Source organism: Macaca mulatta, chromosome 4 (genome assembly GCF_049350105.2).
Source record: "Macaca mulatta isolate MMU2019108-1 chromosome 4, T2T-MMU8v2.0, whole genome shotgun sequence".
Classification (NCBI taxonomy): Eukaryota; Metazoa; Chordata; class Mammalia; order Primates; family Cercopithecidae; genus Macaca; species Macaca mulatta.
Window position 1 is genome coordinate 47,758,555 of NC_133409.1, and position 144,179 is coordinate 47,902,733.

The 144,179-nt window shown below is 39.2% G+C and overlaps 1 protein-coding gene and 1 long non-coding RNA gene across 2 annotated transcripts; one reads left to right on the top strand and one right to left on the bottom strand.

Annotated features, from left to right (window-relative positions):
* Positions 1–3,883: 3,883 nt before the first annotated feature.
* On the bottom strand, positions 3,884–107,630 carry LOC144340290 (uncharacterized). Its single transcript, XR_013416228.1, has 3 exons — positions 107,464–107,630; positions 22,722–22,908; positions 3,884–6,226 (listed from the first exon to the last, which is right to left on the bottom strand). It is a non-coding gene; the product is annotated as an uncharacterized LOC144340290 (long non-coding RNA).
* LOC144340773 (transcription factor NF-E4-like) lies at positions 8,393–17,053 on the top strand. The gene is made up of 3 exons (XM_078001380.1): positions 8,393–8,467; positions 14,788–14,950; positions 16,728–17,053. Exons 1-3 carry the CDS (start codon positions 8,393–8,395, stop codon positions 17,051–17,053), a joined length of 564 nt encoding a protein of 187 aa, XP_077857506.1.
* Positions 107,631–144,179: the final 36,549 nt, after the last annotated feature.

Genomic DNA, 144,179 nt, shown 5'->3' on the forward strand with positions numbered 1-144,179 from the left:
GCCGTGTGACAATGGAAGTAGGAACTGGAGTGATGCCGCTGCAAGACAAGGATCACCAAGAATTGCCAGCCACCACCAGAAGCCAGGAAAGAGACACAGGACAGAGTCTCCCTTGGGGTCTCTAGAAGGAACAAACCCTACCAATACTTTGATTTCAGACTTTTGGCCTCCAGCACTGTGGCAGAATAAATTGCTGTTGTTTTAAGATACCTAGTTTGTGGTGCTTTGTCATGGCACCCTAGGAAACTAAGACAATCCTGGCTTGGTATTTCCTGTGAGGACATTAAAATTTCATTTGTTTGTCTTTAGAACTTTTATCTGGGTTAGGTATCCCTTGGCATTGGTGTAGACACTCACTGCTTTGATTTTGAAATCCCACTTGAGGGTTTCTTTTTTTCCTAAGGCTGGCTTTTTACAGTATTATAATTTTGTTTTAAATATTTGATCCAACACAGATAACTGTATCTAAAAGGAAAGTTATCTGCGTTAACTCTATCCACTATATTTCTAGACCCTGAAACCTAATTCTCATTTATGGGCAAGGAAAGGAAATTACAATAGCCTGCTCTGTACAATAGGAAATTACAATAGCCTGCTCTCTACAATAGCCATACCATGTGCTGTGGGCACAAAAAGGCAGAGATATGTGGAAAGTAGAAAGTGTGGAAGGGTGCCCGGTATCTCACCAAACTCTCCCAGGCCTTCAAGTATTTTCATATTTGAGAAAGCATAAGCTTCTTTGTGTAACCTGAAAGTCCCTGCCTATGTCCTGTCTCCTCTCTCGCCACCCCCTCCTTTTCTTAAACCATCACCCAGGCCCAGGAACATGCTTCTTTCCTCAAATGGACTATTATTTATTTCACTCTCTCACTGCACATGTAAATTTCTTCTTCCCAGAACATTCCTGTTCCTTTCTGGCATCCAAATCCTACATGTTCTTTAGGCCTTCTCTGGATGAGAGAAGCCCCACTAGTTACTAAATAAACAGTGGGTGAGAGGAAGCAAGACTGAAAGCAGGATCCCAGAAAGGACATGATGTGAACCGAGCTAGGATTTGGGGATGGAGAGGAATAGATTTACTTAAGTGGGAAGAGTGACTGAGTTCCTATTATTAAGCATGTGGGAGTTATCTGGTCAACAGGTATCTCATAGGTATTTTTGGCTTTATTTTTCTTACCAGATCAGAACTTCCTTAAGGTCAGTAACATTATGGAAAAACATTTTTATCTTACATAGGGCCTATCCCAGGACATTGCAATAAGCCTAATTCATTGAAAATATATTTTCCATATCTTCAAGTATAATAGATATGGTCTGAGTCTCAATTTTAATAAGTCTCATTGTGGGTTTGTTTTATTTTATATTTGGTGAGGGCTGGGATTTTGTGTTTTCTTGAGAATGGTTGGTGGAATTTATTTTATAATACTGTGGTTATGTCTTCTGTTTTAATCTTTTATTTTTCTAGTGCTTTTGTGTCTTGATGTGAGTCCTCAGAGAAAGAGCCTTGCTCATTCTATGTACCACAGAGGGCTTAGCATATTTTTGGCACTCATTAAATGTTAACATCAACAAGAGGATCATGAAGAATGATTACACAAGAGGGAAGTAAACAGAAAGGCAAGAGTTGGCAAGCGTCAAATAGATACACCCACTTCTTCCCCCAAACTCATGATTATACAAGGTATTTATTTTCTCAGCATCTTTAACTCATTCGCTTCTGGATACAAGTACAGAGCAGAACAGATTGCAAAACTCGTTTTTCTATAGAATTGATCAGGAATTCAAATATTTTTTTCATTGCAGCAGCTATTCCAAAACTTATAAAACAAGGTTTACTCTTTTGAAACCTCCAAGGTTAGCAGTATCCGTGTTGGCAGGAGTGGTACATACAGCTCCAGTTTTCCTTTTTCCCCAGTAGTGAAAGGACTCCAGTGTGAAGGAAGCTCTTTGGTGCCACAGGACTATGGTTCCTAACTCCTGTCTATAGCAAAACCAGGGAAATAGATTTTTTTTAAAAAAGCAAAATCCAGCTACCACACACCTTGTATCCATCACGAGTTCTGGCTGGATCAGCTGCTTTTTGATTCTGATTATTAAGTCTTTCCAAAAAAATTTATATGTCAGCAGAAGTGAGAGAAATAAAGGAAGCATTTTTACTTGGCAAGAGTGAAACTTTTCGTTGGCCAAAAAATATGTGAATGAAGTAAGCTTTTAAGAGCTTATGGGTTCTTTGTCAATATGAACCTAATAAATTAAAATTGGAAATACTTTCTGCCATCCCCCCAACATCTCATCAATCACCAATGTACTTCATCTCCCTCCCTCCCTTCCCACCTCAGATTCAGTAAAGGAAGACAGCTGGCAAGCTCTGGAGGCTCAGTTAAAACAGGTCATATTATTAGTAAAGAAACAGGGGGCTTGCTACAGGAATTCTGAAACACTAGCATCAGGTTTACTTTTTAAATGTGCAAAAGAAAGAGGAACGTTTTAAAGAGAGACAGAAAGAAACTTTGGAATCTTCAAAGTTGGCGTTTGTTGGTATCACAGCTAAGTGTTAAAACAAAAGCCCCAAAGACATGGAAATGAGAAGAATGAATTAAATATTGTCCTCACATCTTCATCCTTCACTTTTAATGGCATATAGCACCACTCAGGTAGAAAACCAGATCTTTGAGGATAAATATCAAAAACCTTTTACTAGGTAAAATTTGCACTACAGTTAAATCACAAAACTATTTTTCCCCCAGATACCTCCTTAGTCTACAATGTTATTAATGCATTTAAGTCAAGTGTAAATGTAGTATAGACTGAGGCTTTGACTGTCTTCTTCCTTGTTTTTTAAAATGGAAAAGAAGAATGAAAGGGTGTTTTCATTTGCATCATTTGGACATTAAGCAATAGGCCTTCAACTCATGAAACAGAACATTATAAAAAATATTTTGCCCTATTCCTCACTGTTCCCCAGTGCTTTACACTAGCTTTGGAGCACTCTTTGAAGGTCTCTAGGCATTTGATTTATAGCCTCTTCCCTTTCTTTTTCCTAGCTGTCCTGTCCATGAAAACTCAGAGCAAGAAAAGAGGATACAAGGGCTGAAGAACGGCCAGGGACATACTCACTAGAGGGGATCAGGAACGAGTTGTGTTCAGGCAATATTAGAAGATCTCGGCGAGAACAATTGTGACACAGGCTACAATTAGTAGCGGGGTTCTAGTGAAGGCATAGCAGGAGTGAGAGGAGATCTTCCTTGTGAACACAGAGCTTAGCCATAGGAATGGGCTGTGCAGAAGGATTTTGCCTTCTGAGAAAATAGATGGCTTTTAATGAAAAGGGAACTGGATTACTCAGTGCCAAGGAGAGCTTTGCATGGGGTCATCCAGCAGTTTAATTCACATTCTGGTTATCTGTCAAGGAGCCCCTGGAAAGAATTTGGGATCCTGTTGGTCAGCACTTGGCCCTTCAGATCAAAGGTTTGGGAATGTTGTTTAGTCCTAAGCCCTACTAAATGTAGTACCTGGGCTGCTTAAATGTCTTACGTGTGGATTCATCCATGCCTGGAGAAAGATCAAGTCTTCAGAAAAGAAGAGCCATGGCAGGGTCATTTGGAATATGGGCTAGATAGAGACCTAGAAAGGAGTTGGGGGCTGACACCAGCTTCCTTCCAGGAATTCATCAGGAACATCATTTTTCGTGCTTAGATAGCAAGTTTTCCTATTGCTTTTACTTATAAATCCATTTGCCTAAAGTCTTATCTAAAGAGTTGACTTTACTATCTAAGATCTAATTATTTGTCCTTTGTATTCAAGTATTTTCTGTCATGCCATTTTATTTGTATATTAATTAAATGACACAGATAACTCAAAATAGAAGTCACACCCTATTTCTAAAGAAGATACACAATTTAATCTATTTTCTGTAAGAGAAAAAGAAATCTACATAGTCAAGTGGGCTACAGGGTAACTTTCATTTGCACCTCCAAATCCACACTCTAACATGCTCTCTGCCCCAGGAAGCTGACCTGTAAGAAACAAACAAAGGAATCCACTGACCATCGCTTCCAGTTTGGTTCTACAATGGGAGGCACTAACAGGAGATCAAAGGGCGGGAGGGATATGAAAAGGGGGTTGCCAGGGCTTGGTCTTGTGCTTCTCCTTGAATCCCTACAATCTTACAGGTTGTTTTCTCCATATGGCTCTTGTTCCAAGTTCCTCTCTTTGTCCCTTCAGGGCTAGACATAGTAACAGAAACCTTTTTGCCTTCCTAAACCCTTCTTCTATCTTTGTAAATTGATCTGTCCCAGATTTGGTTCCAAAGAAGCAGACTCTGAGATGGAGATTTGTGGGCATGAGGGTTATTAAGGAGTGCTCTCAGGATCTAAACCTGCAGGAGGGAAGGGGAGGGAGAAAGATAGGGCAGAGGAAGAGGCTGGGTAAGCCCAAAGTGACTGGGAGCCTGAAGCTGGGACGCACCTTCAGAGTTGCTTCACAGAGGCAAAGGGTAAGGCCTTTATAGTCTTGTGCTGACAAGTTGGGTGCAGGGTGCCCCTGGAATAGAGCATGAAATTGGGTGAGGTGACTGTCTTCAGCCTATGGGGACTAGGTTCTTCAGTCTTGATGGGAAGTTTGAGCAGTGCAGTTTCCATGACAACTCAGCTCTTGTGCTTCATGGATCCACTTCCTTCTGCATGTTAAGGAGCAGCTCCTCTAGGATCACAGCTGGCCTCTTTTCTTAGGGAAATCTTCCTGTTTTACTTTACAGTCCAGATTTCCTGTCCCTTTTTGGTACCTCTGCTGGTCTACTTGGCTGGTGGAATGACCTAGTTTCTCACTCCCAAGGAGTCCCATCACCATGCCTTTATTAGGTGGAGGCTGTTGCATTTATCCATCTATTACAAAAAAAAAAAAAAAAATGGGCAAGGGAATTCTAAGGGACACCCAGGCAAGTTAGCTGGGGGCCTCTCTGTGGCCTTGTGTCAGCAGTCTCAGCTTCTTCTGAAGAATGGGATTGATTATCGCTCATGGTACAGTGATTCCTATTCTTGCCTGCTGGTCTCTTGGCCTGAGGAGCCTGATGCTTCCAGGTGGCAGCCTTAACCTCATGTTCAATTGGATGCTTGTTGTATTCCCTGATGGAAGCACATCTCCTTTGGGCACCAGGGCCTCTAAACTCACAGAGCCTAGGCACAAGTTCCCTACAGGGTCAATTGTATTGATGGTAAGTGAGGCCATTGCTGCTACCACTCCTTAGCTCCCACATATTTTACCTCTTGGAGACACAGCATCATACAATGATTGTTTATTTAGCATGTATATTACACCCAGGAGAATCTGGTGGTGACATTACCTTGCAAGGATGGGGCACCATTCTCCTGGGTGTAATACACATGCTAAATAAACCCCTGATGACATTAGCTTGCAATGATGTGGCCCCTCCACTATGCCTTCAACAGGCCTTTCCATCACTCTGTTAGTATGGCAGCTTCTAGATGGTGCAGGATGTGATGGGACTAGCAGAGTTTGTTCCACTCATGCATCTCCTTTCTTGTAAAGTGGGTCACTTGGTTTGATGGGATGTTATGTGAGATGCCATGTTGGTGGATCACTAACTCTCTAAGCCTTTAGATACTGGTGCCAGCTGAGGCTCTGCAGGCAAGAACAGTAAATCCAACCCAGAAACATGAATTAATTCATACCAAAATGAATCAATGACCTTTCCAGGGTAGAAGATATTCAACTTTCCACCACATGACTGGTTGGTCTCAAGGGCTAATACCATACCTGGGCAGGGATGAGGGTCATCCTTGGTTTCTGTTGCTGGAAGGTTGAATATTTGTCAGCCCTGGTGCCTGGGTCAGTATTGTGGAGTGGGAGGGCATATTGCTGGATCCATGCATAGTCCCCACTCTTGCCACCAGGGCTATGCCATTCATGCACCGTTGTTTGAACACTGACATCTAATGGCAGAGGCTGACCAAAGTCAACTGGCCACATATTCTCTTGTGTCTATTGGTGATTTAGTAGGATGTTCTTTTGTAGCGGATGTTCCATAGTGACCATTAACATGTAATAAAAGGATCTCCACACCTCCTTCCTGTTTCCATAAATCCATTCACAACTCTCTTACCCAGACCTGCTTCATCTCGATTTTCCAATATTTCTTGATCAAATGGTTAAGCAATTTTATTGTTCATGAATTCATACATATTCTCATCGGGTGATGATATTGGGACTAAGAGAGGAAGGGAGACAATGAGGAAGCAAGAAGAGAAAAAAGTTGAAATATTGGTTAGTCATTTTACAAGAACACTTGAACAATCAGAAAGCTGTGGCAGGTAAGAATTGCATATTCCTGTTTAGTTTCTACTAATGCCTCTGAAGACTCTAAAGGCAAAATATTTTGTTTCAAATCTGAAATATTTGGCAGGACAGTAATGCTGATATTTAAGGTACTTCAAATAAGAATTATTTGATGCATTTATGGATCATCTTTTCTAACATTTCTAGCAAATTAAAAACTGGAAGATAAGAAACAGCTTTCAGAATGAAACAAGTAATTCTAAATAAATGTGTATGAATTCAAGAAGAAAATAATGTTATCTGTGGTATCTCCAAGATAAATAATAATAGTTTTTTTATATATATGAAATGCTAAAGTAGAGGAGGAGAAAGAAAGGGAGGTGCCTTGGGAATGTGCAAAACTTTCACTCATGCTAAGCACATCGAAACCATCCCCCTTCAGCTCACATTTTAAAGGAAATAGGATATAGGGAATTACTGTATCCTTCCCAGGTCCAAACATTTTGAACAACTTGGCATTTTCTCTACAATGGCTCCCCTGATGGTTTTAGTGTTTTCCAGTACAAATCATAGCTTCACCCCATTATAAAGCAAACACTTTGTATATCCATTATATAAAGCTTTATTCCCTGGTATAAAACAAAAACTCTATACAATAGAAACAAAAGGTTAATGTCCTTTTGATCATTTATTACTTCACATTTTTAATAACTTTTGGTTGAATGCTTCACAGAATGCTAGGCTCTGAGTATATCTGGATGAGCAACACAAGGTGTCTGAGTCCAAATATAATAGAGTATCATATTTGTAATGATAAGACAAGTAAATGGGCTCATAGAAACAAATATCAGGGATATTTGTTCCAGTCTGATGGGAGTATAAGAATGAGGTCACAGACTTGACATTTAAACCGAGACCTGGAAAGTATTTAGGATAAAGACTAGATAAAAGTGTTAGCCATGGTGGATGAAAGCCAGGGAAGAAATAGTTGCAGAACTCTAACACAGGTTTGTAGAGGCATCAAGAACAGGTAACAAAAGGTACAGAGACTATCCCAAGGCTAGTAGGAAGTCACTGAAGGGTTTCAAGCGTTTCAAGCACTTCTTCCCTCCCTTCCTCTCTCCCTCATTCCCTTCATCCAGTCTTTCTTTTTTTCCCCCCCTCTTTTTTTTGAAAAAGATGACACTGACTGCCCTATCAAAAATGGAAGAAAAGGGTAAATTCAATAACATTTTTAAGGTGGACTCAGTAGAACTTGGCCACAAGAAATATTGAGTTAAGAGGTAAGAATAAAGGATAAAACCCAGGTTTTTCAGTTCATCTATGAGAAGACAGTGATCTCACTGATTTTGACTCTTCTCAAAATTTGAGTGATCTCACTCAAACTAAAATTTGCAGCAGAGAAGGTGGAGAAGGTTCCCTCTCTGTTCACTTATCCATCATATCATATATATATATGATAAGAACGCTTTTGTTTACGTTTTTATCCTCAGAGCCTAGTCACAGATCTCATTTCAAAAATCTTGAATTGCCTTGGAGCCTGTGATGGATAATTTTATGTGTCAATTTGACTTGGATTAAAGATGCCAAGATAGCTGGTGAGACACTATTTTTAAATGTATCTGTGAGGGCTGTTTCAGGGAGAGATTAACATTTGAATCAGTATGCTGTATAAAGAAGATCCACCTTCACCAATGTGGAAGGGCATCATTCAATCTGTTCACGGCCCAGATAGAACAAAAACACAAAAATGGAGGATGGGCTAGTTTGCACCCTCTCTCTCCCTGAGCAGGGAGATACTTGCATTACATCTTAGTGACCACTAGAGAACATGCACTTCAAAAGAATATCCCCACTAAATCATCAATAAACAGAGAAAAATAATTTGGCCAGTTGACATTGACCAGTCTCTGCCATTAGATGCCAGGGTTCAAACAACAGTTCCTGAATGGCACAGCCCTGGTAGTAGGAGTGGAGGCTGTGCATGGATTTAGCAATATTCACTCCCACTGCTCAACAGTGACACAGGTACTGGTGCTGACAAATATTCAACCTTCTAGCAACAGAGGCCAGTGAGGACACTCATCCCCACTCAGGTATGGTATTAACCCTTGAGACCAACCAGCCACATGGTGGAAAGCCAGCCACATTGAATATTTTCTACCCTGGAAAGGTAATTGATTCATTTTGGTGGGAAATGATTTGTGTTTCATGATTCATGTTTTACTCATCTTCTCCTGAGACATCAGCACCTGGTTCTGAGGCCTTTGGATTTAGCTTGGGGATTACACCATCTGACCCCACCCCTTCAGACTCTGACCAAGACTTATACCATTGACTCCCCTGATTCTCAGGCTTTTAGACTCAAAATGAATTACATCACCAGCTTTCCTGGTTCTTTAGTTTGCAAATAGCAGATCACTGGGCTTCTAGGCCTCTATAATTGCATGAACCAGTTCCCATAATAAACACACAAATATGTATCTCTCCATATATCTTATTGGTTCTCTTTCTCTGAGAACCCTGATTTATAAGTGTAATTTTCAAGTGATGGCAGGGAGTAGTGGTTTTTCATGCACCAAATCCATTCAGTTGATAACTTATTTTCCCACGCAATATGAGTTTAGGTTAACCTAAAGAAAAAAACAAAACAAAACAAAATACAAGAACCAAATAAACACTGCACTGGATCCACACCAGCCCTATAAAACTAAATGACTTCCTTTAATTTTGATGTGCTCCGGGATTCAGTCCTGGATATTATTCTCCTAATTATCTACACTCATATCCATCTGATCCAATCCCATCACTTTAAATACCATCTACACTTTGACAATTCCTAAACATATATATCCAACTCCAATTTCTCTGCTGAATCCCAGATTTTCATATTCCCTGTAATTAGTATCTCTACTTTGATGTTTGGTAGACATCTTAAACTTAGCATATACAAAACTGAGCTATCTTTTGCTGCTATTACAGAATACCTGAGACTGGGTAATTTACAATGAACAGAAATGTATTGACTTACAGTTCTGCAGGCTGGAAAGGCCAAGACTGAAGAGTTGGCATCTGGTGAGGGCTTTCTTGCCACACCATCCCATTGCAAGAAGCAAAAGGGCAAAAGATGGCCCATTTCTGAAAGCCTTCTTATCAAGGCATTAAATCCACCTCTTAAATATCTCACCTCTTCATGCCATTACTATAGCAATTAAATTTCAACATGAATTTTGGAAGGGACATTCACACCCTACTCTATCTGAAGTCTGCTCCATCTCTAGCCATCCACTTTCTTAGGACAAAAACTTCCACATCCCATATTCAATCACCTCAAAACCTGTTGGCTCTGCCTTCAGAAAATATCCAGACTGTATTTCCCACTACCTCTTCTGCTATCAGCCTGGTCTGAGTCACCATCATATCTCACCTGGATTCCTGAAATTGCTTTCCAATGAGTCTTCTCATTTTCCTCCTGCACCCTACAATTCATGCTCAACAGAGAAATTCCTTTTGAAAACAGAAGTCATGTTAGTTACATCACTCCTCTGTTTAAAACACATCGATGGTTTCTAACTCATTCAAAGTAGAACCCTAACAGGTTCCAAATGATCAGATATACAATTGGATAACTCCCTGAGTTATCCAATTCTTCAAGCCTTTGCTCAAACATGAATTTTTCAGTGAATCCTTCATTGACAATTCCATTTAAAATTGCCACTCCTCTTCCTCAGACACTTCAGATCAGAGGTCACCATTCCCCAACCCCCACCTTTGTTCTACAATTTGCTTTGTTTTGTTTTTGATAGCACTTATCTCCCACCAAAACAAACCCTGAGTTAGGGTTCTCAGAGAAACACAACCAATAAGATATACGGAGATAAAAACTACATAATTCACTTGCACATTATGTTCATTGTGTATTGTCTTTCTTCTGTCACTAAAATATAAACTCCATGAGAGCAGGGATCTTTGTATGTTTTGTTTTTTGATATATTGTAAGAACTTCAAACAGTTCTAATAGATAACAGGTGTTCAAAAATGTCTGTTGAATGAATTCATGAATGCCTTCTTTCTTTTAATGAGGTCCTGCAGCTAGTGGTATACTATATTACTGTTCACAAAAATTCAGTGTCTGCTCACCTTCTAAAGAACATAGTCATCACCCTATGACTTTTTTTTCATCCAATAAAATGTAAGTGGGAAGAAATCTGTGTTATATGTGTTCAGAAGCTTTAAGGACCAGAATGTGATTTAGCACACTCTCTTTTCCCTACCCCTGTATTATGAAAGCATGTGTGGAGATGGGGCCTCCACCATCCTGAATTCCTGAGGGCCTGTAATGAGGAGAATCATCTTGCCAAACTGTGATGCACATGTAGCTTAATGACAAATGAAATTTGATATTATGGCCTATCCTGACTAATATATAATCAAAGTCTGGGGTCTTCATACTCAAGTTAAATATCATCAGGTAGTTGGAATTAATTGCACTTTATGAACATTCATGTTTATCATGCTCTCCAATTAAGGTAGAACGTCTGAGAGTCACAATTAGGCCTTTCAGATGCAATGTAGGAAACAGAAGGCATTATATGGTTTCATTGTCTCTTGAAACATCAAGGTATGGGGAGACTCCATGATGCTAGAGGAACTGCAGTTATGGTTGTCTTCCCAAGGTAGCACACACACAGCAACTAGGAAAAAGGTGGATCAGATGGGAAGGAGGACAGTCACAGTGTAAGTGAACCTTGCCTAGATGGGGATCCATGTGTCATCAAGTCAATCAAGTCTCTTCTCAATGACACTGTTAACCTCTTTGCAGAGCATCATTCACCTGTCCATGTTTCCCACCATAGATATAAAAGAGGGACACTGAGTCTACAAAAAGACACAAATGGCTAGTGTCTTCATTTCTTTGAAGGCAATGTAGAGGTTCTTAAAGACCAGGAAAAGTTAAACTCAGTAAGCTCAGCACCAGGGAAACCATTTGGGTCTGGATGGCTGGAGCTCCAGACCAATTGCCTCTAACTGTGGGCAATAGTACCTAATTATCCTAATGATTGGTGCAAATGTTTTAATTTTTAATGCATGCTGTGAGGTGAAAAATTCAGCAATCATGCAATATGATAAGTGGTTGAAAAATATAAATTGCCATGGAAGCCACAGGAGGGTCAACCCATCTATACTTCCTGGTTTCATTAAAAAATTAAAGATCCAGATTTCTGATCTGAATCCAGCCATAATGTAACCACAGGTTCATCTTGGGAATCCACAGCCATAATGCTTTGGGAATTCTTGTCAAAACCTTTGCTTAATTTTTTAACCCAAAATTCTTGATGATAGAATGTGACCAGTATTCTAATAAAAAAGTATTCCAGAAATTTAATTCAATGTATCTGGAAATTGTGCAAGATTCAGAGGAAAGGGCTGGTGTCCAGAAATATTCTACTTAGAAGCCTATAACATTATCAGCAGTCATGCACTTCCATTTCTGCCCATGGATGTCAGATGGATATTCACTGTGCCATCCAGCAGTTAGGGGAAGGCTGTAATCCTTCTGTTTGTAGCTAAGTAGCTAAGTTTCCACTCTCTTCCTCTGACCATTCTCATCCTTCCCCTTGCCACTTCTCCAAAGGTCCAGTGAATGCCCAGGGCAGGAGACATTGGAGTCATTGTGAGAAAGGGGAAAGGGATGCACACCCAAGTTTACTTCTCTGCCCACCTCAGGCTTGACCTGAGAGGTGCAGCTGGCACTGTTCCCTATTAAAGAGGAGCAAACCCCAAATTGGCACAGGTTTCTGTCACACTCCTCTGACCAGGCATCTCTAATTGTATAGTGTGGGTGAGAATGGGGATTCCCCAGAGCAGTATCCTAATAAGGCACTGTCCCAACCATTCTCCCATCATTGATCCAACATTTGTGAAATGTTATTGGATAATTGCAACATTACTAAGATGCAAAGACTTTGGAGCACATGTTTCTGCCTCAAGGTTAAACAACAGGTTTGGGAAGGGTTATAGGCCAATAACCAATATGGTTTGCTTCTGTGTCTTCACCCAAATCTCATCTCTAATTGTAATTCCAATGTATCAAGGGAGGGACTTGTTGGTAGGTGATTGGATCATGGGGGCAGTTTCCCTCATGCTGTTCTCATGATGGAATTCATAGTTTATTAAGTGTGTGGCTCTTCCACTTCACTCTTCTCATCACAGCCCCTCCCATCACAGGCCTAGACGCCAAGGAGGAAAAAATGGTTTTGTGGACTGGGCCTGAGGCCCTGCTGCTCTGTGCAGCCTCGGAACTTGGTGCCCTGTATCCCAGCCTCTCCAGCTCCAAGCATTGCTAAAAGGTGCCAACATACAGCTCAAGTTCTTACTTCAGAGGGTGCCAGACCCAAACCTTTGTGGATTCTACGTGGTGTTGGGCCTGTGGATGTGCAGAAGACAAGAGTTGAAAATTGAGAGTCTCTGCCTAGATTTCAGAGGATGTATGGAAATGCCTGGACATCCAGGCAGAATTCTGCTACAGGGGTGGGCTGCATAAGACTGTGGGAGCCCACCCCTTGCATCAGTGTGCCCAAGAAGTGAGACATGGAATAAAAAGAGATTTTGGAGCTTTATGATTTAATGAATGTCCCTCTGGATTTTGGTCATGCATAAGGCCTGTGGCCCCTTTGTTTTGGTCAATTTCTCCCATTTGGAACAGGAACATTTATCCAATGCCTATACCCCTATTGTATCTTGGACATAACTGGCTTGTTTTTTATTTCACAGGCTCATAGGCAGAAAGGACTTGCCTTATCTCAGATGAGACTTTGGACTTGGACTTCTGAGTTAATGCTGGAATGACTTAAGACTTTCGGGGACTGTTGGGAAAGCATAATTGGTATTGAAATGTGAAAAGGGCATGAGATTTGGGAGAGGCCAGGGGTTGAATAATATGGCTTGGCTCTGTATCCCCACCCAAATCTCATCTCAAATTGTAACCCCCATGTGTCAAGGGAGGGAACTGGTGGGAGTTGATTGCATCATTGGGGCAGTTTCCCCCATGCTGTTCTTGTAATAGAATTCTCACGTGATCTGGTCATTTGATAAATGTGTGGCTCTTCCCCTTTGCCCTTCTCTGCCTCCTTACACCTTGTGAAGAGGTGCCTGCTCCCCTGTCACCTTCAGCCATGATTGTAAGTTTCCTGAGGCCTCCTCAGCCATGCAAAACTATGAGTCAGTTAAACCTCCTTACTTTATAAATTACCCTGTCTCAGAGAGCATGTTTACGGCAGTGTGAAGACAGGCTAATATAACAACTTACCTACAATACATGTAAGAAATTGAGCAAAGGGCACACCTGTATTTCAAGGGTAATATATGGTGGTTCCCAGGGGCTGTGAGCATGGAGAAATAAGTGACCTCCCTAAAACAAGGTAGAATTGGGGTGGGTCATCTTAGGACACACCACTTTTTCTCACCACAATCCTGGTTATGAAATAATGTAACAACCTCAAATTGACTGGCACCTTCAACATCCCAATGGGAGTATTTTCTATATAATAGAAAATATATAAGATATATTTTCTATATAATAGAATCCTACATATTTTCTATCCTCACTGGATGCCTCACTTCCAGCATCTGAAACCACATATTTTCTGGGGCATAGGGAAGGGCAGGAATATGTTTGCCTCTTGCTGGAGCCAGGGCTCACTGAACATGGAGCATGGCCACACATCTTTGGACTCTAACCCCAAAGAGGAACCCAGAGCTTATGCTAGATATATAAGCACACTGCTCAGGGAAACAAAAAAAAAAAGTGAAACTTAAGCTTTGTGTCTAAATCTGCCTGGGATTTAAACTATGAAGTAATCACTTCTAGAGTTACTTTTGTTTTGTTTTGTTTTTTTGAGACAGAATACCACTCTGCTATTAAGGCTGAAGTGTAGTGGTGCAATCTTGACACTGCAACCTCTGTCTCCCAAATTTAAGTGATTATTGGGGCTCAGCCTCCTGAGAAGCTGGGATTACTGGCATGTGCCACCACACCCACCTAATTTTTGTATTTTTAGTAGAAATGGGGTTTTGCCATGTTGCCCAGACTGGTCTCTGAAAGATTCTCCCCAAGCCTGAAAGTTTGAAGGGATGAGTAACTTCTCCCTCTCAAGTCCAGTCCCAAGGCACAAGGCTACTTGAGCCAGCAGCGTGCGTCATCAAGATAACAGAAGCAGAAAGAGAGCCAGCCAGAAGACACCTACCCTGGCCAGAAGACATGTACCTCTGAAGATCAAGAACGAGTCCATGTGGGTACTATGTAGCAGTCATGTCAGACTGGAACACTTCCTGTTTCCAGGAGACCGTAAAACCCCTGCCCCATCCTCATTTGGTGCTGAGCCATTTTAGGCCTCAGCCTGCCTGTACCCAGGTGCTCATTAAAACAGCATGTTGTTCCACATCACCTCATGTTGTCTGTTGATATGCTCTCAGGATTCGAACTGATACAAGAACCTTACATCTGGTGCCAAAACCCAAGAGGGGCTTATGTCTGCGTTCCCTGTGGACACATCCCTCCAGCCCAGAGAGCAGGCCACAGTGGCCAGACAAAGGAAGCTCCTCAGCCGCCAGTCGCCTTTCTGTGCATGCACATCAGTCACTGAATTCGCCTACTCATAAGTCTCCCCGGTGCCCAGTTAACAGGGGAGAATCTGCACAGCATCTCTTGGTTTCTCTAGTCCAAAAGTTCAACATTGGTCCAAGAAGGCTCCAGTGTGTGCCAGCTCACTGATCATCTGGTCTTAGGGGGACGCTGTAAGCCATTTGATCCCGTTCCAGGAACAAAAAAGGCAGCAGTGATGATTGCTCCTTTTATTGTCTCCCTCTGGCTGTCTGGGACCGTCTCCTTTTTCCCTGTTCTCCCAAGCCTGCCCTCCGTTATGGGAAACTCCCAGTCCTCCATTCCAAAAAACAGTCCTCTAGGCTGCCTCATAAACAACCTGCAAACCTTAGTCCTCAGGCAAGATATCCGCCCTAAGTGCCTTGCCTTTTTGCAATTTAGTTTGTCCACAATGAGTCCAAATGGACCACAGATGGAACATTCGACTTTACATTTTTAAGGACTTAAGCAATTATTGCCGATGAATGGAGAAATTGGGAGAAATTCCTTATGCCCAGGCCTTTTTGCACTCAGATCACAACCTGACTTCTGCAATTCTTTCTCACCTGTTCAAATCCTTCTCCTCAATTCTCTCCACCCTGATCACCTTTCTTCTCCCAGTCCTACCTCTTTTTCCTCGTTAGATCCAGCAGACTGCTGTCTACCCCTCCCAGACCCTCCCTCTCACTCTCAACTTTCCCCTTTACCCCCACAAGCCTCCTCTTTATGTTCTCAGCTGCGATCTTCTCAGCTGCCATCTTCCCAGCTGCCACCTTCCCAGTCAACTGTATCCACTTCTTCTCCTACAACCGTCCCCTCCTCAGAACAATTTTAGTATTGCCTGTACCCATTATCCTCCCCCACAGCCCTCTCCTGAGGCTTGTAAACCCATCCCGCCATCTTACTCCTGTATCTATCCTCCACTGCCTGTTAACTCAAACCCCATTCCCTCTTCAAAGTCTCAGCAGGAACCACTTCCACGTTCTTCCTTCTCTCCCACCCATACTCACTCAGGCTCCACCTTTGGCCCATGCCCCACTCTTCCTTCAGTGCCTGTGCCAGAGTGCCCCCTTCAGGAAGTAGCAGGAACTGAAAGTATTGTTAGAGTTCATATTCCCTTCTCCCTCACTGATCTCTCTCAAATTAACAAAAGACTTGGTTCATTTCCAGAAGACCCTACCTCTTATATTCGGGAGTTTCAGTACCTTACCCAGTCTTATGAACTAACCAGGCATGAGCTCTACATTATCCTCACTTCGGCCCTCACCCTAGAAGATCGGGACCATATCTGGACCCCAACTCAGGTGCGTGCTAACACAATTCATCACCAAGCTCCTGCCCAACCTACTGGGGCAGAGAGAATCCATAACCAGGACCCCTACTGGGATTATCAAGATGGGGCCCCTGGACGCCAACATCAAGACCACATGATTATGTGTCTCCTTGCAGGACTCAAAAAGGGTGCCCATAAAGCAGTAAACTATGAAAAACTTTCAGAAATCACCCAACGTCCTGACAAAAACCCAGCCCCTTTTCTCTCTCATTTACCTGAAGCCATGGGAAAGTATACCAACCTAAACCCAGCCAGCCCAGAAGGAACCACTATCTTAAACCTGCGGTTCATCTCCCAATCCACCCTCAATAGTCGGTGTAAGCTTCAGAAGCTTGACGACGGCCCTCAAACCTCACAATGAGACCTTCTTAATTTAGACTTCAAAGTCTTTAAAAATCATGATGAAGAAAGTAAAAGACAAAAACAGGCAGAGTTTCAAATGCTTGCCTCCGCCATCAGGGGCCCTGCAGGCCCATGGGGCTGCAGCTCCACACAGGAACCTCCTAGGAATCCATCTCCACCTGGCACCTGCTTCAAGTGCAGCAATGAAGGCCACTAGCCCAGACAATGCCCAAACCCAGGTAAGCCTGCCAGGCCATGCCCCCTCTGAGGAGGACCCCGTTGAAAGTCAGACTATGAGTGACCCCTTCAAGGACCACCCCCATCCCTTCCCAAGTCAGCCAAAACCTCCTACTCGGATCCCATTGGCTTTGCCGCTGAAGACTCATGGTGCCCTGGAACAGATGCACTGGCAAATACCATCGCTTCATCTGAGCCAGGGGTAACCCTGATGGTGGCAGGTAGGCCAGTTTTTGTTGTTGTTGTTCTTGTTGTTTTAATTAATACGAGGGCAACCTACTCTGCTTCACCTAATTTTTCAGGACTGACCAAGTCCTCCCAGGTCTCTTTTGTAGGCCTTGATGGATAAGTCTCCAAACCCCGAGCCAACCCTCCACTTTTTTTCTCCCTGCACACCTTTTCCTTCACTCACTCTTTCTTAGTCCTGCCTTCACGCCCAACTCCGCTTCTAGGCAGAGACATCCTTTCAAAACTCCAAACTACTCTCCACTTCCATATTCCCTATAGTACCCAATGCACCCACCCAGTCCCCTCTGGTACTTCTAACTTTCTTCTACTCCTCCAACCTTCCACCCTAAACCATGCAACTTTTCCTTATTCCCCATCCATAGTTAACCCCATTGTTTAGGATACTTCACACCCTCAGTTGCAGAACACCACACCCCTGTCTGCATTACCCTTCAAGAGCCCACCAGTTCCTATCACCGAAGCAGGATCCCATCCCTTAAGCAGCTCTCATATGCCTAAAGCCTATCATTTCTTGCCTCCTTGCCAGTCACCTACTCTGCCCAACAAACTCCCCTTTTAACACACCCTCTCTAACTGTAAAAAAGCCAGATGGAACTTATTGCTTTGTCCAGGACCTCAGACTCACTAGCCAAGCTGTACTCCCAGTATGTTCAGTAGTTCCTAACCCATATACTTTACTTTCCGCAATTCCCTTCAATGCCACCCCTTTTTCTGTTCTAAACATAAAGGATGCTCTTTTTCACAATTCCTTTACACCCTGATTCCCAAAACCTCTTTGCCTTTACTTAGGAAAACCCTGACACCTACCTTTCACGTCGGTCACCTGGAGTGTACTACCTCAAGGTTTCAGAGGCAACCCCCACCTTTTTGGACAGGCCCTTGCTCACGACCTCTGTACCTTATCCCTAAAGCCATCCACTCTCCCTCAATGTGAATGATCTGCTCCTGTGTAGCCCCTCTCCAAGACACTGCAACGTCCATACTATCTCTTCCTTTTAAACTTTTTGGCAGAATGGGGGTATTGGGTCTCCCCTAAGAAAACACAAATATGCACCCCCTCAGTCACCTATCTAGGCCTAGCTCTTACCCTGTGAACCCGAGGGCTCACAACCAACTGCATATCCCTCCTCCAGTCCCTCCTGCCTCCACAAACTAAGCAAGAAATTATCTCTTTTCTAGGACTAGTGGGATATTTTAGGCTCTGGGTTCCCTCCTTCAGTCTACTTGCCAAACCGTTTAACCAATCAGCTAAAGGCTCTCTCTCTGAGCCTTCAAACCCCGCACAGCCTATTACCCAACCTTTCCATCTACTCCAGAAAGCTCTCACCTCAGCTCCTGTCCTCACTCTCCCAGAGTTCACCAAACTTTTCTCCCTCTATCCTGATGAATGGTGTGGAATTGAACTAGGTGTCCTGACCCAGTCTTAAGGGACCCACCCTCCAGGTTGTTGCCTACCTCTCTAAACGGCTTCAAGCCACAGTTCTCAGATGGCCTGCCTTCCTCTGAGCATTGGCAGCAGCCGCTGTCCTCGCCCTTGGAAGCCTAAAACTATCTCTCCATGCAAACCTAACAGTTTATTCAACCCATAACATCAAAGACATGCTAGCTCACCACAGTGTACTGTCTCATCTCTGCCCCACAGCTCCTCCAACTGTATGTTCTATTCATAGAGACTTCCCACATCACCATGCTAACCAGGTCCCGTCTAAACCCGGCCACGCTTTGTCCCTGTCCTTGTTCTCTCCTCCTTACTCCTCAGAAGAAAAGGAGGACTTCCGAGCCCAAAACCTTCAAAAGCAAGGACCATGGTATGTCAAGGAAGGGTTCTTCGTTCTTCCTCACTCTCAAACAATCTATCCTCTAAAGCCTCCACAACTCTTTCCATGTGAGGTACAAACCTCTCCTGCAACTTCTCCGCCCTATCCTCACTTGTCCTCACCTTTCCAGCTGTGTTCGAGAGATTACCCAATCCTGCTCTCTCTGCCACACAGTATCACTCCAGGGTTCCCTCTGACTGCCGCCTTTTCATACCCACCAAGCCCAGGGCCAGGTACCGAGGCAAGATTGGCAAGTAGACTTCACTCACATGCTGCCCGATAAATTGCTCCACTATCTTCTAGTCTGTGTCTGTACTTTCTCCGCACGGGTAGAAGCATTCCCAACAACTTCAGAAGGTTCAAATGTCATCACACAAACTCTCATCATGTATATAATTCCCCGTTTCGGACTCCCAACATCCATCCAGTCTGAAAACGAGCCGACCTTCATCAGCCAAATTACCTATGGTGTCTCTACATCCTTAGGTATAAAATGGGTTCTCCACACACCCTACAGGCCTCAATCTTCAGGCAAAGTTGAAAAATTAACTCTGTCCTTAAAGCCCAACTCAGCAAGCTAGCTCTAGAAACCTGCTAGTCTTGGACAAAAATATCTCCCGTTCACCCTCATAAGACTCCACACAACACCAAAAGAACGCTCTTTTTGTAGTCCCTTTGAAATCATGTAAGGCCGAACTTTTGTTTTAGGGCCTCCATCCTTACCAAACTCTGAGTCACTCATGAATTACCTCCACTCCTTAATCCAGACATGGTCTTTCATTCATGAAGCAGCAGATGAGACCATGCCTCTTCCTGTCAACAGATCCTTGTCCTCTCAACATAACTGTTTTGCAGGCACAGATGTGTTTATCTGCCAACCCAACCCTCACCAATAGCTACAACCGAAGTGGCCAGGCCCCTACACTGTGATACTCAGCATGCCAACTACAGTGAGAGTCCAAGGACTCCTCCACTCGGTCCATCACACCAGGGTCAAGCTCACCCCCAAGGCTACTCCTTCCTCTAGAGCATTAACAGTGGGCAACACCCTCAGAGTCCCTGTATTTAAGAACCTAAACAAAGAAAAATGATCCTTAAAGGTAGAAGGAAGCCAAAGATGGCAAGAGGATGAACGACCTCCGCAACAGATCATTGAATATTATGGTCGTGCCACTTGGGCTGAGGATGGTTCATGGGGTTATTGTACTCCCATATACTTGCTAAATAGAATAATTAGACTACGGGTGGTTCTAGAGATAATCGCTAACCAAACCACCTCAGCCCTGGAAATGCCCACACAACAACAAAACCAAATGCATGCAGCAATGTGTCAAAACAGGCTAGCATTACACTGTTTATCAGCAGAAGAAAGTGGAGTGTGTGGTAAGTTTAAAATCTTTCATTGTTGTCTTAACATAGACGATAACAAAAAAGCAGTTCTAGAAATCACTTCAAACATCAGAAAAGTAACCCATGTACCAGTCCAAACCTGGAAGGGATGGGACCCAACAAATCTTCTAGAAGGTGGTTCTCTAATTTAGGAGGATTTAAAACACTGGTAAGGACAGTAACCTTCATCACTGGGCGTCTCCTGTTTCTCCCTTGTGTTATCCCACTGATAATAAAAGCCATTAAAATTATTGTTGAAACTACAGTTAACTGCCATACAATCGAGACGATGCTCCTGCTACAACGACATGATGGATACCAACCCGTCTCTCACAAATACACCACAAATTAAGTTTCTTCTTTTTCCAAGACGTCCATGCCTCCCCCTGTGTCACGACTGAAGTAATTATTGAGAAAGTCACCCCCTTTCCCTTTTTTCTATAACCAATAGACAGGAATGAAAGATTCTCCCCGGGGCCTGAAAGCTTAAAGAGATGAGTAACTCCTCCCTTCTCAGGCCCAGTCCCAAGGTGCAAGGCTACTTGAGCCAGCAACGTGAGTCGGCAAGATAGCAGAAGCAGGAAGAGAGCCGGCCAGAAGACACCTACCCTGGCCGAGAGACACGTACCCCTGAAGATTGAGAAAGAAGCCATCTGGGTACTACGTAGCAGTCACATCAGACTGGGACACTTCCTGTTCCAGGAGACCATAAAACCCCTGCCCCATCCTCATTTGGTGCCAACACCATTTTAGGCCTCAGTCTGTCTGCACCCAGGCGTTCATAAAAACAGCCTCCTGTTGTCTGTTGGTGCGCTCCAGGGGTTCGGACCAATACAAGAACCATATAGTCTCAAACTCCTGGCTTCAAGTGATCTGTCGCCTTCACCTCCCAAAGTGCTGGGATTATAGGTATGAGCCACTGCACCCAACCTAGAGCTACTTTTGAATTCATCCAACCTTATAATCACTTCAGGGGGTGTCTGGGGAGATGTCCCTTTACTCTTTTTCTTGTATTCATTTCTAGACTGTGGAACATTTTTCTCACACATATACAGTAGCTGATGGGGAATTTCTGAAGCTTCAAGATATACTCTTCTCACACCATGTTTTTTATTTTAAAAGAACACACTTATTCAAGTGTTATTTATTAAAAATACTTTATCAAAATCTTCCATTTGCTTTATAGGACTTTGTACATATTCTCTCAGGGAGAGAGTTCTCCAGTGTTCTCCAGTATCTAAGAGATATATCTATGGGTAAATGTAGAAGAATCTGTGGTAACTGTCATGCTGCCTTGTTTGAGGGTCATCTGTAAGACAGGGTGCTGAGAGAACACTACTACACACGCACACACAACACACCAACACACACACAGGGTGATTTAAGGATCATGCAGCCTTTTAGTATGTAATCCCACTTCTAAATTCAAAGCATATGGCTAAGTTCTGATTTTTAAACAATAGCCAATTTGTATGCTTGTTGTGAGCAAAACTGGTTTGACTTAACTTGACTTTTCCGGGCTGAAAACTTCTCAGTTGCCGCCATCAATGGAAAACAGATTAAGAGACAAATTTCAAATGAACGCTTGATGCCCTTTCTTGAAAGGAGGAAAACAGAAGGGGAATGCTCTGCTGGGGCTGGTTTCTGCAAGGCTTGCTGTCAGCACCACAGTCCTTATCCTTCTGCATTTATTTAACTAGCACTGGAAACGTGCTGGGTTGTGAAAATGTGATCAAGCCCACCCCATGAAAGTTTCAGGGTCACATCATTTACTGGAACACATATACATTTTTTTGCACATAAATTACCTACATGCCTTTAGATTAAATGCACCTTCCAAAAAAAAAAATCCACATCATTATTGAATTGCAATTTCATACACTTAGCCTGAAATTTCCATTCTGTCAGAATCACTCATGTTACCCACAGTTTCAAAAGACTAAAATCATTTTACTGTAACTGTATTTTTTTCAATACTAGGCCAAGGATAAATGTGGTTACATTGATTTCTCACAAATGAACCTTAAACCACTGATTTGAAATGAGAAAACCACTGTTTGAAATCATTTTCAATCTGAGGTATGTTTAATTGGCTTTAAAGAAACTTTGCCAGCTCATTTGGAAAAAACAAAAAACAAAACAAAACAAAAAAACCCCTCTTGATCTCACTCGTGTTTTCAATCCCCTAGAAGAAGCTTGACTGTGAAAGAACCTCTTTCTTCACTGTTTTCATCCTTTTCACTCTCCTGAAAGCTACCGACCTCCTGTTGGGCTCCCTTCTGAGGTGCCCTATCAATTTTGGCCCAGGGTTGGTCATGTCTAAGCCATGATTAGAATGGGCCAGTCGCAGTGGTTCAATCCCAGTACTTTGGGAGGCAGAGGTGGAAGGACCCCTTGAGTCCAGGGGTTTCAGACTCACCTGAGCAACACGGCAAAACCCTGTATCTACAAAAAAATTAAGAAGTTAGTTGGGCGTGGTGGGGTGCACCGGTGGTCCCAGTTGCTCCAGAGGCTGAGGCAGAAGGAATGCTTGAGCCTGGAAGGTCAAAGCTGAAGTGAGCCATGGTTGTGCCACTGCACTCCAGACTGGGCTACAGAGTGAGACCCTGTTTCAAAAAAAAAAAAAAAAAATTGTAAGAGAAGAAAAGAATGAAGTATGGTCCCAACCTGAACTCGAGATTGGTGGTAATGCTAACTTTTCAGGTTCTGAGTATGTTATTAACAGTGGGTCTCTTCTTGCAACAGCCTTCAGGTTAGGGCATAATGATCAGATATTCATCACTCAGATATAACCAAAATTGGTCCACAAAAAGATGACTGCCTTAACCCACTCACAGTCATCCTCTGCTCCAGGCCCTTTCTGTTGGCCTCTCAGATCCATGCTCCTCGAGAGCACTGGGTGCCCCAAGGGACCTGCCTCCATGTCTGCATTAAAGGCTCCCTTGTCACCTGACTTCTGTTGGTTCAGTCACAGGAGGCACTGGCAAGAGGCCAGGGTGAGAAAGAAGAGTAAGTTTAGGTCATGTTTGCATGATTCTATCACTGTGAGTCATCCCTAGTGTGGCTTGAGTTTTTTCTTTTCTTTCTTGTTTGTTTGTTAACTGAAGGCTGCAGCTACAGCCAGGCAAACCTCAGTAACAACTACTATATCTTCTTTAGTTAACTTTTCTCCTATACCCTTTGCCCCTTAGGCCTAAGTTTGGTGAGATCATGCCAGGATGCTTCATAACATTTTACTTTTCGTTAATCCTACTAATTCCTTTATAAAACTCGATTTAATTGCCTCTTCGAGTCAACTGTGTCCAACTGTCACAAGCTCTGCTACGTTACCATAGCTTAAGGACTGTTCCTTTACTTGTTATACCTTCTCAGATAATAGAATAAAGGAGATCCCACTCAATGAAAACTAAACTAATTAGTCACTTACAGATAGAGGACATGAAAGGAATCTACTCAGGTATGAGAAAAAGGTAGGCCAACCATCTGGTGTTTCATTTAACCTGTCTGGGGTCCACCAGGCTAGGGACTACAATTCCTTTAATGCTACTTCTTAATTTTCTCTTAGCCCTAGGCATTGAGAATAAAGTGTATTTATCTGTCTGTATTAGCATTCCTTCTAAGAAGATTAAAAGATCAATTATTAACTTAAGGAGGGTGCACCATCACTGAATATGAAGTTACAAATTTGAGCCAGCAAAACTGTTCTGAATGACAAACTGATATATGCAGGGAATATTAAACACCTCAAGTTCTGCTTTGAAAGATGATCAAACAATGACAGAACAGGTCAGAGGCAGATTGTTTCAATCTGTTCTACAGATGAAAGCAAAGTGGAAGCAGGGGACCAAAAATTAATATTGATGTTTGAGAATCAGAAAATAGGGGTTTAGGTTCCACTCTTAATGGTTATGCGACTTTGAGCAAATTAGTTTTAGAGACACATTAGAAGGTTGGTTTCTATGATACGAGGCTGTTGGCTTATATTCTGCTAGAGATTTGCTTCCCTTCCTTCAAAGACTCGTTTCTTAATCACTGGGTTCCTTACTCTACATCATAGCTACTAAAACACATTTTGATTTCTATAATTTAAAATATTTACATAGATAACAAATTTTTGATTATTTTTAGAATAGATTTTGGCTAAATTTCAAGTATTTAAATTATTTCTTGAATGGACAGGAATCACCTCCAAAATATAAGCCCCAAACCCACCTAGGCATAATGACAAACATAAATTTATAAATTCAGCATTTCTTATTTTAAAGATACATAGACCCTAGTACTTCAGTATTGATACTTAATCTAATGTATCCTCTTCACCGGATAACAAGTCCTCCAGTCTTTGGATTTCTGATATTATATTTTCCTCACATGAATATATTGAAAGTAACTTTTTAAGAGAAGGCTAAACCTAACCCTCTTTGCTACTCATTCCCTTACTGTTTTTCAAACTTCTCCTTGATTTCTTCTACATTTCCTCATTGCACTCTGACAAAATTCTGAGAAGCTCTGCAATTCTTTGTAATGGCCTGGCTAAGGTCATTGGTTCCCTTCATTAATGACAGTTCATTCCAACTGTGGACCCTCAGTGGGGACTCTGGCAACCTGTCCCTGCCTACTGGCTCTTTTCTTAGTATTACTGACATGCTCCAGGAAGGATTCCAGGAATGACATTTTTTATTTGATACTAGTTCCATTCCCACTGAATTGAGATTTGTAGATCACATAGTAGAAAACTGTTACTGGCTTGCTGAGGTAACAGTGAAAATATTTATTTTATTTATTTTTAATATTGACAAACATACAAGGTAGAGCTCGTAAGTCAGCCAGTTATTTTAATATAGGTATATTCATTTACAAACAAACAAATAAATACTTAGAAATACATGTGTTAGTGACCAGTTTAAATAGCTCATGACATTTATCACTCAAGTAGTGTTTACAACTTACTCTATAAGAACAACCCAGCGTGCACAGAGATCCTGTCACACGCAGGAATAGCAGGTCAAGAATCAAGAATGGTCACTCTTTGGTACTGAGCATGCCTCCTGAACACCTCTCCTTAGGTTTTCTGACATTGCCCTAACTCCGTGTAATCAAGACCAAATCCATTTTTCGCAATACAATTTCTCTCCCCAATTTGCCTTATTCTCATAAAAATCTTCATTGTCCTCATTATCCAAGAGGTATTGCTTCTTTCATCTTTCTACCTTTTATTCATATATCTAATCAATTACTGGTCCCTACTTTCTTATTGATGAAAAGTTCTTCAAAATATCTACCATATTATTGCTGATAAAGGCTACAATATAAGAACACTGTTTCACTTTTAAGAGGCAATCCGCTAGAGTGCCATTCTGAAAACTGTCAAGAACAGCATTCCAGAACATTTTAAAAATAAATATTAGCTGCCAGGATAATAATATGCATGTGACATATTGATAAAATAAAATAATTTAAAATGAATATTAAGGTTTTAAATCTCCTTATATATTGTGAAGAATCGTATTTTTGACTATGGCTTTTCTTAAGTCATTCTGCAACCTCACATCACTTCTTTCTGCTCCTTTGTGAGATCAGCTCACTTTATGGTCCATACTACTGGGGACATATAGGAGAAGGGAACAAGGGGAGAAAGCATGGTTTTAATATTCGTTGCTTTGTGGTTCTATGTAGCCAAATGGTAACTCTAACCTGTCATTACCCTTACCACCCCTGCCTCTAGAGCACTTGAAAAATGTCAGAGGATAAGTTAAACGTGATTCCTTTGTGCCTATGCAAACCAACCCCTTATTACCCTCTTTTATAAAAAGGCTTATTCCAATTGTATCTATACTCCAAGTTTCATATCAATCAAAAGGAATTCTAGGAGAAAAAACATTCTCAAGCCTTTTATTGAAGAAACAATTGCTGAAGAAGAACTTCATTGTCTCATAAATCTGAAATTAGAATAACCTCTCCATTGTCCCCAGCTTCTGAGTTCAGATTCTCCAGTCTCCGTTCTTCATAATCTTTTTTTTCTTTTTCTTTTTTTTTTTTTTGGCTTATGCATGCTTTATTCCTCTGAAGAGCTTTTATACTACATGAAAGGAAATAATTGCATTTCCCTGAAAATTCACAGGAGAAAGTTACGTTTTTCTCTCCATTCAAGGGATTCTGTCAGACCCAACCACATGCAACAATTTTAAAGTTGCTTCCAAATAGGTTTACAGATATTTCCTGTCTTCATGGAACAATAGCAAGACCATGACTGAAGTTCACATCCAGATTCCACCACTAACCATGTACCCAATTACTTCAGTCACCTCCATTCAGGTCTTATATATCACAGAATAAAATCACATTACATCAGAGGAGGTGAAGAGAAGGAGAAGAGATATTTCAATCCCTTCCCCCTTGCCCCATTTTATTTATTTATTTTTTATAATTATACTTTAAGTTCTAGGATACATGTGCACATCGTGCAGGTTTGTTACATATGTATACATGTGCCCTGTTGGTGTGCTGCATCCATCAACTCGTCATTTACATTAGGTATATCTCTCAGTGCTAACCCTCCCCCCTCCCCCTTCCCCACAATAGGCCCTAATGTGTGATGTTCCCCTTCCTGTGTCCAAGTGATCATTTTCAACACATAATGCCTATGCCTTAGCCTCTGAAGTTCAAGGCCTCATGGCTGGTGGTTAAGGTCTTGCATTACTGGGACTCACTCTACTTGTTTAAACCTATTTCCATCACTTCCTGCCATATGCTTGTCAGCCAATCCCCCAATATCCCTCTCCCCTAAAACAAAAACATATCTCTGCTTTTTAATTTTGCCTCTGTTTGATTGTTTTCTCTCCCTACACGCTCTCCATTCTTCCCTTTTCCTGTTTAAATCCTTCTAGTCTTCAAGGATCATTCCTTCACAGTCCAGTGAAGAACTGAGATAGCCTTGTATGCCTCATGCCTAGGCAGACCAACTTCCAATGAGCAGCCAATCTCCTTCGCTTCTTCTCATACTTCCCCGCACTCCTTCTTCCTCCTGCTTTTATGTTTTCTAATACTTCCCTGTACTTCTTGGTTGCTTATTGATAGCGCCATGTGAGTTAGCACCTAACATTGCACCCTTATATTGTTCCAGAATTAATAATATATGTGTGTTAGTCATCTCTGCTCAAGTAGACTGTAATCAGCGACTGTGAGGAAAATTATTTTTTAATGTATATCTATGTGTGAAATTAAATGTATTTTAACATATGTTGTGCATAAAACTAACTCTGGTCTTTTTTAAAAGATGCTAAGTGATTAAATTATTCACCTCATAACAAACCTGAAGATTTGCAAGCCTTACATCATCAAAAAGGCACAGGGTGCATAAAACTGTCAGAATTTTGGAGAAGGGTGGTCACATACAAGAGCAAGAAGCTTAGAGCAGGGAGGGTGGTCCATGAAGAGAAACCATAATTTTAGAGCAACAGTTCTGATCTAGAAGGAGGATGTTCTAGGTTATTCCAGGAGGAGGCAACAGACTACTTTGAAATAAAAGAAACAAGCAAAACAGTGAAATAGTAGATACTTGAATTCAAAGCAATATTTGTAATTTTCATGGGGACTTTAATCATTTAGAATAGAAGATTGAAAAAATTAAAAGATGATTGAATAGCCAGCAGCAAAGAGGGAATTAGGTCAAAGGTACATTACATTTCTTACAAAGCTTGGAGTGTGTGTGTGTCGTAGGTGAGGGGCCCGGAGGTGAAAGCTCAGCAGTGGGAAATGAAAAGAATTAAATCTAGGGAGGCAGACAAGTACTAAGAAGTGTTATGGTAGGTGAGAGGTAGCAGACAGGTAGGCTGAGAGGCAACTTGGAGAGGATTTGGTGGCACATTCTAGGTACCTATTTATGTAAGTAGACCTAAGAGGCAAAACATAGTCTCTTGAGAGACTGGAAGGACAAAGTGGGAATCTAATTCCACAGAAATTCAGGTACAAGAATGAAAGCACGTGTCTCCTTACTCTTTTCTGGAACATGAGGTCAGGTTTGGTGCTGTACCTGGAGGATTGATCACCAACCATTGGCCTTTAGGCCCTTATCATGCCCAGACCAGAAGAAACGGTAAACTTTCTTAGCCTCCATAATCGTGTGAGTCAATCCTTGATTATGAAATGGCTCAGTGTATAATAAATACTTTTTCCCCAGGGTCAACTGTAGAGATACAGATACAGTTGACCCTTGAACCACCCAGGGATTAGGGGTATCAATCCCTTACACAGTTGAAAATCTGCATATAACTTCTGACTTCCCCAAAACTTAACAACTAATAGCCTACTGTTGACTGGAAGCCTTTCTAATAACATAAACGGTCAATTAACACATAAATAGAATAAAATTCACGAATGCCTAACTTTTTCTTAATTTTTAAAATAATACTGGGCTACATAGTTTGTGAGTTTTTTTAATCTTTCACAAATCTCAAAAAAAAAATCCAATATATATATTTTTAAAAATCTACAGACCCATAAATTTCAAACCCATATTATTCAAGGGTTAACTGTGTACAACTAGATTGGTTCTGTTTCTCTGGAAACCCTGCCTAATACATCTTCTGTGCTGTACTTTTCCTTTTAAAAGATAGCACCACTTGCCCTGCAGTTGTGGTCAGGGAAAGGGCAGGATTCAGAAGAAACATTATCTAACAGGCTTGGATTCATTCCTCGATATTCTGGCAAAGTCACAGAGGCCATTCTTGATGCTATTTCTGAAACCAGCTCCTCTCTACAACCAGCTTGAGCACATGGCAGGTGCTCCATAAACAATTAATGGGGGTTAGACCATTCCACACGAATGTTAAAGAAGTTCTCATTTGCAAACTTTACTTGCAAGAGCCTGTTCACTGAATAAAATATTTTTGCCTTGGTTGCAAGAATTTAAATGTCAACATTTTCTTTCAGGAGGTACACATTTCACTTTAAATCACCCTGTATTATTCATTTCACTTTAATTCTGTGGTGCCAACCCTGGAATTGCATATCCCTACACTGCTGCTGACTTCCAAGTGCCTTCTAGGAATAAGGGCCAGTTTGAAACTTCAAATAACATAACTCTTTGCATCGCTCTATTTCCCACTGATTACGTGAGGTCACTTCACGAGCCTGCCAGAAACCCGGCTCCCCACCGGCAGAAGAGATACATCTGCTAACACAGCTCTGAGCTGAGAATATGTTTCATCCCTGAAAATATGTGCTTAAATATTTAATAAAAGCATAAACTTGAAGAACTTCTGGCAGCTGTAGAGAGAGAAGCTGAATAGAAGGCAAAAACAATCTTCATTTGAGGAGATTAAGAGAGTTAAAGAAATGTGTATGGTATTACACAGCTCTATGGTAAACAAACACTCCAGGCAAAAATGAAGAAAAAAAGATACACAGACTGCTTGCCCATGCAAAGAAGAAAACACAGTACAGAATATTCTAGAAGTCCAAGTTTGAAGCAAAATCCAAGTTACGTCAGCACTAACCACTGTCTATATAGCCTTCCCTACAAATCAGCCCTGCCCCTCAGGAAGACAGATGGCTTGGTATACAAAACTTGCATAACCACAACCTGAGCTGACAGGGACCTGCCACAAGCAAAGAAACAAGGCTGCCTCAGAGAAAAGATAAATTGTGCTCTTTTTAAAACCTACTGGAACTGCTGCTCCCCTTGGCAACCCAGGGTACAGCAGGGGGCATCGGCATCTTCCAACACAGAGGCAACCAGCTGTACAACCTTGGCAGAGCAGCCGGTAACCACAGCCAGGCGGCTGTGTGTCATTAGCTCAAGCCTCCAAACCCCAGGGTGGCTCCCCGGTCCCCTAGGCTGTCACAGGCGCGGCAGGAGCTGCCTTCTGAAGGCTCAGGGATCTGCATTCCTGCACTGCCTTGGGGTGGGAGCATTAGTCAGCCTTCCTGAGCACAGACAGTACCAGACTTGCCCATCCGTGGCTTATCATCCAGGAATGACACAGAGGGTCACTCCTGCCAGGCTAAAGGTAGCCCTCACATTCTATTTCCAGGAAAGTCCGAATGAAATAACAGAGCATTGAGAGGATCTGTGGATGCTCAAAGCCAGGCAAAATTTGTGGAAATCAAGAGCAGTTTAGAGGATTAACCTCAATCGCCACTTACAGCAAGCATCTCATGAATAAGTCGTTCACTTTTGTGGGATTCATTGTGATCAGCTTGTCTTCTGCATACTTGAGATCTTGTTCAGTGAGAAAATCTGTGTTATGACTCGGGTTAAAGGGGATATGTTTTAAAGTGCAGTATTTTAGGAAATAGGACAGATCTGGAGTGAGGCAAAATAGTGTCCTAAGCTATGTAAACCAAAAATAAAATTCTAAGGCCCCCAACCAACTGAACAGACCCCCTCATGGCCAAGGGGATCCCAAAGAGACCTGAAAAACTAGTTGAGACCAAGACAGGAAGGGCAGTTGGATAGACACTCTTGCCTTGTTACATACCCTCCTCCCTTTGGAGTTTAAGCACAATTGACCAACATTAACATAAAATAAAGATCATAGACTGACAAAACAGACACTTTGTAGCAGTAAGATACAAAATTCCAACCTGACTCTAGTATAGCGTCACATGATAGATAGCAGTCCCTGAGGGAAATCAAAGTATTTTACTCCAAAATGTATTTTTGACATATTTTGAAATGCCTCTCCTCTCTCCTACTAGGTCTTTTCTGGAGAGTGTCGCACCTTTTAAGGTCAGATAAAAGATATTTAAGACATTTACCATCTGTTCTCTCTGAAGTCTACCTGGAGGTTTCACCTACATGATAAGAACCTTGGCTTCCATAACCCTCTTATCTTAGCTCAAGCATTTCTTTATGCTGACTTCCACTCTTCACACATAGCTTAACACATTCAACCAATTGCCAGTCAGAAAATCTTCGAATCCACCTATGGAAGCCTCCTTGCAACACCCTCAACCCCGCTTTGGGCTGAACCAATATATACCTGACATGTATTGATTTATATCTTTGCCTATAACTTCTATCTCCCTAAAATGTATAAAACCAAGCTGCACCCCGACCACGTTAGGCACATGTTCTCAGGGCCTCCTGAGGCTGTGTCATAGGCCGTGGTCCTTGACTTTGTAAAATAAACCTCTAAATTAATTAAGTCCTGGCTTAGATACTTTTTGATTTATAGACAAATAGGAGACTATTGAATATTCATTTTTCCAAAATAATTCCAAAGGCCAACCTACACAAATGACAGCAGACAGACCCTTTGACTTCATCTCTGCATTCTGAGCCTCCTGCTCCCCAGGTTCAGATTTTAGACTTGCTATGCGAGTCTTATGATTTATGATTTGGTGATATTCTCAGTTACATTAACTTTTATAGTTTGGATGGGAACCTACTCACCACATATAAGAATGTTTCTCCAAGAAACACTTTCCAAGTTCTCCACAAGTGACTTAATAAAATAAACTTTTAGAAAGCAATGTTTGTAAATTGGTAGCAGCTTACATCTAGTCTATTAGACCAGCTTATTTTCCATAATGAATTAAATTACATAATATCAAACTAAATTTTCCCCCAAATTTTATACTCTACATTATCTATCACTCATTTATTTTCTAGTTTATTGGATTCTTGCAAGATGTTACAGATTTAGACATGCATAAGATTTGGACCCCGCTGGCCAAGCACGGTGGCTCACGCCTGTAATCCCAGCACTTTAGGAGGCCGAGGTGGGCGGATCACAAGGTCAGGATATCAAGACCATCCTGGCTAACACCGTGAAACCCTGTCCCTACTAAAAATGCAAAAAACTTAGCTGGGCATGGTGGCGGGTTCCTGTAGTCCAAGCTACTCAGAAGGTTGAGGCAAGAGAATGGCATGAAGTCGGGAGGCGGAGCTTGCAGTGAGCCGAGATCTCGCCACTGCACTCCAGCCTGGGCGACAGAGCAAGACTCCGTCTCAAAAAAAAAAAAAAAAAAAAAAAAAAAAAAAGACTTGGACCCAACTTTTAAGGATTTTGCACTCTGTAAAAGCAATTACTGTACAACTCGGGAAGGGCTGGGATTAAAGGAAGAACCAGATGCTTCCTTGAGAAGGAGGATTTGGGGAAGCATAGCAAGAAACCTTAAAGAGGAAGTGGCTTCAGACTCCTATCTTGAAGGATGAGAACATTAGATCCTATGGTCGGAATGTTTGTGTTCTTTTGAAATCCCTATATTAAAATTCTACTCCCTCAAGATGATGATATTAAAAGGTGGGGCCTTTACATAATGATTAAGACATGAAGATAGAGCCATTGTGAATGTGATTAGTGCCTTTGTAAAAAGAGGCTGAGGGAGTTTATTTGCCTCTTTCATGAGGACACAGAGAGAAGTTGCAATCCAAAAGAGGACCTCACCAGAACCCAACCATGCTGGCACCCTGGTCTTGGGTTTCCCAGCCTCTAAAGCTGTGAGAAATATACTTCTGTTATTTATAAGCCACCCAGTTAATGGTATTTTGTTACAGCAACCACAGTTGACTGAAGACATTAAACTTCTTCTGAGGAACATCCTTGTAGGGTGGGGCTTGAGTCTACTATTAATATTCACCATTTAAAAGAGCTACTAAGGGCTGCTATAATCTGAAAAAACCCTGGACAACACTATCTAGTTACTTCCCCTACAAGTCTCTTCCCATGCCCCCATGTCCAATGGACCATTTGGTTTACTTTTTGAATTTGATTGGGATTTATCTTATTGGAGGTACCTAAGCAGAAACAGTCCTATCAAATTTCTGGTTACTCTGAAAACAGTGGGTCCATAGCTTAGAGGCATCTAGTAGTAACAAAACCTTGACATGTTTTGTGACAGATTTCTCACTTCCCTGTAATATTTATGTGTCTTCAGGGTTAACTGAGCTGCAAGACCTCACAAAGAACAGTCAACAATGGAATTTAACATTTGTTGAATATTTAAATGCAATCATTAATTTAGGGAATATTTCAAACATCATATAGACAATAGAATTTTGTCAGCAGGTACACTTGTGGTCCATCAATATAATTTCAATTAGTGCTTCTCAATTGGCAGGCAAATGTGCAATGCTGTGCCATTAATGGGTCATAGGAGTACTTTCGTTGGCCCTATGGCAGCCATGTGGGACCCTGAGTCATAGTTCCTGGGCCAGTGGCAATGGCATCTTTGTCCATTTATCCAAGTAACATAAAATATTATCATTTTCTAAGTTTGCATGATTTGAAAAATGTTTAAGAAGTCTTAGTTTCTACTAAAAGCTCATTAATGGGCCTGACCAATCTGTCTTTGACCTTTCATTGTGCTGCACATAGGGCAAGATGCAGACCAACCCCCGTGACCCAAAATAGCTCTCAGAAACACTGAGCTGAACTTTATGGTCACTCATTCCAACCATATGCGAAGAGTGCTTCAAATTATGTTTGATGATGATGGCGATGAAATATAGCCTTCACTCTGAGATTCGGACTCATCTGGACAGAAGAGAAGTTAAATCAGCTGCAGTCTACTCGTTACTGCTCAATCTACCTCAACACTCCCCCAGCTGGCTCCATCTCTAAATGAAGCAATTGAAAAAGAAATCCTATTGTAAGTAGACAACTTTAGTTTGTTTTGTCTCATGAATAATCAAATAAAAGATTTTGAAAAATATATATCATATAAAGGGGTAGTGTTGATATAAACTTGAGGCCAACGTGATTTACAAAGCTCCTACTTAGTAATCCAATGGGAAACTCAGTTGTCAAAATCCTCCCAGAAGTGATAATAAATGAGGGACAGTGAAGAAAGGCAGTGGTACTGTTCAGTGTAGACATGTGTTAGCAGAAATGATGGCTCTGTGGCAGCTTCTAGGGCCCTTTCATAACTTAAAATAGAAGGCTTACTGAACAGTCCACCCAAAAGGCCATACTGTTGGCATGTCATCACTGTCACCTCTCTCCCTCACACTGGAAGTCTGGACAATTGGCATTCATTTTCTACAGAAGCCAAAGACATGAGGAACAATGGGAGAGAGGGCACGTGGAAGCCACCTCATCTTAGACATTTTATACCAATCTTTATTCCTATGTGCTCTTCATTTCAGACTGAGGAGTTGCACTGTCAGACAGATCAGAACCAGCAGTTCTCTTCTTCAGCTTGTTGGAGCAGACCTGTTATGCCTTTGAAATGAGAGACCACTGACCCAGGATGCAAGAGTCATCACAATGGGCCTACAACCAGAAAGACTGGCTCAGCAGCCTAACAACACATTGCCTGGAAACACATGTGGTGTTAATAACCGGATGAACCCATGTTTTCAAAAAGATAAGATTTGTGCATTATGAAGTCCCAGACCACTAGGGAGGATATTTTCTCAAGTTTTTAAAGGTAACAACATACAGGAATTTTTCTGAGGTTGAAGCCTAGCTGGTTCATATTGTGAAATGACAGTTGACCCTCAAAAGCAATTTCTCAGGAAGTGCTCATGATTATTTGTTCTAACACTCGTGCACATGTTGAAACAGAATAGAAAGAAAAACTCTATGTTGGGTGGCCATAAGAGTGATACAAGACTCATGAGGCAAATCAAAGTTTTAAAAATAATGCTTTGTTTTACGTTAATCCTGTTGATAATGCAATATAGAACGTATATATATGATATATACTCAATCTACGTATATATTATATATATGATATATGTGCACACACATAAACTTGACATATGTACACATTATATGTATATATATACATTGTGATGGTTAATTTTATGTGCCACCTTGACTGGCCTGAGGAATGCCCATATAGTGGGTAAAATATTATTTCTAGGAACCCAGAGATAAATCCACATATTTATAGGCAACTTATTTTCGACAAAAGTGCTAAGAATATTCATTGGTAGAAGGACAGTCTTTTCAATAAATGGTACTGGGGAAACTAGAGATCCATATATAGGAGAATGAAACTAAACCCCTATCTCTCACCATAAAAAAAAATCAACTCAAAATGGATTAAAGGTTTAAATGTAAGACCTGAAACTATGAAACTAATAGAAGAAAACAGGGAAGTGATTCAAGACATTGCTTTGGGCAAAAATTATATGGAGTAGATTTCAACAGAACAGGCAACAAAAGCGAATATAGACAAATGGGATGATATGAAACTAAAAAGCTTTTGCACAAAGGAAACGATCAACACAGTGGAGAGACAACCACCAGAATGGGAGAAAATATTTGCAAACTCTTCATCTGATAAGAGATTAATAACCAGAATATGCATAGAACTCAAACAACTCACCAGCAAAACAACAACAACAAAACAACAATAATAATAATTCCATTAAAAAATAAAGACAGGACTTGGATAGACATTTCTCAAAAGAAGATATATAAATGGCCAGCAGGTATATGAAAAAAATGCTCAACACTATTCATCATCAGGAAATGCAAATCACAACCACAGCAAGATGTCACCTTATCTCATTTAGAAAGACTATTATTAAAAAAGACAAAGGTAAATGTTGACAAGGATGTGGAGAAAAGGGAATGCTTATACACTGTTAGTGCGAGTGTAAATTGGTGCAATCGTTATGGAAAATAGGAAGTGGTTCCTCAAGAACTAATAATAAAACTGCTACACAATCTAGAAATCCCACTATAGAGTATATATCCAAAGTGAAGGAAGTTAGTATGTCAAAGACATATGTACACTCCCATGTTTATTGAAGTGTGTTCACAATAGCTAAGATATGGAATCAGCCTAAGTGTCCATCAACAGATGAATGGAAAAAGAAAATGTGATATGTGCAAATACTATTCAGCCATAAAAAAAGAATGCTGTCATTTATGGCATCGTGGATGAGCCTGGAAGACACTATGTTAAGTGAAATAAGCCAGGCACAGAAAGACAAATACTGCATGTTCTCACTCAGGTGGAATCTTAAAAAGGATTTCATAGAGAGTCTAACAGTGGTTACTAGAGACTGGGAAGGATGTTGAAGTAGGAAGAGGATAGCCAGAAGTTGCTTAATGGATACAAAATTACAGCTAGATAGGAAGAATAAGTTCTAGAGTTCTATAGTACTATAGGGTGACTGTAATTAAAATAAATTTATTGCATATTTTCAAGTAGCGAGAAGAGCAGATTACGAATGCTCGCAACACAATGAAATGATAAATGTTTGAGGTGATGGACATGCTAATTAATCTGATTTGATCATTATATGTCATATACATGTATTGAAATAGCACACTGTACCCATAAATATGTACAACTATTATGTGTCAATTTAAAATACTAATAAAAGCAAAAAACAAAAATCACTGAGTGTGTCTGTGAAGGTGTTTTCTCCAGAAGAGATTAGCATTTGAATCGCCAGAATGAGTAAAGAAGATTGCCCTCACCAATGCAGTTGGCCATCATTTAATGCTTGAGGGCCTGAGCAGAGCAAAAAGGCAAGGATGGCACATTCACTCTCTCTGTCTGAGCTAGGGCAGAAATCTCCTCCTGCCCTTGGACATTGGCTCCCCCAGTTCTCAGGCACTCATACTTATATTGGAAGTTGCACCATCTGCATCCCTGGTTTTCAGGCCTTTGGACTCAGGCTAAAATTTCACCACTGTCTGGTTCTCCAGCTTTGCGGATGGCAGATTATGGGACTTCTTAGCCTCCATAATTGTGTGAGCCAATTCCTTATAATCTCTCTCTCTCTCTCTCTCTCTCTCTCTCTCTCTCTCTCTCTCTCTCTCCTATTGGTCTGTTTCTCTGAAGAACCCTAATTAATCCATCCATTCTTATGTATATCTTACACGCACAGATATGTGTGTGGTCATTTCATCTACAAGAGGAATGAAGTCATAGGAATAAGCTCCTTCACTTCTGTACATATATATGCACACATGTGTATGTATGTATTATAGTATACTTATTCGTATGTGGTTCATTCATCCCTAAAACATGAGAAGGGGCTTCTTCTGGAAAGATAGCAAACTTAAAATGCAAAAAAGAAAAAATAAATTACATCAATACCTCAAAGAAATGCTAAAATAGAAATTTACTCAAACCGAGAAAAACTGTATTAGTGAATTAGAAATGTGAGTTGTTATTTGACTTCTTGAAGACAAGAATTGATTTTAAATTAATTTGCATAGGCTACTAGATGTTAGATATAAGGCTTGCCTAGACCTTTTTTACATGTGGGGTTCTTGAGAACAAGCAGAGAATTATGTTACATCAACTGGATGCTAAAAGTAGAAAAACTCAACAGCTCTGAACTCTTCTCACCCAGTTTGCACTAACCATAGGGAGGCAGCATCATGTTATAGAGAAGAGAGCCTAAACTGGGGAATGTGAAAGACACGGATTTAAATTATAGCTTCATTATTTACTAGCTGGATATATTATTTATTTTGAAGCTCAACTAATCTGTATAATTCAAACTATTATCTCACAGTTTTTGTAAACAGAAGATAGCATTTGACATTCCTAACATATATTTTAAATACTCAGCAAATATTTATTCTTATTCTTTCACCCCTCAATTATGGTGATGCGTTGATCTTTGTCCAAGTGTCCAAAATAGCATATGGAAAGTCCACAGAACAGTATTAAGCAGTATACTAGATACTTTCACAATTATAGTGACTCTACTTAATACTTCCTTCAGTCTTGTATGGTGTATCCCATTTTATAGATGAGTAAGACCAGACTCTGAAGGGCCATATTCAAGAGTTGGATCACTGTAACCACAAAGCTCTTCTCCCATGCATCTAGTTGCCCTCACTCTCTGTTGAGGCAGCATTTGTCCTATCAGCAGGGGTGTCTGCTCTCTTAGGCAGGAGTGTCACAACCCATGCTGTAAAGAGTCCTCCCATGCTCTGCCCAGGCTAAGAATTCATGTAGGCATCCATGCAACAGATATTTATTTATTGAGCATTTCCTGTATGCCAGGCACTGTCATAAATACCGGAAAATTGAATCCCCTGAAGATTTTTAAATATACCAGTAGGTTGGGGCCTAAGTCTTTAGTTTTCTCATTTCTACTGCTGTTTCCCCAGAGTATAATGATGACTTTGCTGATAACCATGACCAAACATCACTGTATCCCATGTGACTCTAATGTCCCTGAGTCTTTGTGGAGGCTATGTAATAACAAAATGGCTTATTTCATACATCTTTTTGAGAACTACAACTTAGACTGCAAAAAAGAGGTTACCCTTTCTACAGTCAGGTAAGTGCTGAGTGAAAATTGCTTGGATGATGGACTTAATGTAAAGTGTTGAGTTCAACGTGTAAGTGTTTCTCATTGCTGCAAGTGCATCATCTCATGCATGAAGAACATGAGAAAAGAATGACATAAAACAGGAATAAAATACTACAAAGTGCCTTATTTTTCACTATCAAGCTGAAACACCAATAGTGTGGCAGAGAATTTCAGTAAGCAACTACCAGAGGTGCTCCTCATAACACAAAATGTCAGCAAAAGTACAGCTCTTGGTATCTTCCTTTGGTGTAAAAGCTATCAGTCGGGAGCACTTCTGATACTCTTGAAATTCCAAGCTGCTCTCAGAGTCATGGGGGAGGGAGGTTCTTAGGATTATAATTTTATAGTGAGCCAAAGCTACCTTGGGAAGCAGCTTCCAGTGTGAAGACTTTTTGACCAAATAGAATATCCCAAACCTTTTCCCACATTCATAGGAATTACAGCAGTACCCTAAAGTTCCAGGGTTTCTTATGGGTCGTTCAAACCACACTACCTCAAAGAAGCACTCTTCTCTCTTGCTGATGGATATGACTTTTCTTGGTGGCTATTCAATCCTGATCAACACTTTGGGCATTATAAACTTCTGCCCAGTAGCCCAACATGCCCACCAACACAGAAGTTTATATTGGGGAGCAGGAAGACCATGGGTAATGGAGAGAACTCCCACCATTTACTCAAAACATTTAGCGAGCAGGGTTCTTTCATCTCAGGCTAGGAAGTATGCTTCATCAATTATCTCATAGTCGTTTTTGCTTTATGGATGCTTAAAGTATTGACCCCTTTGTTCCAAATTCTATTCCTGAAAGCTCTCCAACATGGTACATAATTTCTTCCATTTGTTGGGTGAGTGTACATCACATAAACCCACTTATGCAACTGTGGGAAATGAACAGGAAAATGATGTCACAAAGCAAAGGAAATAAGGCTGCTGCAAACCACAAGTCAATACAGAAGCATCAGCTAACCATTTACGACCAATCATTAGTTTTTGTGTGCAGGTGGAACAGATAAGATATGGAAAAGATAGAGAGTTCTCTTCCTGTCTGTGAAGCAACTTACCTTGGTCAAGATTTCTTTTGGGAGTAAAAAGTTTTTTTTGATGGGCAAGAGCCTCTTTCTGTTTAATTTTCTTTAGGCAGTCTCTCCGTGACTCTTTATAAAATCACAAATAATGTTTACCATTGCTCATACAGATGATAACACAAGCTTTCTCAAATACCTAAGAGTTATTCAGACAGGTTTCTGATACAGTTGAAATGTGCTGTCTTAGTCTGTTCAGGCTGCCATAACAAAATACCATAGACTGGGTGGGTTTTAAACAACAGAAATTTATTTCTCATGGTACTGGAGGCTGCAAAGTCCAAGATCAAGGCCCCAGTAGATTTGGTATCTGGTGAGAGCCTGGTTCCTCATAGACAGTCAATTGTCTTCTCACTCTAGTCTCTAGTCTCACAGCGGGCAAGGGATCTCTCTGGGGTCTTTTTTTTTTTTTTTTTTTTTTGATGGAGTCTTGCTTTGTCAACCAGGCTGGAGTGCAGTGGTATGATTTTGGCTCACTACAACCTGCATTTCCCAAGTCCAATCGATTCTCCTGTCTCAGCCTCCTGAGTAGCTCGGATTACAGGCGTGTGCTACCACACTCAGCTAATTTTTGTATTTTTAGTAGAGATGGGATTTCACCATGTTGGCCAGGCTGGTCTCGAACTCCTGACCTCAAGCGATCCACCCGCCTCAGCCTGCCAAATGCTAGGTTTACAGGCGTAAGCCACCATGCCCAGCCTCTGGGGTCTCTTTTATAACAACACTTACCTCATTTATGAGGGTTCCACCCCCATGATTAGATCCGCCCCATAATCTAATCACCTCCCAAAGGCCACACGTCCTGATATCATAACCTTGGTGGGGGTGAAGACTTTACCATATGAATTTGGGAAGGGGTGACAAATATTCAGATTATAGCATATGCTGTGCTGATTCTGCATTTGATGGATCTGTGGAGTTGATGAGGGAGAGTGGATGTGGAGTGAGAAGGCCATGGGGCAGTGGCTCCTCTATACACATGCATATACACACACACATGCACACTTACACTCACATCAGCCCCCAGAGGTGTAGGCAGGAATCTTTCAGGGTCTTCTGAGCAGTCTCACACTTAGGACACCAACTAAAAAGGGTCTCGGTGGGAAAAGAGGAAGTCAGTGGGGTAACGTTTTCCCGTGGATGTACATGTCTTTCTCATTATGTCACTATCATGGCCCAGAAATTTATCTTAGATGCTACCATTGCAGGCATTTTAATTTGTAATAATCTGTCGTATTTGGCAGCAGCAAGGATAACATGTTGACAAAGAAAGGACTGACTGCATGTTCTCTAATCAACAAAGTAGTTATGCAGAAATAAACCCCAGAATGGCCTGGCACAGTAGCTCACTCCTGTAATCCCAGCACTTTGGGAGGCTGAGGTGGGTGGATCACCTGAAGTCAGGAGTTTGAGACCAGCCTGGCCAACATGGTGAAACCCCATCTCTACTAAAAATACAAAAAATTAGCCATACCTGGTGGCAGGCACCTGTAACCCCAGCTACTCAGGAGGCTGAGGAAGGAGAATCACTTAAACCGGGGAGGTGGAGGTTGCAGTGAGCCAAGATTGCACCATTGCACTCCAGCCTGGGCAACAAGAGTAAACTCCATCTCAAAAAAAAAAAAAAAAAAAAGAAAAGAAAAAGAAAATGGATAAATAAATGAATAAATAAATAAACCCCAGGAAACTGGGGAACAGCCTAAAGGGCAAACACAGTAATGAGAGGTGGAGTGAAGAAACCTAAGGAAGCCACAGATGTACTGTTGAGCTGCCTTGGGTTTGGGGAATTGCAGCCTCCTGGGGGATGCATAACTCGCTTTTCCTGAAAAAGTGCTGGGAACTGCTGTCTCACCTTCATGTCGCTCTTACTATTTTGCCAATCCAGGTATTACTTTTGGATATTCAGGGGTCTTGCTAATATTTTACATCTGTCCTCTTCCCTTTGGTAATGCTCCCTTCTCTGATCTGATGGAAAAACCTCAATGAAGATCTGGTCCTGAAGTTTATAAGTTCCTCACCCAGGTCCTCCATTCAAAAACTGGCCAAGCCTCCCAAGGCTTTCTAGGCTTATGGATATTCCTCAAAAGTTGACACAACACATGCAAAAATGTGCCTAAAATGATCTCCTCTACAGGGAGCTCAAGGTTTCATTTCTGTCAGGACATTTAGAGAATGGTGGGCTTGATTAAGAATGTGTACAGGGCCAGGTATGGTGGCTCACACCTGTAATCCCAGCACTTTGGGAAGACAAGGCGGGCAGATGGCTTGAGCCCAGGATTTCAAGACCAGCCTGGGCAACATGGTGAAACCCCTTCTTTACAAAAGAATACCAAAAAATAAGCCAGGTGTAGTGGCACATGCCTGTAGTCCCAGCTATTTGGGAAGCTGAGATGAAAGGAATGCTTGAACCTGGGAGGTCGAGGCATCAATGAGTCATGATTGGGCCACTGCACCCCAGCCTGGGTGATAGAGCAAGACACTGCCTGAAAAAGAAAGAAAGAAAGAAAGAAAGAAAGAAAGAAAGAAAGAAAGAAAGAAAGAAAGAAAGAAAGAAAGAAAGAAAGAAAGAAAGAAAGAAAGAAAGAAATGCAGAAGCACACATGATGAGGGGACTTAGGGACGGGTTCTGCAGTGAAAGTACCTGTGCAGCCTTGGATACATTACTCAAGTTCTTTAAGCTTGGTTTCCTTATTCACAAAATAAGAATCAGAGAATCTATCCCCTTGGATTTCTATATCCTGGTGATTCTGCTTTTCTGGTGAAATACTGATCGATACAGTTCCTTATGGGAGTTGGCTTCCCTCACTGGAGTGGGGGGCAAGGCGTCCATTTCCCATGACCCCTTAATTCCCAACCTCAAAGTGTCCTATCCCTTCAGCCATCCCTGGCCACAGGAGCAGACCCTGATGAAGCCGAGTCAGTCACTGACCTCCCAGTCCCCAGCAGCAGTGATGAACTGAGGGCTGTGCACATTGGCTAAGTTGATCTAGTCAGGGGAATGTCCAGGCCTCTTACTAGATAACACGAGTAAGAGCACACATGGTCCTGGGAGTTCCCGCAGCCATCTCACTAGCTCTGGTGAAGTTAGTCTGCAGACTGTTGACAAAAAATATTTAAGTGTTGTAAAATACTTGAAGAGATTTATTCTGAGGCAATTATGAGTGACCATGTCCCGTGACACAGGCCTCAGGAGGCCCTGAGAACATGTGGCCAAGGTGGTCGGGGTGCAGCTTGGTTTTATACGTTTTAGGGAGGCACGAGATTTCAATCAAATACATTAAAGAAATACATTGGTTTGGTCCAGAAAGGCCAAAGTGGGGGTGGAGCATTCCAGCTTGTAAGTAGATTTTAAACAGTGGGGAGTTTCCAGTTTATAGGTAGATTTAAATTTTTTCTGATTGACAATAGGTTTATTTTATCTAAAGAGGGGATCAGTAGAAAGGATTGTCTGGGTTAAGATAAAGGATTGTGGAGACCAGAGTTCTTACTTGCAGAGGAAGCCTTCAGGTAGCAGGCTTCAGAAAGAGTAAGTTGTAAAATGACTCTTATTACACTTACATTCCGTGTTGATATTAATGCCAGAGAGGTACAATGAGGCATGCCCATCCCTGCTTCACATAACGGCGTGAACTAGTCTTTCAGGTTAAATTTTAAGAGTGCTTTGGCTGAGGACGAAGTCCAATCAGATGGTTGGGGGGACTTAAGGATTTTATTTTTGGTATACAGGATAAAGCAGACCGGAGGAGTAAGGCAGAACCAACAGCAGAGAAACACAGTTGCCACTTTAATGATGGTGTGGGCCTCTGGAACCTGAATCCCCACTTGGCTTTTACTTTAAACGATCTGTTTCTTTAAGAAAAAAGAAAAGAAAGAAAAAATGGCCCAGCGTCGTGGCTCACACCTGTAATCCCAGCATTTTGGGAGGCCAAAGCAGGTCGATCACTTGAGGTCAGGAGTACGAGAGAGCATGGCCAACATGGTGAAACCCAGTCTCGACTAAAAATACAAAAATTAGCTGGGTGTGGTGGCAGCTGCCTGTAGTCCCAGCTACTCAGGAGTCTGAGGCAGGAGAATCGCTTGAGCCCTGGAGGTGGAGGCTCCAGTGAGTCGAGATCACACTACTGCACTCCAGCCTGGGCGACAGAGCAAGTCCCTGTCAAAACAAAAAGGAAAAGGAAAAGAAAGTTGAATTTTCTGCAATAGGAAGCATTGCCAATGTACTCATTCCCCGTGAGACTCAGTGCTCTGGGAGTAAACACATAGCTCAGTACCTGATGCTGCGATGGACCAGGGTCCTCACCAGAGATATTCAGTATCCTTTTAGATGGGTTGGGAGGGGCCATGAGGAAAGGACAAAGATTCTGCCAAAGACAAGAATGGTCTTTTTTGAGAGTCCAGCTGTGTCTACCGTAACAGACCTGGAGAGCATCTTTCCCAGCTTTGTTGGGAGACCTTATAAGAGATAAAGCCTACAAATCTACAAATTAAAACAAAGACCCTGAGATAAGGAAAAAGACACAATTGCCCATTTACATCCTCTGAGCATCTACATCTGGTCCTATCTCAGATCCCACCTTCGCATCTTCAAGATTCCTAAGCAAAAGATTCTCATTTTTGCTTTAATTAGCTGGAGTTACGTTTCTGTCAATTCCAATCTGAAGAGTTCTGATGAACGTGTATCCTTTTCAAGATGGCTCTGTTTAAATGCAAATATATCCCTTAAAATGACTAACGTGAGTCCAGGGTACAGGGACTTGATGACGGAGGTGTCGCAACTGTGCTCCCTGGGGCAGCCTCCATGTGGCAGTCAAATGGATGCGGCTGCAGGCCCCACACCCACCCCATGCTAAGCAGCTCTACTTCTCTCTCTTCTGTTTTATGGACTGGGCTTCCGCATGAAGCGCTGTTTGAAGAAAGGAGTCCACAGTTACAAGGATTTAAAAACCACTGGCTTGTCAGATTTAACAGAAGAGAGCAGGGCAGAAATGGGAGGCAGAGAAGTCTTGTTTTCCAAGGCCTGGAGCAACTCTGCAAGAGGGGCCTGGAAAAGATCATGCAGTGCTAGAAGTGACCACGAGAGGGCAGCCCAGAGACACTGGCAGCCTTGGCCCTAGTCCCCAAAAGGAAAATTTTCCTCTCTCCAGATGTGACCAACCCCTGGCTTAGACTACCTGCCTCAGTCATGTTTTTCTTAATTTTATTATTAAGTATTAGTCCTCACTCCCTATGGTGACTGTCTGAATTCAACTATAGTGAGAACAGACACCAGAGCATTTTCTGATGCTGTTGCTGCTAGTCATTATGCCTCTTGGTCATTATGCATAATAGGTCAACTTTCCATGGATGTGTGTGTGTGTGTTTGTTTGTTTGTTTTGTCCTGTTTTTATGAAAATGATCATTGTGGAGAAAGACGGGTTATACCTCTGTACCTGTAGGTTGCTCTTTCCAATTTATCCACCAGATTCCACGTGCTTGCTAAACCCATCTCCCTCTAGGACCCGTATTAAACGATTAGCCCACCCTGGGCTTCCTAATAATGGGGAACACAAATCTATCTCTCAGCTGTTCTACCCTAAGATCCAAATACCCATGCTGACGCCAAGATTTTTGACTTCCTATAAATCCGGGCAACTTTTTTCCTGGATGTTCTCCACAGCCTTGGAAACTAGAATTCAGCTGGAATGATTTCTACATAAGTGAATAAAAGTCTGTGATGTGAACACTAAACTCCCAGTCACCTGGCTCTCCCTGTGTCACAAGGTCTTCTCGCAGAACAAACATTCCTGATCCAACTATTGACAGGAGTACAAGGCTCTCTTCGTTTCCCTTGGCTCCCCAAATCTCCATTAATCATTTCCTCACTGAGGCCATTTGCTGAAATGCTCTGTAGCTTCAAAGTTGAATCTATTCTTGCTGCTTAATAGACCATCTTATGATCTGGTTTTCTTTTCAAAAGCTCTTTATGTTCCTTCTTCTCAAAATCATTTCCACTTTGCCAAATGGTACTATTTTGAATAACAGTAAGAGCATTCTAGAAGTAAACTGTGATCTAAAACTGGCTTCATCAAAATAAAAGAGATTAAAAACTGTAAATGGGCCTAATTCAAAGGGACCTGAGCCAAGGAGGCGAGGCAAAAGTCAGCTAAACTTCAAGACTGAATTTAAGGAGGACCACTTACTTCAGTATCATTTGGATTGCTGGTTAAAAATGCAAAGTTCTGTGCCCAATATCTTACTTTCTAAATCTCTAGCAGTCATCTAGACATCTGCATTCTAAACACCCTCTTCGGGGCAAGGATGCACATTGAAGTTTGAGAGCCTCTGCCCATAGGTAGGCTCTCATCTGCTGAACCTATTTAATTTAGATGGCCTTTTTCTCAGCCAGATACATTCCCTCACCATGGAGGCCAAAAACAAGACTTTGAACACTTGTTAGCCTAATACTGCTCCATGACCACAGACTGCATCTTAGCTGTTCAGAAATCCTATTCAAAAGCCACAAGGGGGACCAAGCAAGAGGGTATGGATGATACATTAACTCAAATCCATCTCTACTATTGAAAAGACCATGCCGGAAATATCCCCTCCTGATCATGAGGCACTGGTATCATGAGAAATATCACATCAGTGGATATGCAGTTCAGCACTGCGCTATATGTATAGGGGAGTCTAGAGAGCACCTCCCTCCATTCTTGTAGATTCCAACCAAATTATTCCCCCCTGTACATTTCTCTGTTCCCAGCATCATTTCAATCTCTTCCCACATCATTATTTTATCCTTAGACACCTGATTTGGATTCATGCATCTATCACTAAATGCAGTAGAGGTGCTCTTGAAGAAGTTTATGAAAAGATGGGTTTTTGTGTTTTGTTTTTTGCGAGGTTTGTAATTTCTTTGTGTAAATCAAATCAAATTGTTGAATATGTGTTTGCTCATGATTCTATGAAATTTTGAGTTCATAAAGAAAATAAAATTTATCACCAGCAGATAACCTGCATAGCACACAGGACTTTGTTGAAGGGTATTTATTCGGTACAGCCCAGTGAGAAGACTCTTGGTCAGTGGAACTATAAATGCCTTATCCACAGGCAAGGCTCTTCCTCTTTCAGTTGAAGGACTCTTTATGAGATCATCTGAATTCCTTTTTAAATTAAGCTCCATGCTCACCAAAGAAACATTCTGATTATGATCTTGCTCCTTACATAACTCAGCAACAGGGAGGAAATGCTGTGAGTTTGCCTCCTGCCTTCTGGAGAAACCTTTTATCTTCATTTCTAGCCAACCACATTGTAGTCTTCCTTTGGTTCAGAAAATCTTCAATGGTTTCTTTAATAAAAGTAACCCATAACGCTAAATAAAACTTCTGGGCTATGGCTTTAGTTCTCTTTTCTGAGAGTCTGCTTCTGACTCATCAATGGGTATGAATTAGAGTGGCAGAGGGAAACAGCTAAAGACTGATCAAACCTCCAACCTCACATTTCCGTGAAATTCAGAGAAGATGCATGATTAGCTATCACCTTACATATTCTTCACAAACTGCCTTTACTCAGAAATACCAAAATGCAAAGAACTCCTTCTTTCTTACAGGCTGCAGAGTCTCAGAGACCAAATAAACTGTGAGCATTTGAATGACAACTGAAACCTCTTGTGTGCATTTTTATTTATCTAACTCAAGATTTGCTAGAGTTCAAGCAACTATTTAAAGTTCAAAAACCTATGATTAATGTTTAAATTGCTGATGAGATATTTTTCAGATCCTGATCATTGCTGAGCAATGGCATAACGTTAAATGCTGGAACAGCAAGATTTTACTTTCCAAAGGACTGAGCTTACAGAACATGAGAGGGAGGCAGGAAGAGGGAAAGGGTGGAGGAGTCTGAGGCAGCTGAATGATAAGCAAAGAACCCTTTTGTTCTTTTCACACCACGGAATCAAAGCCATTTCAGTTCACTTCCCACACCTGAGATGTTTGTCACTAAGCCATTTCCTTCTCTCTGAAGTGGGTTTAGACAGTCATTTTGCTGTTGTGAAATTCACATCCCTCTTTTCCCAAACCACATCCATGCCTTTCTCAGTTCACCCTCCCCAGAAACACCTACTCTCAGGCAGGATTTGCAGTTTGCAAGTTAAAGTCTCATAGAAGAGATAGATGACAAATAAAGCTAGAAAAATAAAATCTCTTTTCAAGGAAATTGTGAGACATCTTGAAACGTAAAACTTATTTTTCCAGGTTTAGCCAGTGTGAAGATCAATGGAAACAAACTGCATTACAATAAATGTTGTCAGTCCCACTGATCTTCCTTTAAACTGTTATGTTCATGGAAGCGAACAGTCTGACCTTGTTTCAGTGGGATGCTTACCTGAAGTTCACCTCACTACATTCCAGTTACTGAAGCACATGACAAGTGGTGACTTGTGCACAGTTTTCCCCTGAGTTTTGAAAAGTAGAAAGCTGTTATTTAACTTTGTGGTTTGTTGGGGCTTAAATTTCTGTTGCTATTGCAGCTGTCTTAGCAGTGCAAATCCCAAAGCAAAGAATGATGTGAAAAATTTTGCTCATTTTGAAAGTGTTGGAGAATTTTTTTTTAAACTTTGACTCCTTGAATTCTCCAGGAAATGATGTCAACCTGTTTAAAACAAACAGCACTTTCCACAGAGCTCCTAGGCAAAGGCACATGGTGTTCTGTGTTCTTGGAACTCACCAGGTTGGTGTTATGAGAGGGGACAAGTCAATTGGTAAGTTATAGCAAGGAGGAAAGTTTGAAAAATTTGGAGGATGGATGAGTTCCTGAGTGATTACCTAATTCATTCCCTTGACCACAAACAGTTCTATTGATGAACCTTTCCCGAGAGATGGCTTTCTATTGTGTTTTCAAATATTTTTAGAGGAGAAGCTCTGCTCTGCAGGTTAGATAAAATGGGTAAACTGTCAACTCTCAGGTGGGCTCTAAGTAGGACTAAAGACATCTGCTTCTTCTCTGTGGCAAAGTCCTAGATTTGTGTAGATCAAATTTGGATAGATCACATGCAAGAATATGTAAACAAACAAACCTTTAGAGAAACAATACTGAACTAGAAGGGAATGTAAACATACTTCCAAAGATTCAGAGAAAACTCTTGTATTTGAAAAATAACTTTAAATCAGAAAGAAAAAATTTATGATGACATTTTCTTAATGTCATTAAAGGAAGCAGGACTACAAGATGAAGACAGAAATAAAAAAAGAAGCATCCTTAAATTTAAAATGTAAAAAGAGTTCTGTAATCATACAGAATTGAAATGAATATGTGAATTGGAGGCATTAATGAATAGAATTGACAATGCATAAAATGAATTGGTCCTGTGGAATAGTAACTTAAATATCTCCCAGAGCGTCAAGTAAAAAAATAAAAGAGTTCAAATTGCTGAGAGTGAAGATGATTGATGATCAACATGGGTAGCCAAGGAAAGAGAATCATAAAATAATAGATGTTCCAGAAAAAAGACATATGACTGATGGGAATAAAACAGAAACTAAAGATTTAATAAAACAAGATACATATTAAGAAAGTTCAAAAAGGAGCAGCATAAAACAAAATAGCAGAAGAAAAAGCAGGTGAATTAGTTAAGACAATAATGAAAGTAAACAGGAAAAATTTGTTTCCAAAGGGCAAATACCCAGAGTAAACATAAAACTACCTGGGCTACCAGACTCTTAATATATAAATCAAAAGGACAAAGAAACATCAAATGTAAAAGAATAAAGAGTATTATACAAATGGTAAAGATAAAAGAAACTATGCTTATGGCATTTCTAGCCAGAGAAAGTAAAGTTATAATTACAATGAGAAATGGAATATTTTCATAAATTGATGAAAATTATGATTGTCAGAGACATTTGAACCAGAGCAACTCCATCTTGAATAGGGGCTAGATAAAATAAGGCTGAGACCTACTAGGCTGAATTCCCAGAAGGTTAAGGCATTCTTAGTCACAGGATGAGATAGGAAGTCAGCATGAGATACAGGTAATAAAGACCTTGCTGACAAAACAGCTTGCAGTAAAGAAGCCAGATAAAACTCAGCAAAACCAAGATGGCAATGAGAGTGAACTCTGTTCATCCTCACTGCTACACTCCCATCAGCACCATGACAGCTTACAAATACCATGGCAACATCAGGAAGTTACTCTATATGATCTAAAAAGGGGAGGCATGAATAATCCACCCCTTGTTTAGCACATAACCAAGAAATAACTGTAAAAATCGATAACTCCAGAGGCTGTTCTACCTATGGAGTAGCCATTCTTTTATTCCTTTACTTTCCTAATAAACTTGCTTTCACTTTATGGACTCGCCTCAAATTCTTTCTTGTGCGAGATCCAAGAACCCTCTCTTGGGGTCTGGATTTGAACCCTTTTCCGGTAGCATCTTTCTGGTGGCCATGAAGGAACTATATTGAGGAGACTCCCACCCAAAGGAAATAGACCGCAGTACTGATTGGCTGACTTTGGGTAAATGGTGGGGTACCCAGACAAGGGATGAGATTAAGTTAGAGGCCCAATTTAGGGGAGTTAAAGCCTCTCCTAAGACAGAGAGGGTTAAAGACCCCTCTTAATAAAAGGCAATAACACTTGAATGAACTTGGGTTAGAGTCAAAACTTAGGAAGTTTAGAGCCCTTCCTAAGATTTGGGGGATTAGAGGCCCCTCTCAGTAAAGTCTCTGTCAGCTAAAAGTGAGTCTGGCACTATGGGATGTTAACCACAATTCTCATTTGATGAATCTGTCTTTCACTCTTTGCTTATGGGTATGGGTGACAGAATAAGGCATATACAGGATCATGGGACATGAGGAGCTTTTTCCTCCTCAAAAGGGGAAACTTGAGATCTCATGGGACTACTGGAAAAGAACCCTTCATAACTGACAAGTGGCCACTTGAACTTTGGATTCAGCATTGCTAGGATGGATGAGTCTTCCTCTGGCCTCCCTATGTATTTCACCTTCCCCACCCTGCTGCAGAAAATGCTTTTCTCTCTCTCTTTCTTTCTGATATGGTTTGGCTCTGTGTTCCCACCCAAATCTCACCTTGAATTGTGATAATCCCTATGTGTCAAGTGTGGGAACAGGTGGAAATAATTGAATCATGGGGGTGGTTTCCCCATACTGTTGTCATGATAGTTAGTGAGTTCTCATGAAAGCTGATGGTTTTATAAGGGGCTTCCTCCTTTGCTTAGCACTCGGTGTCTCTTGCAGCCCTGTGATGAGGTGCCTACTACCATGAGTGTAAGTTTCCTGAGGCCTCCCCAGCCATGCAGAACTGTGAGTCAATTAAACCTCTTTTTTCAATGAATTACTTAGTTTTGGATATTTCTTCATAGCAGTGTGAGAAGGGACTAGCACAGTAAATTGATACCAGAAGTGGGGTAATACTATAAGGATACTTAAAAATGTGGAAGCAACTTTGGAACTGGGTAACTGGCAGAGGTTGGAATAGTTTGGAGGGCTCAGAATAAAACTGGGAAATGTGGGAAAGTTTGAAACTTCCTAGAAACTTGTTGAATGGCTTTGACCAAAATGCTGATAGTGATAGGGACAATGAAGTCCAGGCTGAGGTGGTCTCAAGTGGAGATGAGGAACTTGTTGGGAACTGGAATAAAGGTCACTCTTGCTATGCTTTAGCAAACAGACTGGCAAGATTTTGCTCTTGCCGTAGAGATGAACTTGAGACAGATGATTTAGGGTATCTGGCAGAAGAAATTTCTAAGCAGCAAAGCATTTAAGAGAGAGCAGAGCATAAAAGTTTGGAAATATTGCAGGATGATGATGCAATAGAAAAGAAAAACCCATTTTCTGAGGAGAAACTCAAGCCGGCTGCAGAAATTTGTATAAGTAACAAGGACCTGAATGTTAATAACCAAGACACCAAGGAAAATGTCTCCATGGCATGTCAGAGACCTTCATGGCAGACCTCTCATCACAGGCCCAGAGGCCTGGGAGGGAAAAATGGTTTCCTGGGCTGGGCCCTAAAATTCCCTGCTCTGTGCAGCCTCAGGAAATGGTGCTCTGTATTCCAGTTGCTTCAGCTCCAGCTGTGGCTAAAAGGGGCCAAGGTAAAGCTCAGGTCATTGCTTCAGAGTGTGCAAGCTCCAAGCCTTGGTGGTTTCCATATAGTGTTGAGCCTGTGGCTGTACAGAGGTCAAGAACTGAGGTTTAGGAACCTCTGCCTAGATTTCAGAGGATGTATGGAAACACCTGGATGTCCAGGCAGAAGTGTGCTACAGGGGCAGAGCCCTTATGGAGAACCTCTGCTAGGGCACTGCAGAGGGAAATGTGGGGTTAGAACCCAGCCTCAGAGTCTCTACTGGGGCACTGCCTAGTGGATCTGTGAGAAGAGGGCCACCATTCTCTAGACTCCAGAATGGTAGGTCCACTGAAAGCTTGCCCTATGTTCTTGGAAAAGCTACAGGCACTCATTGCCAGCTCATGAAAGCAGCCAAAAGGGGGGCTGTACCCTGGAAAACCATAGGGGTGGAGTTGCCCAAGGTTGTGGGAGCCCCATTCTTGCATCAGTATGACCTGAATATGAGACATGGAGTCAAAGGAGATCATTTTGGAACTTTAAGGTTTAATGGCTGTCCTATTGGATTTCAGACTTGCATGGGGTCTGTAGCCCCTTGGTTTTGGCCCATTTCTCCCATTTGGAATGGGTGTATTTACCCAATGACTGTACCCACTTTGTATCTAGAAAGTAACTAGCTTGCTTTTGATTTTACAGGCTCATAGGTGGAAGGGAATTGCCTTGTCTCAGATCAGACTTTGGACTTAAACTTTTAGGTTAATGCCAGAGTGAGTCAAGACTTTGGGGGACTGTTGGAAGGGCATAAATGTATTTTGAAATATGAGGACATGAGATTTGGGAGGGATCAGGAGCAGAATAATATGATTTGGCTCTGTGTTCTCACCTAAATCTCACCTTGAATTGTAATAATCCCCACATGTCAAGAGTGAGACCAGGTGGAGATAAATGAATAATGGGGGCAGTTCCCCCATGCTGTTCTCATGATAGTAAGTGAGTTCTCATGAGATCTGATGGTTTTTTAAGGGACTGCCACCTTCACTTGGCACTCATTCTCTCTCCTGCCATTATGTGAACAGGTGCCTTCTGCCATGATTTTAAGTTTCCTGAGGCCTCCCCACCCATGCAGAACTGTGAGTCAATTAAATCTGTTTTCTTTACAAATTACCTAGTCTCGGGTATTTCTTCATAGCAGGGTGAGAATGGAATAATGCACTCTTCTTTGCCTTTTTTATCTTTTCTGTTACTCAGGGCAACCGTCTTGCCCAGAGGCCACATGTTGAAAAATGTCCTTGAGAGCTTGACCTTGTAATCACATGGTGGTACTTTCTCTTGGTCTCTGCCATGCAGGGAATAGGAATTTGGGGGTTCATGAGCTAGCCCTATAAATTATCTTGAGCAGTTAAAAGCCTTTGCAAGCTCAAAATTGGCTTCTCTAGACTCCTTCTGGGAAGTACAGTGGAAATCACCCAATGTTGTAGCTCAGTAGCTAAGGCTTCACCATTTTACAATAGTGGCCTGGGTTCAATTCCCAGATTTTGGAATGAGTCTTTTCTGATTTGATATCTATGTGACTTTTGCCACTTTTAAATTCTTTTCCCCTCCATGAACCATCTTGATTTTTCCTTTCTCTATGCACATGGGAGGTTTCTTTTAGTAAAGTTGAAAAACCAGAAATATTGGACACTTGGCCTGGCTAAAGTTGGCTAATAAGAAATAAGAAGTTTAAAAACTTTTTTTTTTTTTTTTTTGAGACAGAGTCTCACTCTGTTGCCCAGGCTGGAGTGCAAGAATGTGATCTCTGCTCACTGCAAGCTCCGCCTCCCAGGTTCACGCCATTCTCCTGCCTCAGCCTCCCGAGTAGCTGGGACTACAGGCGCCTGCCACCACGCCCGGCTAATTTTTTGTATTTTTTTAGTAGAGGCAGGGTTTCACCATGATAGCGAGAAAGGTTAGATCTCCTGACCTCGTAATCCACCCGCCTCGGCCTCCCAAAGTGCTGGGATTACAGGCGTGAGCCCCCATGCCCGGCCTAAAATATATATATTTTTAAATCAAACTGTTAAAAGTCAGTTTGATTAGAAGTAGATATTCAAGCTTTCACAGTCGGGGACTCCTTGGGATTAACGGGAGGTGTCACAGACCCCATTTTGGGAAAAACCTGTGTTTTCCTCATGAAATCCCAGGAATTGAAAGTGAATAGATCCCTCTGAAAATCTAAGGCTTTGTTCTGTTTTGCATTGTGTCATCTGACATTTTTGACTTTGGAGGGCATCAGAAATTACTTTGCATTATAAGAGAGCTTTAGTGTGTAACAAGTAGGTTGAAAATATACTTTTGGGGATGTCCAATAGCAGTTATGGGGGGATATTCGGGTTTTTGCACATTTGGATAAGAGAAGCATGCTCTTGGTCACCTAGGAAGTATGTAGATGTTCCTAGACTCCACAGAGAGATAAGACTCCCATGAGGCTAATTCCCTCTTTTTGGGATCCAGGATCTGGTATAAAAATGGGACTCTTAATTTTGGGGGTCTGTTTTTGCCTTCTAGCTTGTACTGCTTATTAAGCTATACAAACTGCAAGCTTTCCTGGTCCTGTTCTTCCAAGGGCTCCACCTTGAAACCAGTAATTCAATTAGAAAACTGGCAAATGAAAAACCTTACAACTACTTGGCATCTTCTTCTGTCTGTATATTTATATGTGTTGTGTGTAGTGATATAAAAGAGCTTTGATTAATGGCTTAAAAATAATAAATGCTGAAATCAAATATTTTGTCAGAAAAGTAAAAAGTGGAATGCCTCTTAGGCATGACTTAAGTAATCTTTGGAAAATAAAAACAGTTTTACAAGCAAGGTATGTAAAGAAAGTAAAATGTGTTTCTGGTAAAAGATTATAAGAAGGCATGGGTATAAGGATTTTTTTTTTTTTTTTTTTTTTTTTTGCCTAGATTCAAAAGTTGAAGGATTGTTTTAAATTGGATAAGATAAGGCTAAAAGTTTAATCAAGTTGTGGAAGGGTTGTAAAAAGTTAATCTTGTAAAAGAAATTCTGAATGTGAACATATTGGCTAAAGTTAAAGGTATTATTTGATTTTTCCATAAATTGAACATTGGAATATAAGCACATCAAGTGTTTCTCAGAGAACTGATCTGCTCTTTCACAAGAAATTATAAAGGGTTATAAGAGGTTTATAATCCACTGTTAGGGAGGTGACAAAAAAAGGTTTATAAGAATCTTATCTTATGGTCAAACAGATTAAGATTGAATAAATTTGTCTATAAGGTTTTATTAAGAATTGGTTTAACATTAAAAGTACACTAATGCAATGGTAAAATTTGGCTTATCTGATATAAAAGTCCTGCAGGATGCATTGTAAAATACAAAGTTGGCTTTCTTCAGGCTGTATTTGTATAAATATGTTATTGTTATGTATTCCAAAATTATGGAAAACTCCTATAATTCTCATAGGACTTAATATTTGTTATTAATAATTATAATTGTTACATAAAATCATTGTATGCCACAAAGGTAACCAAAATTTCCTTATCAATTATGGCTTTAATAGTGGTTGTCCTAACTAAGACTTTTTGTCAGCCTGGACAATTGTTATCTTGTTTTGGTCCTCTTTAGAAAGTAGGTTATAGTCAGCTATAGGACTTTCTGCTGTTAAATGCAGGTTTCCAATGAATTTGGAAATTGCAACATTAAAATAGAGGGAAAAACTTTCAGAACTCTCAGGGAGAACTGAAATGTTCATGAATATCAAGCAGAACAGGAGTTAACTGCATGGACTGAACTAATAGAAGACTAAAGTAATTTTTTTTTTTTTTTACTTTTTGCTTAAAATGTTGCTGATCCTTTGTTCTGTTTTTCAAAGTCAAGGAAACTTTTCTCTTGAGTTATTGACAGCATTTAACAATTGAGTAAAGTATAGTCCTATGAACAAAAGTTGGAGCATATTTGTTTCTCTCTACCTGATTTCTCCAGAATTTGGAACTATTAAGATTTGTGAATATCTTAACTTAGGGCAATATAGTTATCTGCATAAGTGCAATAAGAATCTGTTTTCTTCTGCAACAGGACACAATTGGAGAAACTATTTATTTTACCAAGGCTTTGACTGAAATGGTTTGCTTTCCTCTAAGGAATCAAACTTGACTTGTAGAGCCAATAAAATTGCCTTGAGAAAAACTGGCCTTATACTTTGTCTATACAGTCCCTGTACAGGGTTTATGACCTGTAGTAAGGAAAGAATGTCACTTTCTAACAGGCTCTGGAGCCCCAAGTTTTCCTGGGACCTCAATAGGAAGGGAATTTACTCAACTTATAGGTATTTGACAGTATAAACCCATGTGTGGGCTCAGCTTTAAAAAAGTCCTATCTGATATTCCTTCTCTGGAACAAAGTTCAATCAAAACCAATTTTAAAAAAGCTTAAGTGACAAATATTCTTGCTGCATTTTATACAAATAATCAGACCAAGTATAATAAAGCAAATCAGTCTTACCATGATTTGTCTTTAGTAAAAATGGGAGATGGGAAACAGAAAAAAATTATGTTTTAAGAACTATGGCATACCTGTTATTAAATTCTAGTCTCCTCAGTTGTTCTTGAGCTTATTCTCCTGACATTTAGACTGACCTTGATTATTACTGTGAACCAATCAGTGATCTCTGACTGCAGCTCAGAAGAAACAAGAGGGATGGGTAATGCAAAAATCTGGATTGATATTCTAATTACGGATGGGTATTAGAATCAGCTAGCAACCCCACATCAGCTTGATTCCAACTGCTCAGTTAATGGAAAGCCTTCCAATTTAGTTTACTTGGGATAATATTGCTTATTTTCCTTTATTGTTGTGAAATATGTTGCTGTTGCACTCTATGTGTAAGAATGCAGTATAGCTTACTGAATGTTCTCTTAAATTGAACATATATTAATCTTCCAGATATCACTTTTCGTTGGCACTCAAGAATTATGAATGGCCCTTGCCATATCAATGATTTCTAACTGAGCTTCTCTCTACCCTGAATGCAAGATACCCAATAGTCAGGCAGGAATATCATTGCCCCTATTCAACCTGAAGATGTTACAGAAGAAGGATTATCCCTCTACAAGCATTAGGATGAAGGGTTCTCTTATAAAAGGGAAGGGAGAATGTTAGAGATGTTTGAACCAGAGCAACTCCATCTTGAATAGGGGCTAGATAAAATAAGGCTGAGACTTACTATGCTGCATTCCCAGAAGGTTAAGGCATTCTTAGTCACAGGATAAGCTAGGAGGTCAACATGATATACAGGTCATATAGGTCTTGCTGATAAAATACTTTGTAGTAAAGAAGCTGGCTAAAACTCACCAAAACTAAGATGGCAACAAGAGTGACCTTTGGTTGTCCTCATTGCTACACTCCCACCAGCACCATGACAGTTTACAAATGCCATGGCAACCTCAGGAAGTTACCCTATATGGCCTGAAAAGGGGAGGCATGAATCAATCACTCCTTGTTTAGCATCTGATAAAGAAATAACCATAAAATGGGCAACCAGCAACCTTAGGGGCTGCTCTGCCTGTGGAGTAGCCATTCTTTATTCCTTTACTTTGCTAATAAACTTGCTTTCACTTTACTCCATGGACTTGCTTCAAATTCTTTCTTATGTGAGATCCAAGAACTGTCTCTTGGGGCCTGGATCAGGACCCCTTTCTGGCAACATAATCAATATCAAAACTAAAGCACTCAGAATATTCATGTGCCAAAAAATACAGCGTCAAAATACAGAAGGCAAAAATTTTAGGCAATTAGGAAATAATTAACAAAACCATAACACAAGTTTCAGCCACTGACATACCAAAGAAATAATAATCATCTATTGACTTCTGTACTTCAGAATAGTTTCCCAACCTACCAGCACTCTTGTGTCCTTAGACTTCTTAAGCCTTGCATGATTCATGGAGCTTGGGTTGCTGGAATATTCAGGTTGGCCACCTCCAGCCTTGAGCAGCTTTTTCTGGGACTCTTCAGCAAATAGCGAGAAGAGAGGAGTCTGACAGCCTGACCCACAGCCCACGAAACCAATAAATGCAATAGTCTCTATTATACCAATAAATGTCTCTGGTGTAATACAATGAGCATGGTCAAAGAATGTCCTGCTGCTTGGGAGTCTGCAGAACCTGAAGAGCAATCTGCTGCTGCCTATCGTAGACAAATGCTCATGCAGCTACTAAGGTGTTCATGTAGTGATGCCCAAGCACTAAGTTGTGCAGCTCAAATGGTGGTTGAATGATAGGGTAGATGAGCAAGAATCTGCCCAGGAAGCAGTCCTAAATTTCTGCTATCATGTATTTTGGATACATCCATGTTTTTGTGGTTGATGTGCCTTCCAAGCCAGCAGCCAATAGCCTGTCTGTTCTAATGATGTACATATAATCCACAAATTAGAATTTTATAGTTATTTTAAAATATTGATATAAAAACTTTAATTACATGTAAACCCATTTGCTTTATGACAATTTATTTCAGAATGATTTGGGAAATAAAAGAAAGAACTGTTAATATTATTGAATATGATTTTAACTGTTGTAAAATTTTGAGTGGTAATTTGCAAATTTTTTAATTTGTTTTATCTGCTTGTAGAAACAAAGGTTAGTACAGCATGGGGAAAACCATCCCCATGATCCAATTAGTTCCATCTGGTTTCTCCCTTGAGATGAGGGGATTATGGGGATTCTAATTCAAGATGAGATTGGGGGGGAACACAAAGCCTAACCATATCACCACCATTAGGCTTTCTTCCCTAAGGTCTAAACAGAAACTAGCCTTTTCAAAGACTCCACACTGATAATGTTGACTATTAGCTTATGTTCCCAGGTAGAGAACAAAGACACGATGAGATTAATTATTTCCTCACCCCTCCGTGAGATGTATGCTTCCTCTATTCCCATTTTCTTCACGTGTTCACCTTATCTTATGTAAAATGTAAATTTACTGGGTACTAGCTAAAGTCTTACAAGTATATAACCATTCTTCTCACTATGTCCCACCACCCACCCCCACCTTCTTAAGGAAAATATATAAATACTGATATGGTTTGGCTATGTCTCCACCCAAATGTCAACTTGAATTGTATCTCCCAGAATTCCCATGTGTTGTGGGAAGGAACCAAGAGGAGGTAATTGAATCATGGGGTCAGGTTTTCCCCATGCTATTCTTGCAATAGTCAGTAAGTCTGATGAGATCCGATGGGTTTATCAGGGGTTTCCACTTTTGCTTCTTCCTTGTTTTCTCTTGCCACCACCATGTAAGAATTGCCTTTCACTTCCCAACATGATTCTGAGGCCTTCCCAGACATATGGAACCGTAAGTCCAATTAAACCTGTTTTGCTTAGCAGTCTTGGGTATGTCTTTATTAGCAGCATGAAAACAGACTTATACAAATACTAAACCTACTGAGAACTCCATTGGAACAAATGGCCACAGATCCATCTGTGACTAGTGTTTTTCCGGGTGCATCCTCAAGCAGGCTCAATAAACCTTGATTGATTGGGATATCTGCTGCAATCACTCATTTTTGTTGTCAAGGGCCATAAAAAATGAATTTACAGGAAATGATAGGAATGAAATGAAAAATATGAAGAATAGAATGGAAGTTCTAGAACTAGAAAATATAATATCTCAAATAAAATATCTCTAATGACTTAACAGCACATTAGAGATGGTAGAAGAAAGACTAAGTGAACTCGAAGACAGAGCAATACAAATTATCCAACCTCAAGAAGAGAGTACAGGATTAACAACAACAAAATATGTATAGTGCCTCTGGAACCTGTAGGGAAATATAAAAACTCTAATATATGTTTAATTAGAGTTCCAGAAGAGGTAAGAAAAGGAGAGAGTGAGGAAACAGTTGAAGAAACATTTACTGAAAAGTTTAAAATTTGGTCAAAAACACTGACATAGAGATCAAAGAAGCCCAGTGAACCTCATACAATATAACTTACAGATAAAGATGCGTGCGCACGCACACACACACACACACACACACACACACACACATAGCCCTACCTCAGTGTATCATAGTCAAACTGGATATGATAAAGGATTTAAAAAAATCTTGAAGGAAGTGAGAAAAAAATGACACAGTACACAACAGGAAGTGACAGAAGAATGACGGTTGTATTAGTCTCTTCTCACACTGCTAATAAAGACATACCCAAGACTGGGTAATTTATAAAGAAAAAGAGGTTTAATGGACTCACAGTTCCACATGGCTGGGGAGTCCTCAAAATCAGGGCTGAAGGCAAAGGAAAAGCAGTCACGTCTTACATGGTGGCAGGCAAGACAGCTTGTGCAGGGAAACTACCATTTATACAACCATCAGATCTTGTGAGACTTATTCACTACCACGAGAACAGTATGGTGGAAACTGTCCCCATGATTTAATTATCTCTACCTGACCCTGCTCTTGACACACAGGGATTATTACAATTCAAGGTGAGATTTGGGTGGGGACACAGCCAAACACGTCAACAGTTTATGTCTATCTCATTAGCCACATAGAGGTCAGAAAACAATTTAATGGTTTCTTCAAAATGCTTAAAGAAAAAAAAATTGGTCAACACAGAACTCTATACTCAAGAATATATTCATCAAAAATGAATGCAAAGTAAAGACTTTTACATATAATGCAAAAGTAGATTTCATTGCCAGCAGACCTTAATTTTAAGAAATGCCAAAAGGAATTTATTTAGCTGAAGGGAAATGACATCAGAGGAATACTTGCCTCTAAATGAAGGAATGAAAAGTCCTGGAAATGGTAAAAATGTAGGCAAACTAGGGAGGCTGAAGCAGGCAGATCATGAGGTCAAGAGATCAAGACAATCCTGGCCAACATGGTGAAACCCTGTCTCTACTAAAAATACAAAAATTAGCTGGGCGTGATGGCACACGCCTGTAGTCCCAGAGGTTGAAGCAGGAGAATTGCTTGAATCCAGGAGGCAGAGTTTGCAGCAAGCTGAGATTTCATGTCACTGCACTCCAGCCTGGCAACAGAGCAAGGCTCCATCTCAAAAAATTAAAATAAAAAATTTAAAAAATGGGTAAACAGAAAAGGCTATAATTTTTTTCTTCTATTGTTTTCCTGAAAATGTATATGACTATTTACACAATAAATTATAGTACCATATTGCAAGGCATACAATGTGTATAGATATAATGTATATGAAAACTTGTACATATAATGGCAGTAAAATATATTACAATTTTGCAAGGCTTTTACATCTCATATCTCATATGGAATAGGACAATATTAATGCTAAGTATATGTAATAAGTTAAGAATGTATTTCACAATCTTTACAATACTTTATATTGTAATTAAATAAATAGTGCAAAGAAATACACTAAAAACCAGTAGAGAAACTAAAAATGAATCTCACAAAATACAGCTATTCAAAAAACGCAAGAAAAAGGTAAGATTTTAAAAACAATGGCACAATTAGAAAAAATAGCAGACATAAATCCAGCTATGTAAGTAATTATATTAAATGAAATTGAAACACTCCAATTGAAAGACAGATATTGTAAGTGGATTTAAATTGGAAAAGAACCCAATTCTTTGGCATATATGAGGAGCAATTTAAACATAGGGCACAGAGAAGTTGAAAATAAAAGAATAGAAAAAGATATACCATAAAAACAGTCAGAAAAGAAAGCTAGAGTGGCTATAATAAGATCAGACAAAGTAAGCTTTAAGATAAGAAATATTATCAGCAATAAGGAAAAATATTTTAAAATGATAAAACAGTTAGAAAAAAACAACAATCATGGATGAGTAGGTGTCCAATAACAAACCTCCAAAATACATGAAGAAAAAACTGACAAAATTAGAGAGTAATAGCCAAATCCACTATCATAGATTTTAGCAATTGTTTCAGCAACTACTAGAACTTAACAAGAAGTAAGCAAGAATAAGGAAGATTTAAACATGATTTATTGTCATGACCTAATTGACACTTATATAACAAATAATCCAACAACTATAGAACACATCGTTCTTCATTCAATATTCCTAGCTATCAGCCTCAAAAGATGAAAAAATATGATCAAATTAAATCCAAGACGAGTAAAAATATGATATAAAAAATAGGAGAAATCAATGAAGTAGAAAACCTAAAACAATTTTTGAAAATTTAAGAAAGTCAAAAGTGGGTTCTCACTATTTCTATTCAATATTGTACTGGAAGTACTAGACAGTTGAACACTGCAAGAAAAAAAAAATGCCTAAAGATTAGAATGGAAGAGGTAGGTCACTCTTTAATAAAACATTCAATTTTTATTTTAGATATACACAAGCAGGTTTGTTATATGGATATGTTGCATCCAGGTAATCAGCATAGTACCCAACAGATAGTTTTTTAACCCATGCTTTCCTCTCTACCTCCCCATCTAATAGTCCACAGTGTCCACAGTATCTGTTGTTCCCATGTTTATGTCCACGTGTGCTCAATGTTTAGCTTCCACTTATAAGTGAGATCATGAGATATTTAGTTTTCTGATTTTGCATTAATTCGCTTAGGATAATGGCCTCCAGCTGGATCCACGTTGCTACAAAGGACATGACTTCATTCTTTTTTATGGGTGCATAGTATTTCATGGTATATATGTACCGCATTTTCTTTATCCAATCTGCAATTGATGGGCACCTAGGTTCATTCCATGTCTCTACTATTATGAATAGTACGACTATGAACGTATGAGTGCATGTGTGTTTTTGATATAATGATATACTCAGTTATGGCATTGCTCGGTTGAATGGTAGCACTGTTTTAAGTTTTTGTGAAAATTCCAAGCTGCTTTCCACAGTTACTGAACTAATTTATATTCCTATCAATGGTGTATAAGCATTCCCTTTCCTCCACAGTCTCATTAGCATCTTTTATTTTTTGACTTTTTAACAATAGTCATTCTGACTGCTGTGAGACAGCATCTCACTGTGGTGTTAATTTGCATTTCTCTGATAATCAGTGATTATGAGCTATTTTTTCATGTTTGTTGGCCATTTGTCCTCTTTTAAGAAGTGTCTGTACACATTCTTTGCCCATTTTTTGTAGGGACTATTGGTTTTTTGCCTGTTGATTTGTCTATATTCCTTACAGATTCTGAATATAAGACCTTTGTCAGATGCATAGTTTGTGAATATATTCTCCCATTCTGTAAGTTGTTTATTTACTCTATTGATAGTTTATTTCACTGTGCAGAAACAGCTAGTGAAATTAGGTCCCATTTGTCAATTTTTGTTTTTGTTGCAGTTGCTTTTGGGGACTTAGCCAAAAATTATTTGCCAAGGCCAGGGTCAAGAAGGGTATTTCCTAGATTTTCTTCTAGGATTTTTACAGTTTGAGGCCTACATTTAAATATTTAATCCATCATCAGCTAATTTTTCTATATGGTAACAGGTAAGGGTCCAGTTTCATTCTTCTGAATATGGCTAGTCAGTTATCCCAACTCATTTATTGAATAGGAAGTCGTTTCTCCATTGCTTTTAATTGGCTTTGTCAAAGATTAGATGGTTGTAAGAGTGCAGCTTTATTTCTGAGTTTTCTATTCTCTTCCATTGATCTGTCTTTTGTGCCAGTACCATGCTGGTTACTATAGTCTTATAGTTTGAAACTGAGTACTGTATTGCCTCCAGCTTTGTTCTTTTTGCTTAGGATTGCTTTAGCTATTGTGGCTCCTTTTTGGTTCCATATGATTTTAAAAATAGATTTTTCTTTTTCTAATTCTGTGAAGAACAACATTGGTAGTTTTTAGAAATAATATTGAATCTGCAAATTGCTTTGGCCAGTATGGCCATTTTAACAATATTGATTCTTACAATCCTTATTGCATGGAGTGTTGTGTAGTTCTCCTTGTAGAGATCTTTCACCTGTTCAGTTAGCTGTATTCCTATGTAGTAGATTACTTTTTATTTACAGAAAACTTGGTTATGTACATAGAAAATAGTAAGAAATTCACAATGTAAATATGAAAGTAAGTAAGAGATTTTATCAAGGTCACAGAATGTAGTCAATAGAGAAAAATATTTGTCCTTTTATACACTAGGAGTAAACAATGGAAAAGATAACATCTTTTTAAAAATGGCTTTAAAATAACATCAAAATCATAAAATACTTAGGAATACATTCAACAAGACATGTAAAATGTCTACCCTGAAAACTATGAAACATTGATAAGAAAATAAAAAGACCTAACTAAAGAAAGAGCTATACTATGTTCAATAGACTGCCAGATTTAAACTTTTGAAGGTGTCAGTTCTCCACAAATTTTTCTATAGAGTCTAAACAATCACAGCCACAATCTCAGAAGGCTTTAGAAAAAGAATTTGAGAAGGTGATTTAGAAATTTATATAGAAATGAAAAAGACCTAAGAGTGCCAAAATAATCTTGGAAAAGAGCAAAATTAAAAGACTTACTTTACTTGAATTTAAAATTTACTATCATCATCAACACAGTAAGATATCATCAGGATATATGAGTCAGAATAGACTCAGAGTTCGACAGAAGAAAATATAGAGCCCAGAAATAGACTCATATTTGTTCAGTCAGTTGGTTTGGACAGCATTTTTAACAAATGGTGCTGAAACAAGTAAATACCCACATGGAAATAAACAAACAAATCCTTGATTCCCTGCCACATACACACACACAAATCAAGCTGGATCACAGATCAAATCATAAAAGCTAAAACCACAAAGCTACTAGAAAACAAAACAAAACAAAACAAAACAAACAAAAAAACAACCCAGGAGGGCCAGGCCTAGAGGCTCATACCTGTAATCCCAGCACTTTGGGAAGCCAAGGTGGGTGGATCACCTGAGGTCAGGAATTCAAGACCAGCCTGGTTAACATTGCAAAACCCCATCTCTACTAAAAATACAAAAATCAGCTGAGTGTGGTGGCACACACATGTAATCCCAGCTACTCGGGAGGCTGAGGCAGGAGAGTCACTTGAACCCAGGAGGCAGAGGTTGCAGTGAGCTGAGATTGTGCCACTGTACTCCAGCCTGGGTGACAGAAGGAAACTCCATCTCAAACAAAACAAAACCCAGGAGAATATCTTAATGAACTGGGTGTAACTAAAGATTTCTTAGAACATGAAAATAGTAACAATAAAAGCAGAAGATTAGTAAGTAAGATTTCATGAACCTCAAGACTGTTTTCATTGAAGAACAATGTTAGGAATATGAAGATGCAAGCCACAGACTTCCAGAAAATATTCTCAATGCATATGTCTTGTGCAGAAAATATAGAGAGAACTTCTACAAACAACTCAATGAATTATTGGCAAAAGATTAGAATGAACTTGTCAAAAATGAGGCTATTAGAATGGCCAATAGCATTGGAAAGATTTCTCTACATCACTAGTCATCACTGAAATGCAAATTAAAATCACAATAAAACACCACTTTGCATGTATTAGGATGGATAAAACTAATATGACAAACACAACCAAAGTTGTTGAAAAGACAGAGCAACTAGAATTGTCATACATAGCTGATGGGTGTGAAAATGACACAACCACCATGACCTTTGAAAATGGTTTGACTGTTTTTCGTAATATTATACATACACCTAGCCTATAATACAGCAATTATGCTAAAAGATATTTACCCAACATAAACAAATGTGTATGTATATGTGTATGTGTGTTGTAAAGACTTGAACACAATGTTCCTAGAAATGTTTTTCATAATAATCTCACATTGGAAACTGGAAATAATATAAAGATGCATTGATAAAGGAATGGATTACAAAAGTATGGTACATTCATGAAATGGAATTTTAAAAAGGATGAATTATCCTTAATTTTAAAAATGGATGAACTATCATTATAATACATAGATGAAATTCACTGACATTGAGCTGTAAAAGAATACATTCTCTATGATTTCATCTATATGATGTTCTAGTATAGGAAAAACTATTCCATCACAGAAAAAATTAAAAAGCAGTTGTCATTTGGTGGTGGAGTATTAACTGGTAAGCAGACAGGAAACTTTCTCAGGGGATGGATGTGCTGTTTATCTTCACAGCGGTTCAGATCCCAAGGCTTCATGTGCTTATCAAAATTCATTGAATTGTACACTTAAGATATGTGCATTTTACAATATGCAAATTTTATGCCACACCAAAAGAAACAGAACATAAACAATATTGAACTCTATTGAATATGCTTGGGTAGTTTTTTCGCAGAATTTGAAGCTAGGAATTCTAATTTACACTCTATGTATTCTATTACTGAGCAAACAAGTAAATCTACTACGGATAATGGAGACAATTTTCTCAACTGTTGGATAAGGGCATTGTAAATATGGAAAGCATTAAAATGATAATGCAATGTGTGGTGTTGGATTGGAATTGGAAATGTCAATATTGACTCATTACAGATAGGATGGATGGTTAGATAGATAAACAGATAGATAGACAGACAGGTGAGAAGAAAAAGCTCTTCTTTATAGTGGAAAGCCAACCAATAAATCCATAAGGAGCCACAGAGTTAGAAAAACTTGAATGCATGATAAAACTAAGTGGTTAAAGTTCATTGAGGAACAGGACATTTACACAATTGGAAAGTATCTCCTCAAAATTGCTCCAGAGAGTAGAGATCTATTGGATACTTCCTCAACTTGGTGATTAAAGTTAATATCCCCAGTACTGTGACAAGTCAACATTATATATTTTTTTATGATGCACTGAGAAGAGCTCAACATCACTTATTTGGTATTCTTGCCAAAAATGCATTACCTAAATGTAATAATGAAGAAACATCATATAAACCCAGATTGATAGACATTCTACAAAATAGTTGCCCTGCAATCTTAAAAATTGACAAGGTCAAGAAAGAAAAGGTAAGACTGAAGACCTGTTTTCCCAATCTTTTATAGACTAAAACACATGACAACTAAATGCAATTCATGATCCTTATTGGATTTTGAATCAAGATTTAAAAAATAGTTATAAAACAGCATTGTGACAAAAGGGAAAATGGAATATACATTGTGGATTAAGTAAGAATATTGTATAAATGTTAAATATCCTGATTTTGATCATTGTAAGAGAATGCATAAATATTTTGGAGTGCAGGGGCACAATATCTCCAACTTGCTCCTAAACAGTTCAGAAAAAAAAATTATGTATATGTATACATACACATGTTCATAATGAAATGAGGCAAAATGCAATAACTGTTAAGTCTGGTGTAAATGATATACAGGAGATCTTTGTATAATCCTTGAAGTTTTATCTAAGTTTAAAATTATCTCAAATTAAAAAAAAAAACTATTGTAAAAATACTAAAAGACTTGAAGTTAAGTTAAAAAAAGAAAAATATATTAAGTACAAAAGCAGAAATGATGAAATTGAATTTGTACATTTTTATTTTTTGAGACAGAGTCTTGCTCTGTTGCCCAGGCTGGAGTGCAGTGGTGCAATCTTGACTCACTGCAACCTCTGCCTCCCAGTCTCAAGTGATTCTCGTGCCTCACCCTCCCGAGTGGCTGAGATTACAGGCATGCACCACGACACCCAGTTAATTTTTGTATTTTTTAGTAGAGATGGGGTTTCTCCGTGTTGCCCAGGCTGGCTTTGAACTCCTGGCCTCAAGTGATCCACCTGCCTCGGCCTCCCAATCCTCCCTGGGATTACAGGCATGAGCCACTGCACCCAGACTGAATTTGTACAATTGATAGACAATTTTATAGTTGTCTCTGACAACTGAAACAACAGTATATGCATTTTCCAGAAATATTTTGAAAAGAATAACATCAATATTATAAGTGAGAAAATAAGCATAAGAATTGATGTAGTAAATTAGAACTTGAATTTTTATACTAGAAGCAGGGAGGAAAAGGGAAAAGCCTTCTGGGAAGATGAAACAGTGCTAAGACCTTGTGCTGGGAGGGAGGATGAAGCTCTAGGGGAGAATCCATTTCCTTGCTTTTTCCAGTTCCTAGAGGCTGCTGGTTTTCTGTGGCTCATGGTCCCTCTCCTTCATCTTCAAAGTCGGCAATGGTGCGCTGAATCCTTATCAAACTGCATCAATCTGATCTGCTCTTTGCATAATTTTCTGCACATCAAAGATCCTTATGATTACATTCAGCCTTCCTGGAGCAGTTAATCTACCTATTTTATAGTCTTCTAATTAGACACCTTAATTCCACCTGCAACCTTCATTTCCCCTTTGCCATGTAACTTATTCACAGGTTCCAGAGATTAGTATGTGAGTGCCTTTTGAGAACCAATACACTGCCTACCACAGTGAATAGAAAGCCAGGGTGCTCAGAGTACAGAGAGTATGGGAAACGTTGATAAAGACCACACTAGAGGGGTAAACACTGTGACTATATTACTACTAACACAAAGTCTTCGGTTATTACAGACAAGAAGATGTATAGATCCCCTCTCTCCCAAACCTACTTCCCATCCTGTTTCCCACTAAGTACCTGGAAGAATCTAAAGATTCTTCTAAATATTCTAAAAGCCAAAAGGAAATTTCAAATCATCATCTGAATAGCTGGCTATGCAAAAGGGCACTTTTATGTAGGAATGTAGGTTGGAAATACCTAAAATGCGAGAACTTATTTTTCTCCTTAGAGAGATGGAGCAGAAAAGAGAAAAAAGAAGAGAAGAGGGTGGCAAGAAGGGAATTAGAAATGTGGGAGATTTGCTACAGTATCTTTATGAATGACAATGTCTCACAGTCTGTATAATGTTTTTCTGCTCCTAAAATTTAAATCTCTAACTTTTGGCAAAGTTTGCTGTGTATAAGAAGGCTCTTAGCGAATAGATTTGTTGCAGAAATCAGGGACAGTGGCTGCATGCACCTCTGGGAGACACCATTGGAGAGATAAACAAACACTTTAAGGCACAAAGTCAACAACGACAACCCAGTAGAGGCAAAAAGTCCAAATGGAGGTCACCGTGAGATGGCACTAACTCCCTCTCAGTAACACAGAAGTCTAGGGAGGGCATTCAAGGCAAACTTATTCAGATTTGGAGAGCTGAAAATCTCAAGTTGACATCTAGACCATGAGTCTGCCCTCTTTCTCTAAAACTGCATGTTTTCAAGGATGCCTGTTTTCAGCAGCATTTCATACTCTCTCATCCCTTTTGCAGCCTCTTTGCCTTACCAAGATTCCTTTTCCATAATTTTAATCCAGAAAAACTTGATAACTCTTAGAGTACATAGGGTGTAGGAAAGAAATTGGAGTAAAAGAGAGAACATGTTTGCAACTACAAATCAGAGCTGACATGGAAAATAGAGCTTGGGTATCCTGAAATAATTTCACAGGGCAATGTGTGCAGGACAGCATGAAAGTAACCGACATTGAGTCTGGCCAATTTAAGGACTTTCCAATTACTTTGAAAGCCATTGATTGAATTTTCTATTCTGAAACAAATAGTCGTGTAGTGTTCAATTGCTCTGTTCAGGACAGAGACTTACAAAGCAATCAGTAGTTTAGTTTCTTGAACTGTTAGCCAAATTGAAATCACTTCAGTGTCTGACACCTCGTTTTTCATGAAGTTTGGAAATGAGATGTAGTGAGAGGAGACGAGTCTCCAAGTTAGAGAGAGTTCACAGCTCTGGAGGGAGTGAATAGAAGCCAACCACACCCACCCCAAAAAGGAAATGCTTTTCAACACCTATGTATTTTTTTTAAGTTGCATTTTGTGTGTCATTTTAAACAAAAACAGCTTGACACACTCTGTAGTGTCATGCACTAGAGCTGCTTTTCCTACATTTTATTTTCTGATTTCCCAGGATTTAATTTTTTCCCTTCCATTTCCAACTATATTTATCTTGAGTTAGAACAGTTGCTCCCCTCAATGAAAGAGCCAGAAAGAAGGCTCTCCAGCATTTCGATGGTCTCCAGCAAAATGGCCAGAGGAATAGTCAAGACTTTCTACTTTGCTTCTAATTCAATAGGGACCTGTATCATGAGCACTCAAGTGCTTATCCCATAGCCTAGGAGTTGAAATATTACATAAAATGCTATTGAAGATTCCCTTTTAAAGTTATATGGAAACATGGGTTAATTACCAAAAAGAAGGATTATGAACTGAAGTGAGTATTCATATAATGAACTGGTACATCCATAAATGAGCCAGAGTTTTTAAAATGAGATGAGTGGTCAATTCTGTTGCCTGTAAAATCACTTTTGAAGACATTATTTATATGCAGCTTTTACTAACATCTCACTGTGATGTGTAAAATTCCTACTTCCATTGAGAACAATGGAATTTGATCTGGACCACATGACAAACAAATGATTCTCTATAAGATATCTGTTTATGCTAACAGGTCCTTGGCTGCTCCCATGTAAGAAATCAACATATTATGCACAGAAATAAATTTATTGCAGGTTCACAATTCTCATTTCAAGAGTTTCTTGTTTTTAATTCACAAGTTCCTCCAATCCTTACTAAATACTTGCAATATTTGTTTTGTAAAATAAGAAACAAGATCAAGCAATACCGTTTACAATGGTCAATATGTCCTCCAGTGTTGAAATCAGGATTGAGAGTTTCTGTTTCTGTCTAACCTACGTTATTTCCTGATTCTTTGCTGTGTTTTATGAGTACATATTTGGAAACAACTTGGCCCTAATTCTCCCCTCCCCACACTCAATCTTTCTTTCTTCCTGCCCCAGAATTTTGATTTAAAGGGTGGCAACAGATGGTCCATAATGGTTGAGACTTGTAGGATGACCAGTATTGTGAGGAAAAAAGCAACATTAGGATAAAATAAGAACGAGAACTGAATGAAACTGAATGAGAACTTCGGAGATGCTTATATAAATCACATAGGTGATTGCCAATTGAGAGAGATAACTCTTTTTATAAAGGAAGAGATGGAAATAAACACACTTAAGACCCACAATGTTCTCTTATTTAATTTTCAATAAATTATAACCTTGGCCAGGCACCGTGGCTCAGGTCTATAATCCCAACACTTTGGGAGGCTGGGGCGAGAGGATTGCAACCAGTTCAAGACCAGCCTGGAAAACACAGGGAGACTCCGTCTCTACAAAAACATTTAAAAATTGGCCGGGCATGGTGGCTCATGCCTGTAATCCCAGCACTTTGGGAGCCGAGGAGGGTGGATCACTTGAGTTCAGGAGTTTAAGACCAATCTGGCCAACGTAGTGAAACCCTGTCTCTACTAAAAATACAAAAATTAGCTAGAAGTGGTAGCGCACGTCTATAATCCCAGCTACTCAGGAGGTTGAAACATGAGAATAGCTTGAATTCAGGAAGTGGAGGTTGCAGTGAGCCACGATTGCGCCACTGCACTCCAGCCTGGGCTACAAAGGGAGACTCCGTCTCAATAAAAAAAAAAAAAAAAAAAAAAAAAAAAAATTAAAAATTATCAAGTGTGGTGGCCCATGCCTGTGGTCCCAGCTACTCAGCATACTGAGACAAGAGGATTGCCTGAGCCCAGGAGGCTGTACTCCAGCCTGGGTGTCAGAGTGAGACCTTGTCTCAAAAAAATATATATATATATATGTGTGTGTGTGTGTGTGTGTGTGTGTGTGTGTGTGTATTCATGTTTATGGATAAGAAAACCAGGGCCAGAGAGATTGGGTTATTGTTTAAAGTGAAACAACAAAAATGAGTGACGGCGTCCATATTAAACCCGCAGCCATCTGGCTTCAGCATCTATCGTCTTTGATGAGAAACACGGAGAAGTGATGTATTTATGGATTCACAGGGTCAAAGGGAGGCAGAATTTAATATAGAGATTGAGAATGAAAAGAGAGAGGAGGAGGTTCAGTCAGAATTTCCAATGTTTCCAAAATAGAGAAAAGATACGGTTAAGAATCTGAGCACAGAAGCCAAGAGAAAAATGTCAAGTTGGGTTTCAGGAGGCCATGAGGATAACTGATAAGAACTTGTTTGTTTGAAATTTAAGGGTCATCCCACAACTGTGCTCTGGTTCTCAATGCTTTCTGCTTTGTAGATTTCTAACTCCTCACCTCTTATTCTTTTCTATAACTTCACCCACTCCATCTCTAGAGACTTCTTTACATCATACTTGAAATATATTCGTGTATCTTTTCACAACAAACATCTTCATCTTTGTCCTACAGCAGCTGTGGCTCTATTTCTCCTGTGCTTCTTTTCAAGCAAACTTCGTGAATTCATTGTTTTCATTTCTGCATATCCTATTCACTCAATCTGGTTTCCGGCTCTGCCATAATCCCATTACCAACAACGTGTCATTAAATCAAACACACATCTTCCTTTGGACTTCAACTTCACTTGACCTTTCAGCAGAATTTTGACACTTTTATCATTCTTTGATTTCCCTGACATCACTCCCTCCTGGTTTTCTTCCTACTTCTGTTCACTCCTCATTATCCTCTGTAGAGTTACCTTCCTCTACCTGAACTTCAGGCGCTGGTGATTCTGAGTTCTGCCATGGGCCCAATGTCTTTCCCACAATTCTCATCTACCCAGGGTGCCCTTATCCATGCTTGTGTCTTTCATTATCTGTCATATGGAGTCATTTCCCTCAAGAATGCCTCAGTCTTATTTCCAACTATCCACTAAACATGTACTCTTATCTCATGGAAACACAAAACCTTGCATTTCTAAACCTGTTATTATATTATTCCCCAAATCCAATATTTCTAGAGATTTCTACATTAGCAAATCTTTCATTCAATTCTCCCTTGTGCAAGGCAAACTCTTGTTTCCTACTTCACCCATTTCCCAATGCATCTATTCAAGTGTGAGATCAATTTTACCTTTTACAAATTATTCAATGTAAATTAGTTCAGCCACTTTGGAAAGTGGTTTGGAGATTTCTCAAAGAACTTAAAACAGAACTACCATTCAACCCAGCAATTCCATTACCGGGTATAAACCCAAAGGAAAAAAAGACACACACACTGGTTGTTTATCACAGTGCTATTCATGATAGCAAAGACATGGAATCAACCTAGGTGATCAGTGGTTGATTAGATAAAGAAAATATGGTCCATATACACCATGGAATACTATGCAGCCATGAAAAAGATGAAATCATGTCCTTCACAGCAACATGGACACAGTTAGAGGCCATTACCATAGGTGAATTAATGCAGAAACAGGAAACCATATATCACAATATATCACATGTTCTCAATCATAAGTGTGAGCTAAACATTGGATACTCATGGGCATAAAGATGGCAACAATAGACACTGGAAAGGGAGAGGAAGAGAGAGGGGGCAAGGGTTGAAAAACTAACTCTTAGGTACTATGCTCACTGTCTGGGTGATGAGATCATTCATAACCTGAACCCCAGCATCATGCAATATACCCATGTAACAAACCTGCATATGTCCCTCCTGAATCTAAATCTAAAATAAAAGTTGAAATTATAAAAATAAATAAATAAATAGATATTATTCAAAATACTCTACTCCCTTCATTCTCATTTTCACTCTTCTGGCCACAACAACGTCATTTCTTGCCTTCACAATAGTAGCCAACCCTCACTGGCCGCTCTGCTTCCAGCCTGTGGTCTTTAACTAATTCTCCATACTGTTCTAGAGTTTCTCATGTCATTCTTCTTTTAAAAATACTTTAATGGCTTCATAGTGTGTTTTAGGTAAATTTCAAACTCTAAAATAGCTTACAAAACTTCGTGTGATCTGATCTCTCCCTCCCTTTTACCTCATTTGATCCACTCTCCTCCCAATCTATGGCTCTAGCAATGACAGAGATTCCTGCAATGCTTTTACTCTCCACCACATCTTTCTTTTCCTCTGGCTGCTGTTCATCCTGCATGCCTCAGCCCCAACATCATTCTTTTAGAGGAGTCTCCCTGGCCCTCAGGCTACATTTGGTTTTGCACTCCCATCTCACCTAGCATTTTCCATCAAACATTATGGTAATTGACCATTGTATTGTCTTCGCCACTGAACTGAGAGCTCCATGAACACAGGGTTTATGGAAACATGCTCACCCCCATATTTGCAAAGTGTTATGTCTCACACATGTAAGTTCATAAATACTTGCTGAACAAGTGAGCCCAAGATAACCACATAAAAACCAGGGTGTCTAAGATAGCTGGTCATGAAGCGGTACCTTCAGTCCCTCTGCTTTGATCCTGTTGTTTATTCTCTGTTCCACCAATGTCAGGGACAGTGAGTGCATGGTATATAATCTGATTAGAAGTTCCTGGAAAAAAGCTGATTAATAATATAATTTTTTGAATGTTTACTTTAGGTTCAGGGATACATGTGAAAGTTTGTTAAACAGGTAAACTCAGGTCACAGAGGTTTGTTGTACGGATTATTTCATCATCCAGGTATTAAACCCAGTACCCAATAGTTATCTTTTCTGTTCCTCTCCCTCCTTCCACCCTCCACCCTTACGTAGACCCCAATGTCTGTTATTATTTTTCTTGTGTTCATAAGCTCTCATCATTTAGATCCCATTCATAAGTGACAACATGAAGCATTTGGTTTTCTGTTCCTGTGTTAGTTTGCTGAGGAGTTAGTTTGGTGAGGATGATGGCCTCCCGCTCCATCCATGTTCTTGCAAAAGACATGATCTCATTCTTTTTTATGACTGCATAGTATTCCATGGTGTATATGTACCACATTTTCTTTGTCCAATCTGTCGTTGATAGGTATTTTGGTTGATTCCATGTCTTTGCTATCATGAACAGTGCTGCAATGAACATTCGCTTTATGCTACAGTGATTTCTATTCCTCTGAGTATATACCCAGTAATGAGATTGCAGGGTCAAATGGTAGTTGTGCTTCTGGCTCTTTGAAGAATCACTATACTGCTTTCCACAATGGTTGAACTAATTTACTCTGTCACCAACAGTGTATAAGTGTTCCCTTTTCTCTGCAACCTCATCAGCATGTTATTTTTTTTTTACTTTTTAATTATAGACATTCTGACTAGCGTGAGACGGTATCTCACTGTGATTTTTATTCGCATTTTTCTAATGATTAGTGATATTGAGCTTTTTTCATATGCTTGTTGGCAGCATAATAACAGAATTTTTCAATCCTAAAATAAAAAGAAATCTAATCTAGACAGAAATGTCTGGAGGAAATTTGGCCATTATGTCATAGACATACTAAAAAATAAACACAAGCTAATAGTCTTTCATCTAATTCATAATATTATGAAATCCAAACATAGATTTAATGGAGATAACATAGGATAAAAATATAAATAGCTATACTTACCTATAAATTTTGTTATTATCAAAATATTTACAGGAAAAAATCAAACATCATAAAATTTAGAGCAGTAAATTTTGATATCAGAAAATCAGACTTGGTAGAAATAACAACTATAAAAGAGAAAACTCTAAATGAAAGAACTTATATCTGATAAAAAGTTAATTTGGGTTGCAGGAGTGATCAGGTAAAATCCATAGTAAAATTAATTGAACCCACTGAAAATAATTTTAGTAAGACAAAAATGGTAAAAGAAAAGAATTCAAAATTATTTGACTGCTTTTTAGAGAGAATTAAACAATAAACTGGCTCAGTGAATTTTTACCTGGAAAATAATATTTTGGCAACATTATATTACTAAATACATATATGTCTGTGTATATATATACACACACACATATATATACACACATATGCACACATACCCCTATATATATTATATATCTGATTAATTGTGTCAACATCCTTGGAGAAAAGAGTAAAATTAGCTGGGTCAAAATAATAGAAATCAAAAGTTTCTGTGACCCACTTGTTGTTTTTTATGGCCAATCTCACTAGCTCACAGGGATGTCAAGTGAGAATCAGAGAATTGCTTGTTGAACATGAAGTCTAAAGGAAAATAATTAATTCAGATTAAAGTATTAATATTAGATAGTAATAGCCTAAAAGGATGATGTGTTCCTTTTTGTAGCCAGGACTAGATAACCCAAATTCTTTGGTTTCATATTTCATGTTTTCAAAAGTACTTTTTTGTGTGTGCCAGATTTAGAATGCAAATTTCACCACTTTACTCCCAACATTAACCTTTTAACTACCAAGAGACTGGTATTCTCATTTACTCACAAATAGTGTCACATGCAATCCCTCCTTTGCAGTTTTGCTCCCTCTCTGCAATTCTCTCCTGTCCTTTTATCATGTCTAAATCCATGCTTTCTGCTTCACAATGTCTACCCTGATCAATACAGCCTTATATTATTTCACCATCCTGCTTTGAATTTTTTTTTTTTTTTTTTTTTGAGACAAGGTCTCATTCTATCACCCAGGCTGGACTGCAATGGTGTAATCTCAGCTCACTGCAGCCTCAACCTCCTGGGATCAAGTGATCCTTCCACCTCAGCCTCTTGAGTAGCTGGGACTACAGGCACGCAACACCACACCCAACTAATTTTTTTTTTTTTTTTTTTTGGTAGAGACGGAGTTTGGCCATGTTCCTTAAGCTAGTCTCAAACTCCTGAACTCAAACAAACCTCTTGCCTTGGCCTCCCAAAGTGCTGGGATTACAGGCATGAGCCACCATGCCCAGCCCTGAATTCCTAAATTTTTATAATGTTTACAGACAGTTTCCTGACATTTCCATTTGCCATGTTTTTAAGAAATAGCACCCTATGGGGAGGAAAGTATTCTGTCTATTTCTCCTAACTAAATAATGAGTTCCTTGAATAAAGGGGAAGACGATGCCTTAGCTCTGCATCTGTCATACTGTCTTGAACATCACAGGCAACTGATATAAGCCTTTTAGAGTCTGAAAAAAAAATGGAAATATCTTTGGAGAAAATTTTATCCTGAGAGATGCACTTCTCCATGAAAACTTAGCAGAAAATGGGAATATTCTATTTAATTTAAACTAATTAAATACTTTAAACATTAATAGTTTAAATATTTAAACTAATTTAAATAGAATAAGTTAAATATTCTATTTAATTAATAACTTCACCTAAAAAAATCTATTAGAACATACAGACCAGAGATTACAAACTAATAGCCTTTGGCCACATACATGTGTTCAGCACTCAAATAATGTTGTTTTCAGCTTAATTCCTCATCAATCTTTGAAAATCAGAAAAATTCATATTAAAATCTATATTTCTACTTTCTCTTGAAATATTAGAAGTGTTGGCAATACTGGGTTCACGTGGTTTAGCATGGCAACAATTGTCCAACTCAAATGTGGCTGGCCCTTTGAGGTGTTTTTTCACCATATTCTCTTCTCAGTTCTCTTCACTAGTTTTCTATTACTTGACTGATCCAAATAGCTATTTGGGGTTATCTCACCGACTCTTTATGTTATTCTGAGGGGATGATAATGTTTGTAGTTGGTCTTAGAATAACATTTTCCAAGAAACAAAACTTCCTTCTCATCAGAAATGTGATTTGCTTTTCTGTCCTCACACAGGTCAAATAAATTACAACTCAGATCCCATTCTACTGATGTTTGCAGCAATCCATATAAAAGGCAACATTCTGAGTATTCAAGGAAAGAAACCGAGCTACCACTTATGTGATGAAATCGCAGGATGGCTCAAGAAAAAAGGGAAGATATCATTAGTCACCCAGACAGAATGTAAGATCTGCAGGAACTGGCAAAAAGTTCACTAAAATTACAGCAGAGAGGAGCACATGTTTGCTCAAGAAACACAAGGAGATTTAGATCCAGCAAAGACAGAATTCTAGCCCAACTCTGAGAACAATTGTTTATGCTCTCACATGGAAGATACCTAATTTAGAAAACTGTAATGAACCTCAATTGTCAGGAACTTCTCAGAAACACTGTGCAGCACAATCCACACCAAATGACACCAAGATTCAGTGGTTTATAAAAAGTTGGTTGACTTATCATAAGAATATGTTGGGGGTAAAATCCAGAAAGGCAGAAAAAAGAACTGTGTTTAATCAAGAGGAAGTGGAGAAAATTATATACATGTATTTTTATATAGAAAAGAAGGAGAGGATATTTAGAGCCTTTTGGTAAACATCAAATCCAAGAAGCCTGTGTCTGTCTCTCACTGAGGATATTGTAAAGATTTGAAGTAGCTAAGAATATACCACTAAAAGAAGCACAGTCCTTTGATTCTACCCTCTGTCCCAAAACTATCAGACCATGGGGTTTTTAACAAGTTGTTTAGTGAAGAAGCACTGCCCAAAAAGACTTGGGAGACTCTAATTCTCTTGTTTGTACATCAAGAAACTACAATCCAGATAGGCTGCATGATATGCTGAGGTTGTCATGCATTCAGCAATTATTTACCGGATACTTCTTTTTTTTTTTTTTGAAATGGAGTTTCACTCCTGTTACCCAGGCTAGAGTGCAATGGCAAGACCTTGACTCACTGCCACCTCTGCCTCCCAGGTTCAAGCGATTCTCTTGCCTCAGCCTTCCGAGTATCTGGGATTACAGGCGTAAGCCACCATGCTCGGCTAATTTTGTATTTTTGGTAGAGACGGGATTTCATGATGTTGGTCAGGTTGGTCTTGAACTCCTGACCTCAGGGGATCCACCTGCCTCAGCCTCCCAAAGTGCTGGGATTACAGTTGTGAGCCACCATGCCCCGCCCCGGATACCTCTTTTTGATGTACAAAGATTAGTTAGCCAAAGTCATTGCACTCAGATGTCATAAAATCAATCAGGGAGAAAGGGCAGAAACCCCAAAACAATATGTATTAATAGAATAATAATGTTAATGATAATAATAGTTTTCAGTTACCATATGCTGCAATGTTTCAAATGCTGTGTTATGTGATGAATTTCTGTCACCTCATTTATTCTTCCAAACTTCCTACATGTAGGTCTAACCATCCATACATTAAAGATGCAGTGATTGAAGCTTAGGAATTAAACATATTGTTCATTCATTCAATAAATAATTCTAATTCAAGCTATTTAAAATATATCCCTATATATGCATATATATGTCCAGTAGGAATAAGTGGTACGAAGAAAAACAAAGTAAGGCAACAGGATAAGAAAAGAAGAAAGGTTTCTCTGAGAGGTGATACTTGAGAAGAGACTTAAAGAAAGTGAGGAAAAGAGTTATTTGGGGGAAGAATATTTGAGGCACAAGAACAGAAAGAATAAAAGCCCTAGGTAAGAGTACATATAAGAAATATTAGTTCCCTCTTTCCCATTTCTTAGAAGATAAGATAAATCGGACTTGAATCCTTCCCTCAAGAAACTTATAATTTACTAGAAGGGTAGAACCTATGCACAAATATAAAAACAAATGGTAGAATATTAAAGAGATAGAAATGAAATTAAAAGTCAAAAGAGATAGATATTTTATTTAACTTGGAAACAGGGGACCATTGCAGGTTAGAAAACACTAAAAACCTCCCAGAGTGGCTTTGGTACTTCCTTTAAGAATAAGTAATATTTATCCAAGTAATATTTGGATAGAGGGCAGATTCTCAAGAACGAGGAATACTTTCTAACCAGTGGCTAGAACTTTGCAGAAAAAGTAGAAAAATGCTCTTTGGGAAGAGGATTACAGAAAAAAAGTAATTCAATTTGGCCAGAACATAGCAGGGATGAGCACAAAAAAAAAGAGAGAAAACATTTGGAAACACTGAGTGAGGTGTATTCAGTCCAAACTAAGGTACTTGAAAGTCAATCCAGTAGGAGTTGATGACTTATTGGATGTAAACATTGAGAGGAAAGGATGAAGTGAATATGACACTGATGTTTTGCACCTTGGTGACAAGGAGAAAGATGAATAGAAATAAGGAAATCAGGAAGAGGAGCAGGTTGGTGACCTGGAAGACGATGTGTTTAGTATGTTAAATATGAGATCTTAGAGCAGTGGTTCTCAATAATGCACATGCATCAAACTTAAAGGGAGTGCTCATGAGAACACTGATTTCTGGGCTCCACCTGTGGGAGTTTACGAATCATAAATACATGAGACTTTTCATATTTAGCAAATTCCCAAGTAATTTCGATGCTGCTGGAGCAGAAACTACACTTTGAGAACCGCTATCTTGGAAGAATATTTAGGCTGACACAGACAGAGGAAAATGCAGAACTAGGAAGAGGTTGCCTTGAGAGTGGCAACTAATCCAATGGGAGCCCGGAGAAAAGTGACAAAGTTTTGCAAAGGTCACTGTGGGTATCTTCTTAGAGAAATGGATGACAACCTAAGTCATTTATTTAGATTTCTCTCCGTTTCATTGTCACACATTTTCTATTCTTAACATGCCAATGACGTAGCAACTATCCTAGGATTAAGAGTAGATGTTTCCAAATTACTTTGAAAGTGTTCTAGAAAGCACTATCCAATAGGAACATAATGCTAGCTACACATATAATTTTTAAATTATCTAGTACATTCATTTAAAATAGTAACAACGGGGTAAAAAGTAACATGAAACTATATGCAAAATATATTCAATCCAAAATGCAGTAAATATAACAAATTATTAAGAAGATAGTTTACTGTTTTTCTATTACATCTTTGAAATCTAGTGTATATTTTACACTTACAGGCCATCTCAACTTGGACTACCCACAATGCAAATACCCAATAGCCCCTCCCCTTCTGGGAGGTTTTCAATCTTTTCCAACTGCAGTGGTCCCCTGTTGCCAAGTTAAACAAAATATCTACTTCTTTTGACTTGTAATTTCATTTCTATCTCTTCTGTATTCTTCCAAGTTTTGGTATTTGTGCATTTGTTTTACCCATCTAGTAAGTTATTAGTTTCTTGAGGGAAGGATTCAAGTTCGCACCCTTACTATAACACAGTGGCTATCATAGTGGACGATGCAGCACTAGAATCATGTGATGAAATGCCTAATAATAATAATAATGACAGTTATATATGTTTGGGATTTAAAAGCAGCAGTCACGAAAATAAGACCAAACGTAACTTAAATGTTACTGAATGTGACGGTTAATTTTAAGTGACAACTTGATTGGGTTAAGAGATACCCAGATAGCTAGTAAAGGAAGTTTGGCATGTGTCTGTAGGAGTGTTTCTGGAAGAGATTGGCATTTATGTCAGTGGACTAAGGACGGAGATCTGTCTTCACCCAATATGGACAAACACCATTCAATTCATTGAGGGCCTGGATAGAACAAAAGGGCAGAGGAAAGGTGAATTTGTGTGTGCTCTCTCTCTCTTGCACACCCTTTTGGAGCTGATATACCCTTTTCCTCCTGCCTTTGGACATTAGGACTGCAGATTCTTTAGCCTTGAATATTGGAGTTACATCAGCCGCCCCCTAGAATCTCAAGCCTTCAGCCTTGGACTGACCCAAGCTACCAGCTTCCCTGGTTCTCTAGCTTGTGAATGACACAATGGGACTTAGCCTTCATAACTGCATCAGCCAGTTCCCAAAAGAAATTCCTTCTCATATATTTTTATATGAGATAGATAGATAGATAGATAGATAGATAGATAGATAGATAGATAAATAGACAGACAGATAGATAGATAGACAGATAGGCAGACAGGCAGATAGATGGAGTTATCTTACTGGTTCTGTTTATCTGAAGAACTTTGACTAAAATACTGATCTTAATTTGTTTAGGCCAGTACAGAAGCCAGAAAAGGTACGTGAAGAGAGAACCAAGCATAAGTGTAAATAGAAGTAAACTGACTTCTCTTCTAGCGATGATGGAGTAATAGAAACCAGATTTACCCTCCTGACTGAAAGATCAAAAAAAAAAAAAAAAAACCCTGAAAAAATACATAAAACAGTGGTCATTATATTTTAGATATTATATATACAGTACAGGATATAAGTCCTGAGAGGGAAGAAATAGACAACGTAAGACTTATGAAGGCATCTGCTTAGAGTTGGGAGAGTTTCTAGGTCATAGGGCAGGGAAGGGGAGCCCAAATAGAGGCTAGAAATCTCTGTGAATTGAGAACATTCAGTTCAAAGCCTGAAGAGGACCAGGAGAGAAGAGTTTGCAGGGAAGATCATGGGAGAAGAAAGAATGCATAGAAAGAGAATTCCAGAAATCCCCTGAGCAGCTCATGTGAATCTATGGCTGAGTACTGTAAGAAAAGACCTGGAGCGGGAGGGGAAAAACACCCTAAGTATTAGAAGGAGCAATCTGAGGAACTCACACAGAGTTGGGAATAGTTTGTGTTCATTCTAGCAAGGGAATAAAAACCTCATAATTCACAGGACATTGAGTAGAGAACACAGAAGGCATTACCTCATAGTGGGAAGAAATCAGCCCTAAACTAAGGCTGCTCTGATTCACGTAATAAAGCTGAAAAGTAATCCTCAGAAGAATAAAACTATTACCAGATAATTTAACTTTATCTTGGAGTAAAATTCAAGAATATTTATAGAAATTCAAAAATATCTAGCGCCAAACAAAATAACATACACGATGTCTGGCATCCAGTAAAAATTATCAGGCATACAAAGGAGCTAGAAATATGACCCATAATGTTGGGGGGGAGAATCAATGAATGAGACCCAGAAATTTCAAATTTCAAAGATGATAGAATTAGTAGACAAGGAAATTAAAAGTATTATTATAATTGGATTTGGTCTCAGTCAGTCGAGATTTCTATAAGAGAATGCCATAGACTTGGTGGCTTAACAGAAATTCACTTCTTATGGTTCTGGAGGCTGGGAATTATGAAAGTTGGTTTCCAGCACGATCAGATTCTGGTGAGGGCCTTCTTCCTGGTTTGTAGATGGCTACTTTCTCACTGTGCCCTCACATGACAGAGCATGAGAGAGAGAGAGCAGTCGGGTCTCTCTTCCTCCCCTTACCAGGTCCAAACCTCTTAGAGACCATGCCTCCAAATTCTATAAATCCAAATTCGGGTTTAAGGCTTTAACATATGAATTTTGTGGGGTACACATTCAGTCCATAGCATATTCCTTATATTCAAAAAGGTAGAGAAAAATCGAGCATGTGAAATAGAAACAAAGTGTGTGTGTGTGTGTGTGTGTGTGTATATATATATATATATATGGTTTTTTTTTTTTGAGATGGAGTCTTGCTGTGTTGCCCAGACTGGAGTACAGTGGCGCAATCTTGGCTCACTGCAACTTCTGCCTCCCAGCTTCAAGCAATTATCCTGTCTCAGCCTCTCCAGTAGCTAGGACTACAGGTGCACACCACCACGCCTGGATAATTTTTTGTATTTTTAGTAGAGATGGGGTTTCACCATATTGGTCAGGCTGGTCTTGAAATCCTGACCTTAGGTGATCTAAGGCACCTCGGCTTCCCAAAGTGCTGGGATTACAGGCCTGGACCACCGCACCTGACCAAGAATATATTTTTTAAAGACTTCTAGAGATGCTAACTACAATGGGTGGGATTAACAGTAGGTTAGACATTGCTAAAAAAAAAAAAAAAAAAAAAAAAAGTCTGTAAACTTGAAGACATAACAAAAGAAAATGTACAAAGTGAAGCAGAAAATAGAAATAAAAGTTGAAGAGCATTAGTAAGCCAAGGGGGATGTGAAAGTAGTCTAATATATGTGTAATTGGAGTTCTCAAAGATGAGGGGATTGGAAGAAAACATATTTGAAAATATTATAGCTGAAAATCTTTCATGTTTGAAAAAAAACAATAAATGCACATGTCCAAGAATCTCAGTGAACTCTAAATACACAGAACATAAAGGACATTACACCAAGGAACAGCACAATCAGATTGCTAACGTCTCGGTTTCCTCAGGCTGCCATAACAAAATACCATAAACTTGGTGACTTACATAATCAAAAGGCATTTTCTTACAGTTCTGGAGACTGGAAATTTAAGATCAAGATGTTAGCAGGGTCAGCGTATAGTGAGAACTCTTTCCTTGGGCTGCAGATGGCCAACTTCTTGCTATATGTCCTCACACAACCTTTCCATGGTGCATGCACACACACAGAGAACGTTCTGGTATCTCTTCCTCTTTTAAAAAGGGCACTAATTCCATCACATTGGAGGTTAGGGTTTCAACATACGAATTTTCGGGGAACAAATTTCAGCCCATAATCGCCAAAAAGCAGTAATAATTAAAATATCTTAAATGCAGCCAGAAAGAAAAGACAGATTAATATGGATAAACAGAGATAAGGATGATGGCAGCTTTCTAATCAGAAACAATGCAAGCAAGAGAGTGGAGCAATCTCCTTAAAGTCCTGAAAGACAACTCTCAACCTTTTATTACGACCTTTAGACATGTTTTTCTTTTAAATAAAAGGCAGGCCAAAATAGAAAAGATAAGTAGGGGTACAGAAAAGGCTTAATTAGGAATTATGGGGTTTTAGACCAACAAGAAATAGATCTCTGCAGCTAGCTGTATCATTTGAAGAATATAGTTTTTTTCAATGCTTCAGAAGACTCTAGAATAAGAAAACTCATTTAAAAACTCTATTTTCTCTCTCCAATCTTGATTCCTATTATGTTTGAAACAGGTGTCTCCAACCCAAACTTTATATAATAAGAGGTTGTTTGCAAAGAGATTTTGATACTTGTTAGAGGTCTAACAACTTTCATTATGGTAAAATTTAGCTCTCACCACCTGCTTTAATCAAAACAAACATTGCAGAGTTCTCTTCATTGCCCCACCAAAACCAAAAAACAAAACTCCCATTACTTTACCTTCCTTCAAGTTGAATAATGCTGGTGGCTAGATAAGACTTTTCTGACTCCCTGTTCGGACCCTACCAACAAGAAAAGAAAATGAGTGTGTCATATGCCAAACTTGCCATTGAATTCTGGTTCAATTTCTCAACTGTTTCATATTTCAACTTTAATATAATTAAGATGGTGACTCTCAAAGTACCTTACAGAGAAATAAATTACTCACTTATCTCTGCTAAACCATACAATAGAACTATACATTGTTAGATCTGGGAAGGACCTTTATTTTACAGATGGAGAACTGAGGAAAGTGAAGTGAACTCTCTGTGGTACTAATAGGTTTTAGATGGTGGTTTTTCCATCAGAGGCAATGTGTTAACAATGGAAAAGGAACAAACCTTGGAGTTGGGTGGACCAGGATTTGAAGATTTGAAGTCTGTCTCCATGTACTATGCGTCCATAGACAATTTACTTAACTGATTAAGCCTCACACTCGTTAACCATAAAATAGAAATGTTAGCTATATATACACACACACACACATATACACATATACACACACACAGACACACACACACACACATATATATGTATATCAGGGTCAAACCTTATACACTAACAATTGAGTTGCCTAAATATAACTTTATTCTTTATTTCTTTATATCGGAATTCAACTCTTTCCTAAAACTCCAATCTCCACAGAGTAAACAAAATTAATATTCTACCCCATTTTAATAAATATACAGCAATCAGTGACCTTTAAAATCAAATTATTATTTCAGTTGCTTTCCAGTTCTTAGCCACTTTGGGGAGCATATTCAGTCTTTGAAGGTTTCTTCCCTTTCCCTATCTCTATTGTCAACTCCTAGGTTGATCTAAGTTCCCAGAGAGATTCATGTGTTGCTCTCTTCTGGCGCCAGAGAAAAGTAAACAATCCTCATGGGCTTGAGTTGGAGCAATCTTACCCTCCTAATTCTAGGCATGAGCCCATGTCACTGGGCATCCTCAGCTGATACCACTGAAGTTAGTCTGGCCTCACTGGCCTTTTGGGCATTATGCCAACATCAGTCACGAAAGACAAGGAACTTAGTCATTGCCTCTAGATGGCAACTCCCTGCCTTCTGCAGCTTCTTTATCTCCAACCTGGCTTTAGTCATTTAGTCACTCAGTTCTCACTGTGCTTCCCTACAGCCTCCTCAGGTGCTCGGAAACAATCAGCTGCTTTCCCTGAAACTCCCCTGAATCTTTTCTTGAGCCCACTTGCTAGAAGTCTTCCCTGGTCATGACAACTTGACCATTGCCACACTATGCTGGTTTCTGGGACTCTCATGTTTCCAAACAGAAAGTGGAATGCACCTGCTTTGCAATTGTCTGAGGTTTATATTGCCTCACATCTTCCATCATGGTACAAAGCCAGGGAATGACATATGCTAGTTCCCAAGGAACTCAAGTAGTGTCTCTGCCCTTAGTCTAGTCTTCTCTAACTTTCTCCCCGAACTTCTCCCTAATTCCAAAGGGTATTTTGTTTCCTACCCTGTGGAGATGGTTGCGTGCTGGGGGGCGGGGGACTTCCTTTGTGCTGAGCCTCATTTTTTCCCTGCTATGTGATTTATACCATAGCCAAAGATTTTTTTTTTAGTTTCTTTAAATCCTCTCAAAATTATGGAGGCCAGAAGTCCAACATTAGTATCACTAGGCTAATAGCAAGGTGTTGGCAGGGACAATTCTGCAGCTCTGTAGGGGAGAATTCATTCCTTGTCTCTTCCATACTTGAAGCCAGTTCTTTGGCTCATGGTCCTCCCCACCATTAAAGCCAGCAATATAGTATCTTCAAATCACTCCCTCTGCTCCCATCATCACACCTCCTTCTGCCTTCTGAGTGTGTCTAATCTTTCTCTGCCTCTGTCTTAGAAGAACACTTATAATGGCATTTAGTATCCACCCAGATAATGCAGAACAATCCCCTCATCTCAAGGTCCTTAACTTAATCACACAAGAAGGTAAACTTTCCATAGATTAGGATCTCATAACTTTGGCGGGCGGGGTCACCATTCAGCTCACTCCAGCTGCCAGTGCAATTAAATGGTGAAGAAAATCTTTCCAACAGACTGTACTGGAGCACTGGATATCTATATGAAAAAAGACAAGGTATCCCTATTTCACGCTACATGTACAAATTAATTGGAAATGGATGATAGTATTAAATGTAAAAGATAAAGCTATAAAGTTTCTAATATCAGTATTTTTTCTGAATTGATATTCCTCAAAGCAACTAGTATAGTGTATGGTGTATGAGAATTATGTGAGCGTTTAATCACCTCATTGTCTCATTCATTCATTTAAATGTTGAAGGGAAGTTTTAAACATAATGTATTTATACCCTCTCTGTTATAATAGGAATGTACTCCAATTTATAAAATGCATACACTGGAATAGGAAACTTTATATTAATTAAATAGGTGTGAGGATAGCGAAATAAAGTGTTTGAGAACAATTAAGCCAAGAAAGAGGTTATTAAATAAATTGCATGCTGAGAGTCTCAGGTCAGATGACTTAAAATCTGACTCTTCTATCTGCTGGCACAGAGGACATAATGTATAGTATTCATAAAATGTTAAAGTGTCTATAAAATAAAAACATACTTACTACCCAAAAGAATCAGAGTTTTCTTGATACTGAGACCCAGAAAAAATTTCTCCCTGAGTCTTCATGAAGAGAAAAGTGGTCTGTAGTGAACACTTCCTCAATATCAGTCCTTCAATTAATTTAATAAAGAGCTTCCAGGACAATATCTCAGGATGCCCCTCAGTGTAGGCAGATGGACTAAAGCCAAAGTGCACCTCAATAAAGCCAGTTCTATAGAGATTCAAATAATTGCCTAGGTCCTATAGCTATCTAATAATTGAGTTTCATCCAAAATTAATAGGTATTATGCAAAAGAAAATAAAAGGGATTTCCTCTTCAAATAAGTTTGAGAGACTCTGGGCTAAAAATGTTCAAGAGAGTAAACCTACTAAAAGTGTGTGGTGAACTTAATCTTTACTCATTTAGTTAATACTTAGGGAATAGGCTCACTGGTTCTTAGAGAAGAAAACACACAAAAAAAACAATTCTTCATGCAATTGTCTGATTAAAAAAGCAAAAAAAAAATGTTCAAGAGAGTTCATTTTTGCAAGACGTTTCAGAGCCTTTAAAGATAGAATGAAAAAATTAATTTCTGTGAAAGTAAAAGCAACTAATTTTGAATGTGCAAAGTAACCTCACAGCTTCCCAAACTTCCCTTCCCTGAAGCTTTTTGCTTAGAGAACAAAATGCTTCACACTTCATTAGACCAGTTGTGTCTTAAAACACAGATGAGACCTGCTAATGCTGGGTTCCTGAGTGCTTGCTGGGGTATCAGGCCTAGTTCCAAAGTCAGTTTCTTTCCGGCAGCAGAGCCTTTTTGCTCCCCATTTTGATACACACAAGCATTCTATCAGGAGGGGAGAGCACACGTTAAAATGGCGACAGATTTCCCAGTGCTGGATATGTTTTGCCCTCGTGTTCCAAGAAAGGTCAACAAAATTAAACCTGCAATTTTCAAGGAAGAGAAATCATCCATGAACTTCCTTATTAGACATTCTGTGCTCCTGTATTTTATAAGGAATATTATCTGCCAGACTAATTCTTTGTCTAGGCTAGTCTAGTCTTGCCCTGAAATAGCTGAGAAAGAGGCCTCAATGGCTTATTCTCTAACCCATAGTGTTTCCATCTATTATGATTTAAGGACACAGGGAAAGAGATATCTGCCCTAAAACATCCACCTGCTTTTTGCGTGGTACTGTTGTTGCCATAATCATAGACACATACTGCCCCTTGGGTCCATCTCAGGTAAATTAAGATGAGATCAAATACTTGAAGTGTGGTCTCATTTCTTAGAACTTACCAAGTAAGAATTAAAGAGCAGGTACTTTTAGGAATGGATCCCTGAGAGATATTGAATAAGGTCTTGGAAAACAACTAAATGCAATAAACTCAAAGAAATGCAGGCCTAATGTGTGGCTAAGCCAAATGAGTTTGATGGACAATAAAGTTCTGTAAAGACAGGAGACCATAGCTATGAATTCATCTACTGTAGGGAATGGAGCAAAGGTACCCAGAGTTAAGAAAGAAGATTAAGGCCAAAATGTAGAAAGGGAAGTAGGTGGTTTCTAAATAGAGATTAAATCTAGCATCTAAGAATTGAGAGAAGAACCAAAGATGTACCAGATTCCAAAAGCACAGTCCAGTGGGTATCTTCCAAAAATTGGCATAGTCCAGAGAGAACAGATCTGGACTGCTAAGCCGGCTGGGCTAGCTGAGAGTAGTCAGTTTACAGTGCAGCACAAATGGACATATTCCCATAAGAGAATATGAATACTGAGCTGTGATCAGCCACTCTTCTTTCTTGCTTTTAGAAATGCTGTGTAGGATAACTTGAAATGGACTAGTCAGGAGGTATGTCTCCCTAGGCTACTTTAACTGTTTAACTATAATGAAGACAAGAACCTCAAGGAGCATTCAAAAAGAATCTTACAACTGGCTTTCATAATTCCATTTCAGCAAACAATGCATAGCTTTTCTCTTCATCAATATTCTGAAGTCTTCTACTTTATTGTAATTAATTCTGAGATGAGGGCTTTCAAATCCTCGTCTCCAGTCCACTCCCTTTTCTCACCACATCTTCCCTGAGAGAGTGTACATCTTCAGTCCACCGATTCTTTCATGTGGGTTTTTTTTCATGCTTAACTCCCTATTTTGCATAGACTCACCTTTTCCTCTGCCTTCTCATCAGCAATCTCATATGTCCCACCCCACTTAACCTAGCAAATCTCTGATTTTGGGTCAAGTGAACCACCAATTTTTCCTTGTGTCTGCATCCTGGGTGCTGAAAAAAATCAAATTATATGACTCGGTTGGTTGTATTACAGAATAATGGTCTCTGGTCTTAGTTTATCTCTCAGAAGCACACTTCTTCTTTAATTCATTCAACAAACTGTCATTGCTCACTACTTTCCCAATACGTGCAGAGAAGTATTTCAAAGTGTTGATATATATGTCAAAAGTACCAAATATTGATGCAAGTTTGAATAATGAAGAGCTCTTATGAGATGCTTGAAATGATTAAGGACGCATTAATTATCTTTTTACGTTGCCTTTTACCATAAGGATGACGACATCTTAGAATTTCTAAGGACACCCCCAAAACTAAATGTGAACAAGAACAGAGACTAGCTGTCAGCATCCATGGAGACACAGATCTCAGAACCTTCCAAACATGGAACTTCAGGAAAAAAGCACTGAGAATCAATGCTTTTCTCTCCCTTCACCACTGAAGCTTTGGGTCCTCAGCATTCTTTGAACTGCCTGGAGTTTCTGGCTGTGTTATCCAGCCTGTCCTCTCTAGGTAATACCCTCAGCTAGAAATATATCCTCCATCTTGTCTCAGAAAGCACTCTTGGGAGATATATTGTATGCCAGACTCTGTGTTGAGAACATAGACATGAATATGATTCCTTCAACAAAGTCACTGAATTTCCTCTTGAACTTCCATTGAACTGACACTTTATGATTGTTTTTATCATCTTAACTCAGAAAAATTATCATAGTCATATATGCAATTTGTAGTAAGGGTAAGCCTTGGAAATAGGCAGGTACTTTTCTCCCTTGGAAAAAAGTGGGAAATTTGGCAGAGTTTGATGGCTCACGCCTGTAGTCTTAGCACTTCGAGAGGCCAAGGCAGGAGGATCACTCGAGCCCAGGAGTTCGAGACCAGTGAGCTATGTTCATGCTGCTGCACTCCAGCCTGGGTGGCATAGTGTAACCCTGTCTCAAATAAATAAATAAATAACATTTTAAAAATAGGAAGGTAAGAAGGACAGATAACCATGTCGATAAGCCCTAAGGAAGGTGAGTATGGGAAAAACTGAAAACGTCATACACTGGCAGCCTGCATTTCCCATGAATGACTCTGTGATTTCCCCTGCTGTGGGTTCCTGGTAAGGGTGATGGGGACAGGAGTGGACTTGTGACCTTTAATGAGGTAAAGGTCAGGGAGAGCTGCTATTAATATGAAAAGGAAAAGACATTCTGAGCACCTTTTCACAACCCTAACTTACTAACTTACTACGTTATTTCACCTGTAGTTTCTTAAGACCTGAATGCTAGTTTACCCAAGGGTGTGTGCTTACTTTGTTGCTCTCCTTTTTACATTCAAAAATCTTCACTTGAACCCTTTCAAATTAAAGTCTGTGCCATTGGATAATAGTTGTTGAATAATAACTACTTTTCATTGGTTTCTATAATGTCTGAGACAGAAGATTGGAAAAGCGAATGAGACTCTGCCTTAACCTTCAGAACACAGGGAAGCAGTTCTGGGCAATAGTTAAGAGCACAGGTTCTCACATCAGATGCTGAGGGTGTGAACTCGCACTCTGCCAGTTTTCAGTTATTTAATATTAGATAAATTAACCTCATCATTCCTGGTATTTATATGTGAAATGGAGATAATCGATAGATTTATAGTATTAGTTTGAAGATTAAATGATATTATACATGTAAATATTGTTCAGTTTAATGTCTAGTACAAGAGAAAGTAATACATAAGTTTTAGCCATTATTTTTAGCCCTGGCTCTCAAGACATAACAAGCTTAGGCTATGAGGATGTCAGTCATGGTGAGCAGCAGAAGTTTCTCAGGGATTTACAAACTTACAAAATTCATAAGAGATAGGACTGTGGTTTAATTTTAAAACTAAGTCAAGCTTGTTTAAACTCCAGAAAGGGACATCAAAGTCCCAAATCAGGAATCAGTTGAATAATTTTGTCTCTTTTGACCTAACATGATGATTTATCTCTTGTCCCTTTTCTTTGCTCTTCTGTCTTCACTCTTTCCCTGGTAATCTCATTTAATATCAAGAGTCAAGCCGTCATCTTGAGAGAATTGAGTCTCAAATATCTTTCCTGAACTCCAGACCCATACTTCCAACATCCTGAAAAATATTTCTGCCTGGGCGTTCCCCCAGTCTAGGAAACTGTATTTTGCCTTCTTTATCTTAGTGTCTACATCTTCACTTACAAGAAGTATAAATATATTTGTGTTTAAATGGACATAGTGAAGAGAATATGCAAATATATACATGTAAATGAATGAGTGAATGAATAAAACTTGTCAACAGTTTTTCAATATAGACTAAGATTAGCATGTAAAAAGCCTTCAAACTATTTCCCATTCACGAAGTCAAACTAAGTTGAAACATAACATACTGACTTCATTCTTCAATTTGGAATAGATATCCAAAAGTCGGATTTGGTGAAGAACCTGTCCTGTCACCCAAAGTCAGTAAAAAGGCTTAGACAGCAAAATAATGAGATAGAAAGGAGGTTGTCAACCTCAGTCCCAGGCAGATCACAGACACACACTTGCATAATCATTGCTCTAAGTCCAAGCAATTTCTAAGGGTAGGAAAAAGCTAGATGATCTATATGGAATAAACTTGACTGTACACTGCAAGCATCAACTTCCTTTATGGAGAGCATGTGAGTTGTGGGTACAAGTGGTTGGGGATAATGGTGGACCCCACTGACAATGGACCAGGAGCTAAACATATAAATACATCCGCATCCTCTACTCATGGTCTAGACTCTAGTGAAAAAAGATCAGGCAGTAAAAAGCTGGAGAAAGTAGGTAAGAAACAGAGCTCCCACTCACTAGTTTTATTTATTTAACAAACAACTCCTGAATGCCCTCCAAGTTTCGCGGACTGTTAGATGCTCTGTCAGATATCCTAATCAAACCATGCAATAGGAGTGGTATTTGGTGTCCACACAAGTCTACTGTACTCTGGGGGGAAGTTGCTGCAACATTTCCAAGTCCTTCGGACTCCTTTTGAATACGCACACATACACACATACACATGTGTCCGGAACTACGGCATGGTGGGATGAAAGGGGCATGACCTTCCGTTCAGGTGACCAATGTATTGGAGTAGAAGGGACACATCTTCTTTGATCTTTGTCACCAGGAAACCTCCAGTGTCAGCCTCATGAGGCTTCTACAGGCTGGCCTCCACTGAATAATTGAATAGTAAGCCGGAGACAGATGGAGACTGGAAGCAGATTTTGATTCCTTATCCTGGCCAAGTTTAATATTTCCAAGGACTTGTATCCCCTGAAAAGATACACTGAAGTCCTAATACCTGTACCTCAGAATGTGATCTTATTTGGAGATAAGGTTTTTACAGAGGTAAACAAGTTAAAACAAAGTCTTTAGGTTGGCCCCTAACCTTATATGGCAGGTGTTCTTATAAAAAAGGGAAGTTGGGGGCACAGACACGTGTTCAGGGAGAATGCCATGTGAGGATGAAGGCAGAGGTCAGGGTGAGGCTTGTTCATAACAAAGAACACCAAAGATTGCCAGCAAACCACCCAAAGTAAGGGATAGGCATGGGACTGATTCCCCACACAGCTCTCAGAAGGAACCAACCCTACTGACACCTTGGCCTCAGACTTCCAGCCTCCAGAACTATGAGAGAACAAATTTCTGTTGTTTAAGACTGTCACTAAGTTTTTGGTGTGTACTTTATTATGGCAGCCCTAGCAAGCTGATACACAAGGCTAATGCTTCCAGCTGTTCTGGAAACCAAATTGTATCCAGGTTCATATGCTACCTCATAGGAGATGCGAATGCTTATCAAAATCTTTTCAAATTTATGTTAATAGTATTGAAAGGGAAAAGAAAAAAGAGCAAATATTGTCTCTTCAGAATGATTTTCCCAAAATAATGACAATGTGCTCTTTGAAAAGCTCTTCTCTTTGGAAAAGGCATCCTATATCCTAATCATTTGTTTCCAGCTGACACAAAGAACTGCTCTTTTATTTCAACAGCAGATAACCACGTTTCAACAATTAAACCAAAACAGCAGTAATTAACATAAATTGTCTTATGAGTTGCTTGTACACTACCTCATTTTGTTTCATGAGCAGGGCCATGAGATAAATTAATTAAAAAACAGAACAGACCAAAGATAGGCAAGTTTGGGTACATTAATACTTACTATGAAATTATGATTATGACAGCTTAGATAAAGTGAAAACTATTTAAACAAGGCTTCATTGTTTCCTTGTTCTAGGCTAATAAATATCACCATTCAATTCTGCAACATCAAACCAGAGCTCAGGGAGGCATTGTGACTTACAAGTGAAGAGAATGGATTCTAACCTGGGTTTAGCAGGTATAGCTATGTAGTTTGCAGGGCAGGTGCAAAATGAAAATGCAGAGTTCATTGGCAAAAAGCAGGAAAAGAGTCATTGAAGGTACTAAAATAATATAAGGTTTCCTTCCTTCTTCATCACGGGGTTTTAAATTCTGTTTAATGTTGTTTAATGTGGTTCTAAGTAAATTAAAATCAAAATTTTTAATTGGCTGGGTGCAGTGGCTCATGCCTGTAATCCTAGCACTTTGGGAGCTCAGGAGTTCAAGATCAGCCTGGGCAACACGGTGAAACCCCGTCTCTACTAAAAATACAAAAAAATTAGCCAGGCGTGGCAGCGTGCGCCTGTAGTCCCAGCAACTCGGGAGGCTGAGGCAGGAGAACTGCTTGAAACTGGGAGGCAGAGGTTGCAGTGAGCCAAGATCGCACCACTGCACTAGAGTCTGGGTTACAGAACAAGACTCCATCTCAAAAAAAAAAATTTAATTATGAGTGAATTTTACCATTTAGCTTTATGTTGTGCAATGAGTTTTAAATGCCAATGTAAGAGTATTTGATGTGTATGCAGAATCACTGAAATCCAACACCATGTATTTCATAGTTTTTACATGCATATTTATTTTGTTCTTACCAGAACAGTGGAAACACTGCACAGAACAAACTTGAATGTGTTTATTTCAATTCTCGACGCACACACATTCCACAAACTCTCCCTACCTTTGGGGTTACTGATGGCTAAGGAAAGATTGAAAGGAAAAAGAACTGTGGGTTGCCCTATCTTTCGCTTTCTTTCTATGTCAGCACGTTCAGCATAAGTGGCTGACTACTGCAAGGGCATAACACACGTAAGAAAGGACACAATAGGGCTCCTTGGTGGTTTGAGTTTCTTGGAACACCATAGTCTTCTCTTTGTGTTCTAAGCAAGTTCTCCTTGGAATGGAAAGTGTAACCTCTCTTGGGGTTGTCAGGGGCCCCCACCACCCTTCCCAATCACTCAGAATGAACATAACAGGCTTACCTTGCAATCACTTGGAGTCTCCTTGAACTCCATGCATTGTGGTATACCAGAATTCTGTGCTCAAAGCCATCACATGCTCTGTGCACACGAAGCGGCAAGTAACAGCATGAGCTCCATCATTGCATTGCACTTCTGTTACAAATCACAAGTTCAAAGATAATTAAGAATATCTAACAGTGACAGCAGACCATTAAACCAAGCGTGGGGCCCTGTGTAATTGCATAGTTTGCACAACCACAAACACAGCCCTGGGTTCTTGCCTGGATTCTCCCAGTAACTTACTATATCCTGAGCAATCCACTAATCTCTATGGGAGTCATTTTCCATGCCTGTGAAATAAGAAGGAACAAACTCTCATACTACTCAAAAATTCTAGGGATCTGCACTTTTCATGGCATTTCTTTCTCATCTTTCCTTATCCATTTTTACAGCAGTCTCACCCACTCCTACTCACAAGAATACAAATTCTATAAAGGCGGAGACTTGCTCACCACGTTATCCACAATGAGTAAAACCAGGCTTAGAATATAGTAGGTCCACTTTTAAATTTACAATGAATGAAGGAATAATAAACAACACCCTCACCACTGTACTACCTAATCTTCCCCACTCTCTTTATTCATATAATAAAACCTAGGGCCAAGTACTTTAAAAGCATAGAACATTGAAACCAAAAACCAACTCTAGCCTAATGATGTAGTTTTGATGACCTATGCAATTAATACAAATATAGTGCCAACATTTTAAATTTGGGGAATTTCACATTAGATATAACATTCCAGTTATTTTTTAAAACCCTAAAAACATGGTGCTACTCATCCGAAGTAGAGCTGGGCACACTCTCAAGTTTGTCATAGCCTTATTAGGCCTGCTTCTCTCATGAATGTCACCTGAGGTCCCCTCTAAATATTTGATTTAATGATCTCTGTTTTAGATCATCTGGAGAGAAATAAAGGACATGATACTGATGATTTCAAGTCATCCACAGTGACATGGCTTATTGGCATTTTTTGTCTACCCTCTCAGGGCCAGCATTCTAACAAGCAAAGCATCACAAGCCTGGGCCTGCCCATGGTATGGCTAAGGATGTGTCTCTCACACCAAATCCTTTTTTGTAGACCCTTGACAGTGTCTCTTTGCAGCCTCAAATTGTCTAATTTAATAGAAAGCCCCTGATACATCAATAATTCATAACAAGGTCCTAATAAATCAATGAGCTAATGCTTCTCCAAAGCAATTTCATTTTAAAGAAGCTCTAGCCAGAGAATTGCAATGCTCTACATTCATTTAATTTCAGTTGCTGTGATACCTGAGTTCAGGACATAGTTTTGATGAGAAAAGTGAGTTGAAGCACAGCTCGAATCATATCAACAAGTTAATATCTATTTTTCTGATTTTTGAAGTTTACCCTATATATAGAACAGCTCTAAAGTAAAGTCTGTGACTTTCATAAAGTAGATAATATTATATTTCTAAGTACTTGTGGTTAGGTATAAGTTCATACTAATCAGATATGTATAATTCATAAGCACTTGGGGTGAAATTTATTACCAGGTACTATTATATTGGAATATGTCTATCACAGTATATATATATGAATTAAACTTTTTCATATATATGTGTTTATGTGTGTATACACACATGCACACACACACATCTATATATATAGAGAGAAAAGAGATCATATTTATGACAAGGTATTAATATTTTATAATATATATTCAATAAACACAATCAGAATCAGAAAGATTATTGTAAATTTAAAAATGATTTCATTTGATAGTGAAAGTCTATATATTCTTATAGCTCAAGACCCTGCACTGTTTTCTAATAAGATATTTAAAACCAAACCAAATGCTCAGAACATTTTTTCCAGCCAGAAAATCAAGTTGTTTCATTTGTTTTAGTACAAAGAATGTGCTTTAGTAAGGCCTTTGTCTTGAGGATTTTACCATTGTCCTTGAAACTCACTTTAAAATTCAGTCTTTTGAAAACTGCACAAGTAAAAAAGGAAATTTTCTTTCCCTATGAAATTTAATTTACATGTAAAATTAATTTGAAATCTAACATGAAGTCAGATTTTTACAAGCATTATTCCAAAACTCATGCCAAGAAACAGGCACTTGTACAATTTTATGCCTCGCACTTAATTTCTTCTTAAGTAAAGCAATTGAAAAATTTCATTAATTTTTTTCTTGACCATTAGCTTGAAAGTTTTTATTTAATGAGACCATCAATTGAAGCTATTTTATGTATTCTATGGTTGCCTCTGAGGTTAATTCTCTATTACCTGTTTTAACCATGCTATAGTCCAGACAAAAGTTTTATTTACTGATTTGTTTGAACAGTTACAGTATTCTATACCCTGGGCATTATAATTACTCTAACTTTCCTCCAAAATCTTGTGATCTTTTGACCCCAGGGCCAGTAAGGGTGCATGTTCAGAGACACCATTCAGGCTCTGCTTGCCGTTTGGAGTGGAGTTTGGAGAAGGATGGGGATGCTTTTGCCTTTCATGCCTTCTCCCATCCAATTTGCCATGATGAGAGCATGCTACCATTTAAGTGGCCAGGGCCCTGGAAACGCCTCCTACTGCATATCAGATACATACATCCTGGGTTTAAAACTGTAAACAATAAAAGACCTGGGCTTTTTTTTCTGTGGTTTTTTTTTTTTTTTTTCCTACTTTACTGATTTTTCCACTTGTATTTCTCACTCTTTCCTTATTTTGACTTTTTAGTGTCTTTGCGTGTTTTCTTAACTTTTGAATTGTATGTTTATTGCTTTTATTTTCTTTCTTTTAAAAATGCTAACATGGTTTCTATAAGCTTTTCTTCTAGAAATTGTATAATTTTGATTTCTATATTTCTTTTGACTCAAGATTTATTTTTAAAAGGATTCTTGTCTTCAATCAGGTAGATTTTACTTTTTGTCGTTGGTTTCTAGTTACACTGCATATTTATATTGGCAGACATCACTTGCATAATTTATTGTTGATTTATTATTCTTTAATGATTGGGCAAGAGATCCTTTCTGTATTGTGAATTATTTTTAAATATGTCTCATACTACTTTTCCTTATTTTCTTGCTAACTCTTTCGGCTCTACCAGACAGTGGGCAAGAGGGGCACAGTAGTATACAGAACACAGACGTGGACCCCAGTCAGACCTGAGTGTGAATCTCTGCTGGGCTTCCTGGCTGTGTGACTGAGGCAAAGCGATCTTTTAGTTTCAGTTTCCTCAACTGGACAAATGCTAAGATAATGTACGCAAAGCGTTTAAAGAGGTACCACGAAAATGGTTGTTATTCATCTCATCATCATCATTATGATTATTACTCTTGTCCACTTCACTACCAATAAATTACTTACATAAAAATTGCTTTTATGAAATTCCTGGAGAAATAGGAAACTGTTGCCTAGTTAATGTGAATAGGGGATACAAACACACACGTATATAGAGAGATATATGCATGCTATATGCAATTTTATTAATCTTTTTATTAATCCTATAATGTAAGTAAAGTGGGAAATATTCCACCCATCATATAAAGAGACCATGATTAGATCATCTGTGGAGCCACCTTCAATGACAAAGGAACTATTAATTCCAGGGGTTTGACCCAGGCCTTCTAACTAAAACTATATTCTACGTAATCACACATTCCTACTTGATTTAATTTATGTTGCTCAAATGATTTCTGAGTATGCATCAGGTAACTGTGAAGTAGTTGTAAAAGCAGGCCATTATCCGTAGTAGTCATGGTACACTTTCACATTTCCAAGGACAAGAATATAGGTTAAGAAATAGCCCAGTCTAATTGGATCTACATTCATGCTCTTAATGTGTAAGGAAAACATGGAATAAGAGAACATAACCAGTGAAGAACAAGTTTAAGACATTTTTTGTTTGGTTATGTTTTTGACACCAGCAATCTGAAATTCTGAAAAAAAACCATTTGCAACAATGAGACATCTTAGCTACTTTCCTCAGGAAGTCCAGAGAATTGTGGAATTTGTTCAAAGCTGGAAGACCTTTGAGACGGAGGTCAAGAAAAACAAAAGATGCTCCAAAGAGTGCTGTCTGGGCAAGTCATTTCAAAATATTAAATTGGTTATTGTCTCTCAAAACAACACTACTGGGAGCTATATAATTCTATTATATATATAGATGCCTCATATCATCGATATCTCCCAGGAGTTCTGAAGTGCTTCATAACTGACTGGTTCCCCGTCCCCCACCTCTGGAGAATGACAGAAAAGGTAGTGATCCTGAACTTGCATCTAAATTGCTTGCATGGGCATCTTTAATGTACCTACAGCAGACTTGGACACGGGTGCTAATGCTGCACAGTGCCCCTTCGGTTCTTCTTCAGTCCAGGTGATAGATTATAGAGATAGCAGTTTGACTTTGGATTATAAAGAACATCACTGGGAGGCAGAGGCAAGTCGATTGCCTGAGCTCAGGAGTTGGAGACCAGGCTGGCCAACATGGCAAAACCCTGTCTCTACTAAAAATGCAAAAAAAATTAGCCAGTCACGGTGACGCATGCCTGTAGTCCCAACTACTTGGGAGGCTGAGACATGAGAATTGCTTGAACCTGAGAGGCAGAGGTTGCAGTGAGCTGAGATCATGCCACTGTACTCCAGCCTGGGCGACAGAAAGAGACTCTGTCTCTAAATAAATAAATAAATAAATAAATAAATAAATAAATACACCATCCCCATAACCTTGTAAAATGTTAGTTTACCAAACAAAGTATCCATTTCACATTTGATTTATGGGTATATTTTAGAAAATGATACTTTCATAAAAAGGCCTCTGTGTTTGTTTGGTGAGGAAAAAAAAAAAACAAATTACAACCTAAGAGGAAGAGAGTGCACTGGGGTGGGAGATGTTTACAAGGGAGTGCGCTCACCTTTCACAATGATTTATTTAACAAGCATGTATTGAGCCTCTATTGAATGCTCAAAGATAATAGAAAAGTGCTTTCCGTACAAAGAAGACTCCCATTCAAAGTAGGATTGAGATTGACAAGTGGTTCCAGATCTTCAGACACATGGCCTCCTTTCAGGGCCTTCTCTTTGAGTCATCAGTTTTGTTCCATTGCTAGAGAACTCCCCTTTGACATACAAGCGTTCAGCTAAAGCTGTGCTCAGGAACACTATGCAACCAGGACATCTGTGTCCTGTGAGACCTGTGAGAGGTACCCCAAGGTTTCTGGTCCCTTGGCCACTAAAATACTCTTCCTGTCTTCCGTAAAAGTGTAATAGTTTTTGCCCCTAAGAGTGGTAAAAATGCCGACAGGATTTATTTCATTTTTCATCCATTTCCTGGGATGGTTGGACTGAGAGAAAAATATAGACCAGTAAATTTTCATTATATATGTGAACAGTTGATCTGAGTATGAAATAATACTCATTGATATGGTTGAAGTATCTGCAGAAATCCACAGATGTGCCTTGCAAAACCATGTATCAGGGCCCTTTGATGACATATATGTAGGAAAAGATGGTAAAAGCATAAAAATTCTCACAATCCAACTGAGAACCTAGAAAAGAAAATGTGTAAGTTATACATATTAAAAAACATAAACATAAAGCTTTAGTCAATGTAGTTTTATATCAATTCATTCGTACTCAGTTATTTAAACTATTGTTATCTATTAATAATTCATTCACAATAAAATTATTGGATTCCACTTTTAGTCATGATGGAATAACTGATATCAGATTTGCTTTCTTACTGTAAACAACTAGGAAACAGGGCAGAGTATAGAAAAGGACTGTTACCAGATCTTGGAAATGGCAGTACAGGATTATGATCCCTGAGAGAAAATAAACAAATGAAGTGACCTCTGTAATTTTCTCACCTTCCTTTCTTCCAGGCCACAATACAGGGAGAAGGAGCATAGCACTCTCACCGGGCTGAGGATACAGAGTTTGGAGTTCAGGGAAGATGGAGAGATTGGAATGTGTGGTGCAGGTTGCTAGAGAAGCAAGCTATGCAGATAAAAACATCCCCCAAATCTGCATGGAATCCTCTGTAGTCTTTGCCTGAATAACGTGAGCATACTGTGAGAATCCACAAGGCTAGGCAGTAAAAAACAACTTCTGAAGAAAAACAACAAAAAGCAGGGAGCTATGTGCAGAATAATTCCCAGAGCTCACACAGGACTGAGACATCTTTCAGATTCATCCAGTTAGCGTGGAGTATACTCTTGAAACACCCAGAATATTCAGGAGAGACTGAAGACACTCCAGTCTCTTAATAATAAAGCTAAACTGCTTCTAGAATAAAGGCTGGCCTAAACCCATCCTAACAAGTTTTAAAATAAGCTTTAAAAATATGGAGCTCATGTATAAATAACTTAATGCCAAAAGAAAATTTAATACTACTTAAAGAAAAATAAAACCCCAAAGAGACATATTATATATATATTTTTATATATGTTTATATATTTTAAGTAATATATGCTAGTATAATACATAAATATATTATGTTAATATATATTATATTATTCAGTAATATAATATATGCTAATATAGTATATAAATATATATTTTGTTTTATATATTTACATATATTCTCTCTCTGTCATTTTATATCTAAATAGAAAAAGAGAGAGAGAGATACTTGCAGCAATGTGATGTCACAATGTCCAGCTTCCATTAAAAATCACTGAACATGTGGAGAAGCATGAAAAATGTGACCCACAACCATAAGAAAAATCAGTCAATAGGCACAGATGCAGAAATAATAGAGAGAGAACATCAACAAGGAGTTTAGGAAATCTATTATAAATATGATCAGAGATTTTTTTAAACATAAGAATGTTATGGAAATTTTAAATGCAAGAACATCTAAGAGAGAAGAAAGATGGAATTGAAAAAGCAATTTGTAGCCAGGTTATGAACTATGGAGTCAGATTTGTGCACCTGCATGCCCAAATGGATTATACACTTCAGAGTGGAACTGATAGGCAGAGAGACCCTGGAGCAGTACTGCATTGGTTACCAGACTATAGGTACTAGACACCTCAGCACGACCCTCTCAAGACACTTAATCCCACAATGCCTTCCTTCCTCTCTGATAAATAGTTGTAATAATATTACCTAGTTACAGGTTATGCTGGTGACTAAGTTACTACAACCAAAGGGTTATAGAAGTGTTAGCTATTATTATGTGTGTATGTGCATGTGTGTATACACACACCGACTTATACATGACATTATTCTCTGTTTTTCTCTTATAAGTTCTGTGGGAAGTCATCACTGCCTAGAGTAGAGAGTGAAATCAGCAAGTATTTAGCATACACTATATATATGACTTCCTAACATCTGAGTCTAGGAAGTCAGTCTGATAACCATCACAGCTTTCCTCCATCCATCCAACTCTAACTGGAACCATATGGATATTATAAAATCTCAACTTTGAACTCCCTTTAATACAGCCACAGGCTCAAGTTTATTTAAGTGTTTGATCTCCTGTTTTCCCTATGTATGAGATGGGAGTATTTTTCTATCAATATTTAAAAGCTGGTACCAAATGACCTTGAATATGGTTAAATAGTTTTCTCTATCAGTTCATCTCTTATGGTTTGGCTCTAGTGAAGTTTAAGGAAGTGATTTGATTATAGAAGGATGTGGGATTCTACCAACTGCACATTTCTAATCTTAGTGGAGGCATTTACTTATTTCATTAAGTGTTCACTTGGTGTCTCACCTTCTTGGAAGAGTTTTGTCATGTGCACTAGCCAGGGTTCAAACAGAGAAGCAGAACCACTAGGAGATTTATATGCATGAGAATATCATAAGGGATTTCACAACCGTGGAAGCTGGTTAAGTTTCAAGTGAGATGCCAATGCAGGAAGTCCAGAGGGCAGATAGTCAGGAAGATTATTGCTATAGACTGAATGTTTGTGTCCCAACAAAATTTATTTGTTAAAAGTCTAACCCCCAATGTGATGGTATTAGGAGATGGGGACTTCAGGAGGTGATTAGTTCATGAGGGTGGAGCCCTCATGAATGCAATTGCTGTCTTCATAAAAGAAATCCTAGAGAGCTCTCTCCCCACTTCCACAGATGTCTCACTAGACACTGAATCTGTTGGCACCTTGATCTTGGACTCCCCAGCCCCAAGAACTGAGAGAAATAAGTTTCTGTTGTTTATAAGCTTTCCGGTATATGATAGTTTATTGTAGAAGCCCAAATGGCCTAGGGCAGTTACAAAGTAGGGGAGAGCAAAACAAGCTGGAGCTCAAGTGCATGCAGCGGGACACAAAGGCCCAAGGACTGTTGTAAACTCTTGTCCACTCTTCTTGCTCTGTCACTGGTAGTATGGGCATTCTGCAGAAGCCAGGGCCCTTCCTCAACAGAGGTAAAGACATATACCTGACCCAGAAATCAGAGAAGCAGGAGAAGGCTCCAGGGAGAGGAAAAGCAGCTGCAGACCCACGTGTTGCTTTAAGCCAACAGAGTCAGTCATCTATTGTTGACTATCTGTGTTGAAAACCAACGTATAAATTGCAGAATCATAAGGCTGCTAGAAATTGCAGAGGTCTTTTATTCCAGTCTTCCATCTCCAGAAAGGCTTTGTCCAAATCTTTTCAGACAAAACCCCAGCCATCTCTCTCTTTGTGCAAGGTGTCCTCACATAGGCTTTTAACCACCTTTTGCATTATTTAGCAATAGGTTGGACTCTGTTTCTATCTCTATCAATTGTAAAACTGAAATAATCTTGAAAATTTGGACTATGTATCTATTATTAACTAACATTTCTGGAAAACTAAAGTGAAAATGGAATTTGTGGATTTGTGAGGAAATAGTTGTAATTATCTACCTGACATTGACAGTGGCTATTTATTCATTTGGTCAGTGGTCAATTTGACTGGCTACTCCAGAACTTCATGGCTACCCTAGTTCATGGGCCAAGTGGACTGTGCTGAGACCATAACAAGCCCTAAGGCCAAAATAAGCAATTTTGGGATCTCAAGTATGACTGTTCTTGCCTGTAATCCCAGTGGGGAGGCTGACGGGGAGGATTGCTTGAGGCCAGGAGTTTGAAACCAGCCTGGACAACATAGTAAGATCTCATCTCTATAAAATAATAAAAAATTAGCTGGTCATGGTGGCTGGCATGTTACTGTAGTCCCAACTACTGGGAAGGCTGAGCTGAGAGGATGGCTTGAGCCCAGGAGCTCTAGGCTGCAGTGAGCTGTGATAGCACCACTGCACTGTAGCCTGGGTGGCAGAGCGAGATCTCCTGTCAAAAAAAAAAAGAGAGGAATACTTTCTGGGAGACTCAGGTGACCACATATTTATCTTGTTAGTAAATATTACTACTTCTAGTAAGATAATTTCCCCTTGTTTCTATCATAAACCTTCAACTTCAACAATTCCCTTTTCTTTATTCAAGTTGAATCAGTAACAGAGTGTCCAGCACCTTGCTGATTAGGCCTTTGTATGAATGAAGACATTTTAGCCACACAGTTTTTCTTAAGTGATTCTGATTTCTGTAGCCATCCTACTCCTTTATTTTCCAGCCTTTTGGTCATTCCTTCTCTTCATCTCCCCAAATCTTGACAAATTCTCTTCCCATTTCCTAGGCTCTAAAACTAAAAGTTAGATAGAGGACACTGTTTGAACTGGGATTAAAGATTTGCAGAGGAAATTTATGCAGCGTAATTTTCTTACTATATTTGGTGTGGACATCTTCTAAACAATATTCTGGACGGGAAGTTCACAGCCCTTCACTGTTGCCCAGTTCTGCAATTCATTTGATCACTTTGTCTTCATGGAGTCCTTGTGCCATTTTAAAGGCTTTATGTTAATAACTTAAGCTGCACTTACTATATTTTATATCATATAAACAGTCTGTAAAGAGCCCTTAAAAGACAAATTGATTTTTTTGGTTAATCACAACAAGCAAAAGGACAGTTCACCTTCACCTCCTAGAGGTTGTTATATTTCATTTGCCAAGCAATCAGGAATAAGAATTATGCAACAGAATTCTACTAGAACACTCTCAACTGTCAATATCATGTACAGATCATGTCTACCAGTGGCATTACTGAAGGTGAATAGTGAATACTGTCTTTATAGGAATCCTGCATGAGACCGTGATTTACTTTGCTCTCCTATTACCTCTAGACTATTTAGAGCTTCTCAGAAGAAATGTGATGGATATTGTCTTTGTCTGCCCAGGTTGCCATAGTAAAATACCATATACTGGGTGTTTTAAGTTACAGAAATTTATTTCTTACAGTTCTGGAGTCTTAGAAGGCCCAGTCAGGGGGCTAGACAGTTCTGTTTCTGCTGAGGCCCTCTTCCTGGTGTGTAGCTGGCACCTTCTTTCTGTGTCCTTGCTTGGCAGAAGAGAGCATGATCTGGTGTCTCTTCCTTTTTCATAAGGGCACGAGCCCTATTGGAGTAGGACCCCACCTTCATGATCTCTTTTAACCTTTATCATCTACTCACATGTTCTATCTCCAAATATTGTGGGTGAGGCCTTCAACAGGTGAATTTGGGGGAACACAAAACTTCAGTCCGTAGCATTCTGCCCCTGACCTCTCAAATTTTAAATTCTTCTTCCATGCAAAATATGTTCATTTTGTTCCAACAATTCCAACCCTAAAAGTCTAAATTCATTCCACTATCAACTCTAAAGCTTAAAGTTCAAAGTCTCTCCTAAACATCTAAATCAGATATAGATGTGACTCATGGTATAATTCATTCTGAGGCAGAATTCCCCTGCAGCTGTGAACCTGGGAAACCAAATGAGTTATGGGCTTCCAAAGCACAATGGTGAGAATAGACATTCCCATTCTCAAAGAGAAAAATTGAAAGAAAGAATGTAGTGATGTCTCCAAGAAGATACAAAACCAAGGAGGGCAAATCCATTAGACCTTAAGGTCTGAGAATAATCCTCTTTGTCCTGATGTCTGTGATAGTTAATACTGAGTGTCAACTTGATTGGATTGAAGGATACAAAGTATTGATCCTGGGTGTGTCTATGAGGGTGTTACCAAAGGAGATTAACATTTGAGTCAGTGGACTGGGAAAAGGCCGACCCACTCTTAATCTGGGTGGGTACAATCTAATCAGCTGCCAGCATGAGGAGACTATAAGCAGCCAGAAAAATGTGAAAGGAGAAACTGGCCTAGCCTCCCAGCCTACATCTTTCTCCCATGTTGGATGCTTCCTGCCTTTGAACATCGGACTCCAAGTTATTCAGTTTTGGAACTTGGACTGGCTCTCCTCTCTCCTCAGCCTGCAGATGGCCTAAGGTGGGACCTTGTGATAGTGTGAATTAATACATAACAAATTTCCCATATAAATATATATATATATATATATATATATTTCCACTAGTTTTGTTCCTCTAGAGAACCCTGACTAATACAATGTCCCAACTTTCAGGCTTCCTGGAATGGTAGTGTCATTCCACAGTTCTGCAGAGCCACTCTGTCCCTCCAGCTATCTGGAAGGGACCTGCCCCCACAACTGTCTGAGAGGACCAAACCCCTGAGGCTCTCTGTGAGGGCCACATAGCTCTATGCTAGATCCCCTTTCTCTGAAACCAAGGAGAAAACAGTCTTACCCCCTGGGCCTGTGGCAGGAGTGGCAGTCATGCCTATCTCTGAATTCACTTCAGGACCATTCTTCCCTTTTCTTGAAGAACAGTGCATCTTCACAGCCAAATACCTCTATGGTCCTGCCTTGTGGAATCCAAGAAGCCTGCCAACCTTCCTTTACTTTGTCCCATCTCCATCCCCTTTTGTTCAAACTGGCAGAGTTTCTGCTCATATATGCCATAGACTCTTTATCAAGTGATAGTTCAGCCACACCTTTGGTGTTCTCTTTAGAACATGCTTTATCTTTTTTTGCAATAGGGATAGACTGAGGATTTTCTCAATATTTAATTTCCAATATTTTGGGGGATTTTTGTGAGTTGGTTGGTTTGGGGTTTTATTGTTTGCTTAACAATTCCGTCTTCAATTTATCTCTCTCTTCTTGTATTTACTATAAGCAGTCAGGTGGTACCAAGCCACTCCTTCAACACTTTGCTTAGAAATCTCTTCAGTTATGTAACCAAATTCCTTGCCCCCAAGTTTTACCTTCTGCAACAAGTAAGGAGGCATAGTTCAGGCAAGTTTGTTACTTTATAACAAGGATAACCTTTCCTTGAGTTTCCTATAACATGTTCCTCATTCCTATCTGAAACCTCACGAGAATGGCCTCTAATGTACATATTTCTACCAACATTCTGTTCATGATTATATCCCAGCCCAAGGAAGTTGGGTGGGACAAGTTTTCCCCTTACTCCTGGGAATGTCAGCCTTTTGTCCTGTACAGGCCCACAACTAACTGAATGAGACCCACTCACAATATGGAGGACAATAAGCTTTACTCAGTCTACTGATTCAAATGTTGGTTTCATCCACAAACACCTTCACAGACACATCCAATATAATGCCTGAATAAATATCAGGGCACCCCATGGCCGTGACAAGTTGGCACGTAAAATTCACCGTCATAGATACCTTCTATTTTAGTTTCAAAATTTGTCTGGATTTATTGAAAGGATATGCTTTTTATTGTCTGTTTAATTGATTCAACCAACGAAAATTCATGAGTTACTATTATGTGCAGAGCTATACACTGTCCTATATTCTGTATAAAATTCTGAGTGCTCAGAGAAAGATGTTTTTCATTTACCACTTAAGCAGAGGAGGGAATAATTACTTTCTTTCCCTTTAAGAGACAAAAGATATTTGGGAAAATGCTGGTTAGTGGAATACCTGTTCTCAGTATGGTTTTCAAACACTTTAGACTTACAAATAAGTGACCTGTTACAGATATTGATATTGGCAATATCAGCAGGTCTGAGACCCAGACCAAGATAACTATATTGGAAACCTACAGTGAAAATCATACATAAAAAGAAAAAATATTCACTTACTTGCAACTGTAGATATGTGCTGATGAGAAGAGAGTGAGAACTGAAATCATTGGTCATTCCAAATGGCCTGAGGGCCCAGTCTCAACCCTAACCCTGCCAGAGAAGGGCAGGTTTCTAGGGACTGTTTGATTTGTGGCCTGTGACTCAGCGGGACTTCAGCAGTACTTGTGTCTCGTAAGAGAATGATTTGCTGCAAGCCTCATTTAAAGGGTCACTAGAAAGCTATGATTTTTTGACCTCTGCCTGTTTCTGCCCAATGCATGTAGAAACAAACAAACAAAACGTTTTGATCAAACTAGCTCCCTTCAAAAAAAAAGGTAAGATAGTAGTGGCAGTACAGGTAACAAAGTCACTTCTTGATGATATCTAGATGTGGACAAAAGAAAACAGCAATAAAGAGCCCTAGTATCTCATGATGGTGAGATCATTGTGGCAACACACTGACTCTTCAGGGAATGTGCCTGTGTCTAAGATACTTTCTCAGTGTATATTTAGGATCCTATTCTGCAGTACAAGCACTAAGCTATTCCCCATTTTAGTGGTATCTATAAAAGATAATAAAAATCACTGGATATTTACAAAAACCTTATCTATGGAAAGAAAAGAACAAAGTTTCCAACAAATACATCAGAGTTTCGTGAAAGAAAATCAATTCAGCCAGATGCAGTGGCTCGTGCCTGTAATCCCAACAGTTTGGGAGGCTGAGGCAGGAGGATCACTTGAGCCCAGGAGTTCAAGACCAGCCTGGGCATAGCAAGACCCTGTCTCTACAAAAAATAAAATAAAATAGCCAGGCATGGTTGTACATGCCTTATTCCCAGCCTCTGACTCAGCGAAGCATCAGCAGTGATGCCTTCTATTCAGAGACTGAGGCAGGGGATTCACTTGAGCCTGAGAGGTTGAGGCTTCAGTGAGCCATGATCATGCCATTGCACTTCAGCCTGGGCAATAGAGTTCTTTTCCTTCTTCAAAAAAAAGGAAAGAAAGAGGGAGAGAGAGAGAGAGAGAAAGAGAAAGAAAGACAGACAGAAAGAAAGAAAGAAAGAAAGAGAAAGAGAGAGAGAGAAAGAGAGAGAAAAAGAAAGAAAGAAAGAAAGAAAGAAAGAAAGAAAGAAAAAAGAAAGAAAGAAAGAAAGAAAGAAAGAAAGAAAGAAAGAAAGAAAGAAAGAAAGAAAGAAAGAAAGAAAGAAAGAGAGAAAGAAAGTGAGGAGGGAGGGAGGGAAGAAGGAAGGAAGGAAGGAAGGAAGGAAGGAAGGAAGGAAGGAAGGAAGGAAGGAAGGAAGGAAGGAAGGAAGGAAGGAAGGAAGGAAGAAAATAAATTCATAAGTAAAGGGGGAACTCAGTAAATAGAATCTCAACATCCAAAAGTCCTTCAAAAGGGCTTATTCAAAACTCTGTCATGGAAATTGCCTTCCAATGTGACTATCCTTACAGTCTCCGGTGACTAGAGAAAAAGGTTAATTTATCAACAACAGAGAAATGTCTTGTGTAAGGATAAATGGACACTTAAATGGTTGAAGTATTTTACACCATGGAAGATCAGTATTCTAACTAATTTCATGTAATAATTAAATGTCATGGAGGAGTCAGGAGGGCAATGTACAAGTTTAAAGACGGAATTAAACTCTTTGGAGTAGTGAAAACACCACATTAATGAGGAGTACAGGAGATTTAACTTGGTCTAATGAATGGAGAAAAATTGCAGATAAATTTCTTTGTAGGTAAGCACATAGTACTGCAATTATAGATATAAACATATGGACACAGAGCTATAATTTATAACCCAGAGAATGGTTTTGGAAAGTTACAAAGGAAAGACGTGATGCTTAAAGTTATTTTAGCAATAGATAATGAATAAATAAGTGAAGACCCTAAAGACATTGGCCAGTTGAGGCACTGAGGCAGTTTATAAAGCCCAGAAAAATACTGAATATCATCAAAGCCCTCAAACCCCAAGCACACCTTTTAACATTTATTACATTACCATGGGTTCAATATTAATACAGAATGGGATCTTACATTAATATGTCATATGGAAAGATAAGTAATCAGACCAAGTCTGTCATTAAAAGCATCTAAAATTTCCTGAAAGCATATTTTAAGATATTTCTAAAAGCACTGAAAAGGTAGCAAGATAGCATTAATAAACCAAGGCAGAAACCCAAAGAGCCAAACAGAACACCAAGACCACTTTTGCCCTAAGGATTTCAAGCTAAGAATTTAAAGTTTTAGAGAGAGACAATATGAGAAAAAAGTAACCAGCTAACTTGATGCTAGAACAGATTGCCTAGGTTTAAATATTAACTTACCACTTGGCTTTGGGCCAGTGATTTAACCTCTTTTTACCCTAAGTTTTTCAATTATAGAATGGGTTAATGATAGTGCCTGTTAGGGTTGACATGAAGATTAAGTAAATTAAAGCCCATAGAGCAGTATCTGACAAATAGGGAGCTATACATAAGTGCAAAGAAATTTTAAAGTATGTAAGAAAAAATAAAATATGGGAAAGAGGGAAATGTGATTGGGGAAGGCAGAAGGAACTTTCTGGGTGCTTGTAATGTTGTTCTCGACCCTATTGGAGATTATGCAGAGGTTCACTTTAGTATTATTGTTGAATGATATAGCTCTATATTATTCATTTTTCTGTATGTGGTTTTATCGTTGTTTGTTTGTTTGTTTTGAGACGCGTCCGCTCACTGCAAGTTCTGCCTGCCAGGTTCACACCATTCTCCTGCCTCAGCCTCCGGAGTAGCTGGAACTACAGGCGCCAGCCACAGCGCCCGGCTAATTTTTTGTACTTTTAGTAGAGATGGGGTTTCACCGTGTTAGCCAGGATGGTCTCAATCTCCTGACCTCATGATCCATCCCCCTCGGTCTCCCAGAGTGCTGGGATTACAGGCGCGAGCCACCGTGCCTGGCCGGCTGTCTCTTATTTTTAAAAGGGAGTAAACCCTGTGGGAGTGGTTCTCAAATATTTTGTCCTCAGGTCCCTTTAAAGTCTTCAAAACTGTTGATCATTACAAACAACTTTTGTTTACAAGTTATATTTATCAATGTTATGATTTTAAAAATGAAAACTAAGAAGTTTTAAATACTTAGTTATTAATGAATTTTAAAATCACAACAAAAACTACATGGTAACATAAATTACATATTTTTTTAAAATACTATATTTTTGGAAATCAAAAACAATTAATAAGAAAACTGGCATTTAAAAAGATTTTTGCAAATTGCTTTAATATCTGGCTTAATAAAATCCAGCTAAATTCTCATATCTTCTACTCTCAGTTTGTTGACATTTATTGCTTTGGTTAAAGTACATGAAGAAAATCCAGCCTTATACAGAGATGCCTTTGGAAACAAGGAGAACATTTAAATTGGCTTTTTATACAATATCAAAAGTAGAGAAGTGGTAATTTCTTAAATGTTGCTTGCAATGTAGAATCAAATTATATCAATAAAATTTTATATATCTATGCTTCTAACTTTCACTTTGAATGTATCTTTTATTTATTCGTAAACTCCTATTTGTTCCCCGAGTTAGGCAGACCTCCCAAATGTCAACACACTTTACTAGGCAACATCATAAATGGCATTTATTAATATCACCACCAATCTTATCGGAAACTTTTTAAGTACTAGGAAACTGTCATATTAAGAATGGAAGATTACATTTTCCAAAGTTTCAATTTTCTCTTGAAAGCTTTAATTTTATCATTAGCAACAAAGAGTGATGATTGTTTTCCTGAACTGACAGTCTGATGTCATTAATTTTCAAGAAAATGTCTGCCCTTTACCCAAACATGAATAACTTGTATCTCATCTGTTAGTAATTCTTTAAAACAAAACAAAACCCTGATATTCTTGGGAAAAGTGACTAATTCAGCTTGCAACTGAAACAATCTCACATTGCTTCCAATAGCCATCATACTTTGGTGTGCAACAGAAATGGCCTATGTATATTTCCCAGTTTGTCATAACGAAAACCTAAAAAGATATGTATTCAAGTATCAAAATTTTAAATGGTAACGTGTTTACTGTTTCAACAAGGACATTCTTAAGTGAAATTGGCTTACACTTTTTTTCTTTTTACTGCAAATGTGTGGTTTGGGTAATAAGAAAGACAACTTGGCCTTTCATCCACTGGTCTTTAGTTCCAGTAAGAGATAAGACACACGCTTGAAATGTCCAGGCCAACATGAAAAGTCTTATCTTCATGTTGTTGAGGGACATGCAAACACCAGGAGATCACTAAACTCTATCATGTCATTATGCCACCTAACTACTCCTGTGCATCTTTCTGATTAAACACATTTATAAACATTCATCTTGAAAGGTATGTTTTGTGCCTATATCAAAGCAAGAAAATATTGGTCCAATTTAAACTTAGAAATAATACCTCTCCTACAATATTTTAGGCATTAATTCAGGCAATTCTACCTACATATCTGAACTGTCTTGGATCAAAAATGCCATTAATTTATTTATTCCAGTTTTCTGAATACTTCACTAGATCACCAAAAACATGCTATGAAAAAGCAAAAGTTCAAATAACAAAAATCTAGCATGAGGAATCTTCAAAAAAATCCATGGAGAATGTATATTGTTAAAAAAAAAAAAATGCATGGATTTCAAATTATTTGCACCAAAATAAACTTGTACTAATTTGTTAGAGTGTGCAAAAAGAATCTAGTTGGAAGCACTGATAAAGAAAAGTTTGAAAGGACCTCTATCAGAATAGCACGAATTCTGCTAAAATTGAAGCAAACACAAACATCAAATTCATGATGAAACTTGGGTGACAGAATGGTAAAATAACTGATTATTTGCAAAAAGTTATGGGGAAAATGCCCCAAAGATACCAGCAGTTTACAAATGTGTAACTTATTTTAAGAAGGGACAAGGTGACATTGAAGATGAAGCCCACAGTGGCAGATCATCCACCCTAATTTACAAGAAAAAAAATTAACCTTTTTCATGCCCTAATTGAATAGGATCAACAATAACCGCAGAAACCATAGCCAACACCATAGACATCTCAATTTTTTCAGCTTTCAAAATTCTGACAGAAAAATTAAAGTTGAGCAAGCTTTCCACTTGATGGGTGCCAAGACTGTTGCAAACAGATCAGCTGCAGACAAGAGCATAGATTTAAATAGAAATTGCAAACAAGTGGAATCAAGATTCTAAAGCATGTCTTCAAAGAATTGTAACAGGATATGAGACCTGCCTTTACCAGTATGATCCTGAAGACAAAGCACAATCAAAGTAGTGGCTACTAAGAGGTGGAAGTGGTCTAGTCACAGCAAAAATGGAGGGTCAAGAGCAAAGGTCATGGCAATGGTTTTCGGGGATGCGAAAGGCATTTTGCTTGTTGATTTTCTGGAGGGTCAAAGAATGATAACATCTGCTTATCATGACAGTGCTTTGAGAAAGTTATCCAAAGCTTTAACAGAAATATGCCCAGAAAATCTTCACTGGAATGTCTTTCTCTACCATAACAATGTTATTATGCTATTACTCATTTTTCTCATCAAACTAGGGACATTTTGCAAGAGTTTTTATAGTAAATCATCAGGCATCCATCTTGCAGTCCTCATTTGGCTCCTTCTGCCTTCTTTTTGTTTCCTAAACTTATAAAATTTTAAAGGGCATTCATTTTTCTTCAGTTAATAATTTAAAAAAGACTGCATTGACATGAGTAAATTCCCAGGACCCTCAGTTCTGTAGGGGATGGACTAAATGGCTGGTATCATTGTTTACAAAAGTGTTTTGAATCTGATGGAGCTAATAAAGTTTATAAGGTTGTGTTTTTATGAGAAATAAAGTTTATGTTTTTTATTTTTTTAATTTCATTTTCCATGAAATTTTTGAAGTCCCCTCACACACTTCTTAATTCAGAGATTTGAGTTCAACAAATTTAATCTACAAAGAGTTTGAAACCACACACACACACGCGCGCACACACACACACTTCTGACAGGTCTTTGTGAAAATGAAAGCAAAGGCTTTACCCTCAGGAGGATTAGATAACGTGTGAATGAGTATGAGGCCAAACATAAAACCTGGAGCATCTACCAGCAGTGATGAGGATGTGAGACATCAGCAGGTGCTGATGTCAGGGTAGGAGGAAGAGAAGCAGAGGCGGGATTACTTGATGATAGCATTGTTATCCTACTCTATTCAGGTGGTATAGAGTGCACTTTATATAAAGTTCACTGTGGGAAGAAAAAATCTAGAAAAATTATTTTTAACCAGTTGCTACAGTTAAATGCAGTGTAAAACCAGAAATAAACCAAAGAATCTTAAGTAAGATCATAAGCTTTGGTGACTGTATCAGTTTTCTATTACTTTATAACAAATGACACTTAGAAGCTTAAAACAACACCCATCCATGTATTAGTTCACAGTCTGGTAAGTCACAAGTCCCAGCACCGTGTAACCAGATTATCTGCTCAGGGTCTTATGAGACTGAAATCAAGTTGTCAGCCAGGCTGCATTTCTTTCTGGAAGCTCTGAAGAAGAATCTGCTTCCACACTCATGCAGGTTGCTGGCCAAATTCAGTTCCCTGCAGTTGTAAGATGGAGGTCCCTATTGCCCTGCAGGATGTCAAGCAGAGCCACTCAGATCTTAGAGGCCACCCACATTCCTTACCACGTGACCAGTAGTGAAGAAAACTATCTGTGCAGAGAGGGCTGCTTGGAATTTCATCTCTTGGGCAAGGTTTATGTTCATGTTTTATCTCATTTAATCACATTTAGACATGATTAAAGAGTGGTTTTGTTTTTGTTTTGGTGCATCATGCTCACAAAGTGGCCTCATTTGATGTTGATGTCCCATGAAATCATTTGTGTTCAATGACAGCACATCAAAGCCTAGCTGATAGCACCAGGCTGGCCCCTTGATGTCTGCAGCATAAGGGGCCATTGGACTACCAGAGTGGTGCTAAAGTGCTGAATTTGGAGGAATCTCACTCCGTGACACTTAGGACAAGTTTGGGGCGCGAGGATATTGACGATCTGCTGCAGATCCTTGGGCATGAGTCCTGTGTGTGGGCTTTTGCATGAGCTCTTGCCCTACTGTGGCCACCTCCCATTCTGCAGGACCAGAGAGTAGAATGTAGCATGTGCAATATCCTGTGGGTCCTCATCACTGGTGCCCAGCATGGTCACCTCACATCCTCCATAGGCTCCATGTGACTTATCAGGCAGTCCTCCACTGGGGGTAGCTGTACTTACCTCAGGGCTCTCAAGTCCTTTGTTCTGTGACATGAATTCACCCTTCAAATAGGTATCCTCCTTGCTCCCAGTTAATGTGTTGATATCATTGCTCACCATAAGCCATGCTAACAGGCATTGCTTAAGTGGGTGGACTACTCTACCATGGTCCCTCCCCTATTCTCCCCTGATGGAAATTTGTGGAAGCCAGGGATATGGTCATTATTGAAAGAGATCGTGTAATTACAACCTGAAGAATTCTAGAGGTCATGGTTGGAAGATGTGTTCCTCTATGTTTATGCTATAAAATTCCTAATGGTAAATTTAACTTGAGAAGGAAACAAAATACTGTTCATATTTTCCCACATACTCTGGGGGCAACCTTTGCAGTCATCATCAACAAAACAAAATAACAACCTTTGATAGAGTCACTAAAAGCCCATACTCATGGGCTGCTTTTGGTTGGCCTAGCATCCTGAGCAATGATATCATCAGCATCGAACTGATGATGTCAGTGAATTGTAGAAGCAAGAAGATCTATGTTGTTTCTATCAACATTCTGAAGATCCATGGCGTTGTGAGTTGAAAAATTTTTCTCACTGTGGGATATGTGAAATTAGCCAGGGGCAGCATATTTGACAATTAAGAACATGAACAGGTGATTTCTAAATCTGAACAGGAAGAGATGGCTGCCTAGACACCCTAAAGATCTTTCACGTGCTCTGCTGAGAATTTACACAAATATGTAACCACTTCTCTACCCATTATTCTATTATCTTCACTGAATTATTGCTTGAATTTTGTAACACATTCTTAATTCAAAATGTTTATATTGACAGTGTCCTACAAAAAGTGTTTTTCAGGTCAGGCACGGTGGCTCCCATGCCTGTAATCCCAGAACTCTGGGAGGCTGAGATGGGTGGATCACCTGAGGTCAGGAGTTAAAGACCAGCCTGGTCAACATGGTGAAATCCCGTCACTACAAAAATACAAAAATTAACCAGGCATGATGGCGGGTGCCAGTAATCCCAGCTACTCGGGAGGCTGAAGCGAGAGAATCACTTGAACCCAGAAGGCAGCGGTTGCAGTGAGCCTAGATTGCATCATTGCACTCTCAGCCTGGGTGATAGAGAGAGACTCTATCTCCAAAAAAAAAAAAAAAAAAAAAGTGATTTCAGCATACGCCCTAGGAGATGCCTTGCAGGGAAGGCTTCCTGAAGAAGTCAGGTTTCAGCTACAAAAGCATGATTAGGAGTTAAGTAGACAAAGAGGGGGGTGAAACTTGTTCCAGTCAGAGAACATGTGCAAAAGTCCTCTGGTGGGAAAGACCAGGTGAATGTGAGGGACTAAAACAGTACATTCTAAAGGACAGTCAGTGGATTCTGATAATAGTCTGGTTCCCCACTCACTGAGGGACTGGTAAAAAGCCTCAGTCAGTATAACATCGTTGTGTATGTTCCACACAGTTCTCATTCCCCCATGTCTGCCTTATTCTTGCTCCCCATCTCAGCTTCTTGCTTGGGGCCTTGAATGCTCACAGGAAATGGTTTCTAGTCTTTGCTCCTTGGCTAGAAGCAAAAGAGCTACACCTATCACTCCTTAATTGCAGTCCTTCACAGCTACAGCTTCTTCACAGAATCAGAATTAGTCTTTCTGTCATGGCTATGGGAGGATATTTTTTAATGTGTGTGGTGGAAAGAGTGACTCCTTGCTTAGTGAGAGAGGTTGAACAAACCCCTTGTTGTGTATAAGGATACACGTGGCAACATTCCTCTGTAAAAAAGTTAATGCTTCCCCTAGCAACTGATGCTTAGAACATAACTGTTTAGTCACCTTACACCCAGTAATGCAGGGGAGGTATCAGCCTTGCTTCAAAGCTGAAATGAAGATCAAAACTAATATAAAGTATAGGGGGAGGCAGCATCAAGTTGACCCAGGGTCTGGCATCTTTTCTTTTAGGTTTTGTTCCAAAGGATCTAAATTGCTTTTATTCCATGATTTCTCCCCAGGCTTTAATCCCACTGACTTTTTTCTCAGGTGAAAAAAAAAAATAAAAAAAATCCCAAGTGTCTATGCTGTGTGCCCACTGGTAAGGTAAAGAAATCTGTATGAAGAGTGGAATCTTGACATAGACCCAGCCATTCTGAGGAAGGGGACTAGTACCAAGGCTGGAAAAATAATGAGGAGTAATGGGAACTGCAAGGGCATAGGTGTCACACACACACAGCCTTGTGAGAGTATCTCCTCTGGGAAGCCTCCTTTGATTTATACTCCCCACCGCCCCCACCTTAATTCTCAAACTGCCTGCATAAGATTTAATAGAATATGTGCATTTTTTTCCCAACTTAATCTCAGCCAGGTTGAAGCCAATCTCTACCAGACTGAAGGGAGCAGCTGGACCATGGGATGCTAGAGCTTGGAACTAGAAGGAGAGCTCTTCTGAGACATGCTGAGTGTTGACACTTCTGAGTGGATTGCAAGAATGAAGAAACGAAGGAATATCTCGACTCCTTACATACACTGCAAGTCCCTTGAGTGAAAAAATGACTCTCCTTATCTTGAAAACCTGAAAATGCTTCCTCAAAAATCAACTCAAGAAATGTTTTTTGATAATGTGATTACGTGCTTTGTGCCAGTTTTGTGAATCACATCTTATATATAATGGTGTTGATATCGATGGTAATGTTTCTGGTAAAGGAGCTTTGGCTCCAAGAAAGGAAAAGAAAAGAAGATTCTGCCCCACGTGCAGTCTACTCAGCTACGGCTCAGGAGGGCATTTGGGGTAAAATCCTCTGTTTTTTGGATAAAAGAAGAAAGACACAGGAATTACATATATATGCCTCTGTAAATATGTCCAAGGGTGAGCAACATTTACTTAAAACAAGGAGGGTTTAATGAATGCCTGCTATGTGTCAAAGAATTCTCAAGCACTCTCATATTTAATCCACCAAATTACTCAGGGTAATTTTACACCAACTTTTCATTTGAAACTGAGATCCAGGGATGTTGGTCCTTCCTGAGGTTATTCTGCAAGGAAGGGCTGGAGTTTGCAGCCAGAGTCTCTGTCTCTGTTTCAAAGCTCACTTCACAACTCCATAGTTGCCAAAACTGTGGGATGCAATCGACAGTTCATTCTGATGGAGAGTTGAGTCCAAAAAGTATTTGTTTAAGACAGAAATCCAGATTTCTTCAAAACAGCAATATCCTCTTCAGCCAGTTATTTGCACAGACATCTTTGCTGCCATCCAGGCAAATCTGAGCACATACCATCCTGGTGCTTCTCTGCCCTGAGCCAGTGTGGTCTTTTTTTGACAAGGAAGGGCAGGACAGCCTGCAGCCGAGACTAGGAGACACAACCCTGAGTTCCTCTGCTCCCGGGCCCCAGAGAAGTCACTCAATCCTAGAGCTGGAGGGACCTCCAGCCTCTGGGAAATGCTGCTCTTTAACCAAACCCGAAAGATCATTGTCTGCCTGTTTCTCGACAGTCAGATAAGGAAACGCTGCCGATTCTCTTGAAGAATCATCCTGGTCAATCAGAAAACTTTTCTCTAAATGGCACCAGCAGCAAAAACAGAAAGGATAATTATTAACCTTAACATAGGGATTCCAGAGGGCAATCTGTTCTTTCATCTCAATTAAGGGGAAATGGCAGAGACAAAAGTCAAGATATGAAAAATGGAAGAGGCACTGCCTGTGGGTGCTTCAGCTTAGCATTTCAATGGTTTTAGAGCTGGATCTCTATTAAGCAAAACTGAGGTCTCTTCTCAGATGGTGGACTACCGTTTCACTAACAGGATGTTGAGTGCTTCTCTCTGATCCCTTGAGTACATGTATGGCAAGTACGTCTCATTACACAAGAATAAGACTAATAGAATTGCTTCCAATATTTTTTGGATGGATATTATGGGAGGCCATTGAGAAACAGAAGCCAGATTTCACACATATTTAATTTTAAACACTATTTAAATAGTATTAAGCTTTTCCATGCTGCCATATTGGCTTAAAATTCATAATGTCATGATTCAAAGCACTTTTTGTCTAACTTAGTGATTCTAAATACATGCTTATCAAAGGAAATGTATTGTGCATTGACCTTTTTCAATTTTCTTTCTTGGATCTTATTCACAGAAAAATATTTAATAAACAGAACCTTTGCCCAGTAGTCAGTTCTTTCACTGTTAGCTTGGAATCAAATCTGTCTCTGTGTTCTCCTTGACACACCAACACTAACACCAAACTAGAGCTATTCTGACTGTTTGAGGATTCCTGAATACGAATTGTATTTTCCCTATTTTATTATAAATATTTTGAGGTAAATAGCTGAGGCTTTGGAATCAAACAGAGCCGAAGTCAAACTACTTACACACTCTATGTTCTTGAGCAAATTATTTTTCCTCTCTGAGCCTCAGTTTTCTCATCTGTTAAATAGGGATAATAATACATACTTCATAAGATTGTCATTGAATAATTCATTAGCTAATATATGTAACGTAGGTGTCCAATGAAAGGTTTTTATCCCCGTTGTTGTTATTAACTTCCTCTTTTTATTAATTTTTTTCCAACAGAAAATAAACTATCATTCCTACTTATATTTTCAACCATTGAAATTCCACCTGTTATCCAATGTCCTCTCTCAGGAGCCTTCCCCAGTCCTCTCTGCTAGAATTGAATTCTCCATTATCTCTAATCCTATGCCTTGTGTAGCACTTGGCACCTATTACATTGCGCTCTAGTTTCTTTTTGTCCAAATCTTATCATCCTAATTAGAATGATAGCCTCAGGAGGGCAGGAAGCAAAATGATTTTTCCTGTAAAATACTTTTTGAATGTCTGTTGAATGACTATCGAAGACTTCCCTATTTTATTTTGCATGATTTGTTGAATAAAAACAAATGATTTTTCATTTTAGTATTTTTTTTTAATTTTAGAATTTAGATATGTCGATTTAGTAAATGTTTCATCCTGAACTTACGACATAATAGTTGAAGTCAGGATGAAAACATATATTGCTGAAGGGTCTTATTCTTTTGCTCTGACAGGGCACTGCAGCTGTTTACCTTTGACTCCCTGTAAGTAGAACCATTCCTCTCAAATCTATGTGGTAACATTTCCAAAACATCCTGCAGCACAGCCATGCAACCTCCAGTCCTGCTCCAGTTTTCTCATCTATAAAATAGGTGGGGGATATAATCAGATGACCTTGAAGAGACTTTCTTTTATTTATTTTATTTTATTTTATTTTTGGAGACAGAGTCCTGCCCTATCTTCCAGGCTGGAGTGCAGTGACACGATCTTGGCTCACTGCAACCTCCGCCTCCTGGGTTCAAGCGATTTTCCTGCCTCAACCTCCCAACTAGCTGGGATTACAGGTGCCCACCACCACGCCTGGCTAATTTTTGTATTTTTAGTAGAGACGGGGTTTCACTATGTTGGCCAGGCTGGTCTTGAACTTCTGACCTCAGGTGATCCTCCTGCTTAGGCCTCCCAAAGTGCTGGGATTACAGGCATGAGCCACCGTGCTCGGCAAGACTTTCCTTTTCTTAGAGTTTCTGGTTGATCATTTTTTAAATGAGAGCATTCTACTTGGTAATTGTGAGGTTTTCTCTCTGTGGTGTGAGTTTTGTTACCTTTTCTTTCTCAGACCACATACAGTCCCAATAAGAAAAACAAAAAAATAATTTCTTGGGTGTTGCATTCACTATTCAAAAATTTCCCAGCTACCTCTGAACATCACCCTAGAGTTTCTCAAATATACTCATAAATAAGTTGCTCTCTACTCCCTAAAGATCCCGTGACTGCTTTTTTTTGTTTTTTGTTTTTTGTTTTTTAATTCCAGATACGTCTTCAGCTTCTCCTACATCTCATAAAGCTGCCTATTCTGCTGGGGCCTCACTGGATTAGGATCAGAGCTTTTACCTTGGTTTTCTCAGCTTTACAATGAACTATACTCCTACACCTCCTGCACTGCTCACTGCTCTTATGCAAAACTGGGGGATGGGGGATTCTGAGTCTTAGGATAAATATATCTTAGACCACAAGGACAACTCCCGTTCTATAATAATACGATAGTTTAGATATACTGTAAGATGTCTGATGATTAATAATAATGTTAATATAAGAGTTTGTCAAAAGTAATTCTTATTAGGAATCCCCCAGTACAACCAGGATTTAAGTAAATTGGCCAATCACTGTGATTAAAATGATCTAACAGGTGTGGTGGCTCACGCCTGTAATCCCAACACTTTGGGAGGCCAAGGATGGCAGATCACCTGATGTCTGGAGTTCAAGACCAGCCTGGCCAACATGGCGAAACTCCATCTCTACTAAAAAAAAAATACAAAAAAATTAGCCTGGTGTGGCGGCAGGTGCTTGCAGTCCCAGCTACTCGGGAGGCTGAGGCTGAGAGAATTGCGTGAATCTGGGAGGTGGAGGTTGCAGTGAGCAGAGATTGCACCACTACACTTCATCCTGGGTGACAGAGAGAGAGTCTGTCTCAAAAAAAAAAAAAAAGAAGAAGAAGAAGAAGAAGATTTAAATCATTCCAGGAAGGAGCTAACATTGACTGTGATCATTGGAAGGATGACATCAGCTCTGCTAGGCCACCTCAGACACTGTACATGGAGAGGATTTATAAGTACTGATGGAACTGGAGATACAGGAAGGAGGTGCAGAGACACAGATTCTGCTTTTTCTCATGGATTTATGCAAATCATGTGTGAGATGCATATTCTAATCTTTGCAAATGAAGAGTTTGACATGCCCAAGCTCTTTCACCCAACTACCTACTCCACATTGACAAAAGTTCAGGTGGAAGTCAAAGATTTAAAAATTGAGCTGAGTGAGTGAAGATTGGAGCATTCATGGAAAAGAGCAAAAAAAATCACTAAAAAAATTTTTTTGTGTGACAGTCTCACTTTCTTGCCCAGGCTGGAGTGCAGTGGCCAGATCTCGGCTCATTGCAACCTCCACCCCCCAGGTTCAAGTGATTCTCACGCCTCAGCCTCCTGAGTAGCTGGGACTACAGGCATGTGCACAATGCCCCAGCTAATTTTTTGTATTTTTAATAGATATGAGGTTTTGTTACGTCAGCCAGCGTGGTCTCAAAATCCTGGCCTCAATCGATCTCCCTGCCTTGGCCTCCCAAAGTACTGGGATTACAGGCAGAGCCACAGAACCCAGCCTAAAAATGCTTTTGCTTTTGTGTGGAATCTCACGTTGGAAAATTCTCCTTTGGATTGCTGCTTTTTTTCTTTTTTTTTTTTTTTCCTGGTAATAGGAAGATGGTGCTGTCAGCCACTTGGGGAAAGGTACCTTTTCAACTGCTGAGGGATGAGACCTGTTGAGTGAAATGTCAAGAGGCTGAAAGTGAACGGACTGTCAGCTGTCCCTCTCCCCAGCTTCTACTTTGGGTAACAGGGTCCTCAGAGACAATGCACGGTGCAACTCATTTCCTTCATAGGAAGCTAAATAAAAGTTTAGGCCTAAGCCCCTGTTAGTAATAGAGTGTTAATTCTCCTGGTGGGTCCCATCTTCTTGCCTCCCGAAAGACCTGCAAAGATGGCAGGCAGATGATGGAAGACTCAGAGTTTTAGGATCCCAGCCATCTATTTCTCTTTCATTAGAAAACCTACTAACACCTATGGGCCTGGCTCTGGACTCAGCACTAGAAAGTTGGGGAAATATCAAGGCAAAAATATTTCTGGGACTTATCTCCTTGGTTACAATTCCCAAAAGACTGGACTCCATTCAGGATCCCAGATCCAAGCCATTCAGGGAACTCAGCTGCAGCAGAGTGTGGGCGCTCACCACCTTCTAGAATGTGACTCTTGCCCTATGAACAGCAGCAAAATGAAGAGATATCTGCACACCCTTGTTTATTGCAGCACTATTCACAGTAGCCAAGATAAGGAAGCAACCCAAGTGTCCATCAACAGATAAATGGCTAAAGAAAATGTTGTATGTATAGCTATATTCTGCATTGGAATATTATTCAGCCATAAAAAGAATTAAATCCTGTGATTTGCAGCAACATAGATGAACATTATGTTAAGTGAAATGAGCCAGAAACAGAAAGACATGATATCACTCGTATGCAGAAACAAACAAAGCTAATCTTGTAGAAGAGTGGTTTTCGTTGCGCTCCAAGCAAACACACGATTGGGGAAGGGAGGAGGTCATGCGTTCATGGGTACAGGGTCACAGTTAGGAGGAATCTCCTGGGACATAGGAGGAATAAGTTCTGGAATACTGTTGCACAGAAGAGTGATTATAGTTAGCAAACTCTTGGTGTATTTCAAAACAGTTAGAAGAGAGGATTTTGAATGTTCGTTCTCACAGCAACAAAAAAGATATATGTTTGAAATAGTGAAAATATCCTGATTTGATCACTATACAACAAATACATGTATTGAAACATCTCACTGTACCCTACAAATATGTACAATTATTATGCATCAATTAAAGATTATGATTACATAAATTAAAAACAAATGAAGCCACAGCAACTTATTCTGTTTGATGTGCTTCCTGTTTTACTAGGAGAGAAAAAAGAGATTTAAGTCAACAAAAGAACATTCCCAGGTTGCAAAAGAGGGTCATTTTTTAAAAGAAACTGTTCTACTAGGAAATTGGATTTTTGTCTTCTCTTCACCCACTATTTTTCCATGAATTTATAATATTCTTTTGGGAAGGGGGATTCGCGGTATTCTGTCTATCAGAGCACTGTGTATTTACATTCTTGCATCAAGACAGCCTGTCCAGCTAGCAAGGCAGGTTGTTAAACTGTAAGAGAGACTTAAAATAACAGAGAGAGCTTATTACAAGCAAGATGAAGCATTGACTAATAGTAAGCATTTCTGAGAAATTCCAGGGAGAAAAACATTTGGCAATGATTTGAAAAAATAACCCAGTGGTAAAGAGTGTTTCTATCCTTCACCTAACCCCCTTACCCCACCCCTCTTGCTATGAGCAATTCTTGCTGTGCCCATTTTCTCCCTTGAGGAGGAAAGACTGAATTAAGTAAAACCGCCATTCTTCCAGTCTCCAAGGTTGCAGAAGTGCTAATAAATGCTGTCCTTGTTACTTTGAATCATTTCCCCAGGGCATTTGTCATTTGTGCACTGAAACATTCTGACAGCCACTTGGCACTTGCATTTTGTCATGTTGTAATGGAGTATATTGCCATTGCATTCAATATATTCAATATTTTTTTTCATTCCAATTACATGCAGTGAATCAAACCCTTGCTACAGTGAAATTGGTTTGAAGCCCTCCCCAGAGCCAAGATATACCAGAGAACCCTGATCTGATGACTGCCGGCAGGTCTGTGCAGTGCCTTCCTCTCGATTTGAAGAGCAGCTAATTTGATTTGTTCTCTTATTTGAGAGTGAACCAGATCATTTGCATTGTAAATAAAACCACTTCTTGTCTTTATTTCCATCATTTTTGGTTGCTTTTGGCGGTTTAACTTGGATAACTTAATCACAGGCCATATGAAAGAGAGCAGAAAAAGATTTTAAATAAGTTTAAGAATGAGTGCAAAGCAAATGCGTGGCAGTAACAGGTGACTAAAGCGTCTCTGTTATCAGACTTTGTAAGCATCATATGGCACTTGAGTTGTCATCTCTGCTGCTAGAGGTCAGAGGAAAATTGGAATAGTGGCCTTTCGAAGTAGGTCCTCTAGGTTAAATTCAGGCTTTGAACTACATGAAGTGCAGCATTTCAGGGAGACCCTGGGATTGTATCCTTGGTGGAAGAGCACAACCTCTGAAGCCAGGCCCTGCAGCGAGTGCTGCCTCTGCTCCCCTCAGCCCAGAACCGGAGTGATAGCAGAGCAGTGCTGTGTAGGATTGCTTCTCTGCCATGGCTGTTATGGGATAGAGAATGAAAGAAACAGTTTCAATAAGTATTTTCCTTTTGACTATAATTTAACAATTTTGCAATGGCATCCATTCCCCAGAATAGTGAAAAGGGCATGAACCTATAGCCACAAAGATCATTTTTAAGCCTAAATTACCTGTGTTGTACTTAATCATTATTGATTTGATATTCCCAAGAATTACAATTCTTTCTAAAGATGATGTTATTTTAAGATGGGCTTTCCCCATGCACAGGAAGCTCTCTGAGGTGCCAAGAAGTTTTTCGTGAAGTTGTTCTTTCCTTACTTGCTTCATGTAGAGTCTTGGTAAAATAGCCTTGAGCAGCAGGTGGTGAATTGCACGTCCTATTCATACCAGTGTGGAGTTTCCTATTCCACTTAGGGACAACATGAAAAATCTCAAGGAGGTTGTGCTTGGGATACGCACTGTCCATCCCAGCCTCAGCTGACTCATTGAAAAGAGGCTGATTACACCTATCTCCTGAGAGATTCTCTTTCCTGGGAAGGACAGGGAACCCCAGTACAGCTAGCTCTTGATGGGCCTTGGGGCCATGCCTTCTGAGTCCACTAGGGGACTATTGGGCCTAACTTGGCATCTAGTGCCCCAGTAAATCCCCCATGCCTCACCTCCTTTGCCCCTTTGGTTGTGATCCTCTCTCCTCTTTCAACATTTTATCCTCATATTGCTCTGTGCTGCCTCTTTTCTCAGCCGAGCCTGCTACAAGTTTCTTCTTCTCTTAACCTTTCCTCAGTGCTCTCTGGAACTCCATATCCATGGTTAGCCAATTCTAATTCCATGATGATTCCTTTCACCTCCTAACCTTGACCAAACATTGTCACTTTCTTGGGGATTTCACAGCCCCAGAAAGCTTCTCCAGGTGGGAGGCTGCACAGTCCTATGCCTCCTGAGTCAGGTGTTTGGGAAGCTTGATCAGTGAGCTCCTCATTTCCAGCTGCCTCTTTCAGACTTTTGTGAATTCCCTCATGCACAGTTTGAGTTCATTTGCGGCTCACACCAAGCATTCATATACCACTGATCACCCTCCCTACTTAACGCCTAAGACTTCAGGCCTGCCGGGATCACTTGGCATGCTGATCTCACTGTAAATATGCTGAATATTGTATAGATTTGGAGTTCTGTCTTTTGTTTAGAAATTAAATGTTTAATGCTTTTCTATGGCCACCTTATTTTTCTGACCCCTTCACACACATCCTGCTCCTTGACTACACCTCATTTTTGCCATCTCTAGGTGTTGACTTTGCTCCTACCTCTGCTTCCCACAATCCATCTAGTCTATTTCATTGCAAGTTGTTGAGTCTCTGTTCAAGTTCAGTCTTCTTCATGAAATGTCTTCACGTGTACCACCCCAAGGTGATTTCTCATCACGTGTATCTGCATATATTATCTCTGCCTGCTGTTCAGAAATAAAGCATATACTAGTTGTGATAGCCTCCGAGTCTGTGAAATATTTTATTCATTTCCCTACCCTTTCAAATCTCCTGTCATTACTGTTTGGTGCCACGCAAGAGCCCCTTGTTGTGTGAGCCCATCCTTCTCCTCATCACCATGGGGTACAAGAAGAGTGAGCCCTGCATGGGACAGGCAGACACCTTGGACCATTAAAGGGCAGATTTATCATCATTATCACATATACGATGATTGAACACAAAAAACTGACATTAGAACTCATTATAAATAGTAATTTAATCACTTCCTTTACATACCTACAAATGTTTTTCATAATTGCAGAATGCACTGCTAATTAGCTTTGAAATGCTCTTACAGTGACAAAATCTGCCCACATCATAGAATTTTAGAGACAAAGGGCATTCACTTCCTATACCACTTATTTTACCAAAAAAAAATTTTTAATGTATGTTACTTTGTCAGAATAACTTTAAACCAGCCAATGCTTGCTTTTCACTAATGGTATATATCAAGTATAGGTCAGTGGGATGATATTAATTCATCACAGTCTCTCAGAAACCCAGGTAGATAGAGTCTATATCGTAACATATGCTTCTACTATTGCTGAGGCAGAGAAATCAGAGCTCTAGAAGGTCTTTCCCTAGTGACAAAGTTCTGGCCCAGGAATTATGTCTTTTCAGAGAAGCTGGAATCATTGGTCAGGAACAACGGTAACCCACCCAATCACAAAGGAGCCAGGAAGCTCAGTCATCCATGTACCCTGTACTGAAGTTGATGGGCAGCTCTACTACTCTTCAGCTACTTGTGTTATATTTATGCCATTTCATTATAATATGATAGAAGAGAGTAAAATTAGTATGCATTTTGGAGCCAGATAGCCAAGGTTCAAAACTCTGTTCTGCCACTTGTTAGCTGAGCCTGTGTGGTCTTGGGCAACATACTTAATCTCTCTGAGTCTCAATTTTATTAACTTCTAATTGGGTATTTAACAAGGTTACTTGGAGGATTCAATGAGATGGAATGTATAAAAAGAAAAAACCTAAAACAATGTCTAGCAAGTAATACCTACTCGATATACGTTAGTTTTTGTTTTCCTTCCATCTCCCCGCCCACATTAATGTTTTGTTCACCTTCAGTTTGTCCTGCCTTACTTCCCTTGTGAGTATGAATTTGTTCTTGCCTTGGGTTTGAAAGATTGAACCCCATTTCCCTCACCAACAGATAAGCACATTCGCTTCAATGCTACAACAATACTGTGCTTTCATTAATATCTCCACCACATTTACTATCTCTGGGGCTGTATTGTTAGACTTTTCTCTATTTGATTTGGTCCAGCTATTAGATTAATTTATTTCAAACTTTTGTGAATCACTCCTCACCCCAGCCTCACTTGAATTCTGTTAATATATCTCACTATGAAGATCATAAGCCTTTCAGGAAGAAGGACCACAATTTAAACCTTTGTGTCACTTACATAGTCAAGTATTTTGTTACTCACACAATCTCAGGTGTAAAGCAGTTAATTGCATATATTAGTTTCCTAGGGCTGGCCATAACAATATACAATTTTCTGGGTGGCTTAAACAACCGAAATGTATCATCTCTCTAGAAGCTAGAAATCCAAGATCAAAGTGTCAGTAGGGCTGGTTGCTTCTGAGAGCTGTGTGGGAGAATCTGTTCCATGCCTCTCCCCTGGCTTCTGGTGGTTTGCTGGCATTCCGTGGCTTATAGAAGCATCACCGTGGTATCTGCCTTCATCTTCACATGGTGTTCTTGTGTGTGTGCATCTGTGTACAAATTTCGCCTGTTTATAAGGGTATCACTCACACTAGATTAGGGCTCATCACCCCAGTGACCTCATCTCAATTAATTACATCTGCAGCAATGCTATCTCCAAGTAGTCACATCCTGAGGTACTTTTTTTTTTAGAAAAAAAAAAAAAAAGCAACTTTTATTTCAGGTTCATGGGGTATGTGTGCTGGTTTGTTGCATGGGTAAATTGAACATCACTGAGGTTTGGAGTACAAATGATATTGCCACACAGATAGTGAGTACAGTACCCAATAGGGAGTTTTTCAACTCTTGTCCCCCTCCATCCCTCCCCCTTCTAGTGGCTCCCAGTGTCTATTGTTCCCATTTTTTGTTCATGTGTACTCAATATTTAGCCTCCACTTATAAGTGAGAACATGTGGTCTTTGGTTTTCTATTTCCAGGTTAATTTGCTTAGAATAATGGCCCTCAGTTGCATCCACGTTGCTGCAAAGAATATAATCTTGTTCTTTTTTTATGGCTATGCTATATCCTATGGTGTATACATATTACATTTTCTTTATCCAGTCCACTGCTGATGGGCATCTAAGTTGATTCCATGTCTTTGCTATTGTGACATTCTGAGGTACTGGGAGTTAGGACTCCAACACATGAATTTAGCAAGCCCCAAAATTCAACTCACAACACATGAGTAACTATAATCAGGATGAATATTTAATTATTTTGCAGAGAAAATAGAATGACATCAATGTCTCTGCCACATCAAAGTATGATTTTCAAAGTGTCGAGAACTTGATACCACAATAAATGTAGAGTGAACAGGTATCCAAAATTGTTTTACCTAATTCATCAGAGAACTAGCAGGATGATAAAACTAATTTCAAGAACATTTGAGGAACAGAGGTTTATATATTCCTCAGAAAAGATATGTTGAAATAAGTTTACAGAGTTAGAGGTCAAAGTGACAAATTGCCTACAAACTATAAACCCACAACTTTTGGGGTCACCTTTCCCATGATCATAAATTATTTACTTCTCTACTGAATACAAGTCAGCAAATTAACATGTAACATCCCAGAGTCATGACTCCAATCAGTAGTATACAGCAGGTCAAACAAAGACACATACCCCAATATAATTGACTATCTCTTGGGTAGCATGGTAAGATATTGAAAGGACATGGAGGCATCCTTTTCCCTTATTTTCATGTTTTAGATATGTTTTCTTAGAACCTTCCAGCCAAAATCATCTCAAAGGATTATCCCTAATTACAGAAGAGCTGGTTTCATAATGATTCCACCTGATTAATTTATATAAGTTAAGCAAGAGGTGTTACTAAACCATATAAACTTCTTTATAATCATCCAATCTTTATGATTATCAAGGGCAGTTACTAAAATTATAGAGTTAACTTTCATCTGGAAATTTCATAAAGAATCTCGGACTCTGAATAAACTTTTAAAAGCCTCTATTATTTGTTCTTCAATCTGGAAGCTAGAAAGTCAAGCCCAAGAAATTCTCTCTCCTAGATTTCACTTGGAGTATCTATAAATTGTGGGTGAATTCCTCCCTCCTGGAGTTTATCAATATCTGCTAACATACTTGACCTTCAAAGAAATGACTTTCCTTACTCCTTGTAATGCTAGGACTCTGTAAACACAAAACAGGTATCAGACTAGTTTCCTGGGAGGGCTTTTTAGGTATTAATTCCACTTGTGAATGAGCTACCTTTGTTCCTTAATTGTAATCTTATCACAAAAGATAACTATCACATGAGTTATCAAACATGAAACTCCAAATAAGTATTTGGTTACACAATACATTTGTTCAATTATATCCTGGTATAAAGGAGATCGGGTACATATTGAACCTATGCAAATAACCACATTGCCATGAAAAGTAAACAAACATAGTAAAATGCTTGTTTCTATATTTTGAGAGGTCAAGAAGGGAAAAATAACATTTAAAGAATGTTTCTTTTCAAACTGCAGAATTATTTTGGGCTAAGTTGCAGGACAGAGACGGATCAAGAGAAAGGGAAAAGGGTTTTCTGGAATAACAGTAAAATACAGAATATTAAAAACAGTATCAATATTTCAAAGCAAATAACCATAATTCTATTTTCCTCCCTGTCAGTCCTACTTAATCTTTTTTTTATTTTTCTGCTGGATCTTGGGACAGCAGTTGCTTTCATAAAATCATCTCATTCTGGATTGAGAAGACTTCTGGAAATCCTCACTTAATCCCAAACACAGAGTTGCCTAAGTCATGTCAATTTGAAAGCCCACAATGTAAAATATCAATGTTAAGTGCATTAGTCTGCAAGGACTGCCATAACAAAAGTACTACAGACTAGGTTGCTTAAATTACATACATTTATTTGCTCACAGTTCTGGAGGCTGGAAGTTCAACATCAACACGTCAGCAGGACTGGTTTCATTCTGAGGCCTCTCTCCTTGGCTTATAGACAGCTTTCTTCTCCCTTTGTCTTCACATTTTTCTCTGTGTCTGTGTCCTAATCTCTTCTTTATAAGAACAATAGTAATATTGGTTTAGGGCCCATAATGTGCCCTCATTTTACCTTAATTTTCTCTTTAAAGACCCCATCTCCAAGTACAGACCCATTCTGAAGCACTGGGGTTAGAAATTCAACATATGAATTTTGGGAGGACATAATTCAGCTTGTAACATTAAGTATATCCAGTTTAGTCCTTCTAAAAATATATTTTCATGAGTACATAGTGGGTATATATATTTATGGCATACATAAAAGATTTTAATACAGTCATACAATAATTAATAATCACATCAAGGTAAATGGGGTATCCATTGCCTCAGGCACTTATCATTTCTTTGTGTTAGAAACATTCTATACTCTTAGTTATTTTTAAATGTACAATAAATTATTGTTGACTATAGTCACCTTATTGTGCTATCAAATACTAGATCTTATTCATTCCATCTAACTATAAGTATATATATATGTATACATATAGGACCCATTAACCATCCCCACTCCTCCCGCCCCCAACTGGTTTAGTCTTTAGCAAGAAGCTCTCAAGTTTTCCTTTGTTGACAACCAAATTCATGACTTCGGGCAATTGTGAGCAGAAAGTAGAAACAACTTGGCAGTGTTAAGTTTGAATAGCCGTTAATATTTTACAGTAATAAATAATACAGTGATGGAGAAGTGGAAAATTCTCTATTTAAGTACATAAATACACAACTCTTTTGTAAGGATCAAATCAATGTTTCCACTCAGGGTAAGAATACATTATGGACTAACAAATTTTCACACCCTTCCAGTGCATCTTGTAATGTGTGCAATCAATATAATATGTATTTATATTAATAATGCTTTCCCTGCACAAAATTAACCTACAGAAAGCTGAGCTTCTTCTTTTATTTGACAATTTTACTTAGGAAATTCATGCAACAAGTTGAGCTAATTAAGAACAATGAAACTAGGAAGTCTGATTATTTTTATCATCTCTCTTTCTACAAGATGAAAGACAAAATGTTTATGATTTTCTTTTTTCTTATTTTTTCTTTTTTTTGAAATAGCGTCTTGTTCTGTAGCCTAGGCAGACTGAAGTACAGCGGCACAATCATAGCTCACTGTGGCCTCTATTTCCCAGACTCAAGTAATCCTCCCACCTCAGACACTCAAGCAGTTGGGACTACAGGGACACGCCACTATGTCCTGCAAATTTTTTTTCTTTTTTAGTAGAGATGAAGTTTTGCTTTGTTGCCAATGCTGGTCTCAAACTCCAGAGCCCGAGCTCAAGCAACCCTCTCACCTCTACCTCCCAGTGTGCTGGGATTACAGACATGAGCCACTGCACCCAGCTTATATTTATGATTTTCTAATATTCATCTAGAAAATCTCAAAGATAGTTTTAGGTTGTGACTTTATTTTTTGATTTAAGACTGAATCTTGTGAAGAGAAAAGGAAAAGTGATATTAGGGAAGAGATCATCATTTATTGACATTGGAACATATGTGTGTAAGAGTAACGAATGGTTGAGGTAACTGGTTGAGTTTAACTACATGTTAATTAAAGTGACATTATTGTATTTTAAAATAAACATAAAGTAAGAAGATAAATTGGAAGAAACCGCAACAATTCAGAACTGAGAAACTGTTGTTATCTCTTTCTTAAAACAAATCAAGTTTTACAACAAAATCATTACAAAGCGCAGAAAGTTATTTTGTTGACATATGAAATCCTGTTTTCTGGCACCATTATCCAATGAGTATAGAATATTCTTGTATTAGCTCTTATTAAGGGTAGATTGGATACTCCAAACGTTATTGGTCACATCAAGATTGAAATGAAATTATTTTTTTAAATGAAATTATTTTATAAATTATATTAGTCTGTTGTTACACTGCTATAAGGAACTACCTAAAATTGAGTGATTTACAAAGAAAAGAAGTTTAATTCATTCAGTTCCACAAGCTGTACAAGAGGCATGGCTAGGGAGGCCTCAGGAAACTTACAATCATGGTAGAAGGGTGAAGGGAAAGCAAGCATGTCTTCACATGGTGGCAGGCTAGAGAGGGAGAGAGAGAGCAAAGAGGGAAGTGCTATGCACTTTTAAACAATCAGATCTCATGAGAATTCACTCACAATCATGAGAACAGCAGGGGGAAATCTGCCCCCATGATCCAATCTCCTCTTACCAGGTCCCCCTCTTAACACTGGGAATTACAATGCGACATGAGATTTGGGTGGGGACACAGAGCAAAACCATATCATAAATAAACACATCAAAACCAAACTCCTGAGAGCCAAAACCTTTCTCTTCTGACGAAGATGGAGTAAACAGAGACAGGATTTATCATTCCAGCTTAAACAACCAGAACACTGTCAAAAATAATATGAAGCAATAAATTTTTCAAACATAGGACAATAATAAGAAATGGAGCATTATCTCTGAGAGGAGAAAAAAATTAGGAGAGCCTTATGTTTGCTCCAGCTTATTGCTTGGAGACAATTGAATTTGTAGTTAAAACCTTTCAACAGAGAAATTTACATGCCAAAATGTTTTCATTAGTGAGTACTTTTGGACATTTAAAAAAGAAATAATGAAGGGCGGGGCAAGATGGCCGAATAGGAACGGCTCCAGTCTCCAACTCCCAGTGCGAGCAACACAGAAGACCGGTGATTTCTGCATTTTCAACTGAGGTACTGGGTTCATCTCACTGGGGAGTGCTGGACGATCGGTGCTGGTCAGCTGCTGCAGCCCGACCAGCGAGAGCTGAAGCAGGGCGAGGCATTGCCTCACCTGGGAAGCGCAAGGGGGAAGGGAATCCCTTTTCCTAGCCAGGGGAACTGAGACACACAACACCTGGAAAATCGGCTAACTCCCACCCCAATACTGCGCTTTAAGCAAACAGGCACACCAGGAGATCATATCCCACACCTGGCCGGGAGGGTCCCACACCCACGGAGCCTCCCTCATTGCTAGCACAGCAGTCTGTGATCTACCGGCAAGGCAGCAGCGAGGCTGGGGGAGGGGCGCCCGCCATTGCTGAGGCTTAAGTAGGTAAACAAAGCTGCTGGGAAGCTCGAACTGGGTGGAGCTCACAGCAGCTCAAGGAAACCTGCCTGTCTCTGTAGACTCCACCTCTGGGGACAGGGCAATAACAAACACAGCCGAAACCTCTGCAGACGCAAACGACTCTGTCTGACAGCTTTGAAGAGAGCAGTGGATCTCCCAACACGGAGGTTGAGATCTGAGAAGGGACAGACTCCCTGCTCAAGTGGGTCCCTGACCCCTGAGTAGCCTAACTGGGAGACATCCCCCACTAGGGGCAGTCTGACACCCCACACCTCACAGGGAGGAGTACACCCCTGAGAGGAAGCTTCCAAAGCAAGAATCAGACAGGTACACTCGCTGTTCAGAAATATTCTATCTTCTGCAGCCTCTGCTGCTGATACCCAGGCAAACAGGGTCTGGAGTGGACCTCAAGCAATCTCCAACAGACCTACAGCTGAGGGTCCTGACTGTTAGAAGGAAAACTATCAAACAGGAAGGACACCTACACCAAAACCCCATCAGTACATCACCATCATCAAAGACCAGAGGCAGATAAAACCACAAAGATGGGGAAAAGCAGGGCAGAAAAGCTGGAAATTCAAAAAATAAGAGCGCATCTCCCCCGGCAAAGGAGCGCAGCTCATCGCCAGCAACGGATCAAAGCTGGACGGAGAATGACTTTGACGAGATGAGAGAAGAAGGCTTCAGTCCATAAAATTTCTCAGAGCTAAAGGAGGAATTACGTACCCAGCGCAAAGAAACTAAAAATCTTGAAAAAAAGTGGAAGAATTGATGGCTAGAGTAATTAATGCAGAGAAGGTCATAAACGAAATGAAAGTGATGAAAACCATGACACGAGAAATACGTGACAAATGCACAAGCTTCAGTAACCGACTCGATCAACTGGAAGAAAGAGTATCTGCGATTGAGGATCAAATGAATGAAATGAAGCGAGAAGAGAAACCAAAAGAAAAAAGAACAAAAAGAAATGAACAAAGCCTGCAAGAAGCATGGGATTATGTAAAAAGACCAAATCTACGTCTGATTGGGGTGCCTGAAAGTGAGGGGGAAAATGGAACCAAGTTGGAAAACACTCTTCAGGATATCATCCAGGAGAACTTCCCCAACCTAGTAGGGCAGGCCAACATTCAAATCCAGAAAATACAGAGGACGCCACAAAGATACTCCTCGAGAAGAGCAACTCCAAGACACATAATTGCCAGATTCACCAAAGTTGAAATGAAGGAAAAAATCTTAAGGGCAGCCAGAGAGAAAGGTCGGGTTACCCACAAAGGGAAGCCCATCAGACTAACAGCAGATCTCTCGGCAGAAACTCTACAAGCCAGAAGAGAGTGGGGGCCAATATTCAACATTCTTAAAGAAAAGAATTTTCAACCCAGAATTTCATATCCAGCCAAACTAAGTTTCATAAGTGAAGGGGAAATAAAATCCTTTACAGATAAGCAAATGCTTAGAGATTTTGTCACCACTAGGCCTGCCTTACAAGAGACCCTGAAGGAAGCACTAAACATGGAAAGGAACAACCGGTACCAGCCATTGCAAAAACATGCCAAAATGTAAAGACCATCGAGGCTAGGAAGAAACTGCATCAACTAACGAGCAAAATAACCAGTTAATATCATAATGGCAGGATCAAGTTCACACATAACAATATTAACCTTAAATGTAAATGGACTAAATGCTCCAATTAAAAGACACAGACTGGCAAACTGGATAAAGGGTCAAGACCCATCAGTCTGCTGTATTCAGGAGACCCATCTCACACGCAGAGACATACATAGGCTCAAAATAAAGGGATGGAGGAAGATTTACCAAGCAAATGGAGAACAAAAAAAAGCGGGGGTTGCAATACTAGTCTCTGATAAAACAGACTTTAAACCATCAAAGATCAAAAGAGACAAAGAAGGCCATTACATAATGGTAAAGGGATCAATTCAACAGGAAGAGCTAACTATCCTAAAAATATATGCACCCAATACAGGAGCACCCAGATTCATAAAGCAAGTCCTTAGAGACTTACAAAGAGACTTAGACTCCCATACAATAATAATGGGAGACTTCAACACTCCACTGTCAACATTAGACAGATCAACGCGACAGAAAGTTAACAAGGATATCCAGGAATTGAACTCATCTCTGCAGCAAGCAGACCTAATAGACATCTATAGAACTCTCCACCCCAAATCAACAGAATATACATTCTTCTCAGCACCACATCGTACTTACTCCAAAATCGACCACGTAATTGGAAGTAAAGCACTCCTCAGCAAATGTACAAGAACAGAAATTATAACAAACTGTCTCTCAGACCACAGTGCAATCAAACTAGAACTCAGGACTAAGAAACTCAATCAAAACCGCTCAACTACATGGAAACTGAACAACCTGCTCCTGAATGACTACTGGGTACATAACGAAATGAAGGCAGAAATAAAGATGTTCTTTGAAACCAATGAGAACAAAGATACAACATACCAGAATCTCTGGGACACATTTAAAGCAGTGTGTAGAGGGAAATTTATAGCACTAAATGCCCACAAAAGAAAGCAGGAAAGATCTAAAATTGACAATCTAACATCACAATTAAAAGAACTAGAGAAGCAAGAGCAAACACATTCGAAAGCTAGCAGAAGGCTAGAAATAACTAAGATCAGAGCAGAACTGAAGGAGATAGAGACACAAAAAACTCTCCAAAAAATCAATGAATCCAGGAGTTGGTTTTTTGAAAAGATCAACAAAATTGACAGACCACTAGCAAGACTAATAAAGAAGAAAAGAGAGAAGAATCAAATCAATGCAATTAAAAATGATAAAGGGGATATCACCACCGACCCCACAGAAATACAAACTACCATCAGAGAATACTATAAACACCTCTACGCAAATAAACTGGAAAATCTAGAAGAAATGGATAATTTCCTGGACACTTACACTCTTCCAAGACTAAACCAGGAAGAAGTTGAATCCCTGAATAGACCAATAGCAGGCTCTGAAATTGAGGCAATAATTAATAGCCTACCAACCAAAAAAAGTCCAGGACCAGATGGATTCACAGCTGAATTCTACCAGAGGTACAAGGAGGAGTTGGTACCATTCCTTCTGAAACTATTCCAATCAATAGAAAAAGAGGGAATCCTCCCTAACTCATTTTATGAGGCCAACATCATCCTGATACCAAAGCCTGGCAGAGACACAACAAAAAAAGAGAATTTTAGACCAATATCCCTGATGAACATTGATGCAAAAATCCTCAATAAAATACTGGCAAACCGGATTCAGCAACACATCAAAAAGCTTATCCACCATGATCAAGTGGGCTTCATCCCTGGGATGCAAGGCTGGTTCAACATTCGCAAATCAATAAACATAATCCAGCATATAAACAGAACCAAAGACAAGAACCACATGATTATCTCAATAGATGCAGAAAAGGCTTTTGACAAAATTCAACAGCCCTTCATGCTAAAAACGCTCAATAAATTCGGTATTGATGGAACGTACCCCAAAATCCTAAGAGCTATTTATGACAAACCCACAGCCAATATGATACGGAATGGGCAAAAACTGGAAAAATTCCCTTTGAAAACTGGCACAAGACAGGGATGCCTTCTCTCACCACTCCTATTCAACATAGTGTTGGAAGTTCTGGCTAGGGCAATTAGGCAAGAGAAAGAAATCAAGGGTATTCAGTTAGGAAAAGAAGAAGTCAAACTGTCCCTGTTTGCAGATGACATGATTGTATATTTATAAAACCCCATTGTCTCAGCCCAAAATCTCCTTAAGCTGATAAGCAACTTCAGCAAAGTCTCAGGATACAAAATTAATGTGCAAAAATCACAAGCATTCTTATACACCAGTAACAGACAAACAGAGAGCCAAATCAGGAATGAACTTCCATTCACAATTGCTTCAAAGAGAATCAAATACCTAGGAATACAACTTACAAGGGATGTAAAGGACCTCTTCAAGGAGAACTACAAACCACTGCTCAGTGAAATCAAAGAGGACACAAACAAATGGAAGAACATACCATGCTCATGGATAGGAAGAATCAATATCGTGAAAATGGCCATAATGCCCAAGGTTATTTATAGATTCAATGCCATCCCCATCAAGCTACCAATGAGTTTCTTCACAGAATTGGAAAAAACTGCTTTAAAGTTCATATGGAACCAAAAAAGAGCCCGCATCTCCAAGACAATCCTAAGTCAAAAGAACAAAGCTGGAGGCATCATGCTACCTGACTTCAAACTATACTACAAGGCTACAGTAACCAAAACAGCATGGTACTGGTACCAAAACAGAGATATAGACTAATGGAACAGAACAGAGTCCTCAGAAATAATACCACACATCTACAGTCATCTGATCTTTGACAAACCTGAGAGAAACAAGAAATGGGGAAAGGATTCCCTATTTAATAAATGGTGCTGGGAAAATTGGCTAGCCATAAGTAGAAAGCTGAAACTGGATCCTTTCCTTACTCCTTATACGAAAATTAATTCAAGATGGATTAGAGACTTAAATGTTAGACCTAATACCATAAAAATCCTAGAGGAAAACCTAGGTAGTACCATTCAGGACATAGGCATGGGCAAAGACTTCATGTCTAAAACACCAAAAGCAACGGCAGCAAAAGCCAAAATTGACAAATGGGATCTCATTAAATTAAAGAGCTTCTGCACAGCAAAAGAAACTACCATCAGAGTGAACAGGCAACCTACAGAATGGGAGAAAATTTTTGCAATCTACTCATCTGACAAAGGGCTAATATCCAGAACCTACAAAGAACTCAAACAAATTTACAAGAAAAAAACAAACAACCCCATCAAAAAGTGGGCAAAGGATATGAACAGACATTTCTCAAAAGAAGACATTCATACAGCCAACAGACACATGAAAAAATGCTCATCATCACTGGCCATCAGAGAAATGCAAATCAAAACCACAATGAGATACCATCTCACACCAGTTAGAATGGCGATCATTAAAAAGTCAGGAAACAACAGGTGCTGGAGAGGATGTGGAGAAATAGGAACACTTTTACACGGTTGGTGGGATTGTAAACTAGTTCAACCATTATGGAAAACAGTATGGCGATTCCTCAAGGATCTAGAACTAGATGTACCATATGACCCAGCCATCCCATTACTGGGTATATACCCAAAGGATTATAAATTATGCTGCTATAAAGACACATGCACACGTATGTTTATTGCAGCACTATTCACAATAGCAAAGACTTGGAATCAACCCAAATGTCCATCAGTGACAGATTGGATTAAGAAAATGTGGCACATATACACCATGGAATACTATGCAGCCATCAAAAAGGATGAGTTTGCGTCCTTTGTAGGGACATGGATGCAGCTGGAAACCATCATTCTTAGCAAACTATCACAAGAACAGAAAACCAAACACCGCATGTTCTCACTCATAGGTGGGAACTGAACAATGAGATCACTTGGACTCAGGAAGGGGAACATCACACACAGGGGCCTATCATGGGGAGGGGGGAGGGGGGAGGGATTGCATTGGGAGTTATACCTGATGTAAATGATGAGTTGATGGGTGCAGCACACCAACATGGCACAAGTATACATATGTAACAAACCTGCACGTTATGCACATGTACCCTACAACTTAAAGTATAATAATAATAAATAAATTTTAAAAAAAAGGAAAAAAAAAAGAAATAATATCAGTTTACATAAATAAGCTAGAAAATTGAAGAGGAGAGAACACTTCTCAACTCATTTGATGAAGCCAATCTTAGCTTAATAAGAAAATCAGACAAAGACACTATAAGAACAAAAACTACAATCAATATCCTGTATGAACATAGAAGTAAAAATCCTTACAGTAATTTTATCAAGTTGAATTGAGCAATTTACAGAAAGGATAATAAAAGGACCAGATGATGTTTACCCCAGGGTTTCCAGTTTAGATTAGCATTAGAAAATAAGTCAATGTATTTCATCATATTAACAAACTAAAATAGAAAATAAAAACTTATGATCTCAACAGATATGAACCCATAAACAGATAAAGAAAGAGAACTTAACCTGATAAAGGACATCTACTAGGAACTTACAGTAACTGATATCATACCATACTTAATTACAAAATAATGAATGTATTCCTCCCTAAGAGAGGACAATTTCTGTTCTCACCACCACCATCAAACACTGTGTTAGAGATCTCACACAATGCAAAAAGGCAAGAAAAATAAGGCATACAAATGTTTTATTCATGGACAAGTACTTGTCTTGCCATTGTATAAAATCCTAAGTGATCCACAAAAAGACAATTCAAACTAACAAAGGAGTTTAGTAAGAGAGATATAGGATCGATATTAAGAAATCATTTGTATTTCTACATATCAGCAATAACAATTAGATATTGAAATTAATAATACCATTTATAATAACATCAAAATATAGAAAATATTTAGAGATAAGTTTGATAAAAATTGTGCAAGATGTATATAATGAAAACCAAAAAAATTGAAAAGAGAAATTTTTAAAGAATTAAATGAATGAAATATATAAAGCAATCAGAAAAGGGCTCTTTTAATTTTACAGGCTTTGTAATCTAATTTATTAATACTTTCTGGAAGTAGAAAATATTTCAAACTTATACAATGAGAGATATTTTTCTCAATTATAGTCACATAAATGCAAAGAGAACTTACAACCTCAGTTCTACAACATTAGCCATGGATCAAAAATAAACACAGAGTAAAAACATCTTACCAGTCCAGATCTCAAAAGGAAATATTTTTATAGTTGATTTGACTTCATTAAAAATATGTTAACAAAAAGACTAACAATTTTAATTTCTCTGCTATATCTCACTCCTTCAAAGATAGCGCTTCACTGTCCACATGAGGGAGATCACTAAATGATCAGACCATAAAACAAGGTTCCCAGTTATCACAGTCTCCAACAGCAAATAATTTACCACTGGTGCACAAATTGTATTCTTATATACGAGATGCTTTTCTGACTACTCAGATGAGTCCAGCCCAGTAGTCTGATACCCTTTAATCTCTGGACCCACTTGTAGAAAGACACAATACCCAAACAACCAATTAATGTACAAGTTTTTCTATTACTTACACAGTCACAACCAGTCTGGTGATCTGACAACTATTAATCCTGGTATCACCTTCGGAAAGGAATACAGCCCTAGCTATGATATAGACAGACATTGACAGACCAACAGATTTAGCCATGAACCAGAAAGAACGCAAAAATAGAAAAGAAAAAAAAAAAAAGAAAAACAAACAACCAAACAAAAAGATTCAGGAAAAAGAAAAAAAAAGGTTCTAATGTACTTGAAATTCATTCTGGGAGGCCAGAAAAGATGTGCCTAGTCTTTAGCAGCCCAGGAAATACACTTATATGGCAACATGGTATAATTGGCTCTGGTAAGTGTGAGTCCACTAAGACATTTTAGTGGAATGACTTCAAAAATTGTTATATAATAATTAAATGTATAAATTTCAAAAGATTAAAAAACATGAGTGTCTTAGTCCATTTGGGCTGCTTTGACAAAATACCATAAACTGGGTGGCTTATAAGCAATAAACATTTATTTCTTCTAGTTCTGGAGGCTGGAACATCCAAGATCAAAGTGCTCCTAGATTGCCTGGTGAGGACCCATTTTCTCAAAGAGATGCCTTCTTATTGTGTCCCCACATAGTAGAGGGGGAAGGGTTTCTCTGGGGCCTGTTTTATAAGGGCACTGATTCCATTCATGATGGCTCAGCTCTCATGAACTAATCACCTCCGAAAGGCCCCATCTCCAAATACTATCACACAGGGGGTTAAGATTTCAACATATAAATTTTAGGGGCACACAAACATTCATAGCATAACAAAGATTCATACAAATATAGAATAAACACATTTCAAAGATTTATTTAACTCATTAATGAGGCAACCAGCCAAATTTAGTTAAAACACGGGGATAGCATTTCAGAAATACACTCTGTTAGAAACAGCATGCTGAAATAAGTGTGCTAAGTTGGAAGAAAATTTCAATATGGTAATACCCAGTGGTAAATAAAACTTTGTAACCTTTGGACTTCTTTTTCTTTGAAGCTCCTTAAGACAAAATCAAGTCAACACACTTCACAGAGTGTGGGCCCTAACCAAAATAAATAACAAGTCAAACAAAAATATATTCCTGTATTAGTCCATTCTCACACTGCTGTAAGGAACTACCCGAGACTGGGTAATTTATGAACTAGAGAGGTTTAATTGACTCACAGTTCTGCATGCTATACAAGAAACATGGCAGGGAGGTCAAGAAACCTACAATCATGGTGTAAAGCAAAGGGGAAGCAAGCACTTCTTACCGTAGGGGAGCAGGAGAGTGAGGGAGCAAAGAGGGAAGTGCTACACACTTGCAAACAATCAGATCTCATGAGAACTCGCTCAAGATCATGAGAACAGCAAATGGTAACTGCCCCCATGATCCAATCACCTCCCACCAGGTCCCTACCCCAACATTGAGGATTATAATTCAACATGAGAATTGGGTGGGAACACAGAGTCAAACTGTATTAGTTTGTTCTCATGCTGCTAAGAAAAACATACACAAGACTAGGGTATTTATGAAGGAATTTATGAAGGAATTTATAAATTGCTTTATAATTTATAAAAGGGGTAATTTACAAAGGAAAGAAGTTTAATGAACTCACAGCTCCACATGGCTGGGGAGGTCTGACAATCCTGGCTGAAGGTGAAAGAGGTGCAAAGTCATGTCTTACATGAAGGCAGGCCAAGAGAGCATGTGCAAGGGAACTATCCTTTATAAAACCATCAGATGTCATGAGACTTATTCACTATCAGGAGAATAGCACGGGAATGACCTGCTCCTATGATTCAATTACCTCCCACTGGGTCCCTCCCATGACACATGGGAATTATGGGAGTTACAATTCAAGATGAGATTTGGGTAGGGACACAGACAAACCATATCACAAACCATATCAATTCCTCTAGAAAACTAAGTAATTTTGGGACGGGCACATTAGAAAATGTGCTGAATGACAGCCTTCCTTTCCTCTAATTTTCAATATTCACCATTTTTTTTCTTAACAGCTCCAAGACAGGTATTTGTCTTTAACATGGACCCCCATCAGGAAGTGATTATCCTCATCAAAATAGCAGAATTTCCCCTACCTCTGATTGCTATAAATCAGAATAGAATGCCAAGGTACCAGTGAAAAGAGCACCTCAAGATGCAGGATCATGCAAACTGAGAAAGAATCTACTCTCTAATCATAGGAAATCTGCAGCAGGGACCCGGTGTGCACTACGGTGCACTACTGAGCACAAATATAGGGCTGTTGTTAATAAGGAACCACTTAGGGTGAAATTTGAGAAATTATAGAAGCACAGACTGAGAGGATTTAATATCATTTGTAAAAACTCTTCAGTCTTTGAATACATTCTCTATGAGCTAACAGAGATACAGATTTCAGAAACTAGAGTCATTTTAACAGGAAGGAGCCAAAAATAGAAGGGACACACATCCACAGGAAGACCCACAGTCACCGAGCAAACAGAGACTTGCCCTGTCTCTTTTCAGCTTTCATGTGCAAAATTGAAGAATTAGTCTAAAATTATACATTGTATGCCTGTAGTGTGCAAACACTGTGCTAGGTGACACGAGAAATTCAAAGGTGAAGGAGACAAAGGTTTAAGGTCTAATTTAGTTCCATCCCTAGCCAAGTATATGACATCAGAAAATCCAAATGTTGCCAGAATTCAGTTTTCCAAGGGGTAAAAATCTCTCAGGTTTCTTGAAATTGCACAAGACTATAAATCTATAATTTTATAAATCCTGTCCTCAAAGAGTTTAGTAATTTTTTATGAAGACTTTAAAAAATATACACAGTGGGATGGGAGTGGGAGGGATTTCCCAATACAGAGATTATTTCATTCAGAAGTTTTCAAATTTTACATTACTTTTTATTTTTGGTGATGAATTATTTGCTCAAAGCATTATTAACTAGAAACCTATAGAAGTAAAACAAGTATGTAGAGATGTTACGATGGAATCAGTTGGGAGATACCAGGCCCCTGGCTTGGCAGACGCTCCCATCTTGACCTTTGGACCTCTGTGGATTCTAAGCAGCTCCACAGAACCCCCCAGGGCTCTCTAGAGCATGTCAAAAATCATTTATGAAGTCCAACCTACTTCTTTTATGGATAATATAATAATAGCCAAAGAGAAGTCAAGTTTTCTTAATCAAGAAATGTTCTTTCCAAGTTCACAGAGATCAGGGACAGAATGAGGACTGGGTCACTCGTGCAAATAAGTTTCTTCTCCAGATACTCTCTGGCACTCTATGTCATCTCTCCTAATATGCTGATCATTTTTCTGTATACCATCAACTCATTTGCTCTCTTTTCACAGTCACTCCTTAAATGCAAAAGGGACTCATATTTGCTTTCGATTCTATTAAACGTTGTTATTTTTATAGACTTGCAAAGGGACCATTCAACACAAAGATCAGTCTATAAACATTTTCCTAAGAATTATCTGGTAAATGAAAAGACCAAAGGAAAGACGTCTTGGGGCGAATAACACAGCATGCTTGGTGACACTTGCCTCCTAGAAACATTTGTAAAATTTTCATTTTTGTTCATGAACGTAGTGATGGAGGGTTTTAAAATTTTTTTCTAGAGCTTCAAAGGTCATTTAAAATTTTTTCCATTTTCTTTGTCATTTCCTGCTCCTAGATCAGGTTATATATTTCCTGCTGTGACTCTATGTTTCCCAGTGAAGCAAATTCTTATTGTTCTTTTAGTGTTTGTCAATTTAATGAACTGTTTTAT

Bases quoted from the DNA above. Each gene is read 5' to 3' on its own strand.
- LOC144340773 (XM_078001380.1), top strand. From the start codon at position 8,393: ATGGTATTAACCCTTGAGACCAACCAGCCACATGGTGGAAAGCCAGCC. The intron at 8,468-14,787 runs GTAATTGATTCA...AACTGATACAAG, and splicing joins ATATTTTCTACCCTGGAAAG to AACCTTACATCTGGTGCCAA. The intron at 14,951-16,727 runs CATAAGTCTCCC...CTCCGCCATCAG, and splicing joins AGTCACTGAATTCGCCTACT to GGGCCCTGCAGGCCCATGGG.